At 35.1% G+C, this 144179-nt stretch overlaps 4 protein-coding genes and 2 long non-coding RNA genes across 11 annotated transcripts; 2 read left to right on the top strand and 4 right to left on the bottom strand.

Annotated features, from left to right (window-relative positions):
* Positions 1-35150: 35150 nt before the first annotated feature.
* LOC147764231 (uncharacterized) lies at positions 35151-39900 on the bottom strand. The gene is made up of 2 exons (XR_015331898.1): positions 39511-39900; positions 35151-35902 (listed from the first exon to the last, which is right to left on the bottom strand). It is a non-coding gene; the product is annotated as an uncharacterized LOC147764231 (long non-coding RNA).
* Positions 39901-50720: 10820 nt separating this feature from the next.
* LOC106167344 (uncharacterized) lies at positions 50721-54166 on the bottom strand. The gene is made up of 3 exons (XR_015332058.1): positions 53975-54166; positions 53635-53722; positions 50721-53322 (listed from the first exon to the last, which is right to left on the bottom strand). It is a non-coding gene; the product is annotated as an uncharacterized LOC106167344 (long non-coding RNA).
* Positions 54167-57458: 3292 nt separating this feature from the next.
* On the bottom strand, positions 57459-90285 carry LOC106167376 (peroxisomal targeting signal 2 receptor). 3 transcript variants are annotated; one of them, XM_087005275.1, is made up of 10 exons: positions 90246-90285; positions 78039-78211; positions 77567-77602; positions 75953-76030; positions 71082-71196; positions 70337-70446; positions 68514-68627; positions 65365-65420; positions 62216-62315; positions 57459-59267 (listed from the first exon to the last, which is right to left on the bottom strand). In XM_087005275.1, exons 1-10 carry the CDS (start codon positions 90268-90270, stop codon positions 59202-59204), a joined length of 873 nt encoding a protein of 290 aa, XP_086861401.1. In that variant the 5' UTR covers positions 90271-90285; the 3' UTR covers positions 57459-59201. The 3 variants fall into 3 exon arrangements, 2 of the variants coding, with proteins under 2 accessions (XP_086861401.1, XP_086861395.1); XM_087005269.1 differs by lacking the exon at positions 90246-90285 and adding an exon at positions 89018-89210 and having other exon boundaries at positions 57460-59267; XR_015332960.1 differs by lacking the exons at positions 65365-65420; positions 90246-90285 and adding an exon at positions 89018-89210.
* LOC147764230 (uncharacterized) lies at positions 78476-79703 on the top strand. The gene has a single exon (XM_087005258.1). It carries the CDS (start codon positions 78602-78604, stop codon positions 79631-79633), a length of 1032 nt encoding a protein of 343 aa, XP_086861384.1. The 5' UTR covers positions 78476-78601; the 3' UTR covers positions 79634-79703.
* On the top strand, positions 89224-104798 carry LOC106167331 (uncharacterized). Of its 2 annotated transcripts, XM_087005223.1 has the most exons (13): positions 89224-89566; positions 92199-92369; positions 93126-93878; positions 94086-94179; positions 94432-94630; positions 95341-95487; positions 96712-96805; positions 97036-97140; positions 97418-97561; positions 98561-99040; positions 99940-101633; positions 102658-102687; positions 103314-104798. In XM_087005223.1, exons 1-13 carry the CDS (start codon positions 89524-89526, stop codon positions 103374-103376), a joined length of 4017 nt encoding a protein of 1338 aa, XP_086861349.1. In that variant the 5' UTR covers positions 89224-89523; the 3' UTR covers positions 103377-104798. The 2 variants fall into 2 exon arrangements, with proteins under 2 accessions (XP_086861349.1, XP_086861359.1); XM_087005233.1 differs by lacking the exon at positions 92199-92369.
* A 3328-nt stretch (positions 104799-108126) lies between these two features.
* LOC106167320 (solute carrier family 67 member A2) lies at positions 108127-128612 on the bottom strand. 3 transcript variants are annotated; one of them, XM_013546062.2, is made up of 6 exons: positions 127675-128612; positions 127300-127387; positions 115565-115608; positions 113187-113316; positions 111246-111455; positions 108127-109662 (listed from the first exon to the last, which is right to left on the bottom strand). In XM_013546062.2, the coding sequence occupies exons 1-6, from the start codon at positions 127825-127827 to the stop codon at positions 108899-108901; spliced, it is 1389 nt and encodes a 462-aa protein (XP_013401516.2). In that variant the 5' UTR covers positions 127828-128612; the 3' UTR covers positions 108127-108898. The 3 variants fall into 3 exon arrangements, with proteins under 3 accessions (XP_013401516.2, XP_013401517.2, XP_086861368.1); XM_013546063.2 differs by lacking the exons at positions 127300-127387; positions 127675-128612 and adding an exon at positions 121136-121385; XM_087005242.1 differs by lacking the exons at positions 127300-127387; positions 127675-128612 and adding an exon at positions 118932-119178.
* Between the last annotated feature and the right edge of the window lie 15567 nt (positions 128613-144179).

Raw genomic sequence — 144179 nt, 5'->3', positions numbered from 1 at the left:
GTTAATAATTTTGTCAAATCTTGTCTTATATTTCTAAAATTTGTACAAATGATGCTTACCAACAATAAAAATCTGTGATAAGCAGATCAGTTGTCTGTATTGAATGAAAAAGGTTTTTTTAGGACAATATATTTGCGAAAAACAAAAATTACATTGAAAAGACTGGGAATTCGCAGGACTTGAAATATTTAAACGGTAATAATTTTGTCAAATCTAGTCCAATTTTTATGAAATTTGTACAAATGATGCTTAACAACAATAAAAATCAATGATAAGCTGATCAGTTGTCTGTGTCTAATGAAAAGCGTTTTTTGGGACAACATATTTGGGAAAACTGAAAATTACATTGAAAAGACTGGGAATTTGCATGACTTGAAATAGTTAAATGTTAATAATTTTGTCTAATCTAGTCCAATATTTCTGAAATTTGTACAAATGATGCTTAACAACAATAAAAATCTGTGATAAGCTGATCAGTTGTCTGTGTCTAATGAAAAGTGTTTTTTGGGACAACATAGTTGGGAAAACTGAAAATTACATTGAAAAGCCTGGCATATCCCAGGCCTTAAAATAGTTAAACATTAATAATTTTGTCAAATCTTGTCCTATATTTCTGAAATTTGTACAAATGATGCTTAATAACAATAGAAATCTGTGATAAGCTTATCAGTTATCTGAGTCTTTTTTTTTTTTTAGGTGTGAAATGTATAGGAAATTGATTATCAGAAGAGTGAGAATTAACCAAAACATATATTTCAATATTGCAATGTATTATTTACTCTGAAAGTAAACAGCAAATGTGATGATTTGAGGTTGTTTGTGTAAGAGGTTGCAAATTACCTATAACTGTCATCTGGAAAACAACATATACCCATACAAGAGTTCTCCTTACTACCTCTACAAGATGCAGATTACTCCTTTCTGGAAGGGGTTGTTGTTATCACAATACTCAACAAGTAAATCTTGCCAAATATCATGTATTGTACACATGGAGAAGACACAGTGCTGCTCTTGGTGGTATCTTTCACTGCCTGCTTTTTCAGCTTTTTCATGGTGAGGGTACTCTGAAACAAGAACAATATAACTGAAAAGACTGAAAATTACATTTGAAAAGAATGACAAATTTGGTGACTTAATTAAAATAGTTAAACGTTAATAATTTTGTCAAATCTAGTCCAATATTTATGAAATTTGTACAAATGATGCTTAACAACAATAAAAATCTGTGATAAGCTGATCAGTTGTCTGTATTGAATGAAAAGTGTTTTTTAGGACAATATATTTGCGAAAACTAAAAATTACATTGAAAAGACTGGGAATTCGCAGGACTTGATTAGTTAAACGGTAATAATTTTGTCAAATCTAGTCCAATATTTATGAAATTTGTACAAATGATGCTTAACAACAATAAAAATCTGTGATAAGCTGAGCAGTTGTCTGTGTCTAATGAAAAGTGTTTTTTGGGACAACATATTTGGGAAAACTGAAAATTACATTGAAAAGACAGGGAATTTGCAGGCCTTAAAATAGTAAAACGTTAATAATTTTGTCTAATCTAGTCCAATATTTCTGAAATTTGTACAAATGATGCTTAACAACAATAAAAATCTGTGATAAGCTGATCAGTTGTCTGTTTTTAATGAAAAGTGTTTTTTGGGACAACATAGTTGGGAAAACTGAAAATTACATTGAAAAGCCTGGCATATCCCAGGCCTTAAAATAGTTAAACGTTAATAATTTTATCAAATCTTGTCCAATATTTCTGAAATTTGTACAAATGATGCTTAATAACAATAGAAATCTGTGATAAGCTTATCAGTTATCTGAGTCTTTTTTTTAGGTGTCAAATGTATAGGAAATTGATTATCAGAAGAGTGAGAATTAAACAAAACAAATATTTCAATATTGCAATGTATTATTTACTCTGAAAGTAAACAGCAAATGTGATGATTTGAGGTTGTTTGTGTAAGAGGTTGCAAATTACCTATAACTGTCATCTGGAAAACAATATATACCCATACAAGAGTTCTCCTTACTACCTCTGCAAGATGCAGATTACTCCTTTCTGGAAGGGGTTGTTGTTATCACAATACTCAACAAGTAAATCTTGCCAAATATCATGTATTGTACACATGGAGAAGACACAGTGCTGCTCTTGGTGGTATCTTTCACTGCCTGCTTTTTCAGCTTTTTCATGGTGAGGGTACTCTGAAAGAAGAACAATATAACGGAAAAGACTGAAAATTACATTTGAAAAGACTGGCCAATCCCAGGCCTTAAAATAGTTAAACGGTAATAATTATGTCAAATCTAGTCCAATATTTATGAAATTTGTACAAATGATGCTTAACAACAATAAAAATCTGTGATAAGCTGATCAGTTGTCTGTGTCTAATGAAAAGTGTTTTTTGGGACAACATATTTGGGAAAACTGAAAATTACATTGAAAACACTATGAATTTGCAGGACTTGAAATAGTTAAACATTAATAATTTTGTCTAATCTGGTCCAATATTTCTGAAATTTGTACAAATGATGTTTAACAACAATAAAAATCTGTGATAAGCTGATCAGTTGTCTGTGTCTAATGAAAAGTGTTTTTTGGGACAACATAGTTGGGAAAACTGAAAATTACATTGAAAAGCCTGGCATATCCCAGGCCTTAAAATAGTTAAACGTTAATAATTTTGTCAAATCTTGTCCTATATTTCTGAAATTTGAACAAATGATGCTTAATAACAATAGAAATCTGTGATAAGCTTATCAGTTATCTGAGTCTTTTTTAGGTGTGAAATGTATAGGAAATTGATTATCAGAAGAGTGAGAATTAACCAAAACATATATTTCAATATTGCAATGTATTATTTACTCTGAAAGTAAACAGCAAATGTGATGATTTGAGGTTGTTTGCATAAGAGGTTGCAAATTACCTATAACTGTCATCTGGAAAACAACATATACCCATACAAGAGTTCTCCTTACTACCTCTACAAGATGCAGATTACTCCTTTCTGGAAGGGGTTGTTGTTATCACAATACTCAACAAGTAAATCTTGCCAAATATCATGTATTGTACACATGGAGAAGACACAGTGCTGCTCTTGGTGGTATCTTTCACTGCCTGCTTTTTCAGCTTTTTCATGGTGAGGGTACTCTGAAACAAGAACAATATAACTGAAAAGACTGAAAATTACATTTGAAAAGAATGACAAATTTGGTGACTTAATTAAAATAGTTAAACGTTAATAATTTTGTCAAATCTAGTCCAATATTTATGAAATTTGTACAAATGATGCTTATCAACAATAAAAATCTGTGATAAGCTGATCAGTTGTCTGTATTGAATGAAAAGTGTTTTTTAGGACAATATATTTGCGAAAACTAAAAATTACATTGAAAAGACTGGGAATTCGCAGGACTTGATTAGTTAAACGGTAATAATTTTGTCAAATCTAGTCCAATATTTATGAAATTTGTACAAATGATGCTTAACAACAATAAAAATCTGTGATAAGCTGAGCAGTTGTCTGTGTCTAATGAAAAGTGTTTTTTGGGACAACATATTTGGGAAAACTGAAAATTACATTGAAAACACTATGAATTTGCAGGACTTGAAATAGTTAAACATTAATAATTTTGTCTAATCTGGTCCAATATTTCTGAAATTTGTACAAATGATGTTTAACAACAATAAAAATCTGTGATAAGCTGATCAGTTGTCTGTGTCTAATGAAAAGTGTTTTTTGGGACAACATAGTTGGGAAAACTGAAAATTACATTGAAAAGCCTGGCATATCCCAGGCCTTAAAATAGTTAAACGTTAATAATTTTGTCAAATCTTGTCCTATATTTCTGAAATTTGAACAAATGATGCTTAATAACAATAGAAATCTGTGATAAGCTTATCAGTTATCTGAGTCTTTTTTTAGGTGTGAAATGTATAGGAAATTGATTATCAGAAGAGTGAGAATTAACCAAAACATATATTTCAATATTGCAATGTATTATTTACTCTGAAAGTAAACAGCAAATGTGATGATTTGAGGTTGTTTGCATAAGAGGTTGCAAATTACCTATAACTGTCATCTGGAAAACAACATATACCCATACAAGAGTTCTCCTTACTACCTCTACAAGATGCAGATTACTCCTTTCTGGAAGGGGTTGTTGTTATCACAATACTCAACAAGTAAATCTTGCCAAATATCATGTATTGTACACATGGAGAAGACACAGTGCTGCTCTTGGTGGTATCTTTCACTGCCTGCTTTTTCAGCTTTTTCATGGTGAGGGTACTCTGAAACAAGAACAATATAACTGAAAAGACTGAAAATTACATTTGAAAAGAATGACAAATTTGGTGACTTAATTAAAATAGTTAAACGTTAATAATTTTGTCAAATCTAGTCCAATATTTATGAAATTTGTACAAATGATGCTTAACAACAATAAAAATCTGTGATAAGCTGATCAGTTGTCTGTATTGAATGAAAAGTGTTTTTTAGGACAATATATTTGCGAAAACTAAAAATTACATTGAAAAGACTGGGAATTCGCAGGACTTGATTAGTTAAACGGTAATAATTTTGTCAAATCTAGTCCAATATTTATGAAATTTGTACAAATGATGCTTAACAACAATAAAAATCTGTGATAAGCTGAGCATATGTCTGTGTCTAATGAAAAGTGTTTTTTGGGACAACATATTTGGGAAAACTGAAAATTACATTGAAAAGACAGGGAATTTGCAGGACTTGAAATAGTTAAACATTAATAATTTTGTCTAATCTAGTCCAATATTTCTGAAATTTGTACAAATGATGCTTAACAACAATAAAAATCTGTGATAAGCTGATCAGTTGTCTGTTTTTAATGAAAAGTGTTTTTTGGGACAACATAGTTGGGAAAACTGAAAATTACATTGAAAAGCCTGGCATATCCCAGGCCTTAAAATAGTTAAACGTTAATAATTTTATCAAATCTTGTCCAATATTTCTGAAATTTGTACAAATGATGCTTAATAACAATAGAAATCTGTGATAAGCTTATCAGTTATCTGAGTCTTTTTTTTAGGTGTCAAATGTATAGGAAATTGATTATCAGAAGAGTGAGAATTAAACAAAACAAATATTTCAATATTGCAATGTATTATTTACTCTTAAAGTAAACAGCAAATGTGATGATTTGAGGTTGTTTGTGTAAGAGGTTGCAAATTACCTATAACTGTCATCTGGAAAACAATATATACCCATACAAGAGTTCTCCTTACTACCTCTGCAAGATGCAGATTACTCCTTTCTGGAAGGGGTTGTTGTTATCACAATACTCAACAAGGCCCTAAATCTTGCCAAATATCATGTATTGTACACATGGCGAAGACACAGTGCTGCTCTTGGTGGTATCTTTCACTGCCTGCTTTTTCAGCTTTTTCATGGTGAGGGTACTCTGAAACAAGAACAATATAACTGAAAAGACTGAAAATTACATTTGAAAAGACTGGCCAATCCCAGGCCTTAAAATAGTTAAACGGTAATAATTATGTCAAATCTAGTCCAATATTTATGAAATTTGTACAAATGATGCTTAACAACAATAAAAATCTGTGATAAGCTGATCAGTTGTCTGTGTCTAATGAAAAGTGTTTTTTGGGACAACATATTTGGGAAAACTGAAAATTACATTGAAAACACTATGAATTTGCAGGACTTGAAATAGTTAAACATTAATAATTTTGTCTAATCTGGTCCAATATTTCTGAAATTTGTACAAATGATGTTTAACAACAATAAAAATCTGTGATAAGCTGATCAGTTGTCTGTGTCTAATGAAAAGTGTTTTTTGGGACAACATAGTTGGGAAAACTGAAAATTACATTGAAAAGCCTGGCATATCCCAGGCCTTAAAATAGTTAAACGTTAATAATTTTGTCAAATCTTGTCCTATATTTCTGAAATTTGAACAAATGATGCTTAATAACAATAGAAATCTGTGATAAGCTTATCAGTTATCTGAGTCTTTTTTTAGGTGTGAAATGTATAGGAAATTGATTATCAGAAGAGTGAGAATTAACCAAAACATATATTTCAATATTGCAATGTATTATTTACTCTGAAAGTAAACAGCAAATGTGATGATTTGAGGTTGTTTGCATAAGAGGTTGCAAATTACCTATAACTGTCATCTGGAAAACAACATATACCCATACAAGAGTTCTCCTTACTACCTCTACAAGATGCAGATTACTCCTTTCTGGAAGGGGTTGTTGTTATCACAATACTCAACAAGTAAATCTTGTCAAATATCATGTATTGTACACATGGAGAAGACACAGTGCTGCTCTTGGTGGTATCTTTCACTGCCTGCTTTTTCAGCTTTTTCATGGTGAGGGTACTCTGAAACAAGAACAATATAACTGAAAAGACTGAAAATTACATTTGAAAAGAATGACAAATTTGGTGACTTAATTAAAATAGTTAAACGTTAATAATTTTGTCAAATCTAGTCCAATATTTATGAAATTTGTACAAATGATGCTTAACAACAATAAAAATCTGTGATAAGCTGATCAGTTGTCTGTATTGAATGAAAAGTGTTTTTTAGGACAATATATTTGCGAAAACTAAAAATTACATTGAAAAGACTGGGAATTCGCAGGACTTGATTAGTTAAACGGTAATAATTTTGTCAAATCTAGTCCAATATTTATGAAATTTGTACAAATGATGCTTAACAACAATAAAAATCTGTGATAAGCTGAGCATATGTCTGTGTCTAATGAAAAGTGTTTTTTGGGACAACATATTTGGGAAAACTGAAAATTACATTGAAAAGACAGGGAATTTGCAGGACTTGAAATAGTTAAACATTAATAATTTTGTCTAATCTAGTCCAATATTTCTGAAATTTGTACAAATGATGCTTAACAACAATAAAAATCTGTGATCAGCTGATCAGTTGTCTGTTTTTAATGAAAAGTGTTTTTTGGGACAACATATTTGGGAAAACTGAAAATTACATTGAAAAGCCTGGCATATCCCAGGCCTTAAAATAGTTAAACGTAAATAATTTTGTCAAATCTTATCCTATATTTCTGAAATTTGTACAAATGATGCTTAATAACAATAGAAATCTGTGATAAGCTTATCAGTTATCTGAGTCTTTTTTTTAGGTGTCAAATGTATAGGAAATTGATTATCAGAAGAGTGAGAATTAAACAAAACAAATATTTCAATATTGCAATGTATTATTTACTCTGAAAGTAAACAGCAAATGTGATGATTTGAGGTTGTTTGTGTAAGAGGTTGCAAATTACCTATAAATGTCATCTGGAAAACAATATATACCCATACAAGAGTTCTCCTTACTACCTCTGCAAGATGCAGATTACTCCTTTCTGGAAGGGGTTGTTGTTATCACAATACTCAACAAGTAAATCTTGCCAAATATCATGTATTGTACACATGGAGAAGACACAGTGCTGCTCTTGGTGGTATCTTTCACTGCCTGCTTTTTCAGCTTTTTCATGGTGAGGGTACTCTGAAAGAAGAACAATATAACGGAAAAGACTGAAAATTACATTTGAAAAGACTGGCCAATCCCAGGCCTTAAAATAGTTAAACGTTAATAATTTTATCAAATCTTGTCCAATGTTTCTGAAATTTGTACAAATGATGCTTAACAACAATAAAAATCTGTGATCAGCTGATCAGTTGTCTGTTTTTAATGAAAAGTGTTTTTTGGGACAACATATTTGGGAAAACTGAAAATTACATTGAAAACACTATGAATTTGCAGGACTTGAAATAGTTAAACATTAATAATTTTGTCTAATCTGGTCCAATATTTCTGAAATTTGTACAAATGATGTTTAACAACAATAAAAATCTGTGATAAGCTGATCAGTTGTCTGTGTCTAATGAAAAGTGTTTTTTGGGACAACATAGTTGGGAAAACTGAAAATTACATTGAAAAGCCTGGCATATCCCAGGCCTTAAAATAGTTAAACGTTAATAATTTTGTCAAATCTTGTCCTATATTTCTGAAATTTGAACAAATGATGCTTAATAACAATAGAAATCTGTGATAAGCTGATCAGTTATCTGAGTCTTTTTTTAGGTGTGAAATGTATAGGAAATTGATCATCAGAAGAGTGAGAATTAACCAAAACAAATATTTCAATATTGCAATGTATTATTTACTCTGAATGTAAACAGCAAATGTGATGATTTGAGGTTGTTTGTGTAAGAGGTTGCAAATTACCTATAACTGTCATCTGGAAAACAATATATACCCATACAAGAGTTCTCCTTACTACCTCTGCAAGATGCAGATTACTCCTTTCTGGAAGGGGTTGTTGTTATCACAATACTCAACAAGGCCCTAAATCTTGCCAAATATCATGTATTGTACACATGGAGAAGACACAGTGCTGCTCTTGGTGGTATCTTTCACTGCCTGCTTTTACAGCTTTTTCATGGTGAGGGTACTCTGAAAGAAGAACAATATAACTTAAAGGACTGAAAATTACATTTGAAAAGAATGACAAATTCGGTGATTTAATTAAAATATTTAAACGTTAATAATTTTGTCTAGTCTGGTCCAACATTTCTGAAATTTGTACAAATGATGCTTAACTACAACAAAAATCTGTGATAAGCTGATCAGTTGTCTGTGTGTAATGAAAAGTGTTTTTTTGGACAACCTATTTGGGAAAACTGAAAATTACTTTGAAAAGACTGGCAAATCCCAGGCCTTAAAATAGTAAAACGTTAATAATTTTGTCAAATCTTGTCCTATATTTCTGAAATTTGTACAAATGATGCTTAACAACAATAGAAATCTGTGATAAGCTGATCAGTTGTCTGTTTTGAATGAAAAGTGTTTTTTAGGACAATATATTTGCGAAAACCAAAAATTACATTGAAAAGACTGGGAATTCGCAGGACTTGAAATAGTTAAACGTTAATAATTTTGTCAAATCTAGTCCAATATTTATGAAATTTGTACAAATAATGCTTAACAACAATAAAAATCTGTGATAAGCTGATCAGTTGTCTGTGTTTAATGAAAAGTGTTTTTTGGGACAACATATTTGGGAAAACTGAAAATTACATTGAAAAGACTGGAAAATCCCAGGCCTTAAAATAGTTAAACGTTAATAATTTTGTCAAATTTTGTCCTATATTTCTGAAATTTGTACAAATGATGCTTAACAACAACAAAAATCAGAGATAAGCTGATCAGTTGTCTGTATTGAATAAAAAGTGTTTTTTAGGACAATATATTTGCAAAAACCAAAAATTACATTGAAAAGACTGGGAATTCGCAGGACTTGAAATAGTTAAACGTTAATAATTTTGTCAAATATTGTCCAATATTTCTGAAATTTGTACAAATGATGCTTAACAACAACAAAAATCTGAGATAAGCTGATCAATTGACTGTGTCTAATGAAAAGTGTTTTTTGGGAAAACATATTTGGGAGAACTGAAAATTACGCTGAAAAGACTGGGATATTTTATGACTTATAATAGTTAAACGTTAATATTTTTGTCAAATCTAGTCCAATATTTATGAAATTTGTACAAATGATGCTTAACAACAATACAAATCTGTGATAAGCTGATCAGTTATCTGAGTCTTTTTTTTTTAAGTGTCACGTGTATGGGAAATTGATCATCAGAAGAGTGAGAATTAACCAAAACAAATATTTCAATATTGCAATGTATTATTTACTCTGAATGTAAACAGCAAATGTGATGATTTGAGGTTGTTTGTATAAGAGGTTGCAAATTACCTATAACTGTCATCTGGAAAACAATATATACCCATACAAGAGTTCTCCTTACTACCTCTGCAAGATGCAGATTACTCCTTTCTGGAAGGGGTTGTTGTTATCACAATACTCAACAAGGCCCTAAATCTTGCCAAATATCATGTATTGTACACATGGAGAAGACACAGTGCTGCTCTTGGTGGTATCTTTCACTGCCTGCTTTTACAGCTTTTTCATGGTGAGGGTACTCTGAAAGAAGAACAATATAACTGAAAGGACTGAAAATTACATTTGAAAAGAATGACAAATTCGGTGATTTAATTAAAATATTTAAACGTTAATAATTTTGTCTAGTCTGGTCCAACATTTCTGAAATTTGTACAAATGATGCTTAACTACAACAAAAATCTGTGATAAGCTGATCAGTTGTCTGTGTGTAATGAAAAGTGTTTTTTTGGACAACCTATTTGGGAAAACTGAAAATTACATTGAAAAGACTGGCAAATCCCAGGCCTTAAAATAGTAAAACGTTAATAATTTTGTCAAATTTTGTCCTATATTTCTGAAATTTGTACAAATGATGCTTAACAACAATAGAAATCTGTGATAAGCTGATCAGTTGTCTGTTTTGAATGAAAAGTGTTTTTTAGGCCAATATATTTGCGAAAACCAAAAATTACATTGAAAAGACTGGGAATTCGCAGGACTTGAAATAGTTAAACGTTAATAATTTTGTCAAATCTAGTCCAATATTTATGAAATTTGTACAAATAATGCTTAACAACAATAAAAATCTGTGATAAGCTGATCAGTTGTCTGTGTTTAATGAAAAGTGTTTTTTGGGACAACATATTTGGGAAAACTGAAAATTACATTGAAAAGACTGGAAAATCCCAGGCCTTAAAATAGTTAAACGTTAATAATTTTGTCAAATTTTGTCCTATATTTCTGAAATTTGTACAAATGATGCTTAACAACAACAAAAATCAGAGATAAGCTGATCAGTTGTCTGTATTGAATAAAAAGTGTTTTTTAGGACAATATATTTGCAAAAACCAAAAATCACATTGAAAAGACTGGGAATTCGTAGGACTTGAAATAGTTAAACGTTAATAATTTTGTCAAATCTTGTCCTATATTTCTAAAATTTGTACAAATGATGCTTACCAACAATAAAAATCTGTGATAAGCAGATCAGTTGTCTGTATTGAATGAAAAAGGTTTTTTTAGGACAATATATTTGCGAAAAACAAAAATTACATTGAAAAGACTGGGAATTCGCAGGACTTGAAATATTTAAACGGTAATAATTTTGTCAAATCTAGTCCAATTTTTATGAAATTTGTACAAATGATGCTTAACAACAATAAAAATCAATGATAAGCTGATCAGTTGTCTGTGTCTAATGAAAAGTGTTTTTGGGACAACATATTTGGGAAAACTGAAAATTACATTGAAAAGACTGGGAATTTGCATGACTTGAAATAGTTAAATGTTAATAATTTTGTCTAATCTAGTCCAATATTTCTGAAATTTGTACAAATGATGCTTAACAACAATAAAAATCTGTGATAAGCTGATCAGTTGTCTGTTTTTAATGAAAAGTGTTTTTTAGGACAATATATTTGCGAAAACCAAAAAAATTACATTGAAAAGCCTGGCATATCCCAGGTCTTAAAATAGTTAAACGTTAATTATTTTGTCAAATCTTGTCCTATATTTCTGAAATTTGTTCAAATGATGCTTAACAACAATAAAAATCTGTGATAAGCTGATCAGTTGTCTGTGTCTAATGAAAAGTGTTTTTTGGGACAACATAGTTGGGAAAACTGAAAATTACATTGAAAAGCCTGGCATATCCCAGGCCTTAAAATAGTTAAACGTTAATAATTTTATCAAATCTTGTCCAATATTTCTGAAATTTGTACAAATGATGCTTAATAACAATAGAAATCTGTGATAAGCTTATCAGTTATCTGAGTCTTTTTTTAGGTGTCAAATGTATAGGAAATTGATTATCAGAAGAGTGAGAATTAAACAAAACAAATATTTCAATATTGCAATGTATTATTTACTCTGAAAGTAAACAGCAAATGTGATGATTTGAGGTTGTTTGTGTAAGAGGTTGCAAATTACCTATAAATGTCATCTGGAAAACAATATATACCCATACAAGAGTTCTCCTTACTACCTCTGCAAGATGCAGATTACTCCTTTCTGGAAGGGGTTGTTGTTATCACAATACTCAACAAGTAAATCTTGCCAAATATCATGTATTGTACACATGGAGAAGACACAGTGCTGCTCTTGGTGGTATCTTTCACTGCCTGCTTTTTCAGCTTTTTCATGGTGAGGGTACTCTGAAAGAAGAACAATATAACGGAAAAGACTGAAAATTACATTTGAAAAGACTGGCCAATCCCAGGCCTTAAAATAGTTAAACGTTAATAATTTTATCAAATCTTGTCCAATGTTTCTGAAATTTGTACAAATGATGCTTAACAACAATAAAAATCTGTGATCAGCTGATCAGTTGTCTGTTTTTAATGAAAAGTGTTTTTTGGGACAACATATTTGGGAAAACTGAAAATTACATTGAAAAGCCTGGCATATCCCAGGCCTTAAAATAGCTAAACGTAAATAATTTTGTCAAATCTTGTCCTATATTTCTGAAATTTGTACAAATGATGCTTAATAACAATAGAAATCTGTGATAAGCTTATCAGTTATCTGAGTCCTTTTTTAGGTGTCAAATGTATAGGAAATTGATTATCAGAAGAGTGAGAATTAAACAAAACAAATATTTCAATATTGCAATGTATTATTTACTCTTAAAGTAAACAGCAAATGTGATGATTTGAGGTTGTTTGTGTAAGAGGTTGCAAATTACCTATAACTGTCATCTGGAAAACAATATATACCCATACAAGAGTTCTCCTTACTACCTCTGCAAGATGCAGATTACTCCTTTCTGGAAGGGGTTGTTGTTATCACAATACTCAACAAGGCCCTAAATCTTGCCAAATATCATGTATTGTACACATGGAGAAGACACAGTGCTGCTCTTGGTGGTATCTTTCACTGCCTGCTTTTTCAGCTTTTTCATGGTGAGGGTACTCTGAAACAAGAACAATATAACTGAAAAGACTGAAAATTACATTTGAAAAGACTGGCCAATCCCAGGCCTTAAAATAGTTAAACGGTAATAATTATGTCAAATCTAGTCCAATATTTATGAAATTTGTACAAATGATGCTTAACAACAATAAAAATCTGTGATAAGCTGATCAGTTGTCTGTGTCTAATGAAAAGTGTTTTTTGGACAACATATTTGGGAAAACTGAAAATTACATTGAAAACACTATGAATTTGCAGGACTTGAAATAGTTAAACATTAATAATTTTGTCTAATCTGGTCCAATATTTCTGAAATTTGTACAAATGATGTTTAACAACAATAAAAATCTGTGATAAGCTGATCAGTTGTCTGTGTCTAATGAAAAGTGTTTTTTGGGACAACATAGTTGGGAAAACTGAAAATTACATTGAAAAGCCTGGCATATCCCAGGCCTTAAAATAGTTAAACGTTAATAATTTTGTCAAATCTTGTCCTATATTTCTGAAATTTGAACAAATGATGCTTAATAACAATAGAAATCTGTGATAAGCTTATCAGTTATCTGAGTCTTTTTTTAGGTGTGAAATGTATAGGAAATTGATCATCAGAAGAGTGAGAATTAACCAAAACAAATATTTCAATATTGCAATGTATTATTTACTCTGAATGTAAACAGCAAATGTGATGATTTGAGGTTGTTTGTGTAAGAGGTTGCAAATTACCTATAACTGTCATCTGGAAAACAATATATACCCATACAAGAGTTCTCCTTACTACCTCCGCAAGATGCAGATTACTCCTTTCTGGAAGGGGTTGTTGTTATCACAATACTCAACAAGGCCCTAAATCTTGCCAAATATCATGTATTGTACACATGGAGAAGACACAGTGCTGCTCTTGGTGGTATCTTTCACTGCCTGCTTTTACAGATTTTTCATGGTGAGGGTACTCTGAAAGAAGAACAATATAACTTAAAGGACTGAAAATTACATTTGAAAAGAATGACAAAATTCGGTGATTTAATTAAAATATTTAAACGTTAATAATTTTGTCTAGTCTGGTCCAACATTTCTGAAATTTGTACAAATGATGCTTAACTACAACAAAAATCTGTGATAAGCTGATCAGTTGTCTGTGTGTAATGAAAAGTGTTTTTTTGGACAACCTATTTGGGAAAACTGAAAATTACATTGAAAAGACTGGCAAATCCCAGGCCTTAAAATAGTAAAACGTTAATAATTTTGTCAAATCTTGTCCTATATTTCTGAAATTTGTACAAATGATGCTTAACAACAATAGAAATCTGTGATAAGCTGATCAGTTGTCTGTTTTGAATGAAAAGTCTTTTTTAGGACAATATATTTGCGAAAACCAAAAATTACATTGAAAAGACTGGGAATTCGCAGGACTTGAAATAGTTAAACGTTAATAATTTTGTCAAATCTAGTCTAATATTTATGAAATTTGTACAAATAATGCTTAACAACAATAAAAATCTGTGATAAGCTGATCAGTTGTCTGTGTTTAATGAAAAGTGTTTTTTGGGACAACATATTTGGGAAAACTGAAAATTACATTGAAAAGACTGGAAAATCCCAGGCCTTAAAATAGTTAAACGTTAATAATTTTGTCAAATTTTGTCCTATATTTCTGAAATTTGTACAAATGATGCTTAACAACAACAAAAATCAGAGATAAGCTGATCAGTTGTCTGTATTGAATAAAAAGTGTTTTTTAGGACAATATATTTGCAAAAAACCAAAAATTACATTGAAAAGACTGGGAATTCGCAGGACTTGAAATAGTTAAACGTTAATAATTTTGTCAAATATTGTCCATTATTTCTGAAATTTGTACAAATGATGCTTAACAACAAAAAAAATCTGAGATAAGCTGATCAATTGACTGTGTCTAATGAAAAGTGTTTTTTGGAACAATATATTTGGGAGAATTGAAAATTACGCTGAAAAGACTGGGATATTTTATGACTTATAATAGTTAAACATTAATATTTTTGTCAAATCTAGTCCAATATTCATGAAATTTGTACAAATGATGCTTAACAACAGTAAAAATCTGTGATAAGCTGATCAGTTGTCTGTGTCTAATGAAAAGTGTTTTTTGGGACAACATAGTTGGGAAAACTGAAAATTACATTGAAAAGCCTGGCATATCCCAGGCCTTAAAATAGTTAAACGTTAATAATTTTATCAAATCTTGTCCTATATTTCTGAAATTTGAACAAATGATGCTTAATAACAATAGAAATCTGTGATAAGCTTATCAGTTATCTGAGTCTTTTTTTAGGTGTGAAATGTATAGGAAATTGATCATCAGAAGAGTGAGAATTAACCAAAACAAATATTTCAATATTGCAATGTATTATTTACTCTGAATGTAAACAGCAAATGTGATGATTTGAGGTTGTTTGTGTAAGAGGTTGCAAATTACCTATAACTGTCATCTGGAAAACAATATATACCCATACAAGAGTTCTCCTTACTACCTCTGCAAGATGCAGATTACTCCTTTCTGGAAGGGGTTGTTGTTATCACAATACTCAACAAGGCCCTAAATCTTGCCAAATATCATGTATTGTACACATGGAGAAGACACAGTGCTGCTCTTGGTGGTATCTTTCACTGCCTGCTTTTTCAGCTTTTTCATGGTGAGGGTACTCTGAAAGAAGAACAATATAACTTAAAGGACTGAAAATTACATTTGAAAAGAATGACAAATTCGGTGATTTAATTAAAATAGTTAAACGTTAATAATTTTGTCTAGTCTGGTCCAACATTTCTGAAATTTGTACAAATGATGCTTAACTACAACAAAAATCTGTGATAAGCTGATCAGTTGTCTGTGTGTAATGAAAAGTGTTTTTTTGGACAACCTATTTGGGAAAACTGAAAATTACATTGAAAAGACTGGCAAATCCCATTTCTTAAAATAGTAAAACTTTAATAATTTTGTCAAATTTTGTCCTATATTTCTGAAATTTGTACAAATGATGCTTAACAACAATAGAAATCTGTGATAAGCTGATCAGTTGTATGTATTGAATGAAAAGTGTTTTTTAGGACAATATATTTGCGAAAACCAAAAATTACATTGAAAAGACTGGGAATTCGCAGGACTTGAAATAGTTAAACGTTAATAATTTTGTCAAATATTGTCCAATATTTTTGAAATTTGTACAAATGATGCTTAACAACAACAAAAATCTGAGATAAGCTGATCAATTGACTGTGTCTAATGAAAAGTGTTTTTTGGGACAACATAGTTGGGAAAACTGAAAATTACATTGAAAAGCCTGGCATATCCCAGGCCTTAAAATAGTTAAACGTTAATAATTTTATCAAATCTTGTCCTATATTTCTGAAATTTGAACAAATGATGCTTAATAACAATAGAAATCTGTGATAAGCTTATCAGTTATCTGAGTCTTTTTTTAGGTGTGAAATGTATAGGAAATTGATCATCAGAAGAGTGAGAATTAACCAAAACAAATATTTCAATATTGCAATGTATTATTTACTCTGAATGTAAACAGCAAATGTGATGATTTGAGGTTGTTTGTGTAAGAGGTTGCAAATTACCTATAACTGTCATCTGGAAAACAATATATACCCATACAAGAGTTCTCCTTACTACCTCTGCAAGATGCAGATTACTCCTTTCTGGAAGGGGTTGTTGTTATCACAATACTCAACAAGGCCCTAAATCTTGCCAAATATCATGTATTGTACACATGGAGAAGACACAGTGCTGCTCTTGGTGGTATCTTTCACTGCCTGCTTTTTCAGCTTTTTCATGGTGAGGGTACTCTGAAAGAAGAACAATATAACTTAAAGGACTGAAAATTACATTTGAAAAGAATGACAAATTCGGTGATTTAATTAAAATAGTTAAACGTTAATAATTTTGTCTAGTCTGGTCCAACATTTCTGAAATTTGTACAAATGATGCTTAACTACAACAAAAATCTGTGATAAGCTGATCAGTTGTCTGTGTGTAATGAAAAGTGTTTTTTTGGACAACCTATTTGGGAAAACTGAAAATTACATTGAAAAGACTGGCAAATCCCATTTCTTAAAATAGTAAAACTTTAATAATTTTGTCAAATTTTGTCCTATATTTCTGAAATTTGTACAAATGATGCTTAACAACAATAGAAATCTGTGATAAGCTGATCAGTTGTATGTATTGAATGAAAAGTGTTTTTTAGGACAATATATTTGCGAAAACCAAAAATTACATTGAAAAGACTGGGAATTCGCAGGACTTGAAATAGTTAAACGTTAATAATTTTGTCAAATATTGTCCAATATTTTTGAAATTTGTACAAATGATGCTTAACAACAACAAAAATCTGAGATAAGCTGATCAATTGACTGTGTCTAATGAAAAGTGTTTTTTGGGAAAACATATTTGGGAGAACTGAAAATTACGCTGAAAAGACTGGGATATTTTATGACTTATAATAGTTAAACGTTAATATTTTTGTCAAATCTAGTCCAATATTTATGAAATTTGTACAAATGATGCTTAACAACAATACAAATCTGTGATAAGCTGATCAGTTATCTGAGTCTTTTTTTTTTAAGTGTCACGTGTATGGGAAATTGATCATCAGAAGAGTGAGAATTAACCAAAACAAATATTTCAATATTGCAATGTATTATTTACTCTGAATGTAAACAGCAAATGTGATGATTTGAGGTTGTTTGTATAAGAGGTTGCAAATTACCTATAACTGTCACCTGGAAAACAATATATACCCATACAAGAGTTCTCCTTACTACCTCTGCAAGATGCAGATTACTCCTTTCTGGAAGGGGTTGTTGTTATCACAATACTCAACAAGGCCCTAAATCTTGCCAAATATCATGTATTGTACACATGGAGAAGACACAGTGCTGCTCTTGGTGGTATCTTTCACTGCCTGCTTTTTCAGCTTTTTCATGGTGAGGGTACTCTAAAACAAGAACAATATAACTGAAAGGACTGAAAATTACATTTGAAAAGAATGACAAATTCAGTGACTTAATTAAAATAGTTAAACGTTAATTTTGTCAAATCTTGTCCAACATTTCTGAAATTTGTACAAATAATGCTTAACAACAACAAAAATCTGAGATAAGCTGATCAGTTGACTGAGTCTAATAAAAAGCGTTTTTTGGAACAATATATATGGGAGAACTGAAAATTACACTGAAAAGACTGGCAAATGCCAGGCCTTCAAATAGTTAAACGTTAATAATTTTGTCAAATCTTGTCCAATATTTCTGAAATATGTACAAATGATGCTTAACAACAAGAAAAATCTGAGATAAGCTGATCAGTTGACTGTGTCTAATGAAAAGTGTTTTTTTGGACAACATATTTGGGAAAACTGAAAATTACATTGAAAAGACTGGCAAAACCCAGACCTTAAAATAGTTAAACGTTAATAATTTTGTCAAATCTGGTTGAATATTTCTGAAATTTGTACAAATGATGCTTAACAACAATAGAAATCTGTGATAAGCTGATCAGTTATCTGAGTCTTTTCTTTTAAGTGTCAGGTGTATGGGAAATTGATTATCAGAAGAGTGAGAATTAACCAAAACAAATATTTCAATATTGCGATGTATTATTTACTCTGAAAGTAAACAGCAAATGTGATGATTTGAGGTTGTTTGTGTAAGAGGTTGCAAATTACCTATAACTGTCATCTGGAAAACAATATATACCCATACAAGAGTTCTCCTTACTACCTCTGCAAGATGCAGATTACTCCTTTGTGGAAGGGGTTGTTGTTATCACAATACTCAACAAGGCCCTAAATCTTGCCAAATATCAAGTATTGTACACATGGAGAAGACACAGTGCTGCTCTTGGTGGTATCTTTCACTGCCTGCTTTTTCAGCTTTTTCATGGTGAGGGTACTCTGAAACAAGAACAATATAACTAAAAAGACTGAAAATTACATTTGAAAAGAATGACAAATTCAGTGACTTAATTAAAATAGTTAAACGTTAATAATTTTGTCAAATCTTGTCCAACATTTCTGAAATTTGTACAAATAATGCTTAACAACAACAAAAATCTGAGATAAGCTGATCAGTTGACTGTGTCTAATAAAAAGTGTTTTTTGGAACAATATATATGGGAGAACTGAAAATTACACTGAAAAGACTGGCAAATCCCAGGACTTAAAATAGTTAAACATTAATAATTTTGTCAAATCTTGTCCAATATTTCTGAAATTTGTACAAATAATGCTTAACAACAACAAAAATCTGAGATAAGCTGATCAGTTGTCTGTATGGAATGAAAAGTGGTTTTTAGGACAATATATTTGCGAAAACCAAAAATCACATTGAAAAGACTGGGAATTCGTAGGACTTGAAATAGTTAAACGTTAATAATTTTGTCAAATCTTGTCCTATATTTCTAAAATTTGTACAAATGATGCTTAACAACAATAAAAATCTGTGATAAGCTGATCAGTTGTCTGTGTCTAATGAAAAGTGTTTTTTGGGACAACATAGTTGGGAGAACTGAAAATTACATTGAAAAGCCTGGCATATCCCAGGCCTTAAAATAGTTAAACGTTAATAATTTTGTCAAATCTTGTCCTATATTTCTGAAATTTGTACAAATGATGCTTAATAACAATAGAAATCTGTGATAAGCTTATCAGTTATCTGAGTCTTTTTTTTAGGTGTGAAATGTATAGGAAATTGATTATCAGAAGAGAGAAAATTGACCAAAACATATATTTCAATATTGCAATGTATTATTTACTCTGAAAGTAAACAGCAAATGTGATGATTTGAGGTTGTTTGCGTAAGAGGTTGCAAATTACCTATAACTGTCATCTGGAAAACAATATATACCCATACAAGAGTTCTCCTTACTACCTCTACAAGATGCAGATTACTCCTTTCTGGAAGGGGTTGTTGTTATCACAATACTCAACAAGTAAATCTTGCCAAATATCATGTATTGTACACATGGAGAAGACACAGTGCTGCTCTTGGTGGTATCTTTCACTGCCTGCTTTTTCAGCTTTTTCATGGTGAGGGTACTCTGAAACAAGAACAATATAACTGAAAAGACTGAAAATTACATTTGAAAAGAATGACAAATTTGGTGACTTAATTAAAATAGTTAAACGTTAATAATTTTGTCAAATCTAGTCCAATATTTATGAAATTTGTACAAATGATGCTTAACAACAATAAAAATCTGTGATAAGCTGATCAGTTGTCTGTATTGAATGAAAAGTGTTTTTTAGGACAATTTATTTGCGAAAACTAAAAATTATATTGAAAAGACTGGGAATTCGCAGGACTTGATTAGTTAAACAGTAATAATTTTGTCAAATCTAGTCCAATATTTATGAAATTTGTACAAATGATGCTTAACAACAATAAAAATCTGTGATAAGCTGAGCAGTTGTCTGTGTCTAATGAAAAGTGTTTTTTGGGACAACATATTTGGGAAAACTGAAAATTATATTGAAAAGACTGGGAATTTGCAGGACTTGAAATAGTTAAACGTTAATAATTTTGTCAAATCTGGTCCAATATTTCTGAAATTTGTACAAATGATGCTTAACAACAATAAAAATCTGTGATAAGCTGATCAGTTGTCTGTGTCTAATGAAAAGTGTTTTTTGGAAAACATATTTGGGAAAACTGAAAATTATATTGAAAAGACTGGCAAAACCCAGACCTTAAAATAGTTAAACATTAATAATTTTGTCAAATCTTGTGGAATATTTCTGAAATTTGTACAAATGATGCTTAACAATAATAAAAATCTGTGATAAGCTGATCAGTTATCTGGGTCTTTTTTTTTAAGTGTCAAGTGTATGGGAAATTGATCATCAGAAGAGTGAGAATTAACCAAAACAATGATGTGAATTTTTCTTCAGTCAACAGCTAATATTGAGATAGGTTTTACCTCCAATATTTCGATGTCTATCAGGACATTTTCTTCAGGGAATGAGGCTATCCTCATATTATACATGTATATATAAATAGGCTATCAATATTAGCTGTTGACTGAAGAAAAATTCACATCATTCTTATAACTTAACACAGCTGATGAAATTCTTCTCTGTCCGAGCTTTTGTCTTGTGAAACTTCTTCAAGTGCCAAAACAAGAATAAACAAGCAAACGACTGGGATGCGTGACGTATGATGCATGTAAAAGGGACGCGAAGTTAGAAGTGGGTAATAACGGTTGACGTCTTGAAGATTACGTAGGCCTAATAATAAAACAAGAATAATATTCGTTGAGATATTCATTGTCTCTATAAAGTCCTTTTTTAAAGTGTCTGATATTTTTATGAGCTTCTCGACAATCCGTCTTTGTCTTGTGTCGCGTATGTGTCCTTTTAAAATGGTGACTATTTGTACTGTGGTGGTTCTTGAATCGGCTACGTACCTATACTCCCCCGCACCGATACTCCCCCACTTCTTTACATTCCCGCACCGATACTCCCTCGCACCGATACTCCCCCGCTTCTTTACATCCCCGCACCGATACTCCCCCGCACTGATACTCCCGCGTACCGATACTCCGCAAAAACATTACTGTACTCCCCCAAGGCATAGATTCCCTTGGCTTTGTAAACCCCATTCGTAATTTACAACACTTTCTGTAATGCTTTTTTTTTCAAGATGCACCACCCTCTTGGGACCCAGAATTGACTAATTTTATTCGAAATATATTGGGAAAAATAAAGAACGTTACACGAAGTCAATCTCAGACTTGGTGTGCAGCTTGACAGTACGTAGGTCTACAGCTCTTCCTTGTGATTTTTGAGAAATGTTTTTGCAAAATTAATTTCGTTCTCTTACTGTACTCAGTAGTTACTGTATATATATTGTACGGCCTTTTATTTATTTATTTATTAATTTTTTATTTACTTAAGGCAAAGTTAGTTTTAATCTAAGATAATAAGCTATGTCTTTTTTTTCAGGCAACGATGAATTCGTAAAATTATTAATTAAGTAATAAAAAAGAAGTGCTAAAGCGCTTCGAATTCTGCCTTTTTCCTCCAACCTTCTCTTTAAGCTTCTTTCCCTTGTCTTTTGAATCTGAATTAGATTAGAATCTGAATTGAGCAAAATTCAAAAATTTTGAAAATTGTTGCACAACAAAATTGTCGAGACACGAGCATGCGTCGTGAGCACGCCTTTTATACTCGCAGTCCCGTCGTGTTTTCGATTTTGTTCGTTATAGATGTGAGGGCGTGCGCCGTACTCAACACGCAAAGGGCTCTTTCTCCTTCATTTCTTGCGGCGTGCATCTTGGACCAGGCAAGTCTCACTTGCAAACCAATCGCAAACTCCTTAGAAAGGGAGCAAATTACGCTTGCGGCCTCGCTGTTCGCAGATTATTCGTAGAATCTATTGGAAATGTTCAATATCCTCCGTACGTGCTTACATACATGCGAACTCGAAATTTCGCATAAAGGACTTGCGTGGTACATGAGATTCTCCGCAAAATTTGGACTTAAACGGGTCGTAGATTTTGATCCACTTACCTAGACTGACCCTAACCTGTATAATTAAATGGAGGGTTGACTCTGTTACTCGATCCTCAGTTTCGGCAAAATTGCATAGGGGGAGTAATGATGCGGGGGAGTATCGGTGCGGGGGAGTAACGGTGCGGGGAAACAACAACGCCGGGGAGTATCGGTGCGGGGGAGTAACGGTGCGCGTATAACGGCAATTTTACAGGGGGTTTATCGATGCGGGGATCTATCGGTGTGGGGTCGTATCGATGTGCATAATGCAAAAATTTACTAAGGGGGAGTATCGGTGCGGGGGAGTATCGGTGCGGGGGAGTATCGGCATGACCCCCTTGAATCGAGCTTTAAGCCCGTAAGACATTTTTCTGTCGTTTTCATTTTTAATTGCTATTATTTCTATTACTGTGCATAGCTATCAATTATCTGCGTTTTAAGCTTGTAATTTTTATTACAGATACAAGCAAGGCAAGCAAGAAGTCTCTGGCAGTGAATTGTAAACTGCTGCTGCTGCCACGCCGACATAAAATAGATATTGTAAACATACCAAGTATATCGGCACATGAATCAATAAGACTGTCTGACATCAAACAACTTTCATGGAAAATAAACTGAAATTAAATCCGGAGATTATTTTATACATTATCATTTCGAATGTACATTAAATCTCGGCACGTACGTCTTCATCACCATCATACGCAGTCCGAAGCGTGAAGTTCAAACAGTGCATATCAAACCTGTAAAGAGGATTCCTTACGTAGGAAACATTGCCCTGTAGAGAACGGGTTTAATTAAGGCATTCTTGTTAGCGTTATTATCACTAATTTAGAGAATCGTAAACAAGTCTGGATGACTCTACCTATTACAAAGCAACTGTTACCTAAAAAAAAACTTTTTAGAAGTAATACAAGAAAAATTATTGAAAAGAACAAAGACAGAATAATTTTAAATTAAAAATGGAATCTGAACGTTAAATACAGCTTCAAGCAAATGGAATTGAATATAGAATAAAGCCCTACACACCCACGACTTACGTGTTAGGCTACAATTAATTTTAAAAATAATGTCGGTAACTTGTCAATGTATGGCAGGACTACGTGAAAACGACATAATCCTCCCCTACACCTACACTAAACACACACACGTGCGCGCGGTCGTGCTCACACACACACACACACACACACACACACACACACCATGGGCGTAACTAGGCATACGCACGGATGCACTGTGCGTACAATTTTTTGGCCAACCATGATGTTATTTTATATAAATTTAGTGTATTTTTCACGGAATATAAAAGAAAATCCTCTGCTTATTAAAGTCACCTGTATGTACAAATCCTCTGTATCAACTGTATAGGCACAATTGTTCTGACCCCCCCCCCCTCCCTCCCGTCTTGCAAACTGAGGTAAACAATGCCTGTAACCTTAACAAGTCCTATCTTAATCGTCCGTCTAACTGAAACTTCCTTTACCTCTTAATTGGAGGGTTCAGTGGCCCTCAACTCTTCTGTACCCTCTTTCTTGAGAATATCTGGCGATATTTATCTCAGGTAAAAATCTGCCTAGTGTTATTTTCAATGAGCAGCTCCCGCAACCCTGGGGGCACTAGATAAAATCTGGACACCAGGTTTAAGAAGGAGCTAGCGAAACAAATGAAGAATTTTTCCTGCAAAGCTTCAAAGAATTTTGACACGGACTTGACCCAGCTTACCCCTCCAAACTAACAAGGTGACATGGGCAATTTTTACAAACAAATAATTAAACTTAGATGTATCAGAGCTCTGTCGTGTCGTACAATTGGTTGTTTTTGGGAGCCATGCATCCACATGTAAGGTGAATGAAACCGTATGTTAGTTCAACCAGGGAATTATATCGGATATATCGAATTATATCGGATATAATTCCCTGGTTCAACTCAGAGGTGGATCCAGGATTATTCGAAGGGGGTTCCACATATGCGAAGCTAGCCTCCTTTTAAATAAATATACCGTTCTGGGTAATAAGAATATTGAAACTTTTTTAATTGCGAGAATATTTCTGACTAAATGATGGTTTTTTTTATTAATGGAAATTAAGCTGCGATGTGTGGTACATACTAGTATGCTGTAATTACGCTGTCTCTCATCTCTTGCGTTAGTCTACATTTTGCTGGGAATTTTTAAAATCTGTGCGTACAATTTTTAAAGGTCTGGTTACGCCCCTGCACACACAGGCGCAAAGGGGGGGGGGGGGCGATAGAGAGCCAAATCCAATGATTGAATTGTGCATCGCTTCACTGTTTGTCCTAGCTAAATCACCATAAAAGAAACGAACCAGATTAAAATTATAATTAAGTGCGGAACGTGCAGATCAGCAAAATTCCTCTTCCCCGTTGCCAACGCTCTCAATTCAGGTCTATCTTTTAAAATAAAATGTTTTATTGTATAAAATATAACATGTATAAAACCATTGACCTCGGTCGAATAATCTAGCTGTTTGTAATATTGTGCATGAACCCAAAATATATGCTATAGACGTAGCATATACAAACAGAAAAACCATATCTTCATGAACATTAAAGGGATATAACTCTTCGTTTTGGCCAAAAAATGAATTTTCCTGGAGTAAACAACAATTTTCCCATTCTTACCAATGGTTAATGAATCCATTTTTACATTCAAAGTAAGTCCCTGAATTTTTTCTAAAATGTCTGTTTTTTGTTAAAATCTCTTAAGAGATTATAACAGAGTATAGCCATCAATGGAGGTCACGTGGTCTGAAGACAAGCTCAGATATCAGAATAATAGCTATAACTGCCGTTTTTGTCATACAACAGAATATATTATATTTCTATGAGTTATTCACAATGTTTTTATTGTGAAATATAGACCTCATACGAAGAGTTATTATCCCTTTAACAGTCACATTAGAATTTTTCTACCCCCCCCCCACCAATACGCCCCCTTTCTACTGATACCATACAATCTCAGCGTGTGTAGGAGTGTGAAAGCTATGTGAAAGTAGGTCAAAAGTTCACGAATAGGATATGCCATGTAAGGATTCATAGGGGAGATAGGTGATCTTCTTTTGCGTTTTTTTTCTGCCAATTTTGAGAAATATCAGTATCTTTTATTGCACTTAGTCAATATAAATTCAAAAAAGTCAATTTTCTTTCCTTTATCACGTAATTCGTCAGATGTAATAAAAAACAACATTTCCCTAGAAAACCTTTACCCCCTCTTGTGAGTGCGATGTGTCCACTGCAGAGCATCAGCGTCTTCTGCAACGCTGGATGCTTCGCGCTTCCCAGGAGCTGAACAGTTAACGCGGTCTGAAAAATTTTAAGGAGAGTCAGATGAAATAGAGAGGGACCGTGGCATCTATAAAGTTCTACATGGAGAAGCTGGAGATGTGGGCTAGTTTTAATCTGTTCCTTAAAAGTTTGCAATATATTCTGACTTTCCATGTCAGTAACCCCATGCAACTAAAATATTTTGCTTGTATCTTCATACATCTCCCACCTCTGTCTCCCCCCTAAAACAGTACAAACTAAAAAATTAATAATCCTATGGCCATTTTATATAGGCAATTGACCTACTTTTATAACCGTGCTGCTATCGTCGAGTTTTATGGCTGTGGAGTGACAACGTGATACACGTCTGTGATATATAAGTTATTTCTAATTACATACCTTACAACAGTGCGTGTGGATCAAAAGTGTCTCGATTTGTGAGCAAAACGGAACATGACGTTTTGAAAATAATGAAAAAAATTGCAGACAAGCCAGAATCAGAAAAAAATAATTTTTTCTCTTATATGCAAATTAAGCCCCCCCCCCCCCCCCCCCTTCAGTAATATATGACTGGAGATTTATAATGCTGATGATCTTCATGATCTTAATGGTGATTCAAAAATATTATCAAAGTTTTTGGTTATCACCTGGTGTGAAAGAAATTTTCTGCACTAACACAATCATTCCACGAGTGAGGAATAGATAGTAATTTAAAACGCGTTTCAGAGATGCACTGCAAACGACGCGACTTTTGGGTGAAAACCGCACGCCTACGATATTAGGTTATAATTATGATATATGGGAAAAAATGCGTGTCAGACTCTAAGGTTTCCATTTATATTTTGCCTGCATTTCTATTTATATGTGTACGACAAGGGTGAATTTTATTGGGATATTTTCTCTCTTTCTCCCTCTCTTTTTTAAGCGAAAATTAGGCATAGGCCTAACAGTCAAAATATTCAGAAGTAAAAAGATCTTCTTGGTCACTACAATTCCTCGTCATGGTAGTTCTCGGGCAAATTTATAAGACAACTTGTAATTGTATAAATTGATAATCATCCGATTACGCGCTCCTTAATAATGTTCGTGACACACAAGTACATGTATATTACGCTCAAACTTAAAATCGCCTTCACTTGTGTCAAAATTACAATTAAATTTTTTGGATTGTGTCAAAATGTGTTTTTTTAGTCTTCTCTTAGTCCTACTGTTTAAGTGCGGAAAATAATCTTGTTTGTTGTAAATAAACTAAAGTTTGATATAGCAGCAAGTCAAGTTGGAAGCATTTGTTCAGGCCTATTCTGCTTATTTCGGGAAGGGAAAATCAATATCTGTCATCATCGCATTTACTGAAAATAAAACTCAAAGGTATCTATCCCCTTCCCTACACCACGTTTAACATAAAAATAATTGCACATTTCCTTAGATAGACTTTAACTCCATTCTGTGAATGTAATGTGCCGATTCTCTAAAGCCCCCTTTACACTGGACGGCGTCCTTTCTGCGTCCCGCAGTGCGGCCCCGTTTAAGAGTAAAAAATACTTAACGTGCTGACAACTGGCCGTTTATGCAAGAATGATAAGTTACAAAATATCTCTAAACCGAAATCATAACGCTGGAGATACTCATACTATACGCATCTGCTTTCTCTAAACTACGTTGTTTGCATCACAGGCAGATAATAATAAAAGGTAGACATTAAGACATTTAACGTGTACGTAGATAATGTGTTTGCCGACAATCTCCAACCAGGAGTGTAGCTTGGATTTATTTTCAACATAACTAAAGAAACTGCTTGCTAGTATAGAAAAGAAGACCGAGACTTTTTAAGTTAAACACGGGCACCCAAAACTGTAAAGAATATCTGTTTATTGCACGTCTATATACTTTATTTACTCATTAATACTTTATTTACTCATGTATTTCTGAATTTAAAGTAAAACAAGAAAAGTTGAAAAAAAAGGAGTAGAAGTTTGAATTTTTCTACAAACATCGAAAAAAGTACCCAATGCCCCTCAAAAGTCAGAATTGTATAAGGCTTTCACTTTAAGATAATGATTTCCTGTTTATATTTGAATTTGAATAAGCTTTAATTATTTTCGTGTAAAGGTCTCTTTTGGAAGAACGGGAGGAAAAGCCTTCAAATTGTCTTATTTGACGTTAAAGTTTCAGATCGATAGCTGAAATGTGAATAAACGTTATTTAAGTCTAATTTAAGTCTAAGTCACCGCTGTCATCATATCCACTTTGAAAATTTCCCTCTCATGTGGGAAGTGGGTGTGACGCTTATTTCTTTTTATAGCCAAAATCGAATTCTCCAAGTGAAGCGACCCATCGCGACATATTTAACCTCGGCCTCGGGCTGATCACTAGGCGTGTCGAATTCCACGAGAATTTCAGGGGAGAGGTTCTTGGTGAACGTGTACGCCTCTAACTCAACCAACTCCACACAGTCTCACCACAGCGGTGTGCGAACCCATGTCACACTAATAACTAAGGGAAATATTGTAATTTAAAATTTGGGAGAACTAAATTATATAAAACATATTTTTGGAAACAAGCAAACAAGTAAAAAAAAATTAATAAACAAAAATATAACTAAATAAACATATAAATGATTCATGTAAATGTGTAAATAAAAAAGAGCGAAAGAAAGATACGAAAAGAAAAAATGAATAATAATAATATATTTATTTCTAGTCTAAAATCCATAAAATGTTCAATAGACTGTACAACATAAAATACAAAGAAGTTTATAGATAAAAATAGTTAAGATATATATTATATAAATCAGAACTAGACTAAATTGTAATAAACAGTAATAAAAGTAAAAAATCCAAGGTTTCTTTAATGTAAAATTTAAAATTCATAAAATAATTATTATAAACAGAATGCTACTAAAATATGATGAACACATTAAGTCTTTACATTCTCATATATTGTATACTTTTAATTATTACCTAGCTGACGCCGGAATAGTTCTTTTACCTCCTCTCGCCTATATTTTAATTTACTTATTTAAATAATCCTGGGGACAGTCCGTTCTCTACGGCGTATTCATTGTTCGACAGCTATACTTGATCACCAGTATGATGATTGATGTTTGTTTATATAGCTACCAATCAAGCCATCCACTTTTAATAGCTTTGATTTGCACCTCTATATAAAGAAATTGTAGGAGCCGTCCGCACTGGGCAGATTCTCCCGAAACTGGAATTTTTAAAGCAAGGTTTATACAAAGGAAAGAAAAGCAGGAAAAGCAAGAAAATCTCACAGTATTATGTCCTCTCCTTGAGGGAACAAAAGAAAAATATATGTAATTTATACATAGGCCAGTATATACCAAAAATAGAAAAGAACGAAAACAGTCACAACTGTAATAGCCAACCAAATAGATGAATAAAGGAACATAGAAATATAGCGAAAGAATTATTTACGCACCAAAAATGCATGAATAAAAAAATAAAAAATAAACAAGGCAGCAAAGCTGTCAAATGTACAGACAAAATACAGAAAAAAAGATGCAAAATAGGTCATTTTGTCAATTTTGATGCAATAATATATGCTTATAATAGCACAGTCAGTCAACACTGATTTTTAATCATGCACAACAGGTAACATGGTCAATAACAGGAGCAGTTCCAGTGATATTTTCTGACAGTATTCCAAAGTATCTTTGTTGATCCATCCTCCATTTTGATGGTCTTCCAACAGAAACCCGTTAATATAAACGTTAAAATCTGACTGTCTTCCAGGAGACCCAGAAAATGGTCTCAATCCACCCCTTCAATAGGATTACGGTTTCAGGACCATGAGAGTTAAAATTCACATGATGAAAGTCCCAATATATGAACAAGGCAGCAAAGCTGTCAAATGTACAGACAAAAAACAGGAAATAACTATGCACAAAATAGGCTACTGTCAATTTTGATGCAAAAGTACATTATGTTAAACTGCAAATTCAACATCAAATTTTAATTATGCTCAACAAGTAATACCAATTAAGTAAAATGTGTAACAAGCTTAAGGCTTCAGGCCCATGGGAGTTCAAGTTCACACTTTGAAAATGTATAACTTTCAGAAAAAAAGCCAATTAGACTGCTTTTCCAACTCAGACTGAATTTTAGTCCTGTATTCCTTTTTTGAAAGTTTGGCAATGATAAGTAACATGGTTTTCCCATAATGGTCATCATGGCAGCAGCACCCAAAATTGTGTTTTCTTCTATTCTGATGCAATATTACATAATGGTTAACAGCATAATGACCGTCAATTTTTAATAATAAAATATATGTATCATGGATTTTCAGAAAATGTGAGTAGCATGGGTCTTCAAGCCCGTGGAACTTCAAAGTCACACCTTGAAAATGCCAATATGTGAAAAATTAAAGTTTCAAAAAAAAAAAAAAAAAATGTTTAACTGGCAGTAAGAATTACTAAACAGACTGCATTGCCTACTGAAGCTGTATTTTAGTCCCATGTTTCTTTCCTGTAAGTTTGAGAACAATAAGTGACATGGTTTTTCTTAAATTGTCATCATGGGAGCAGTGCCCAAAATAGTTTTTTTTTCAAATTTTAATGCAATATTACATAATGTTTAACAGCATAATGACCATCAATTTTTTAATAATAAAATATTAGTATTATGGATATTCAGAAATTGTGACTAGCAAAGGTCTTCAGGCCCATAGAACTTCAAAGTCACAACTTAAAAATGCCAAAATGTAAACAAGGCAGCACTGTTCTGAATTTTTTTTTTTCATTTTTAACAATTTTTAACATTAAACAAGATAAACAGTTTACTGCCATTTTCAAATGATCAACTAAGAAAATTGATGAGATGGGAAAAATATCAATAGAGCAGTGTTAAATGTCCAATTTCTTCCATTCTGAGATTCTGAACATAGTGAATGATTGAATCTGACAAACTACAATGATATGAGTTTATTTCCATTTTTGAAACTTTATTACACAATACACGTTAACAAGATTACCATCATTTTTACATATTCAACTAATAATGTTGTAAAGATGCAGGAAATGTCAACCAAACACTTTTGCGTATCTTATTAATTAAATAATGAGACTGTTAACATGCCTAAGAATTGAATCTGAGAAAATGTGAAACAAGACAGCACTGTTCTGACATGGTATGGGTTTATTTCCATTTTTAACACTTTTTTTAACATAAAACAAAATAAACAGTTTACTGCAATTTTTATATGATCAACTAAGAAAATTGATGAGATGGGAAAAATATCAATAGAATAGTGTTAAATGTCCAATTTCCTCCATTCTGAGATTCTGAACATAGTGAATGATTGAATCTGACAAACTGCAATGATATGAGTTTATTTCCATTTTTGACACTTTATTACACAATACACGATAACAAGTTTAGCATCTTTTTTACAAAATCAACTAACAATGTTGTAAAGATGCAGGAAATGTCAAACAAACACTTTTACATATCTTATTAGTTCAATAATGAGACTGTTAACATGCCTAAGAGTTGAATCTGAGGAAATGTGAAAAAACAGCATAACTTCTAAAATAATGCCCCGATTTTGCTGATTTTCGAAGTCAACCTGCGTTTTAGTAAGATTGACCACTCCTGTAAGTTTCGTGACAACAGGCTTAACGGTTTTCCTTAAAATGTGTTTACAGGGTTGCATATATGCTGAAAAGTGAAAAAACAGCATAACTTCTACAATAATGGCCCGATCATGCTGATTTTCGAACTTGATCTGTGTTTTATGAATATTCATCAGCTCTGTAAATATAAAGCCAAAAAGTAAAACTGTCCTCCACTTATCGTGTTTGCAAGGAAAGTGCACGGCGACGGCATCGGCATCGGCACTGGCACCGGCATCGGCATCGGCGACGGTGACGACAGACGCAGGTGATGGCAATATGTACAGACACATCTGTGTCTGTACATAAAAATGATGACAGTGCATAAAATAATATTACAGCGTGTTTAAAGACATAAATACCAATACAACTGCTTATGTGGAAATACTGAAAATGTGCAGAGCCTCAGGTGGATGGGAGTTAAAAATCACATCTTAAAAATGCCAGTGTTGGAGAAAAAATTAAAAAAAAAAAAACAAAAATATAATTCCAATGAAGCTGCTATTCACTGTTTCCTTATTATGGACACTATGTTATCTAGCAGAGAGCTTAACCTTTGGGAGTTTACAGGGAAATAGCAACAAGTGTGCTTTATGAAATTTCATTTAATGGCCGCTTAATTAGGCAAATGATTTTATAGCAATGAAATTAGCCTAGTGAATACCCAAGGGGATAAGTCACACCTTAAGAAAAGCAGAAAACAATAATGCACAAAATAAAACAGGAGACTGCCAATTCTGATGCAATAATACATTATGTTTACTGCACAGTCAATATCAAATTTTAATTTTGCACAACAGGTAACACTGATGAAAGTAAAAGCATAAGGCTCCAGGCCCATCAGAGTTCAAGTTTACAATTAGAAAGTGCCAGAATGAGAAAAATGAAAATTTCACAAAAAATTTATAAATTTAATAAAAATGATAATCCAATAGAGCTGGTTCTCTAATATGAGCTGTATGTCAATCCTAAGAATCATTCTTGTAAGAATAGTTAAAAAATAGAAAGTAACACTTTACTTTCCATAATATTAATGGTGGAAGAGCACAAAGTAGGTTTTTTGTCAATTTTGATGCAACATTACATTATGATTAACTAATTAAATACCACCAATTTTAAAATATCTACTATTAAAAACATGGACATTAAGAAAATTTGATTACCACTGGGCTTCATGCCCAAGGGAGCTCTAAGTCCCTCACTGAAAATTGCAACATGTGAAAGATAAAAATTTTCACAAAAAACCTGTATTACTTCCAAACAATTAACTAATAAGACAATTTTTCCTGTAAGTGTGAGAAGAGCAAGTGACATGGTTTTCCTTTCACCGCCACTACAGAGGCAGTGCCCAGAATAGGGTTTTGTTCAATTTTGATGCAATATAACACAATGCTTAACAGCATAATAACCATAAATTTTTTAATAATGAAATAAATGTATCATGGATATTCAGAAAATGTGACTAGCCCATAGAGTTCAGAGTCATACTTTGAAAATCCCAAAATGTAAACAAGAGAAAACTGTATAGAAAGAGTTTATTTCCATTTTCACCTTTTTTACATAAAGCAAAATAATCAATTTACTGTCATTTTTATATGATCAATCAAAAAATATGTTGTCAAAGCAAAAATATCAATAGAACAATTATAAATGAAATTCTGAACATAGTGAATGGATGAATCTGACAAACTGTAAAGAGATGTTTTTTTCCATTTTTGACACATTACACAATACACAATATCAGGTTAACCATCATTTTTATGTACAGACATCGCCGTGCACTTTTACCGATAACACGATAAGTGGAAAACTGTTTTTTCTTTTGGCTTGTTATATAATCAACTAACAATGTTGTTAAGATGCAGAAAATGTCAAAAGAACAACTTAACATATCTAATTATTTCAAAAATGAGACTGTTAGCATGCCTGAGAATTAAATTTGAGGAAAAAAACACTTATATACAAAAAAAAAGGCATAACTTCACCAAACCTTTACTGATCAAGCTTATTTTCAAAACTTAATCTGTATTTCAGTAACACTGATCACTACTGTGAATTTCAAGACAATTGGCCAATCGATTTTCCTTAAAATGTGTTATAGGTGTTGCATATATGCTGAAAAAAGTGAAAAAACAGCAAAACTTTTATAAAAATGCTCTGATCATGCCAATTTTCAAACTTGACTTGCGTATTATAGATAGTCATCAGTTCTGTAAGTTTCAAGCCAAAAAGTAAAGCGGTTTTTCACTTATCGTGTTATCAGGGTTGCATACATGCTGAAAAAAGTGAAAAAAAAACAGCTGACTTCCATGAAAATGTTCCTATCATGCTGATTTTCAAACTTGACCTGTGTATTATGAATATTTATCAGTTCTGTAAGTTTCAAGCCAAAAGAAAAAATTATTTTCCACTTAACGTGTTATCGGAAAAAGTGCACAGGGACGGTGACGACAGACGCAGGTGATGGCTATATGTACAGACACATGGTAAAATGGTTTTTCAAATATTGTGTTATCGGTGTTGCATAAATGCTGAAAAAAGTGAAAAAACTGCATAACTTCAATATAAATGGCCCGATCATGCTGATTTTCGAACTTGACCTGCGTATTATGAATATTCATCAGTTCTGTAAGTTTCAAGCCAAAAGAAAAAATGATTTTCCACTTAACGTGTTATCGGTAAAAGTGCACAGGGACGGTGACGACAGACGCAGGTGATGGCTATATGTACAGACACATCTGTGTCTGTACATAACAAATAAAAACCGTGAGGCTTTTTCTTTGCTATTCTCAAACTAACTGGAGTAATTCATATTACAACAAATACAGTCCATGTTTGAACTGCAGCTCTATTAGGTCTATTTTTCCTTAAATTACCCCGCTTTTTCACTTTCTGTTATACATTATAATGTAAGACTTGTTAACCCAATAAATGGAAAACCCCGAATCACTTACAGAATCACTTTTAAGCATAAGTGACTTATCATACTGAACTTTACAGAATCACTTTTTATCATGAGTATTAGAATACAACCCAAGGGCAAATGTCAGCTTTATCTGACCATTTTGGCAAAGGATAGCCCATGTTCTTTCCTTCAAATGGGATGTGTCGTCTCTCCTGACGCACTGCGTCCCGTTGATTTTGAAGCTACAGCTTGCTCGAGTCTGTCTTAACTCCTTCTTGCAAAAATAATTTGTAATCGGATATTCATGCATATTCTGGTGTTAAAGAGTCTAGATATATGATTTGAGCCGCTACGAGAGAAAATAATAAAGCTTGATAAAAGTATTGATCAAATAGGCCCATGATCATTAATATAAAGTGTGTTATTATAAATAGGTAAAAATTTACAAATCATCAACGTCTCGACGTGAATTCCCAGACAATAAAATGTATCGCCTGCTGGGACCTAAGTACGGTTACCACTGTTACATGGTACTCTTTTTTCATATAAATGAAATTCATGGAATTTGGACACTTTTGAAATAAGTGCATTCAGTACCAAAAGTTTTGAATTTTAAATTTTTTTATTATGACACTCTGGAGAAATTTTAAGAAAAATTTTCATATCAACGCCCTCTATGATTTATCGCTGCCTACACTAGCACAATATAATGAAATTAATGGGCACCGTCACAATCATGCTGAGACAGACTCTGAGGTCAAATACTATAGCATTAAAACTTGTAACTCGACTATCTCGATTCTCCCGGACCATTACCGGTACATACCAGTCAACATTGACAATTGCCAGAAAGGAGGATTTCCGTGCACGCCCTACGTCTCCTACCCTGACAGACACACACACACAAAATAAAAAAAAAACTGTTTTTTATTCTTTGGAAAGTAACGCCTTGGTTAGAAATGTGTTGTTAGCAGTTTGCTATAATAAAATACTTTGATGTGCAAAATGATATAGAAAAAAAAATTATAAAATTCCATTTCAAGTCATTCAATGTTTTAAGAATTTCATCGGCTTTTTTACAGCTTGGGTCATACTAACAGCCTGTTTTAATCAATAATTAAAACAAGTCAATTTTTGCTCTAAAAAAACAATGGCAAATTCCGTGACATAAGTAGTTAAATGTAATAATTTTGACAAATCTTGTCCAATGTTTCTGAAATCTATACAAAAGATGCTTAACAACAATAAAAATCTGTAATAAGCTGATCAGCCATCTATGTCTTTTTTTTAAGTGTCAAGTTTATTGGAAATTTATAATCAGAAGAGTGAGAATTCACCAAAACAAATATTTCAATATTGCAATATATTGTTTTGTCATGAAGAAAACAGAAAATGTGATGATTTGAGTTTATTTGTGTAGAAGGTTGCCAATTACCTATAACTGTCATCTGGAAAACAATATATACCCATACAAGACTTCTCCTTACTATCAATGCCAGATGCAGATTACTCCTTGCAATGGGTTTCTGGAATGGGTTGCTGTTAGCACAATATTTGACAATGTCCTAAATCTTGCCACATATCATGTATTGTACACATGGATAGGACATATTGCTGCTCTTGGTGCTGTCTTTCACAACCTGCTTTTTCATGGTAAAGGTACTCTGGAAAAAGAACAATATAACTGAAAAAACTGAAAATTACATTGAAAAGACTGGCAAATCCCATGACTTAAAATAGTTAAACGTTAATAATTTTATCAAATCTTGTCCAATATTAATGAAATTTTTGCAAATGATGCTTAACAACAATAAAAATCTGTGTTCAGCTGATCAGTTGTCTGAGTCTAATGAAAAGCATTTTCTTTGGATGATGTATTTGAGAAAACTGATAATTACTCTGAAAACACTGGCAAATTCCATGACTTAGACTGGGTTCCCATACTTAGATTGATCCATCTGGATTGACCTAACTCCCTGGGGGTTCACGCTAAATTGCTATCAGCTAGCTCAAGAGGCTTTTGTAACATATGTCAAGTTTAATAAAGTTTCCAACATCTTGCATGAGATGGCTTGTCTTTTGTTTAAAGACATTACATGGTGTCAGAGTCCAGGAACCCAAACCAGGAATGGCAGCCAACTTTGTGTTTGAGAAACCAAAGCTAGACTGGGTCGCTGGCGATGTATATCAAGAATTTCAACGATTTAAACAACATGTTGAGTTTATGTGTCAGGAACCGCTCACCGGTAAGTATCATAATATGTACCTTGATCTAAGACAACCTCTGCACATGCCATACAAACAAACCGGCAGCTTGGCCAATTAACTTGGTCACTTAACTTGTCCATTATGCTGTAAACAATGCAAAGACACCATAAAGAATGGGCCCAGCCAGGGCGTAATAAACATGGGGTCTGGGCTTTTTATGCATGGGACTAGATTTGATCCAGGCCTTTGACATATATATATATATATATATATATACAGCCTATGCCAGTAATAATTATTGCCTTCTATACTACAACTACTCTTAATACTACCGGTACATCATGTAGTCCTACTACTATAGTCCGGTGGCTTAAGGAAAAAATCGTGACACGGCGGATAAAAGCACCAAATTTTGCATGTGGGTACCTTTTGACATTCTAAATCAAATTAGAGCCGTAGCCCACGGAAAAAATTTACCGTTTGGTCAAAAAATCCAAAATGGCCGCCAATTTATTGAAATCTTTAGAATTATGTACATACCTATGTTGATTTTTATCAAATAAATTATTTTCTCAGAGTTTTCCACACCCTTATTACCCATTATATTCATATATGTCAGATAGCAAACAAGTTCCCTTGGACTTTTTGAAAAAATCCAAGATGGCTGTCATTTGCCATAGAAACAGCCATAGGAATACTAGTGCACAACTATTACCAGCTAGAACGATACGTTGTCCACTATTAAATTAAGTCTGTTTCTCAGATCTTTGTTACCCACATAATATGTTTGTGGTGAGTAACTACGAAATGTTCTTGGGCATTTTGGAAAATCCAAGATGGCTGCCATGTGCCACAGGAATTCTAGTATACGGGGGATTCAACTAATGGCAACTGGAAAGATTAGTTTTTCACTATCAAATTAAGCTGGTTTCTGAGTGTTTTCCACATCCTTTCTACCCAAACAATATGTATGTGGTGAGTAACTAACAGTATTCTTGGGCATTTTGAGAAAATCCAAGATGGCCGTCATATGTAATAGGAATACTTCTAGTATTACAAAGGGTTGGAACTAATACCAACTAATTCACTATCAAATTCAGTTTATTTTTTTAGTGTTTTACACATTATTATTACACTGTGATACATATCTAGCAGGTAATAAATGTGCATATTTGATCATTTTGAGAAAACCCAAGATGGCCGTCACTGGCCATAGGAATACTACTGGAATTACAACTGCACATCCATGGCTTTTCATCTACTACCAGGGTGAATTTGAGTTTGCTTATCAAGTTTTGCCCATCCTTATTAGTCCTATGATATATATCTGGTGGGTAAAAAGTGTGCATCCTTGGATATTCTGAGAAAAAGATACCTACAATTTAACATAGGAATACTAATGGGTGGGTTTCAATTGCTGCTAGAGAGGCATATGCATGGTTCATTATACAATTACATTTCCATGAGTTTGTTTTAAAAATAATTCATGATTTTCATTCCATTTATTATTACCCCTATGATGTATACCTGGTCTGTAGTATGGCATGTGTGTATCTTTGGGTATTCTGAAAAAATGCAAGATGTCTGCCTTTTGTCATTAGAATATTCGAACACATAATCAAATAATGCTAGAGATACACTGAGTACGATTTAAATGTAGTTAACGTTGGGTCTTTTTTAAATGTTTTTCATATCCTATTTATCCTTATGAAAGACTCTGTGTGTTTTGAAAGTGTATGTATCCTTGAGTATTATTCGGAGAAAACCCAAGATAGCTGCCAGTTGTCATAGGAATATAGGTGTCAATTAATAGAACAGTTCAGACATTGATTCCAACCTGAAATAAAGCCGTTTGATGTTTAAACATGTTGACATCCTTATTAACCTTACTCTTTATAAATCTGGTGTGTAGCAAGTGTGCATCTTGCGTATTTGAGAAAATTCAAGATTGCTGCAATTCACAATAGGAATAGTACAGTCAACTACTGCCAGAGAGACATTGGGTTCAATATAAAATGAATTTTGTTTCTCGGTATTTCCCACATTCCTTTTGGACTTTTAGATATCTGTCTGGTGGGCAACAAGTGTATACCCTTAAGTATTTTGAAAAAATATCATGATTACCCTCATTTGCCTTAGAAGTGCCTATTAAATCTAATGCACCAGTTTTCCTATGGGGAAAAGAAGGCCATCTTGGATTTCCCCAAAATGATAAAATATGGACATTAATTACCTAGCAGATATGTATCATGGGATAATAATACTAAAAAAAAACAGAATAACAACTGAACTCAGCTTCATTTTATTTGTAAGCCTATCTCTAGCAGGCATTAACTGAACCCCACCTTCTATGGCTAATGGCAGCCATTTTGTTTTGTTTTGTTTTCAAAAAGGATACACGTAACATTCTCATCACATATGTATTATGTAAATTAAAAAGATGTGGAAAATACTCAGAAACAAACCTAATTTATCAATTAATATTATATTTCCATGGCAGAAGAAGCCCTATGTGTATACTACTGTAGTATTCCTTTGATATGGGGGCCATCATGGATTTTTCTCGAATTGCCTGTGAATAAAGGTTAGTTACTCACCACAAATATATTATTTGTGTAATAAGAAACAAAACTAATTAGATAGTGGGCAATGCATCTTCCTAGTTGGCATTAGTTAGTTGAAAACCCTTGTACATGTTCTAGTATTCCTATGTCATATGGCGGCCATCTTGGATTTTTCAATAAGTCCAAGGACACTAGTTTGTTATCTGACACATATGCATAATATGGGTAATAAGGATGTGGAAAACATTGAGAAAATACTTAATTTGATAAAAATCAACATAGATATGTATATATTTCTACAAAATTTCACAAATTGGCGGCCATTTTGGATTTTTTGGCCAAACGGTTAATTTTTTCCGTGGGCTACGGCTCTAATTTGATTTAGTATGTCAAAAGGTACCCACATGCAAAATTTGGTGCTTTTATCCGCTGTGTCACGATTTGGCCATTTTTTTGCCCTAAGCAACCGGACTACTACATGTACTGCTTCTACTACTTACACCACTCCAGAGGTATGCTGAGGTTAGTTTCCAGAAATATCTTAGTCTCGATGTGCTGTCGGGGACAACCTGAGAATAATGTTCCCCGTGAGTTAGGTCGACTGTTGTAACGAACTGATATATTTGTACATAAATGCCTCCCTTCCTCTCCCCTACATCCATCCCTATTATTTTTCTCCTCCTCCCGCTCCACTACATTCTCCGTCAGACATTCTTACATAAAAATGTACATACATGCTCTCTGCAGTACATCACAAGTAGGAGGCGCCACCCCCTCCATCCCTATTATTTTTCTCCTCCTCCCGCTCCACTACATTCTCCGTCAGACATTCTTACATAAAAATGTACATACATGCTCTCTGCAGTACATCACAAGTAGGAGGCGCCACCCCCTCCTCTCTCATTCTCACGTCCAATAAAGCTGTTGTTTTAGCTTAACATGAATTTAAGTACGGTTGATATCTGTGGTGCCCGTCACAATCATGGTTGAGACAGGATCAAAATCAACACACCGCAGCCTACGGCATGTAGCCTAACCCTTATTAAAACAGATTGTTCATTTAAAATGTTTCACAGTGGATAAGCTGAAAGATTGAGAAGTTAAAAACACGGGCGAAAGAGAAGGGACAGAGGAATTTTAAATACAGGTTTAGCTGAGAAATTAATGCAATCGAAAAAAATAATAAATAATAATTGCGTAATAACCAGGAACATCTTGACGGACGATTAAATTACACACAAATATCTTAGAACTGATGTTGGAGGTCGATATTGGGGGCGGGGGGGGGGGGGTATTAGCATTTTTCATTATTGTAAGAAACAAGGAGCAGATATTTATTTATTAATTAGGGAGAGAGAGAGATTGCTGAATCATGTGAGTGTGAGCCTCAATAGTGTTGTTGAAAGCACAAATACTCTCTGCCAGGGCCACAGAGATATTCTTCACTAGATATTCGCAGATATTTCTGGCTTATTCTGTATCATTTTCTGTGTTGTCCAGCGAGAAACTTTGCAAAACAAAAATAACTAGAAAAGCACTCAGAGAGCGCAGACTTCCGCCAAGACAGCAAAGTCTGCATCCAATGCCGTTTCACCCCTAAATTTTCGATATTTTTGATTATTGATTGATTATTGATCCGGATCACCACCAAAAACTAATCATCTGTTCCTTGGCCCACTTCTGACAGTTCCTGAAAATTTCATCAAAATCGGTCAATAACTTTTTGAGTTATGTTAATGACAGACAGACAGACAAATAGACAGACAAACATGAAAACATAACCTCCTAGGCGAAGGTAATAAAAACGCCACCCGTCACCCAGCCGACCCTGGTGGAGAGTAGAAAGACTGCCTATTAGTCATATTGGCTGACCTCCTCAACTAAGCCATCACCTCCGGGTCCGTGGTAGAGCAGCATATTTTTTATGGTATGATCTATGGTGTATTCACTGTGGGCAGGGGAGATTAATAGATTTTTTAAATTTTTGTTATCTTGATATGATTTTGCTGTGATTTTTAAAAGCAGTATCTGATATGTGAAATGGCAGATTACGAAGGTTGTGTACTGAGATGGCAGGTAACGGTTGTCGTTTGGATCTGCATGGATTGAGGTGAAATTAGGCGACAGTTTATGCAAGCTTGGCGAGGGTTAATTACTGTAAATCTGACATTAAACTGCAACGTATTTTCTTACCTGCTTGCAGACTTCTGTAGTGTATAGTGATGTACGATGAAAATTATATAAAATGAGTATCATACAGGGGCGGATCCAAGATTATTTGAAAGGGGGGGGGGGGGGGGGGGTCCGCGGATGCGAAGCCGACCTCCACCCCGCCACCCCCACCCCGGTTGGCATTTTTTTACCGGTTTGGTATTTTAGAGAGCAAACGGTGCAGTTTGGTGCAGTTTAGTACTATAAATCAGCTAGTCAAAAATTTATTTCCAAAAGAAGAAAATATAATATAATATAATAATAAATATAATGACTAATATTATTAGTGTGATTTTTTTTCAGAAACCGAAGGGAGGGTCAGGACCCCCCGACCCAGGGGCGGATCCAGGAGTATTTGAAGGGTGGGACCCCCCCTCCAACACACACACTTGGCGTGGGGTTCGGGGCCCGATGAAGGGCCACGAAAAATGTCGGTAGGCCTATTTTAGAAGGCAAACGGTGCCATTTGGTAGGCCTACGGTTTAGAACGATGATTCAGCTAGTCGAAATTCTAATTTCAAGAGGGGACCAGAAATCGAAGGAGAGGGGAGGGGGTCAGGACCAAATTAAGTATTAAATAATATGCATACTTACATACCTAGAAACATAGATGAACATTTTGAAATACGCCAAGTAAATAACGTTGCACCTCGTTAAATGTTTGATGCATTTTGACTCCATATGCTTCGAATTTTCAATAGATTTTAGATACCAGTTCATTTTACCAAACTGTTAAGTTTTATGAGTATAAGATCAGAGCAGACGGATAAAAACTCCATGAACTTAAACCACAAACTATCATTTATGATACAATTACAAATCACTTTTAATACGTAAATTCTTTTCGTTCGCCCGATATGTATTTGTCTGTACGTGAGCAAATTCGGTTCCAGAGACACTCACTCGTTTGATATTAGGCCGGGGTTTTCCGTTTTGTTGACCGAGTTGTGCCCATGGTTGGACCTAGAGATACTTCAGGAATATTGGGAGGGCTTTTTGTAAGTGATTCTATTTCTTCCTTATAGAAGTTATTTTGCATATCTTTAATTGATCTTGCTTTATTCTAAAAATATGTTTGCAAGAATTACGCAACAAAATTTGGTTTTCTTTTATGTTGAAAAAAATCTTATATTGGCACACATTTATTTAGCGAAGCAGTTCCTATCCAAATGGTGAAGTATATTGCCACGTGCGTCTGTTTGGCAATTGGGCACTTACATCAACTAAAACTAGCTCATTTTTATATCAAAACCAACAACGTGTTGGTCATTCTGCACGGGATCCCTAAACTGGTAAGATTTTAATTTTGTTGATAAAAGTCCGGCGAATTAATCATCTTTGAGTTTGTTTTTAAAGCGATTGATAATAAACGTTTTGAACATGCCTAACATTTTATTTTTTAAACGGAATATTCTGTTTCTTTATTCAATTTTTAAACTAATGTTTTCTTTCTTACAGTGTGATCTGGGGTCCGTCCATCCTCTGATTGCGGCTGGGGAGAGCATCCATGGGGCCCAGTTAATGAACTTTACCGCCTACAAGAACATGACCCCAGAGGTATTTAGGGGTTGCCCCGCCTCGCGGAAAGCAGATTACTATGCTTTTGGTGTCATGCTATTTGAATTGATGGAGGGAAGGTAAGATAGACAAAGTGTACAGTTATGGCATAATGACTAAATTTAGGTCAACAGTTTTCATAGAAAATATAAGGCCAAAAATGATATCCCATCTTTCAGTAGTTCAAGTAATTTGATGGGGAAATCAAGATATAGGAATAGATTTAAAATATTTCCTCTGGGACTAAATTCACGCAAAATTAAAGAGGCCCATCGAATTTTACAAATATAAGAATAGTATGAAGTGATCGAGAGCAGTTTGTGATCATTTTTTTCGAATTACTTTAGACACCCACTTTGGATTGAGGTGCCTTCTAGAGCAGAAGCCAGAAGAAAAATCCTCCAAGGCACCATCATTTACACAGACACGGAGTTTGCCTACAGGGATCTGATTGACAGATTAGTCTGGTAGGGGACACATTATGAGATGTAACTGTTTGTACATTTAATTATTTTCAATGAAATCTCCAGGATAGCTCTAACCTATTGTAGCATAGTTTTGTTTAATGCATTTTTTTTGATGAATTGCTTTTTTCTTCGTAAAACTCTTCGGTGGTCAGTTGCATTAACCCCCAACGTGGCTCACATTGAACTGTCTATTCAGATTGAATGAACTATTTTCATCTATTTCATTTCAGCAACGTGGACCAAAGAATTAGCAGCATGACTGGCCTTCTAAGTCATTGTTACAAATATCCTCGATACTTTTCTTCCTGCAATATTGGTTGGTGTGAAAGCTCCTAACAATATTATTTAACTTATTTTGCTATACACTGTATCATGAAATTTTATTTAAAATTATTTAGTTATTTTGTATCATATTAATCTTTTATTAACTACTACATTTATTCATTTGATTATTCATCGACTATAATTTTACTTTCGTTTATTTGAATTTAGTTGGCTCTCTGACTACTACGTGAATGAGTTTCTAACTCATATGGTCGCCTCCCCAATTTTAGGGTGTATTCCCAGAGATTTAGATCGATCCAGAGATTAAAATTTAGATCGACCTAACTCCCTGGGGGTTCACGCTAAATTGCAGTCAGCCGAGCGTGCACCATAGTTAATAACCCCCTTACAGCTTTCAGTAGGCGGGACAGACGCTTAAGCCGGCTAAGCTGACAGTAATCAAGTGAGACTCCCCACAGGGATAGATCGATCTAAAATCTATGGAAATGGGGTCTTACATATCGCTCAGGTAAAAAGAAAGAAAGAAAAATTCCTGATTTTACTACCGTCTCTTTGTTCAATTCATATATTAATCAAAACAACCAAAAGTCAGCAACTCTGTTTGTAAAAGTTGGTAAAAGCTTAGATCTATGTTTTTTGCAAACATTCACCAAGACTGGCGATACTGAGACTTGTCTTACTGACTAAACATCTTCACCATTTCGTCATGGCAGGAAGTGTTGGAGGAAGAACAGCTGGAGATGGGTCTTCTGACTGCAAACAGCAACGTCAGCAATATTGTTGACAATGGTTAGGAGATCGACTGTAAACTACAAGCTGCTTCAATACTTCCCTCAAGTTTCATGTTTTAATTTGAAGAAGCTGACTCTTTGAAACAAACTGTTTACTCTACTACAAATTTATTCGGACGTATGTCTTTACTCCGAACCACGTGTGGATTTCGTTTAATGAAATGTCTGTCGCGCCCACCGAATTAGCTAGGGTAAAGATAATTACCCCCTAACAGCTTTACTAGGTGTAACAGACGTTTAAGCCGGCTAGTTGATAGCAATATAGTGAGACTCCTCAGGGAGATAGATCGATCCAAATATCTGTGGAAATGGTCCCTATGCAGTGACACGGTGAATCTACTGCAGATCTATTTATATTAAAAATTATGATCTTTCGGTTGATCCTTGGGGCTCTTGCTTTTCAATTAGCATATACTTTTCCTCTGTAAAAATTACTGATAACAAACTAAACTCAGAATTGATTGTCGACTTTTAAGACAAAGTATCGTTCTCCTTGGAAACTAATAATGCTCCCATGGCCAATGAAACTATGGGCTCATTCCCATTGTAAATATCGGTCTACGTATATCGATCCAAATATCTTTGAATGCCATTAATTTACTAGACTATGGAATTATAGATTAACTTACATGAACAGATTAACACGCCTGCTCCTGGGGTTGGAAAGAATATAGAAGATTGGTGATTATACGAGTACGTTGGAACAAAAGGAAGCGTGTAGACTGATATTTTCAATTTCGTCTGCACTGTACTTACAACAGATTGCTGCAGTTGTCAGCGCTAAATATGAGGGCTGATTGTGGAATAATATGAGGGCTGACTGTGGCATAAGCTTCTTTCACTGACCTTGGTCCGAACTGAACACTTCTCACCAAAACACGTACGGGTAATTTACAGTATGTTATAGCCCACCCAAGTCTCGATTAAATAAGTTTTTTGCTATTACAACGCATCCCCATTTCGGGAAGGTAATTTGGTTATTCTGAAATTATAACAGCTGCGCACTCAGGCAAATTGCACGCAGCCTGCCGTTTCAAGCAGCCGCATTTTCTTTCAAGGCACCCACGTTTTGGCAAACAAATGCAAAGACATTTTTTTACTTTTAGAGTCTTCCGTGAATTACGAATGATTTGACAAAATATTAACGCGTGTCCTTACATGATTCCGATACGTCCAAACGTATTGATGGCTGTGAAGGCAAAGGGAATATGATTGTCAACAATATAATAGTTTTCACCTAAAAAATCACTTCAATGACTGTTTTATCACTATTGGAGTGAAGTAATGCCTTTATTTATCCAGGGGTGGATCCAGGATTAATTGAAGGGGGAGGGGGGGGGGGTCCGCGGATGCGAAGCCGATCCTCCCTATATACTTATTTCTTATCTATTACGTGGATCCGATGCTGCACTAATGACTTATAATTGTATAGTTTATTTCTTTACATCGGCGTTATACAAAGAGGCCGCCACATTACTCGTGAATTATTGCAGCTCAACACGTTACATCATAAGACCTCATTAAATATCTTTTTGATCATTATGGCGGACACTACATATTCCTTCCACTTTTTCCAGAAATAAAACTTTTTTTTTCATTTCTCATGTTGGAGACCTTCACCCTTATAATATTTACAATATTTACACAGAATTAAAACTATACATAATTACACGTTTTAAGTGTAGGCCCGGGTGAAAACCAGAGATAAAACCCCTTTGAGTATAATTTTCTTTTAAAATATAGAGAAAATAGCTCTGGAAACCGGGCAGTTGAGCGTCTTATGACAAAGTCTTTTCACATCGAAATAACAATATTTTTCAGTCTTTCAAATAGATTCATCGGCGAATGACAGGGCCAAATTTCACTTCCATCGGAAAACGGCAGGGCGAAATTGCACATCCTCTTTTCGTCGGCGGGGTCCACCATTCTCAGCTGTAGTGTTGCCTGAATTGCTTTCAAGGACGCAGGTCGAAATGCTGAAACCCTAGCTACGGACACAGGGCAGGCGAGAGAGCGTCGTCACAATCCGGCGGGTGATCCAGTCGATAGTGATCACTCAATCCCGTAGAGCTAACCAGGCTCTCAGTGAGCAAATGACGGTCTGATCCCGGTCTCACTGCCATGGATTATCGGAACTTTGACCGTTTTCACCGGCCTTGCCTGTTCGCCACCGTGTCGGAACCGCATCAACATCGTCTGGCTAGGTGAGGACTGTGGTGCCCATACCACTCAGTGAACCCGTTAACACTGAGCCGACTAGACGTTACCACAGTATCCTGTTCATCCAGGATTCGAGACACAGTGGGCCTTCAGTCCTCACCCACAGCACTATGGATCGTTTTAGTGTACCCTTAGAGCCTTGCGACTCCACGGCCGCCTGCTACAGACAGCCTTGGGGAGCCTATTCCCCTCGCCATCTTTGGATCTAAATAAACAACAAGCAGTCCTGATCACGTCTCCAAACCTACAGATCCTTCATTCACACTAAACCAAGAGCAAGATACCATTTAAAATAAATAATAAAACATGTGGTCTCACTTGCATTTATCCATAAACTAACCGAACAGCTCTAATATCCCTAGGAACTTAACCAGACCTTTCACTCTGGAAGATGATCCCTTCTACTCAGAGTTGGTTAACCTTAAAAAAAAAAAAAATAAAATAAAATACTGGGTCTCCAACCTCACATCGAGGTAAACTGATCTTTTTCCAATCACCACGCCATATGAATGTATTTCCTCTATTAGCCGTCAAGGCCTTTGATCAACCGTCAATTAGTCGCATAATTAAAAAGTCCTAAGTACGTGTTTGTCTGTGTATTTACCAAATACAATACAAGGTGATTACCATCAAATCGCATGCGCGACGCTTCATTGCACGTACACTGTACTTCTGAAATAAACACTAGATAAACACAAGATAAGTATTTCACATTAGAGAAATTGAAAAAAAAATCTGACTTGCCAAATGTAGGCCTTTTAAATGTTTCGAGCCCCCATCGATTGTTTTTTTCCCTCAATAATCGATCATAGCTGAACAGTGGCTGATCGTGAACAGCATTCATAGTATGTAGATAACCTGTAGCTTTTATGTTAATCTCTTAGCTGTCTACTTCTTTGTTTTAACATATCCTCCATCGCATGATGTAAATCATGGAACATTTGCTTACAACAGCGAACGCGCTCACGCACGCACACACGCATGCATTCATGAGAGAATATGAAGATATACATTGTATGAGAGAATTGCAATCATCAAATTTAGTTTTATTGTGCAATTAAAATATTAAATCATTGTCATCCGCTGTACGTCCCATGTCCCTAAAATTGTAAATCTAAAACCAGCTGCCGTGTTTCCGATTGCAGTATTTTTGTATTTTCCTCCAGATGTCGCTATCGTACGGTCTAGTTGGTCAAACATAACAAAAACTGCTCAGATATAAAATCAGCGGCCCATATTGCATTATATCAAGATAGCCAGTGACCTACATAATGTCGTTTTAGTTTGGGGTGGATTAGGATCTAAGGTTAATTTTTCTGGCAAATTTTGAAATATACTGAACACAAATTCGTCCTATGTATTTCTGATGTTATATATTACAAATGAAGTTTTATTTGTTAAATATTTGTGAGAACTGAATATATAGAAAAGGCGGTCACTTCGCCCTGCCACCTCCCCCTACCATGAATGTAATGGGATGGACAACCTGGAAGGAGACGTCACTGCCTCAGTGCTGAGTGATCAGGAAGTGGATCGAGGGCGGCCCCGACATTAAGTATGCGAATATCGTAATTTCAGCCAAATCAATGTAACATTTTAAGAAATGGATGTTGGGTTTTTGGCTGTAAGTTAATTGTGATTTATTTTTGAAAAGTATATTGACGCCTGTTTGCTTCAGAGTGGTTTTGATCATTTCCCAACATTTTCCCCACGTACCATTTATTTCTTCCTTCACTTCATCTCATCACGTCTCATAAAACAAAGGAAGATGCAGTGGCACTTCATGTTCAGTATTTTTAACTTCATCGGTAGAAATAGTAGTGACAGTCGAAGTTTACCGTGAGAAATGGCCAAGGAGGGGAAAATGCTATGAAATGTCTTGTGAGAGTCTAGCTATTGACATGTTGATATTCAATGAGCAGTTGGTAGTGGAATTAAAGAATATGATATAGGTAAAGCAACAAACGTCCATTTCCGAAGTAGAGAACATAATTAAATTATTAAGTATAGTGATGTATTTCCATTTTGAATAGTGGCAAGATTTCATAAATCAAGATTTAATATTCCATTTCATATAAATACGTGAGTTAAATTTGTTGCATTGATTATAAGATGATCCCTTCAAGACATAGGGGGCGAGCTGATAGAAATGCTGTTTGTAACGGATTTGAAAAGGCTAGGTCTTGAGGTGTCTCTTGCGTGTTTTATATCATATAATATCCCATTTGAGGTCTTTTACGAATTTCAAATGTGATCATATACCAGAATGCATGGTCATTAGTAACAAAACTATTTGCTTTACTAACGTATTTCGATAATTCGCCCCTGTGCATTAAAATATGTTCTATACTATCGTAGTTTCATGTTCGTCGACGTGACATTTGTGTAGTATTGGCTGTATTCTTCAGCAAGACAGCAAGTGGCGACTTTCTAGTTTAGATTGTAAATTAAGTGCGCAAAAAATACTAATTTTATGTCGATTTGCAGCCAAATATTTTTCTGTGATATTCATCAATTTCACCTAAATCCCAGAAGGACACATTATTAAAAACGTTGATAAGTTGTACAAGACCGGTGTTGAATTCTTAATTTCTGTTTTTACCGGCGTGACTATATTCTTCAGTCTCATTCTTCAAATGGACTGAAATCTAGATTGTAACGACTGACGCTAATAGTGTGTCTCTCTTTTAATGTTCAGATGAGAAAAAGGCATCTCGTCTCTTGAAAGTTGAATGTTTTGCTGTCTTGTTGAGTAAGAGATATAATTTTACGAACCAAGTTCGATTATTTTGTTTTACTAGTGAAGTATGTAGAATTTACAAATTTCAATTTCCATTTGCAAAAATTCCCTTCTTGAAAAGCTGATTTGATACATGTAAATACCATTCATAGGATGGAAAAAAACTTCTTTCTTGTTTTAGTATTTATCTCTGAAATGGATGTAAGAAATGTGAGAAATATCGAGATCTCTCCCTTGGATTTTAATCCAGATTTCATAAGTGAACATGTAGTTTGTTTTCTATATAGTTTTTGCAAGTGATTTTTTTTTCAAATTCATGTTCCCTTTATAATCTATTGTTAACTATTCTTCCATTTTGTCAATAGCTGGATAAACGCTGTATATATTTTTACGTAGGACGTACGACTCTTTTTTTTTTTACCAAACATAATGAAAGTGTGCTCATTTTTTTCTTAACGATACGTGTCCGATTAAAAAAACGTTCAATTTTAAACAGAGCATTTTATATAAATCTCACAATTTTTTTCTTATATAGAGAAAAACAATGGCGGATCCAGGATATTTAAATGGGGTCATATGTTGACCTTTGGGGCGAGATGGAGCATTTTGATGACTTGATAATGTGAGTCCAGAATGGGTCTCTCTCTCCTCGGGGAGGGCGGAGACTAGATCCACCATTGTTTTTTATTAAACAAGTTGAAATATTTTGTTTGTGTCATTAAGATCAAACAGAAGACCATTAGTGTGGTAGATAGTTTATTTGTCAAGTCGAATAGATAAAAATGTAATATTTGTTACACCTTTAAGTGAGTTTAAATGCAGACATCAATAATATTCTTTCAGATGCTTAGTAATAAAAAAACTTAAGACAATGATGTTTTACCTATTATATGTTTTATATATAATAGAATACATAATAGCTATTTGTTTTGCTCTTTTAAGATTACAATAAAAAATTATTGAATATACAAATTGTCTTAGTGTTTTTAGGTCCTACTGACGGCTACATGGCTCAGTGGTAGCCTGGGGTTGGGGTTCGATTCCTGGCTCGGGCACTTTGGAATTACAAAGGGGTGCTTTTAAAATTTTCCTTTGGTTACTATAAGAAGAAAGTCTACACAGGGAGGGTGGGTGGGAACACTTAGAGGAATAGGTAACACGCTTGGCTCGGAAACAGAAGGTCGCCAGTTCGATTCCTGGCTCTCCTAGGTCCCAGCAAATTACCTTTTGCAAAAATAATTCCAAATAAACAATTCAAACTGCTACAAGAGGATCATGCGTATAACAAAAAGTAAGTTGAGACAGTTGCTCAATAGATAAGGCGACAGGCTAAGACAGAGGAGGTCGACTGACCAAGTTGATAACCAAAGGCTCGAGACGAGCAAAAGGAAATAAGGGAATAATCGAGTGGCATTTTGTACATTTTGAAACTACATGTATTACAATTTAAATAAGTACGTTTATTATAACAAATACAAGCATATGCACCATACAGATGTATGCAAAACCCGAACATTACGTGTACGTTTTGGCTCTACATAAAAAGCAATTTTCAAAACGCTCTCGCATTTCGAGATGTCAATCAAGCTTAAATACAACTATCCATGACTAGATGCGTCGGAGGTAGTATGCATTTTGAAAATTTTCGCTCAAGATCATTCATTTTGGTTTTAAAAGATATGTTCAAGAACACTGCACACGACAATTCTAACCAGAACATAAAATTCTCAGGTTTTTGCCCAGAGTTTGAAAAGAAAGTTGAGGATTTGTCGTGATATATTTTACAACTAGCGTTCAAAGTTAAAATTGGTGTATTTGTCCTGTGACTGATCCAAAATTTCACCGGCGGACATTTTTTATCTAAATTCAAGGGTAGTAACAGTAACGAAAATTTAAAATGCATATGATCTCATGTAAGCGTTCCCCCCGCACGCGGGCACGCAGTTAAGACAGCACAACTTACTCTATGTCGCCATGCTGATGATCGCATACAACACCGAAAAGCAGTCAAACATTATTCAATTCTGTAAATTTAATTAGTGCTTTTGTCATAGATAAATGAAGATGTGCCTCGCATTTTGTGTCATTTTTTTCTCTTTAATTCTTAAAGAGGGATTTTGGTGGCACAATTTGAGTGAACACTTAAATTTACGCGTCGTGCAAATCAAGAACAGCATGAAGACATGGTTAGTTAACCTCCTTATCCAGTCATAGTCATTTTTAAGAACAATATGTAAAGAAAATTGGCTATGCAAAAACCAATTTACTTAAAATAACTATAAGCACATTTACTAAGAAAATGCTAATAAACTCAACGGTCTCCGGTGTTTAGTGATAAAGAAACACTCAGCAAAAATAACCCAACATCACGTGCAAGACTGGCATCTAATCTTCCATTTTCTTCACAACCACCCATTGATACCGACCGAAAAATAGAATTAAGAAAATACCAAGTACAAGATCTACATTAAAATTACACCAACCTGCAAAATTTTGGTAAAACCTTTTGTCTTACCAATCAAAGTTTTGATTTTTCGTTTTTGATTACACAAGCAAATCACTACAAAACAAAAAGTAGCTTTAGTCAGTAAATTAACTAACCAAATAAAAGAACTACTATAGTGTACCACATATAATAATAGATATTTATGTTAATTTTCCAAAAAAAATCCTTTTCGTGTTATTTCAATACAGAAATAATTCCGTATTTTTGAGAAATATTTACGATCTACAAAGGTTCATCCCCCCCCCCCAAAAAAAAAAAAAAAAAAAAAAATGCAGAGCCTTGCGACATCCTGTTATCAATACGAATTCGATAAGAATTTTTCAAAATTTTAAGTTGTACAAGAATGTGATAAATGTCAATCCTGCATATACATTTTACTTAACAAAAGATGCCAAAAGGAAAACATTTTTACATTTCATTTAATTCTTTGTGAACATTAAACATTCCCGCCTTGTTGTACTGGAAGAAGGTCAATTTTCCTTCTGTGATAGCAAAAACATTAATTTCGAAATAACTTCCCCCAAACGCTGGTTTGATTATCTGAAAACACAAACAGTTCTACCTCCTCCCAGCAATAAAACTGTGAATGGGACACTGATCAGAGAGACTACATCAAAACTCATTCTCAGCTGTGTCATAACAGCATATTCACAATTTAAGAAAAAATCCGTTTCAGTACGTGTGGACATTTCTGCAATAACTTGAGCACATTTTACAATTTCATACTGCCGATAATTCTTAAGCGTCATAATTTGGATTACAGCGTTTACAGTTTATTGTAAATATGCATCTCGTTCATTTCTTTTAGTGTACCCAGAATTCCTGTATGCACATTATGTAACGGAGTCGCGACATCTATTCCTTTTCAAAAGTTAATTTCATTAAAATTATTTTTTATTTTCAATGTGATATGAATAAACATACATGTTCAAGTGCACAACAAAGTGTCTTATTACAAATTTGCCCACACATATTTTACAAACAGAAAACCGGTCATACCAACACAGTGTTCTACCTGGACATCACTTAGTGATAATTCTACAATATTTTTATCATTTTTCATTTTTATGCATCACTTAGGCAAGAAAATGATTTCAGCGACGTTATTTCTGTTTGAAGAGCATCCCAAAAGTGTCGTTTCAGGTTAGAGAACTGGTGGTTATAAACAAAAAATATAAACAAATTACAATAAAAAACACTGGGTGTGAATAGAGAGCTGTGCTGTAACTTATTTACGTATCTCAAGTAATAAACCAGTGACGTGAAGGGTTGACGCTTGGATTTAGTACATTTTTATCAGAAGTTTCATAACTAAAACACTCGTTACACGCTGCACTTCATTTGATACACATTTGATATTACAACCCAAAGCAAACCTTACATTTCAAACTAAATCAAATGTCAACCCTGAATATTAGCTATAAAACAAACTTCGACAAGCGAGACAATCTGACATGGGTGCGGGCGCTGTCGAACACGAAGTTGATATCTTTGCTGGGGGTGAATCCAATCTCATAAACGGTAGTTAAGAGTCACTGGAATTAAATGAAAATGAGATTAAATTAAACAAATTTCACATTCACGAGACAGTATCTAAGTGTTCGATAAAGAAGAAAACCATTGCAACAATCCATTTCGGAAATCATGACTATGGGTAAAAATCAAGTTATATGAATAAATATATTAAACCAACACGTTCTACACAACCACGAACTTAATTTACAGTGATATTATTACCATTTTAGTTTACTCTAAAAAACAGGAGACACTTGATTCTTTGAAAAACATATTGTTATCGCAAGGAATCAAAGGGCACCCAATAAAGAGATAAGTATACAGTCACCTGCCTTGTCGTCTTGCTTTGTTTGAGATGGAATATCATGCTTGTGGACAACTGGAATAGTCTCCTTGCTTCTTTATTGGCAAATGAGTTCCCTTTAGAAAATAATAACAGACAATAAGCAATTTTACTTCAATCTCATTTAGGACTTCTAGGAGAAAGTGGCGTGCACGTCATTTACATGTATCTGTATCTGTCCATATACGTCTAAAGAGACCAATACTGGTATGAAATAGACGGGATGTCTCCATGGTTAATACGACTTCAATGGAAAACGTACCGTTTTGGGAAAATGTCATCCACACAAAATCAGAAGTGTAATTTTATATTATCTCTACGGTACTTACAACAGATTACTGCAGTTTCAGAGTCAGAAATTCGGCCTACATGTGGAACTTGTAACAGTGAGGCTTCTTTCTTTTCCGACTGACCTAGGTCCTATCTGAATACCTCTCAGCAAAGTGCTCACCTGGTTTACCTAATAATATACTGTTGACCACCCTCCGTATAGAGGCCTCGATTTAGGGCTTGGTCTTTGTTATGTAACAGGGCACAATTATCGATTCCTATCCCGGGAAGGCAATTCGGGTTTGCTAAATTCATAATGGCAAAACAAAATCACGTCGTTTTAACAGCCATCAAACAATATATCAAATGACCAGTGTTAGCAGTCAGATTTCGCTGTTTGAATGAATAAACCCAACAAAAATCAATCGACTGTGTTAGAGAAGACAGGATGAGACTTTTATCCAATCTAAAAAGTTACATTTTGCTGCGAATCCCTAGCCCAGCTCTTAATTGCAAATGAATATCAATGAAATCAAAAGATGTCTGAGTCTTAAAAAGCGAAGAAGTCTGTCGCTATTTTTATGAGAGTATTTAAAATAGACATATATGTATGTGATCCGATTAGTCGGAATCTGTTTCGCTTATCCACTATAATGTTCGTAGGCCCCTATTCGTAGTTAATGTGTGATCCGTTGAAAACGCTTTCCAGTTTTCTAATACAAGAGAGCAAGCTTATCCAGGGCCGTAGCCTCCGGGGGGGCAGGGGGGGGGGGGGGGCAGCTGCCCCCCCTGGAAATAGGGGTGCAAAAGAAATAATAATAATCGCAAAGGTAAAAAAAATAATTGCAAAGTTGGTATCAATTCTGTGAGAAAAGGCACTCATGGCCACTAGACAATCATTCAACAATCTGTTTACAAAGGTGTACTGTTTTTAGCCAACTCAGTTTATGCCAAAAAGCTCACCCTCCCTGAGGGAGCTATCCCCCAGGCCAATTGGCGTGTTGTGTTGAAAAAATGACTGTACTTATGGCAAAATGAACCCACAATTTCTGACTTCTGATTGACCAATAAATAACAGTTAAAATGCACCAGAATGTAGTATTATACATACAGTTTTTAAAAATTTTCCACACCGTGCGAGGGGGACACCCCTTCCCAAACCCTCCCCCTCGGGGGCATCGCCCCCTCGTGTCCGCTTACTGCCCCCTCTGCCATTTTGCTCAGGCTACGGCCCTGTTATCCCTCTGCAGTTTATATTATTGCGTCTGTCCTTTATATGAGGTGCATTATAGATTTACGTCCAACGGAGAGGACAATGTCTAGAATAAATTGAAAAAGATGCTATAGGGCGTTTGGATAATTGACGTAGACTGAAGCATTTGTGTAAAGTTTCATTTTGATAATATAATAATGGCTTCATTATACATGAATACGGGGTATTTGTGACACAAAATAAAACATTTGGGGGAAAAAGACGAAAATTGAACTGAAATTGTTTCTTTCACTCAGCCAACAGTTGTTGTACCTGTTGGCTGAGTGAAATAAAAAACAGACAGCATCCGCAGTGTTGGGCTTGACATGCTCTACAAAATGCCAAAAAAAAAAAAAAAAAAAAAAAAAAAAAAAAAAAAAGAGGTCTCTAGCATTTACGGTTCCTGAATATACCAAAGAGGAGACCATTGCGGTAATCTTATCTTGATTCCTATTTGCCTTGAACCATATCAACTCAGTCTTACTATCGTTTAAAGCCAACATGTTAACTTTCATCCATTCTCGAATCTCTTCAAGACAAGTCTCGATAGAAGTTATTGTTGCAGACTGGCTGTTCTCGCATGTAATATAGACTTTGTTTGTTATCTGCAAAAATGACAGTGTTCAGACCATGTTTTAGTATAATATCTTCTACAGGTAACATGTATAATGCGAATATGATCAGACCTAACACAGCCCCTTGTGGAACACCATATTTCAAGTTAACCGGCTGAGATAAAACTGGCTCTATTGAAGCCCTTTGTGTTCCGTTTTTCAGGTCTGGTATTCCAACTAAGTGCAAGTCCATTCACTCCAAAGCAATGGGGCAACCTGTGAAGAAGAATATCATGATCTATAGTGTCAAAAGCTGCTGAAAGGTCTCAGTACTGTGGCCTTCTCTATAGGCAGACTGATATTTCCCAAAGAGTTTATTTTCAGCCAGCTAACTGCTTAGTTGCGAACATGCCATTTTTTCAAGAAACTTGCCTAAAAAGGGTAGATTTGACATTGGTCTATAGTTTTCAGGACATTTTTACACAGACCTTGCTTTTTCAGTAATGGTCTAACAATTTCAGTTTTGCAGTTTGATGGAAAAATGCCTGTTGAGAAAGACGGATTTAGTAATCTCAAAAGAACTGGAGATAATACACTAATACACTCTTTCACTATATATGGCATGGGATCCAGAGCACAAAACTTGGAATTCATAGCCTTTCTCATTGAGGTAATGTCCTTCTCTGAGACCGGTAGAAAATCTGTTGAATGTCAAATAAAGTTTTTGGCTAACAAAGTATCATAATGAGCATAAATATAAAAGGCGATATGCTTTTAATAAGACTAAATATGCAACTTTAGTGTATTCACTAGTCCTGTTGTGCTCTTGTGACAGGATAAACGTTCAAAGAAGCTCTTGATAAAGTATACCTGGCGACTTCTGGTCGTTTTTCTATTTTTCCTCTGGCTACTCGACTACTAGCCAATAATCGCCAGCACAGCGGCAGTATAGTTGTGGGTCGCCTACCATAGAATGCCTGATCCAATCCATCCAATCCAGAGCACCAGAAATAGAACAAGCAAGCTCGTTTAAGACTGAGGGACATGAATGAACTAGAAGAGATGCAAATTTGTTTTTTTTCCACATCATCTACACATACCACTAAAATGTGAAATTTTTATTTCTTGGGTAAATGAAATACGAGATTTCCAATGATATTGTTAAGGAAATGGTGGAAAACACACCAGCTCTGCAGGGGCCTAGCAATTTCATGGATAAAATCTTTTTAAAAAAATCTATTGAGAGCTGTAGAAGTTGACTATCACTAGTAACCTTTCCTAAATGCATTATACAGGGTCAGAGAATGAGGACCAACTATGTTGACTGATTTATAACGACTTTAAATTCTACACATTTTGTAGATGATAATAATTGTTGCATTTTTGTCGTTTTTATTCTTCAATAACTACAAAAAAGTGCTAACCAGAGATGCTTGAGGAAGTCCTAACACACCAGAAAGTGAAAAAATAAGTCTGAAGAAAAAAAAACAAATAGCGTTGCAAATGCCAAACTTTCTGGTCTTCTGTTAATTTTTTGCGATCTGTTTCGCTTTCACTTCCCATGTATACAGCTCACACTCCATAAGAATACTGAAAGGCATCTTTTGCTTGTGACTGCATCATACAGATGTCTGCATATCACGTGACACCACATAAGCTCCACCCATCCCACAGCAACTAAGGCGGAGTCAACAGTATTTATTGTAAAAAGCAATGGAAAATATCAATGCCAAAATCTTGTATTTTCGCAGGGGATTTTGTTTTTAATCAGCGAAATTGTAACTACAATATTGAACAATTATGTATATATTTATATAGATATATTTTACTTTTGATGATAATAAAATCTTACAGCATCCTGAACCAATATATATCCATCGCCGTTTACTCTCCTCTTTGATCTTCTATCTGCGTTGTCCCTGGAGCTTCAGCCACAGTGACTCTTTGTTTTCTTTTCATGCAGAGTGTAACTGAAGAGCCCAACAATTTGTTGGCTATAGTCCAGATTTGTTTCAACTTTTATGTAATACCAGACTTATGTTGATCAAAACAGAATTTCAATACATTGAATATTCAGTATCTATCTATCTATCTATATGCATATGTCTGCAAGTAAACACATAAAAAGAATGTGAAAAGTCTGACAGTAAGATTTTTTTTCTGACATAGTACATGTACTACAATCATGGGAGGCCCATTCCCAATGAAACTATGGTTTTACCGGGTATGTTCACTGTACTATACATGTACATCGGTCCAAATCCACAGGGAATCTCGTGTATTGTGCTCTCACTGTATTGGGGTTAAATTATTGCATATCGGGTAGTGGTGTGGTCAATCTCTTGAGGGGTGTCGGCTGGACATCATTGGTCAGCATCCCCCATGTACAAGTAACAGGGATAAGTGGCCTGATTGATATGGTGAGGGATGTAAGATGGATCTTATTGGCCACTTCTTGTAGAATTGACATTTGTTTGACTAGTACCGTAAATGTTCTTAAATTTAGTACCGAAACATTCTATTGTGATATTGTATTGTACTTATGCTTTAGTACCAAAATGTTCTTTTAATTGCTTTATCTTTATTACCATTTTTAGCCTTAAGTTTTACATAGTATTCTAAATATTGTCACAACTGCATTACCTTAATTGGTCTTTAGTTCTGGATGAATTGTGTTATTGCCTTTGTAATTGATTTTTTTATCTTATTAAAGTTTAACACTACTACATCTCAACAAGATGTGTTGTTTTGTATTGGTATGTTGTCAGAACTCCTTGCAACACACTCATATGATCTCCAGCTTTTCTGTATTCTACTCAACACCAGAGGTGTGTTAACACGTTAATCTGATTGCAAGTCCCCGAGGAGTTTTATCTTTCTAAGTAGAACAATAGTTTCATTGGGAATGGGCACACAGTACCCAGTATATTAAAGACTCTTAGGTCATGCAGTTACCCACACATACAGTTTATGCAGTCACATTATTAAATCTAATTAAATGTCACTTAACAACCTCCACATTCCTTCTGAGGAAGTACTTAGTTCAGCTGGCTTCATAAGCACAAATCAAGGCAATGAAATTCAGAATTTGATCATACTTCTACTACTAGGAAATTAGCCATAACTAGATACAAATACACGTAGTTGAGGGTTCCTGCCAACGTTATATAAATTATAAAAGATTATTAAAATGCAGCATAAAGATGATTCAATATCAATTTCCAACTGCCATGTTTAGAATGTGATAATGCACGAGTGACTAGATTGTCCTTTGTTGCATGTTCATGTCCACTTACAATTAAATACTTTTTGGTCTTGAGGAAAGTTTCAAGATACTGGTAGGAGGGGTAAGTGGCTTTTTGAGTCTTTGAGCAATGCAGCTTAAATGTAGTTTGGTAAGCTTTTAAGTGAGTCAGCTAAAATGATATTTTCACTTCAGATTTTTTGTGAAAGGCCCCTTGCCCTCATTCTGATCTGCTTCTATTTGCTCCCTAGTGATGCTGGGGAATACACTCTCACATGCTCGTCCCATGAACAATCTGCAAGCTAAATAAAAAAATCTCATAAACAAATAAACAACATCATCTATCAAAAGCTACTAGTATATTACATGTAGCACAACAAAAATTAATTTTTACTATCTTTCACCAAATGCCGAGTATAAGATCAGAGTATGTACTACACATATTCAACTACCTTTGAAGATTTCACACATAAGAAGGGACAAGTTAATCTGCATTCAGAACAGCGGACTTACTAGTCCAAGGGTCAAATATGGCTGACCCACAGGGAATCTATTCAGTGTTTATTAGTGGATTAGACGGCAAGCTTTTTAGTCGGTCGCCATATTTGTTCTGTGGACTAGTTAGTCCCCTGTTCTGAATGTAGCCTAAGAGATTGGCAGATCTAATATGGCCCCCCAACATTAAAGCGGAGACTTTAATCTGTTTAATGGCAAGGAGGTGGGGAGATCATCAGCGGATTAGTTGGCTCTTTTATGTCGGGTCGGCCATATTTAGTATGCAGATCAGTAAGTCCACGGATCATCTGTCCTGCATGCACTGTAAATGTTGAGATGCATATCCCTATCTGTGTTATGTAGTATGTATTAGAAGCTACAAAGATTAAGTCAAGCATGGACTCGGACCCACACAGGCCCCTAGCCAGGGTGAGTTCTGGGGGTTCAGACAGAACTGCCCTTTTGGTTTGGAAGACTGCTCTATATCTAAATTTCATCTTGGATTTATGCCATTGCTCAAGTTGGGTCAGCTTACTTGGAGGGTTTTCGTTGTTCTACTTAAAAGCTAACTGAGGAATTCTGCAAGTAAAAATAAATGCTTAGTGAGTAACAATGACTAAGAGAATCTCTGGAGCCGATTCCAAGCAGTGTGAATGGAAGAACTATGAATGGTAATTGCACACAGACCCTACCTGGTTTTGTGCTTGTAACTAGAGGATCAGAGAGGCGATAGCTCCTCTGGGTATTGTTCTACCAGCTGAAGTTAGCACATTTGTGAGGACAAAAAAAAAAAAAAAAAGAAAAAAAAAAAGAGGGAAACCACCTCCAATATTGTGCTTGACAATGCAGTAAACAAGAGTTCTCAATTTTTGTTGAAAAATATACAATTTATAACAAAATCATGGGGAAAAATATAAGGTCATATCCAAATTTGAGAAGTGCGGGTCATGGCATAAAGTAGGCTAAAAGTCCATTTCAAGGTCACAGTATGATTGCCAGTGTTTGACTTTTTGTTCAAGTTCATTGGTAAATATGTGTGAATCTCTGTCAGTTTTGGAGATATATAAGGGACGGAAAAGTTATATAAAGTTCACTTCATGGTGAAAAGTAGGTCAAAGGTCAATTTCAAGGTCACAGTAAGATTGCCAGTATAAGACTTCCTATTCAAGTTCAATAGCAACTATAGGTGTATCACTGCTAATTTTGGAGTTATTGTACATTTTATTTTCACCACTGAATATTGTGACACTGTACTCTTTGGTAAAGGGTAACTTGTAAACTGTATTGAAAACAAACACCATCCCCAGTGTTGTGCTTGCCAGGCTCTGTAAACTGCAAAAAACAAGAGGTCTCTAGCATTTACGGTTGCAGAATTAGAGATTTTCCAGTTTTGGCATCTAATGGCTGCTTCTCCCGTGAAAATGCAGTGATATACCCCAAACTCACGAGGTTGAAAGATGACCCTAAGTGTAACACCTTTCCATAATATTATGGGTTAGGTCAGTGTAGTTACTGAAAATCTGCACAAATAAAATTTTTTTGCTAAAAATTCCCATTTTTACGAAAATTTTGGCCTGTTTGCCCATAAATTAAAGAGCAGAAGTCAAACCAGAGGGTATATTTGAAATCTCGGTCAGCTATGTATAGAATTTTTCCCATAATTCCTTTGATTTGGGAGATATTTAGCATTTTCAAATTAAAATTTTGCAAATTTTGGACAAGGGTACATTGCAACAAGCGCCAAACCTAGACTTATGCACTGACAAAGCCCAAAAAATTTATGTGGAATGAGTTGAGATAATATGTGACCTAAATCCAAGAAATGGATACGTCGGATGAGATGGGTCTGGACTAAAACCACATGTACTGCCAACGCCTACTCTGGTGGTACAATAACTACTCTCAAGCAGTGAAACTGAGAAAGCAAAATGTGATGGTGTTTTTTTTTTTTTTTTTTTTTGGGGGGGGGGGGGAATTGCCAAGTATACACATACTGTACTGACTACTCTATTATATACCAGAAGAAATTGCAATATTCTTGTTAGATGACAGTGAAACTTTGTGTGCATAGACACAAGATGGACAAACATGTAGGCAGGAAACAGCCCAAAATAATATTGTAAATCACTGGTAAAATTTAATTCTAGCCCTTATTTTGGAAACATTTCATTGTTAAAGGTGCTGGCCTGTAGTCATAATGCTACAGTTGAATTACAATGCGACATCGATCAAAACAATTGGACTCTTGAATGGAAGTTTTTTTTTGTAAATATTGAGCTTTAAAAATGTGTTCTTTTCTCATATAAGGTCTGGAAGTAAAAGAGCTATGTTGTCACATGGTTGGGTGACGGGGTCGATGTCATCTCACAGGGGAGGGAGCTGGCATGTAAAGCCATCAAACTGACCCATCATAATATCTACGTGTAAGATGAGTTTCTAACCTCCCAATAACAGCCTATACCCATTTACCTTTCTTACCTGAGGTATAAACCCTTGCCAAGCCATGTGAAGCCATTTTATGTACAGACACATTGTCTTCAAACAGGTCAAGTTCGAAAATGAGCCTGACCGAATTCATCTTTTAAAGTTATGCTGTTTTTTTTTCCTTTTGTGAAATGTACATCTTTCAAACTGTGGCATTTGTGGCATTTTTAGTTACATATGTATTGTATTGCATTATTAGCATCTGTGTCTGTACATAATAAAAAAAAACAGCACACATATTCAGTTTGAGGATAGGAAAACATTACAGTACCTGTCCCTGAATATGTAAGTTGAAGTCCAAACCACATACAAACTCTGTACACTGAGATATAACCTGTATGGCCTCATGTGGTGCACTGATGTCCCAGATTCTGAAAAATTAATTCAAATGTTTATTAATGAACTTATGTTCTAAACCACGGGATGGGTAAACAAGGCAGCAAAACTGTCAAATGTACAGACAAAAAAAAAAAAAAAAAAAAAAAAAAAAAAAAAAAAAAAAATGCAGAAAACAGGTCATTTTGTCAATTTTGATGCAATAATAATTAATACTTATAACAGTACAGCTTCAGGACCATAAGAGTTCAAATTCACATTATAATGAAAATCCCAATATTTGAAAAATGATGACAGTGCACAAAATAATACTACAAAATGCTTAGACATAAACACCAATACTACTGCTTTTGTGAAATACAGAAAATATGCAGAGCTTCAGGCGGATGGGAGTTAACATGCCAGTGTTTAAAAAAAAAAAAAAAAAAAAGAAAAAGAAAACATACCAAAAAATATTCTAATAAAGCTGCTATTCAATCTTTTAATTTAGCTGTATTAACATGATATGAATGACCCCATTGAGTTTGAGGATAATTAGGCACTGTTATTTATCAACAGAATTAATGTTGGCATGTCACACATTAATTTTTTTTCTTGTTCATTTATTTGCAATATTAAACAACATATAACTGCATAATTATCACTGATTCTTAATTATGTGACACTGTTAATTTAGACTTTTACAAACTGTATCTGGCAGACAGCTAAACCTATGGGAGTTTACAGGAAAATTTCAACACGTGTTTTATGTAATCTCATTAATGGCCACTTGGAAATTAATTGGGCAAGTGACTTCATAGCCCTGAACTTAGCTAGTGATTTCCCAAGGGACAATTACTAAAACAAAGTCATCAATTTACTGTCATTTTTATATGATCAACTAAAAAAAAGGTTGAGAGGTTGAGATAGAAAAAATATCAAAAGAACAGTTTTAAATGTCCAATTTGATCCATTCTGAGATTCTGAACATAGTGAATGATTGAATCTGACAAACTGCAATGATATGAATTAATTTCCATTCTTGACCATCATTTTTATATAATCAACTAACAATATTGTTAAGGTGCAGAAAATATCAAAAATTTTTTTACGTATCGAATTAGTTCAATAAGGAGACTGTTAACAGGCTTAAAGGGATAATAACTCTTCGTATGAGGTCTATATTTCACAATAAAAACATTGTGAATAACTCATAGAAATATTACATATTCTGTTTTACGACAAAAAAAAAGGAGTTGTAGCTATTATTCTGATATCTGAGCTTGTCTTCAGACCACCTGACCTCCATTGATGGCTAAACTCTGTAATATTCTCTTAAGAGATTTTAACAAAAAACCAAAGTTTTTAGAAAAAAACCAGGGACTAACTTTGAATGTAGAAATGGATTCATTAACCATTGGTAAGTATGGGAAAATTGTTGTTTCCTCCAGGAAAATTCATTTTTTGGCCAAAACAAAGAGTTATTATCCCTTTAAGAATCAAATATGAGAAAAAAACTACTTATATACAAAAAAGGCATAACTTCATCAAAACTAAACCAATCAAGCTGACTTTCAAACTCAACTTCTATTTTAGTAAGATTGATCATTCCTGTGAAATTCAAAACAATAGGCCTATCAGTTTTCCTTGAAATGTGTTACCAGTATTGCATATATGCTGAAAAAAACCCCCAAAAAACAGCATAACTTTCAAAAATGATCATGCTGATTTTCGAACTTGACCTTCATTTTTTGAATATTCTTCAGTTCTGTAGGTTTTAAGCCAAAAGGTAAACAGTTTTCCACTTAGTGTGTTATCAGTGAAAGTGCACGGCGACGACAGCGACAGCAATGACAGACGCAGGTGACAGCTATATGTACTGACACATCAGTGTCTGTACATAAAAAATTACATTCATATATCTATCATGTTCTCATTAATCTATATCAGCAGGTGCATATACACTAGTACACACACAAAAACATGTGCACATACACTTTATTTTAATAAATGCACTATACCCAAAAACAAAATATTTGATGAATACAGTCCAACTTTTAAAATGAGAAAATATGTTTATGTGATTTTCAGTATTTACAGTGATAAATTTCTCTGGTGAAAGAGAAAATAACTTCTAATTAATCATTTGTTCCAGGGGTCTTGTTCAAATTGCAGCTAAAAGATATGGAGCTTTATGGTCAAAACTGAATACACCTTTCTTTCCCTATATGCTGGAACATATAACGGTATATGTGCAGGGATTATTTATAATTGATTAAGTAGGCTGGAGAAGACTGACAGAAGCATTAAAGGATGGAATTTGCACTTTAGGGCTACATAATGTCACACACTTTCCCCTAGAAATTTCCTTCTTCTCATATCCATATCATCCTACAAAAAATGTGTTATCCCTACTGCATTTGTATGTATAGTATGACAGTCTACATTGCTACAAGGGTACCAATAGATTAAATTTTACTATTATGTGACGACTAGGCAACCTTCACTAGTAGTACTGTAACAGTGACTTTTCTAACACAATTATTGAAATACATGTATTCTGATGTGACAGATAGCTCACCTGGAAAAAATTCCTTAGAAGATGACTAGTAAAGCAATATTTAATAGATGCCACAGGTAAGATACTAGAAAAACATCTGGTAACAAGATATAATGAAGTTATTATTAAACTTTAGTATAACTGCACCCCTAGAGAGAAGTTAAGTTTTTGCCTTCTGTTTTTATTTAATTGAGACATGAAAGTTTATGTGTGGAAAAGAAACAAGTGTAGGCCTATTGTTAAGGGGCTGGACAGGGGGTCACCTGTGGAAATTCACAGAGTAATTTGTTAACTTGCGAGCATGCGTGAGAACACACCAAAATTCAAACAGTCATGCTAGAATATGAAAACCTTGAGCTGCTCTGAGAAAACCTCAGAAAAAAAACTATCAGTACTCAATATTGTTGACAGGTAGACTCAATATTTGGATAATTTCAGACCACATTACAAAATCTTGAATTTGTTACCTAGTGAGTGGCCACAGAAAAATATGTCACATGTACTAGCAGTACCTCCGTATATGTATCAGAAAGAAATGATATTACCTAACTGTGAAATCATATGATGCAGAAGCAATGATGTTTCCTTGAAAAGGTGAACACTGAAACAAAAACAAAAAAGGTTTGTAACATGTTAATTGATTTAATTCTAAACATACAGTGGGAGCAACATCTAACCCCCCCCCCTCTGCCCTGATGCTGTAACTGTCCTTGTTTGTTGAGGCCAGGTGATATTGGAATGCTCAGGAGGTTTTGTGGTAAAGGGTAAGTCAAGAGCAAATGAGTAGGTTCCTTTGGACAATGACGGGTACTATTTGAACTCAGGGAATTGTGTAATGGCAGAAAACCATCTTCATCCATTTTACCCCCCCCCCCCCCAAAGTATCCATAAAGTCCTTTTTCCATTTAATTAATGAGTGGGAACAAAATTCTGCTTGTAGCCAAGGTGGCCATACTTTGGATACACGAGTCAATTTCAAAAGAAACCTTGTTTTGTCAATAGGAAACTATCATAACAAAATTCATGAAAGCAATCCAAGCTTAGCCAATTTTCATAAAATGAGAGGAAACGGAAATGAAGATGGTGGTCATGGTGACCATAAAGGGATACCTGTTGAAAAACATCATGCAATCTTCTTTTCTTGATGACTATTAAATATATGAACATCACAAAAAGTACTACTCAATAGTGGCTCAACATCCACATTCATTTCTAAGAAACTGGTATAGGACCTTACTTTGAGAAGCACGGGACAAGTGCAATGTCAATAAAGCACTATTGACGACGTGAAGGGATCCACTCATCCCTAGTTTCTTTCGATATGTTGCCTCATGATGACAATTCTGTTGCATATCTGATTTCCAATGCAATAGTTGTGCCTAACATAAGTGTCCGAGCAAACAGATTCCTTGAGATAGCACATTACCTTCATCTGGCTGGTCTTTTAGCAATTATTCATGCAAAACGCAGATTTGGTCATAGGCATGGATAATGCTCACCTGATAATGGAGGTGCAGCATGAAGAAACTGGCAAATCAAACATATGCGCGGCGTGCTGTGTTTTGGAGTGGAGTCTTAATGGTCCCTATTACCTTGTGTCAGATACCGCTGACGTTTTAGCAAATTTTGCGTTTATTGAAGAAAAGGTTAAAAATCTATTTTTCATTCTCACAGGATGACCGTAAGGTTCTCTCATTGTGGAAAACAAAGTTTCTAAAGAAAACGAACATTACGTCCTCCCTAATATCTGTGTCATTCAGCAGGTAACATAACGCAGAAGTAACAATACTAACAATGGAAAACGGCATCTCTCTGTCTCAATTGATGGAAATTCCAACAAAAAATCTTTTTAAAGTTGACATTAAAGATGAGCAGCTGGAGAGTTTCGTAAAGCTGTTGGCTAGTTCTGAATTGTCTCAGAATTTGGCAGTCAGAATACCAAACAAAATGCAAGCAATTACTAATTGGGCCGTAAATCTGTTTAGTGAACGGCAGTCCCCCATGAAACATCCCCACTGGCCCATCCCATGTTTAAAGGATCAGCCGCTCGAAGCTGGGTATCATTCTGATGAAGAATCTGAAAGTTGCGCGACCATGGAGGAGAAGACCCAACACCTGATTCCTTCAGAAATTGTTAAAGTTGTTTTGGTCAAAAATTCAAAGAAAATCACTCTATGGGTGAAGGAAATGTAAACTATGAAAGCTTACTTATGTTGCAGTTACCAATTAATTATTATTTCTGCAAGTAAGAAATGAAACTTGAAATTTTCATTTCTACTAATTTCTTTTCATCTTCTTTTCTGCGTGATTACTGAAGAAAGTATGCTATGAAACTTGAAAAGGTTTAATTCTACTGATATGTGTCCATCTTTTCCCTGCATAATTACTGAAACTTGTAAGTTGTTTAGTGCCAAAAGTCCAGCGACCATCCTATTACCTCGTTAGTTCTGTGCACTGGTGCACGGAACGCATTTGTGGATGATGTGACTTTACACGACCACAACGCAGCCTATTGCCTTTAGACAGGAGAGTGCTTTAAAATAAGGTAATGGCCCAGAAACCCAATAAAGCTGGTGATAGGACTAAGTCTAGGTCCTCACCACCAGCACAAAACCAAACAATTCACATACAACAGCTTCAGCCTCTTAAAGACCACATTCAGAAGTGACAAATTCCAGTGCAGAATAACTACAATTAATTACTGATGCACGAGCTGTCGGAACTAAAAAATGAAATAAAAGAAACTATCAAAAAAGAAGATTTGGAAGTAACTGTAACAAGGGTGGTTGAGAGACGTCTTAATAACATGGCATCTGAAATAGATGAAAAATTCCAACAAAAATTGGATTCCTTAAAGATAGAATCAGAGACCCGCACTGCAAAATTGCAATATCAGGTGAACAGCCTCGAGATGGAAATGAACAGCTCAAAGAAGTCATGAGAAAAAAAGACCAAGAAATTAAAAAATTGAATGAAACGTTAAAACAAAATGTAAAGAAACCATGCACACTAGCAACCATAATGAGCAGTATTCAAGGAAAATGAATATAAGCGTGTTAAACATGGCAGAAAAAGAGGGGGAAAATCTGAGAGAGATTTTCAATGACATTTCAAAAAAAGGAGGCAAAATGAATATTGAGCCTAATGACATCCAGGAAATACACCACATTCTTGGTAAACAAGGATCAATAAGACCAATGATCATTAAACTTAAAAATACAAAAGTCAAGAGAGCAATCATGAGGAAAAAGAAGGAACTAAAAAATTTAACTTTCCTGAACAAATTAAAACAACATAAACATGTCGAAAGTGCATGGTTCTTTCACTGCAATGTATATTTTCTGTTAAAAATTGGATACAGACACAGAATAAATAAAGTAGATATAGGTGATAACGTGGATGAGAAATTAATTAAAAACAAAAGAAAAAGTCCAATTAAGTGGGGAAAAAAGGAACACTTTTCTATATTTAAATTTGTCAATGAGTCCTGTTGCTGAAAATAAAAAATATTTTCAACAATCTGTGACAAGGGTTTTTTTAAAACAAAAATTATTTTCTTTAAATGGCATATGTACTAACAGATATTTTTATAATTTTGGCAACAATACCTGCTGTATGCTATTAGGACAGTGTGAAACACAATATCATGTAATGGCGCTGATAATATTTTATTGGGATGTGATTCTGATCTCACCTTGAGTCTTCTAATGGCATAGTTGTGCCCCCTGAGATCAAATACTGGTGATCTAGGCTTTCTGAGATCCCAGCCTCGTATACCACAGTCTACAGAACCAGTGATAAGGAGGTACTAAAAGAATAAAGTCAGACTTTTTATAAAGGAGCCTGATATCACTACCATATATATATATATATATATATATATATATATATATATATATATATATATATATATATATATATATATATACTGGTACATGTTAATGAAAGTGGTCTGCTAAGAAAAATCAATTTGTTGATAAGTTATTATTAATAAGCAGAAGAAATAAAACACAACAAGGCCGCAAAGTTGCCAAATGGCCAGAAATATAAATGACAAAATTGATAAAAGCAATGTTTCAACAAGGCAGCAAATGTACAGACGAAAAGCAGAAAATAAAGATGCAGAATATAGGTCACTGTCAATTTTGATGCAATAATGAATAATTCTTATAACAGCACAGTCAATTAACACTAAATTTTAATCGTGCGCAACAGGTAAAATGGTCAATAAGATTACAGTTTCAGGACCATGAAAGTTCAAATTCACATAATGAAAATCCCAATATGTGAAAAATTATGACAGTGCACAAATAACGTTACATAATGGAAATACAGGAAATGTACAGAGCTTTAGGTGGATGGGAGTTAAGTCACAGTTGAAAATGCCAGTGTTTGAAAAATAAAAAAAGTTAAAAAGAAAAAAAAATATTCCAATAAAGTTGCTATAATTCAAGCTTTTAATCCAGGTTTATTAACATGATATGAATAACCCCACTGAGTTTGAGGATAATAAAGCACTGTTATTCATCTATAGCATTAATGTTGGCATTACACAAAATAGTTTTTTCTTCTGTAAACTTATTTGCAATATTAAACAACTTTACCTGCATAATTTTCACTGATTCCTTAATTTAGACTTTCACAAACTGTATCTGGCAGAGAACTAAACTAATGGAAGTTTATAGGGAAATCTCAACATGTGTGTATTTTGTAATCTCATTTAATGGCCACATGAAACTTAAATAGGCAAATGACTTAATAGCTCTGAACTTAGCTAATGATTACCTAAGGGACAATTACAGACTGACCACCCGCTGTTGCCCATGGCATATACTACTGAGTAGACTTATTCACTGCTTAGCTGATGTAAGACTTATGACCTGTTACCTAACACATAATCCACTTCTAACTCTAACTTTGCTCCACCCACTAATGGCAACGACCCTTACCAACAGAGGCATGGCTTAGTTGGCATCCTGACTGGCATGCATGCCGGTTGAAAAAACTTATCAAAATACATTTTTCCATGCAAACTCGAAAAATGTTATTACATCTAATTTTGATACCTGTTTGATAAATATAAACTCACTAAAAACTCAAAAACATGATTTTAAGGCCACTTTACCCCATTACATCTGTGAAATATATAGAGAAAATGTTGATTAAAAAATTCAGTAGGAACAGCAAAAGTTTGGTAGGACCAGTAGGTTTTTTGTCCAGTTTAGCCCCAGAGTTTTTGCCATGTCTGACTGAACCAATTGTTATCTTGCACCTTGGGGCACACACATAGTAATCAGGCAAAGGTATGCCGACTGTTAGATTATTATGAGCCCAAAAATACCCTGATGGCCAACTTTTAAGCTGTATGAAATTCACGAAAATCAAGATCATGCAAAGTTGATTACTGGTAGAAATTCAAGGTCCATACAAACTCCAGACAGCCTATTTTAAGTTCGAAATTAAGGAGTTGTTCAAAATTCATGGTACATTACCACAGCCGTAATCCAATACACTCACCTGATCATACTTGCACCAGTCGCATGATAAAACCTCTGATTTAAGTGCAGGTATCACAAGTTGTGCCATGTACGACTTCCGTGTGTCCCATACACGTATTGTGCAGTCCCCTAGATAAACAATTATTGAAGTAATGTTTAAATTATGTTTCACAACTGAAAAGCAAACTTAAGGCTTGTACATAATAGCAAAGTCTATTTGTCAGTTTCAAGCCTGAAAAACAATATGGGTGCAGCTAATACACAAGTGTGCAATATTTATTAATAGAGTACATCTAAACATATAATCTTTTACCTATGCTGCATGTTACCTCAGACATGCTGAAAACTTTTCAGAATGGCCGGACATTTGGACCGGCAATAATGAAAAATTTGCCGAACCAAATGGGTTTTCGTCGGACCTAAAATCACCCTATTTGTTTGAGACAGATACTACCGGTACGATTAGGGTAGCTTCCTTTGTTTGTAAATGTGATAGATTTGCAATGAAAGAGAAAAAACGCTTTGGGTTTTATATAATTTTATTAGTGAAGTATGTCGAATGATGACTGTAAATTCAAAATTGCTGCTCTTAAAACTCTTGTCTGTCCTTTGGACCAACCAAGTCCAATTTTTTACCAGTCCAGACAAATTTTCCCGGTCATGACGGATCGGACCAACAGTTTCAGCATGTCTGTTACCTTCCTTATGATTATGCAAGACCATTACAGATTTATAGGTTAATGGTTCTAAAAATCAAGAAATACCTGACACAGATGCAAAACAACCTGGAATATGTGGTGACCAAATTGCACTGTACACCCGCTGTTCATGACCACAAAATGTGGCAAGAGAGTATCTTTGACCTTGGAAGATGTCCCACTGGCAATTAAAAATAAAATATTACGAGGCGTTGTAAATGTTTCTTTTTCTTTTTAAATTTATTTTGATTATTTTTGTTTATTTTTTGCTAATTTACCATTATTATTATGTTGTCATCAATTATTGTCACAGAAAGTGATGCCACAGATGTTACAAAGAGACTAAAAATGTGGCAAAATAATGAGATAAAGTAAGTGACACTTTCTTAAATGTATTTCAAGATGACCACAACAGCAAATGAAAATTTCACCAAAAAATGCAAAAAAAGAATCCGGTGTGAATCTAAAGGAAAAATAGGTGTAATGGTTTTCCACTTGAGGTTTTATCTGAATTGTATATGGTGCTATAAATGCTGAAAAAAAAAAAGCAGTACAACTTCAAGATAAAGCAGCAAAGCTGTCAAATGTACAGATGAAAAGCAGAAAACAATGATGCACAAAATAGGTTAATATGTACATTTATTTATTTCCAATTTTAACACTTTTATTACACAATAACAAAGTAATATAATTGTTAAGATGTGGAGAACACTTTTAAATATGGAATTAGTTCAGTACTGAGCCTGTTAACATGCCTAAGAATTGAATGTGAGGAAAACCTGCTATATTCGAAAAAAGCACACCTCCAACAGAAATAAACAAAGGCAATTTTTGAAATTGATCTGTATATTATACCTCAGTCAGTCGTCTAAGTTTCAAAGCAAAATATGACATGGTTTCAATTTTTTTGTATAATGGTGGATGGAGTATGCTGAAGAAAGAGTAAAAGTACTAAAGGTGTTACCAAAAAGAAACTGATTTCCTAACACTGGACAGATGCATGTGCATTTCCACAGCACAGGTGTTGAGTAAGCTTGACGAAGAAGCACAATTTGAAGCACTGCACATACAAAAACCAGGAGGGCACTACAGTTCATACTGAGCCAATTTATGAATAATTAGAGTAGTCAACCTATCTATTTCTCTCTATAGTTACAGATACATGTAATTGCATTTCAATAAGGACTGCTTTCCCATAACCCAGTTGAACTTACCTTATCAACTTCAAATTGCCGTAACGAACATCTCCATTTTGATGTTCAAAAGCACCATTACAAATAGAGACTTCTTCAATCTTTCAGAAAAAGAAATCAATATAGTTGGTTTTTGAACTAAACCTGTATTCTAAGTCCTCTCTTTTTTTTCTGTAAGTCTGAAATTAATTAGTGACATGCTTTTCCTTAAATGGTCAATATGGTGGCAGCACCCAAAAAAAGTTTTCATCAAATTTGACGCATTATTACATAAAACAGCATAACACCTCCAATTTTTAAAAAGATGAAAGTATCATGGATATTCAGAAAATTTGACTAACAAAAGTATTCAAGCCCATGAAAGCTCAAAGACATATCTTGAAAATGGCATAACATTTCACCAAAAACTGCATAACTTCTAGAAAAGGACACCAATTCATGCTGGTTTTCAAACTCAGCCCATATTTCAGCCCTATGTTACTTTGTTAAAAATATATAGAGGACACGGGGTTCTTTAAATGGTCAATATGTTGACAGTGCCCAAAATAGGTTTTTCTTCAATTTTCATGCAATATTACATATTGCTTAACAACACAATCACTACCAATCTCTAATTATGTACTGCAGGTAACATACATATTTAAAAATGTGACTAACAAAGGTCTTCAGACCTATGGAAGTTTAAAGTCACACCTTCAAAATGCTTAAATGTGAAAAATGAACTTCTGAAAAAAAACTTTTACGAAATATGGCCCGATCAGGCTGCTTTTCAGACTTGACCTGTATCTTAGTAATATTGGTAACTCTTATAAACTTGAAGAAAAAGGACAACCGGTTTTCCACTCAGTGTTATCTGTATTGTATATACACTGAAAAAAAAGCAGAACTTTTGAAAAATGGTCTGATCAAGCACATTTTTGAACTAAACCTATATTTTAGAAAGAACAATCACCCCTGTGAGTTTCAATACAATAAGCCTATTGTTTTTTTTTTTAACTAAAATGCGTTATCAGTATTGCATAATGTTGGGATTGTTATAACAATGTGTTAGGTATGTTATCATATTGATTTTAGATTGATATGTCCCAGCATGCCTTGTTCTTCTGGTTTCTGAAATAAATGGCATTCTAGTTAATTTGTTGGTCTGCTATTTCATCTTCTTGATTCCTTGAGTTCGTCATCCTCAACAGGTTATGGGTTATTTTGTCAATTTTCATGCAATACTACATAATACTTTACATAAAAATCTACACCAAATTCAAATTATGCACAAGTGGTAACACAGATATTAAGAGTATGTAACTAGCATAGACTTCGGGCTTTGAAAATGCCAGAATGAAAAATGAAAATTTCACAAAAAATTGCAAATTCAAGAAAAAAAAATCCAGTAAAACTGGTTTTCTGATTTGAGCTGTATGTCAATGCTAAGAAATATACTTTTTATTTTCAGAATAATAAGTAACACAATTTTCCTTTCATAGCAATTGTGGTGGTATTGCACAAAGTAGAGTTTTTGTCAATTTTGATGCAATATTTCATAATGATTAACAGCATTATCATAGCCATTTTTTATCATTTACTATACTTAACATGGACATTCAAAAAATGAAACTTAAATTCCACTTCATGTCTGTGGGAGCTCTTAGTTCCACATTGAAAATGCCAATATCTGAAAAATAAAAAATTCACAAGGAACTGCATAACTTCCAGAAAAAGAAAGCAGACTGGTTTTCCAACTCAAGCTACATTTATGTCCTATAAAGCTTTTCAGTAAGTTTGGGAATCATAAGTAACATTAGATTGTTTTCCTTTTATGCTCAATATGGCAAAAGAACCAAAATAGGGTTTTCTACACTTTTAATGCAATATTACATAATGCTTAACAGCATAATCACCACCAATCTTTATTTATGCACGGCAGGTAATGTAGGTATTTGGAAAATGTGACTTAAAAGGCATTTAGGCCCATAGAAATCACAGCTTGAAAATGCCAAAATGTGAAAAATGAACGTTTGAAAAAACTGCATAATTTCACAAAAAATAGCCCAATCAGGCTGGTTTTCAAACTTAAACTGTATTTTAGTAATACTGATCACTCCTGTAACTTTGAAGATAAAATGTCAACCCATTTTCCACTTTATGTGTTTTCAGTAATGCACATAAGCTGAAAAAAGCAAAAAAACCAGCATAACGTTTAGGCCTGATCAAGCTGTATCTTATGGATATTCATCAGTTCCTTAAAAGTTTACAGACAAAAGGTAAAACAGTTTTGCACTTTGCACTGTGATATTACTGAAAGTGCATGGTGTGTCCTCTGTGCCTGTACATAAAAAAAAGTCCAATCAACCTGATTTTTGAAGTCAACCTGTATGTTAGTAATATTGATGACACCTGTAAGTTTTAAGTCAATAAGCCTCTTGGTTTTCCTTGAAATGTGTTTTCTGTATTGCATATGGTATAATATATGTACCCTCACAAGGGCTGTAGTTATAATTGTGGACATTTTTGCTGAGGCGTAGTATAGAGATTAGCCATCTATTTAACAAGAGACTTATCTCTTTTAAGATATCTAGTGAAATATTAAAATATCTAGTGAAAAATCAATCTGTGGCCCTGGTAGAGGGTATAATATATGTTGGAAAAAACAAAAACATAATACATTGAAAAGAATCATCTGTAAACATCGGCTAACAAAAACTGAAATTCATAAAGTCACACGGATTGTTTGTATTAAATGAGGATATCATGACCATGTGTGCCCTATGCACGAATGTAAGCTATTTTTTCTTTTTATCATATGACCTATGTTTATTCTGATTTGACCTATGTACTTTTGGCCAATGAGCACATGGCTACCTGTGTTTGCTTCCATTCCTATGCATGTGCAGATTCTAGGATTACCTTTTTCTGACCAAGGAAACTGTTATATGTTGCCTGCTGTTCTGACCCCATGGTTGGCTCAATTAAAAACTTATTAACTATAGAGAGCTTTGAGAAAGTTGAGAAGTACATGGAAGGCAATTAATTTTTAAATCTATAGCTTGGTATTAGGTAGGGCCAACTTCATATTGAATATTGATTCCTAATTCCTATTCAAGTTCAATAGTAACTATAGGTGTATCTCAGAATTAGTGAGAGTTTTTACTCTTACGACTTGTTGCTGCTTCTCTCGTGAAAGTCCACTGATTGACCCCAAACTCCTGAAGATGAAAGAAGTCCCTTATTGTAATTCCTTAGTAAAATACAAAAGCTTAGGTCTGTGTACTTTCTGAAATCCAGCACAAATAATTTATTTTTTGCAAAAAATTCAGATTTTTAGAAAATTTGGCATGTTTAACCTTGAAATGAAGGTCAGAGGTCAAATCCAAGGGCATATTTGAAATCTCCACATATTACTTTCGATCAGCCACCAATGAAAATTTTCTCATAGTTCCTTCTGTTTGGGAGATATTTAACATTTAACTTTGCAACTATTGGCCAAGGGTGAATTGCTATAATGGCCACACCTAGACCCGAGCATCGACAAAGCCCACATTTCCCATGGATCAAGTTGAGATTATTTGTGACCTACATACAAGAGATGGATACATGGGCTGTTGTAGTCTTGAAGGAGAAGCGGTAACAGTGACGTGGCAGCAGAGCCGGCAGACAATACCGGTCGGGACTAAAACCATGTGCTCTGCCAGCACCAGACTAGTGATACAATAATCAGTTTTCAACATGTACATAGACCAAGGTTCTCACCAGTTTGATTGTTTTGTCCCAGGATGCACTCAGCACCAGGTGCTCTGATCTAGTCTGGCTCCAGTCAACACTGTGAACCTAGAAAAAAAAAGTACAATACATGTACACCCTGACTTAGGGTGGTGAGAGGCTTAACATATACACTGTACATGCAAGTAAAAGGTTTGCATGGGTGACAGTTCTAAAAACTCATGGGAAAATGATAATCCTGAAAAGCTATGTGACGGCAGTGGGAAGGGAGGGGGGCTTTGGAGTAAAATACATTCTTATAACAATATTGAAACAAACAATATCAACTTGTTAAATAAAAGAAAAACTTATTACTAAAAGACTTCTACATGTTTGTGTCATGTAAAATTTTCATGTAGCATTTCAAACACTTAATAACCCTCATGTGATCTTGAAAGTTGATAATTAAAATACTTATAATCTGATCCTACCTTATGCACTGATGACAGACATGATAAGATTATACTAATAAGCTAGTTCTGATCTGACTTTGTATTTTGAAAGGTATGGCATTTTACTTCCATTAAAAAGAATAAAGGATCAGTTTGTCAAAAGTCACCATAATAGGCATGTTTCAACTAATACCTTTTGCCATATATTTGTATTATAGTTTAAGCCCACCCCCTCCTCCCAAAAATGTAAAAGTATACTAGTATAACTGCATGTACTGGCAAAATAATTGACCCCCTGAAAAAATATCAAAATCAGTAACTGTGCTGACATATTGCATTCTTTTTTTTTCAATTAAACTGTACACATATTATGGTAATGGGCCATGAATTAATTAAAATAAGGAAAAGATTGTTTTGGCCGAAAATTCATGAAATAAGAGGTATTCAGAAATTCCATATGTTCAAATTTATTAAATTCTATCATTTTTGACAAGGAATTGTCTGTTTGTCGCTAAGCCCTATGTTATCTTTTCTTGACGATCTCTGTGTCAGTTACCATATTGTATAAAAAGTGAGTGTCGGTAATCGCGACCCAAGGGACACACATACTTTCACCTCATCACCATGTGTATGGCTCAAGGTGCTTGATAACAATCAGTACTGTAGGCTAAGGATGCAAAACAGCACCATAATCAGCAGTGTCATTCTTCAGAAGCCATTCTGGCAGCCAGAAACTAGTGTCGTTTCTCAAAAAGGATCCTGGCATTCAGAAAGGGAATGAAGGGAGAGACAGCCGGCCATTAGCATCTACCTCGACCAGATTATCTTCACCTAGAAGGCAATTTACATATTTGTTCAAGGCACCTTGTTAGCGGAAGATCATCAGTGGGAGATCAAGAGCGATCCCAGTGAGATCATCAAGGTGAGATCATAAAGCCATTCGAGCAAGATGAGAAAGCAGTTTTTCATATTTGTTCAAGGGACTTCATTCATGGAGGATAGTCTGGCAATCAAAAAAGTGAACCAAGAAAGCAATAATGGCAATCTTTACTGCAGCTCTTTGCTTCTCTTGTTCTGTTATTGAAATCCCTATTGAGGGAGCTATTGTGCACCTCAGTAACACTACCGATCGCTATCTCACACCGGTTCTCTGCTGAAAACGATAGCATGACAGTGCAGCTCTTCACTGATATTGTTTGAACTATGTTATTACCTCTTGGGTGTGTTCTTTGTAATCCATAATTGGACCCTGTAATGGAAATTAAAAACAGTTTTAAAACTTGTAAAGAAACTAAACAGAAAAAAAAATGAAATGGAACAGAAAATTTGTTGTGTGTATCCCCTCTCCTATACTGTTTAACAAAACTGGCAGAAATGCTTGTATTGACCAGGGCTTGACATAAAACTTTTTGAGGCACTTGCCTGGAAGGCAAATAGGTCTGAAAAGCTTTTCAATCAAATCACTCAGAGGACTGCACTTCCCATAAATGTCTACACACACACACAACCACTAAGTAAAATTTAAAACTTTTAATTGTCCTCAGATAATTTTAACAAGAAGCAATCCATGTACTTAACTACACTGTTCACGCATTCATATTTTAATGTTTGGTATTTACTTACGTTTCTGTGTAACAGACTTTAAATTGTTTGCTGTGAGCAATTTTTAAAATTATTTAACTCACTCTTTGCTGTGCAACATCCCAGATTTGTATTCCACCATCTCCTGAAGCTGTTACAGCAATGTTTTCATTATTCTCTGCCCATGTCACGTCAAAGAGTCCATCATTCCAGTCATAGGTTCTCAGAAGCTGTGGACCACTGGGAAGAAAATCAACCAGGAACAAAGTACCACAACCTGAAGAAGTAATCAACACTGCATTTGATTCAACTTATTATAAAAGACCCTTTATCCTTCATGAAATAAAAATAATAATAAGCAGAAAAACAAGGCAGTAAAGCTGTCAAATGTACGGACAACAAGAAAGAAAAATAATCCAGTCAAGCTGGTTCACCAAATTGTGCCCGGGGGGAGGAAGTAACAGTTGCAACACAAGGCCAGTGATTAGGGGCAATTGACCTGGATTTTCATTCCAGGTGAAATGACCCTAGAATTAAAGTTCCGGTTCCGGTCGTGGGAGAGGCTCATGAACGAGGTCCTCTACATTTTCTTCTTTATTGAAAGGACTCTACCTTGACAGCTTAGTAGCATGAGGTATGATGAAAATTATAGTTACGCCCGCATACCATGGTAAAGAAAAACAACAAAAGGAAAAACAAAGAAAAGAATATCAGTGGAGAAAGCGTCAACAAGATACAGGTGACAACGAATCACTCGACGCCAATACCACGTGTGAGCTCAACAATGAGCCAAGCACCGCAGCCACAAGGGTTTTTGCAGTTTTCTCCCCAGGGACAATTCCCGGGATATATTTCACCAGTGCCCCAACCAGGAGACTTGTATGGATTGATTGGAAATCTTACTAGAAAGGTTGACGAGGTAAACGCACGACTGGAAAAGCTAGACGTAATAGACCGCCGGCTGATTTACATGGAGAATGCGATGGAGACCATGAAAAACGAGATGAAAGGTATGAAAGATAAGGTCGGGGAAATTGAAGATGGACTCAGTGCTTTGAACATAATATCAGAAACCAACCGAATTGAACTGAAAGAGATGCAGAAAAATATGAAAATGCTTGAAAGGGACGAGGCAAAAACTACGAAAGTTATCGACGCAGTACAAGATAACCTTACACACTTGAAAAACGAAATTGTAACCCTGAAGGAAAAACAAGTAGACCTACAGGCCCGAAGCATGCGCGATAACCTTATTTTCACGGGGATTGAGGAAACAGACGAGGAAGACACAGAAACCATACTGGTCGATTTTCTGGAAAATAAAATGAAGGTGGAACACATGCCAGCTTTCCATAGAGTACACAGAATGGGGAAAAAGACACCAGGTAAACCACGACCAATTATAGCTAAATTTGCCAACTCTAAAGTAAGAGACAACATTAAGAGAAGAGCGGTGTCACTCAAAGGTATAGAAAACAATAAATATGGGATAAATGAACAATACCCCCATGAAATTAACGAGAAAAGAAAGATGCTCTATCCCTTTTATAAGTCAGCAAAGAGACAACAAAAGAAAGCGGTAATGGTTTATGATAAACTGTATATCAACAACGTGCTATTTGTGCCCGACTCTGAACAACCGGCGAAACGAACCCAGGAAACCCCACGCTCCACACCGGGATCGGTACATGGAACATAGGACAACCATGAAGGCACCAATATCCAATATGAACTTGATAATCTGAGAATAAATATGTTATATCCTAATGACCCCCAAAGAGAAGGTAACAGCACTAGTAACAGCACAAATCTAGACTATGACATAACAGAGGATCTTAAACTTTTTTATTTAAATGTATGTGGGCTAAGCAGGAGATTGCAATACCCAGACTTTAGAGAACTAATTGAAAAATATGACATAGTATGTTTTACAGAATCAAAAATTGATGAACAAGACAATATTGATTTGCCAAACTTTACATTCTTTGCTAAACATAGAAAAGCATTTTCAAATTATCGTTCAGGTGGAATAGTTCTTGGGTGTAAAAATCAATTAGCTAGTTTTATAGAACCACTTGAAACTGACTCAGAATACATTCAATGGTTCAAAATTGATGGATCATGTTTAGACTTTAATGATGACTGTATTCTAGGTGTTGCTTATATACCCCCTGAGAAGTCTAATTACAGCTCACCAGATGCATTTAATGAAATTGAAAGAGAATATCTTGTCATAAGCTCTACATACGATAAAATTTGTTTAATAGGAGATTTTAATGCTCGAATAGGAACAAATGATGATTTCTGGGCCACAGATGAAGTAACTAGTCATGAACTTAATACAGGTGACCCAGACATTGACAGATTAAATGATATTGCTAAACTTGATGAACTGAACATTCCTAGAAAAAGGCAGTCAAATGATGCCAAGAAAAATAATTACGGATATCACTTACTAAATCTATGTAAATCAAATAATCTTTTTGTGCTAAATGGTAGACTAGAGAAAGGCAAGTTTACTACAATTAGGTCAAGTGTTGTAGATTATTGCATAGGAACACCAGAATTTATAAGGGGTGTAGTTGACTTTGAAATATTAGATTTTTCTAAACTTTTCTCTGATATACATTTACCATTGTCTTGTTCACTCAAAAGCGGTCAGCACAAACAACAAACAGATAAAGTTAAGAAAACAACAGACCTTTTTATTGAAAAAATCAAAGCATGGGACAACACCAGATCAACCCTATTTTGTGATAATATTGATAAACAAGAAAGTGACAAAATTTTGCAATACATTGGTAATCTTAACATAAATGATGTCTGTAAGGAGAAAATAGACTTTATCACAGAAAAAATTGCTGAAATTTTGCTTAACTCAGCTAAATTAGCGCTAGGGACATACAAGTATAGAATTAGTAACAAAAATGAAATTCAAATATTTTCAAAAGTGAACTTAGAAAAGCAGAAAAGTGCTACAAGACCACACTAGATAATAGAATTAAAAAGCATAGAATAACTATTATGAACAAAATAAGGAAACTCAGGTATGCAAGTCCAAAGGAATATTGGAAAATATTAAACAAAAAATCTGAACAAAGACTGGAAATAAAAAACATAGACGAGTTTTACAATTATTTCAAGGAAGTAAACAGTAGTGTAGATGGAAATAACCCACCGAATTATAACCATAACCAGATAAATAATGAAATGCTTAATGAACCAATTACTGAAACTGAAATCCAAAACACAATAAAAAAATTAAAGAAAAATAAAAGTGCTGGTGCTGACAAGATATTGAATGAGTATATTATCTCTTCTGCCAGCACTATGATGCCAATCTATAAAAAATTATTTAATTTGGTATTAGATACTGGTATTTTACCAGAAGCATGGTTAATAGGCACTATAATCCCAATCTATAAGCAAAAGGGAAACATAAATGACCCAAAGAACTATAGGCCAATTACTTTACTCAGTTGTCTGGGTAAAGTATTCACTTCTATATTATGTAAAAGACTAACTGATTACTCTGACAACGTTATGCTGTTACAGGAAAACCAAGCTGGCTTCCGAGCCAACTATTCTACCATTGATCACATATTTACATTAAATACACTTATAGACCTTTCAGTTGCATCAAAAAAGAAATTATATTGTGCTTTCATAGATCTAAAAGCAGCTTTTGATAAAATATGGAGGGCAGGGTTATGGGGGAAGCTAATGAACCACAATGTAAATGGAAAATGTCTGAACGTTATTGTAAACATGTATAATGGCTGTAAATCTAGAATATCTTTAAATGGTATATTATCGGAATATTTCCCATGCAAAACAGGAGTACGACAGGGCGAAAACCTATCACCCTTCTTATTCTCAGTATTTCTAAATGATCTTGAAGAATTTCTAATCCAAAAAGATGTCACAGGCTTAACACATGTAACAGATGAACTAGAACATGAACTACACATATTAATGCAAATAATGATCATATTATATGCAGATGATACGGTTCTCCTAGCAGATTCAAAAGAAAACCTACAATATCAACTTAATTGCTACTCCACCTACTGTCAAATATGGAAGTTAGAAGTAAATGTAGAAAAGACAAAAATCATGATAGTTTCTAAGGGCCGCACCCAAAAGAATATAAAATTTACTTTTAATAACCAAAATGTAGAAATAGTTAATTGTTTCAAGTACTTAGGAGTTTATTTCTCTAAAACGGGATCATTTTCAGAAACAAAAAGGTATTCAGCAAAGAAAGCAACTAAAGCTATGTATGGGATATTAAAGAAAGCAAGGCATCTAAATCTAAGCATTGTTGATCAGCTATATCTCTTTGATAAGATTATTGTTCCGATTTTATTATATGGGTGTGAAGTATGGGGATTTGGTAATTTAGAAATCATAGAACAGGTGCACTTGAAATTTTGTAGATATCTATTAAATCTAAAAACCAGCACTCCCAAGATAATGATATATGGGGAATTAGGTAGAATGCCATTAAGTATTATTATAAAAGGAAGAATTGTATCATTCTGGATAAACTTGCTCACAGGTAAACAAAGTAAATTTTCATATATATTGTATAAACTCGTTTATAATAAATTTATGCAGGGATGTGAATGTAAGTGGATGGGAAATCTGAAATCCATTCTGGATAACTGTGGTTTAAGTAATATATTTAGCACACAGGATGTCTGTAACAAGGAATGGCTTATAAATTGTGTTAAACAGAAATTGCAGGATCAGTATATACAAGAATGGAATTCAGATTGTAACAACTCTAGTAAAGGGTTAAGCTATAGTATTTTTACAAACTCAGAGTTTAAATGCAGGAATTATATACTTTCTACTTTATGTACACACAAAATAATTACAATAGCTAGATTCAGAACAACAAATCATAGATTACCAATTGAAACGGGCAGATGGAAAAAAATACCTAGAAATTTGAGATTATGCAACTTGTGTAAAAATGAAATAGGGGATGAATTTCATTATGTCTGTAGATGTACCTTTTTTGCAGAAAGTCGAAACTTATATATTCCAAAAAAAGCATGTATTAGACCGAATGTAATTAAAATGTATGAAATATTTTCAACGAAAAATAAGAAAAAACTGAATAATTTGTACAAATTCATTAGTATTGTGAATAAGGGGGTCAAGCCTTCAGGTTGATGTATATATATATATGCTCTCTAAACTGTAAATGTACAGTAAATGAGAATAAACTATTTCATTTCATTTCATTTCATTTACTCCCTGATGATAGTGACTGACAGTCACAGAAATATTGGAGGTAATACCCACATATTTTACAAGCTCTTGATAAAAAGAAAAACAATAATTTGAATTTAACAAAGTTTTCCTTAAAGAGCATTTCACAGTACACAGATTTTTTTTTCAATTTTGATGCAATGTTACACAATGCTTAACAGCTTATAATCACCATCAATGTAAAATTCAGCACTGCAGTAATACAGACATCTAGAAAATGTGACTAGTAAAGGTCTTCAGTCCCAAGGAAATTCAAATTCAAATCTTGAAAATGCCAATATGTACACAAGTACTGAAATGTACTATTTTCATTTTCAGCACTTATTACATAAAACACAATAACCAACTTAATTTTATTTCTAAAAATGTTCAGACATTCAGATGCAGAAAAGAGTGCACCAAATAATGTTTTGGCCAATTTTGATGCACTATTACATAATGCTTTACAACAGCATTATAACTCTTACCCTCTTACATTATGTACTACAAGTAACATGGAGATTAAAGGGATAACAACTGTCTATTTTGGCCAAAAATGAATTTTCCTGAGGTAAACAGCAATTTTCCCATACTTAACAATGGTTAATGAATCCATTTCTACATACAAAGTTAGTCCCTGTTTTTTTTCTAAAAAGTTTTTTTGTAATTATCTCTTAAGAGATTATTACAGAGTATAGCCATCTATGGAGGTCATGTGGTCAGACGGCAAGCACATATTTCAGATTTATTGCTATTACTATCGTTTTTGTGGTAAAATAGAATATATTATATTTCTATGAGTTGTTTACAATGTATTTGTTGTGAAATATAGATCTCATACGAAGAGTTATCACTTTAAAAAAGTAAGTCAGTTTCATGGGCTATAAAAGCCACTGAAAATGTTAATGTGTGAAAAATAAAATATTGAAAAAAACAAAAACAAAAAAAAAAACAGAATAATTACTGTAAATGTAAGCCAATCATGCCGATTTTTGAAACCAACCTGCCTCTTTACCAAACAAAGCCAAAAATTTGGAAGTTAATGGACAAACATCTCCAAAATTTTGCAAATAACCAGATTAATTCCCGTAAATGTGAATGGATCATGCCCATTTTTGAAAGCAACCTGCTCAATTCAGTAAATTTAAAGTAAAACAAAAAACAGTTTGGCAGTTATGGGGCGTACATCATGTGTTGGTCAGCGACAGCAAATGTGATGACACAGACAGACAGACAGACAGACAGACTGTACATAAAACAATAATCGTCAACAGCTCTGACACTTGATAAAAAAGACTGCCATTCAGACGGAATGATTAGTCTCAATCTGATTACTTAAAATTTTTTATCTTACACATGTCAAGTTTGCACTCACTTGATTAGACTACATGTCAGGTGAACAGTAACATAAGATATTTTTGGATGACTTAATCAAACTAGAGGATCAGAGAGGCGATACCGCCTCCGAATATTGTACCACCAGCTGGAGCAAGCACATTCGTATAGACCCCCACATACACAAAAAAAGGAAGACAGCCACTAGTCTTGTGCTTGACAAGCTGTAAAAATGCAATCGAAGAGAATTTTCAAAATATGCAAAAAATATATATATAACTAAAAAAATGGTACAATCAAAGTTAAGTTCATCATAAGGTAGGTCAAAGGTCAATTCCAAGGTCACAGTAAATTGCCAGACTTCCTATTCAACTTCAATAGTAACTATGGGCCTATCTCTGCCAGGTTTGGAGTTAAAAGAGAAAGAAATTAGCAGAGTTCAGTTCATGATAATAAGTAGGTCAAAGGTCAATTTCAAGGTCACACTTAGATTGCCAGTATATAACTTCCTATTCAAGTTCAATAGTAACTATGAACCTATCTCTGTCAGTTTTGGAGATAAAGGGGAAGCAAAATATGCAAAGTTCAGTTCATGGTGAAAAGTAGATCAAAGGTCAATTTTAAGGTCACATGTAGATTGCCAGTATATGACTTCCTATTCAACTTCAATAGAGACTATGGACCTATCTCTGCCAGTTTTGGAGATAAAAGGGAAGCAAAATTTGCAAAGTTCAGTTCATGGTGAAAAGTAGGTCAAAGGTCAATTTCAAGGTCACACTTAGATTGCCAGTATATAACTTCCTATTCAAGTTCAATAGTAACTATGAACCTATCTCTGTCAGTTTTGGAGATAAAGGGGAAGCAAAATATGCAAAGTTCAGTTCATGGTGAAAAGTAGGTCAAAGGTCAATTTTAAGGTCACATGTAGATTGCCAGTATATGACTTCCTATTCAACTTCAATAGTAACTATGGACCTATCTCTGCCAGTTTTGGAGATAAAAGGGAAGCAAAATTTGCAAAGTTCAGTTCATGGTGAAAAGTAGGTCAAAGGTCAATTTTAAGGTCACGTTTAGATTGCCAGTATATGACTTCCTATTCAAGTTCAATAGAAACTATGGACCTATCTCTGCCAGTTTTGGAGATATAAGGGACTAAATGGTATAATATTGGAGTTACCATAGTGTGCCATAAATTTCCTACAGAAAAAAATTAATTAAAATAAAGAAAAGGTCATTTTGGTCAAAATTATTGAAATGGGAGGTGCTCTGAAGTTCCAGATGTTCAAATTTGATGAAATAATGTCATTTTTGACCACAAGTTGTCTGCTTTGCCAAGCCTGCACATTTTGCTTTCACCACCAATATGTACTTTTTGATAAAGCGTAACTCGAAAACCGTATGGAATACAAAAAAATGGAGACCACCTCCAGTGTTGGGCTTTACATGCTCTACATAATGCAAAAAAGAATGGGTGTCTAGCATTAACGGTTCCCGAATTAGAGACAGTTTTCAGTTTTGATATCTTATGGCCGCTACTCCCGTGAAAATGCACCGATTGACCCTAAATTCACGGAGATGAAAGATGACCCGAAGGGTAACACTTTCCATTAATATTATTAGTTAAGTCTGTGTGGTGTCTGAATAAGAGCGCAAAAAATTTTTTTTTTCGGCAAAAATTTTGTTTTTTTGAAAATTTTGGCCCGTTTGACCTTGAAATAAAGGTCAAAGGTCAAATCCAAGGGCATATTTGAAATCTACACATATGACTTTTGGAAAGCTGTCTGTAGAAAATTTTCCCATAATTCCTTCCGTAGGGGAGATAATTAGCATTTAATTTTGCCATTTTTGGACAAGGGTGCATTGCAATGAGCGCCACACCTAGACCCCAATACCGACAAAGCCCAAATTTTACGTGGAACGAGTTGAGATTATAGGTGACCTAAATCCAAGAGATGGGTATGGAGACCCTTACCGTCTAGGAGGAGAAGCGGTAACGGTGACTTGGCGGCGGAGCCGCAGGAGCCGCAGGAGCCGGCGGAGCCGCAGGAGCCGGCGGAACATACGGGTCGGGACTAAAACCATGTGTACCGCCAGCGCCTACGCTGGTGGTACAATTAATTGCAACTAGTGTAGCATGACTAGAGCCAAAAGTTAACCACAAAAATTGGGTAATTAAGAGTTGCCATGTTCATGCTTCATTAACTATGCCGCCTGTGTGAATCCAAGTTCAAATAATATTAACAATCACTTCAGCCAGGTAGCACAAGTTGTGTCGATGAAGTCCAATGACTCTGCATGCCCATGTTCTAAGTTAAAATCAATCCTTTGAAATGACAGTTGTTGTTGTTGCAATTGGACATTTGTTTTCTTCTAAAATAAAATATTCACATTGAAATCAAAGAAAAATGTAAAACATACAAAATTTTTTCCTTAAAAAATTAAGTATTTCAAGCAAATCCAACAAGTCAGAATTGCTTGACAGAGACCATGACATCCACAAGAAATCTGTTAATCACACAGAAAAATTGACACGCTACTCATGAACAATGAGGACAAGAAATGCTAAGATTATCAAGACAGCTTACACAGAACAACAGAAGAATGTTTTGCCATTCGCAGTCAAAAGGGAGAATGCCACTTTCCTGTCTTAGAATATTGCTAATAACTATGGCTCACACATTTTAGCTGCATTTATGCAAGTATCATGCACGATCTCTGGGAGTTAACCAAGAAAGATGTTCCTTGGCAATGGTCACCAAGACATCAATTAGCATTTGATGCACTGAAAGGTGTACTCACCCAAGCAAAAGTACTACATTACTTCAACCCATCATATCCAGCTGAGCTACTGGTACATGTGAACGCCAGCCCTGTGGGTCTCTGCACTATATACTTATGCAGGTAGAAGAGGATGGCACACTTCATACCATGTAATATGCCAGTAGAGCATTAAAACTTGTTTAGCAAAGGTATAGCCAAACAGGTAGTGAGCTATCATCCACGTTTTTTGCAGTTTGGCAAACTGAAAGTGCCACGACAATGCCCAGATGTAGATCATCCATCATTTGATCAGATAAGCATTGTACAAAAGGAACTCTGTGTGATTGAATCTGGAGACCTAATCCTGAGAGACACAGTCATGTATCCTTATACCCCAGGAACTACAGCAATAAGCTCTTTAACTTGCACACTTTGTCACCAAAGCATGGTGAAGACAAAAGTATTCATACTAGAAAAGATATGGTTTCATAGAATTGACAACTTAATCAAACTAATGCATCCATTAATCACTGCTTATGTGTAAAAGTATGTATTTGTTTTGTTCTTCTATTGTAATGAAGGAATGGTTTTATGCACAAATACTACTATCCTACCAGAATACTTGAATGAAGTAGAGTTAAAATTATTTAAATCCTATAAAGTAAATGTTTTAAAATTCTACATCCATGCAGGTTTTATTTTTCATATCTCAAACTTCAGGATTTTATTATTATCATTAATATTTTATTTATTTTTACTCGTGTATCACTTTTAAGAGCTCTGTCAGTATTCACATTTCCGAGATATATTTTGTACATATAGACTGAATAAATTATAATTATTATTGATGTTCAGCACCTTTTGTGCATATACTTCTTCACTGACAAATATGAACAACAATGATATGAACAGTAGTAGTATGTGTTGAAATTATCCTGAAAAAAAGACTTTGAAGATAAAGAAATTTAAAACCAGATTTCACAAAATTGCTACATGCTGCCACAATCTATGTTTATCATTTTATTTTTTATATTTTATAATATTTAAAACAATGCATGCCAAAATTACCATGAAGGAAAAAAATTTAAAGGTTACGAAATTGAAGACCAAAATATTCACAAAACTTCTACATGCCCATGGCAATACCATAATCTATGCTTACAATTTTTTTTTTGTTTTATAAACAGTAAGTGTTAAAATTATTGTGAAAGAAAAAAATTATTAAGGTTAAAAAAATTTAAATCAGAATTGACAGAGCTGTGGTACTGCCACAATATGTTTATGGGATGTTGCATGGTGCTGGTAGGTTCATACAATTTATGTTTTCAGTAATGTTAAACCGACCGGATGGCCTTGTGGTTAGAATGTCCGCCTCCGGAGCGGGAGGACGGGGGTTCAAAACCCGTCCGGGGACATACCAGTCCTTTATAAACGGTACCTGCTGTCTCCCCGCTTGGCACTCAGCACTTTGGGGTTGAAGCAGGGTCCTGGTCAGGCAGAGAACGATATGGTAAGTTTGATAGCACTCAGCGCCTCACACGGCAGCGGGGCTGTATCCTCCCCAGGGAGGCGAGATTATGTACACAGCGTGTTTTGACCAGTTGTATATTTGTTATGTGTATGTACATATTTGTAAAGTCTAACGAACATATTCATATGGAGTTTAGACTTAAAATAAATGTATTATTATTATTATTATTATTTTAGCTTACGTGGGTGGACCTACCAGCTATGCCAAAATGTTGAGACGTAGAAATAGCCAGTCTATGCGGAAAGTAGGGAGAAAATTTCACACCATAACCATGCCTAGCAGTGGTTCTGAATTCCATCAGATATCATCGAAGAGCAAAGATACTGATAGACTGCTACATAATCCATTCGTTGGGTCTAACGGATGCCAGGCAGTGCCGTTTTTAAGTTGACCTATTTGCGGATTTGCGACATAACCCGCGCTTTCCACTGATGATATATTAAAACCGAAATTTTAAGTATTTAGGACCAAGTATCGAAATATATCATATTTCAACGAAGAAAGTAAATGTATGCATATTTATATGAATATATATCCATATCAAAAATGGATAAATATAAATGTTAAATATGTCGCAATATTACCGGGAACTACAAGTATCGGACAGTGAAAATCGGACTACTTTCCGGTGTGATGGTAGTTTTGAAGTGCACCGAATGTCTCTTGCTTAAACGATAAGAATTAAGCATAAGAAAAATGCAATGGAAGGCTATTTGCCCTCAGAAAAAGCTCGTTTAGTATTAGGTAGGTACATTTTATAATTGTAATAATAACGCCTGTTTATAAGACATCAAAATACGATCAAAATATCTTGTTCACAGTTATAAAATGGTTTGAAGATAATTTAATGAGTACATGTTTCAGCTCGTAGCCAGCAATTTCAGAGGTGGGGGGGGGGGGTATGAAAAAGTGGACCTTTTTACCATATAACCTTTGTGTACATAGATAAAATTTTATTCAGAGGAGACCTTTTCCTGGCAAAAAGGGGGGTTCTATGGAACCTCCTGAACCCACCTGACTATGGGCCTGTATTTTACATAAGATACTTCATGTTGGAAAAATGGAGAAATAAAGAGTCCTTTAGGCTTATAAATCGGTAACCTGCTTAACTGCATTGCCATTGATGTGAATGGGCTCTTTTACATTTCCTTTCTTTTTGAAGTCAATCACCATTTTCATTCACCATTTTGTTATCTTTATATCATTGTACAACTGAGTTGACATGATTTCTCCTATACTGGGTCTTGTCATTATCGCTAATTAAACCAATTAAAGTGGTGTAATTAGCAAACTTCACAATGCAATTTCTTTCATGGGATGAAACACAATCAAACATGAACAAGCTGTAGAAACATGGTGATAGTACACGACCCTGAGGCGCACCTGTATTTAAAACCACAGTATCAGAAATACCCATACCCACCTTCACAGCCTGACTTCTGTCTCATACCCACCTTCACAGCCTGACTTCTGTCTCATACCCACCTTCACAGCCTGACTTCTGTCTCATACCCACCTTCACGGCCTGACTTCTGTCTCATACCCACCTTCACAGCCTGACTTCTGTCTCATACCCACCTTCACAGCCTGACTTCTGTCTCATACCCACCTTCACAGCCTGACTTCTGTCTCATACCCACCTTCACAGCCTGACTTCTGTCTAATAAAAAATCTAAGGTCCAATTGAATAAAAATATAGGAAATTTCAGGTCATTTAAAAGTTTAAAATAAATTTTTTGTGGAATAATAGTGTTAAAAGCCAAGCTGTAGTCTATAAATAAGATCCTATGTGTACTAGTACTTTTCTTGTCCACATGTTCAAAAATGCTGTGTATGCAAATACCAAGGGCACTGTCACTGTTTCTAAACCCTGAGTGTCAGAGAAACGTAAAAGCTAGCTTGCTAAATATACCTCGTGGTGGAGTCGCTTTTACGGTATTGTTGATATGGGTTATATATGAAATCAAGATCGAGCTGACAATACCGGAATCTAGAACCTAGGGTATGTTTCTATTGTGTCTATATGCAAATTGAAAAGGATCAAGCATCTCTGGTACGATGGTTTTAATATATGATAAAACCAGATTTTTCCAAAATTTTCATCGGGACTAGAGTCAACGCGACTGGCCAGAGATAGTTCAAATACGAAATTGGTTTGGACTTCGGCAGAACTCCCTGAGAGCGTAACAATAGGTTGTAGATATCTGTGAATACATGCACCAGTTGTGCTGCATGTGTCTTCAGAAGCCATGGTGAGCTACTGCTGGTCCAGATGCGTTGTGTGTGATAAAGCCTTGAAAAAGACAATGGACTTGCCATTTCTGAACGGAAAAGGGTGGCAGGTCGTCTGCATGAGTATCAAGTGGAAACGACTTTATGTCAGTGTTGTTGCTACTGCCAAATCTTGCATAAAATTGGTTCAGTTATTCGGGAAGTGTTTTGTCATCATTGTTCAGTATGTGTTTTGGACCCTTGTCCTGAGTGAGAAGTGCCATATTTGACCACAGCTGTTTTGTGTTATTGGTCTTGAACTTTTCCTCGATTTTATTTTTGGAGTCTCTCTTGGTGTTCTTGATTGCCCATCGCAGAACTGCTTTTGTCTTCTGCTAGTGTTCAGGGTATTTTTCTTTGTTGCGATAGGCTTCATTTTTTTTCTTGACAAGTTTTCAGATATTGTTGCTGCACCAAATCTTATAGTTGGCTATTTGGTTGTAAAGGCTTTTAACTTTTGTCAGGATTATGCTTGGTACTGGTAATTTTTGTCTCTTTCTTCATTGTCTTACTAGCTTTCCCCCTCTTCTGCCCCTTTTACAGCTTCGTGATGTCTACGTGAAGGTAAAATGAATTGGGTAGAGTCCAAATTCTGCATATGTGTCGAGATTAAAAAGTCTGATGCTCCATGTCGTAGTTCTAAAAGCTTCTCCTTTGAGTAGGATAAGATTGTCACTGACAGAACTGCTGTAAACACCAGGTAAAAGATTAAAATAGAGCCCAAGCCAGCGCCATCTTGTTTAGAATTTCGGATGTGCTTACTCCAGCTAGTGGTACAATATTAGGAGGTGGTATCGCTTCTCTGATCCTCTAGTTAAAATTTGGTGTTGATTTTGTGAATTATAATATAATATTGCATCAAAATTGACAAAGAAACCTATTTTGTACATCTTAATTTTCATGCTTTTTCTCTCTACATTAAACAGCTTTGCTGCCTTTTTATATTTTTTGTTTGATAAACAGCTAGAAAAAATGTTTTTACTTTTAGTTAGAAAGTATCATTTTATTTAATTAAAAAATATAATTAAAATCAGGACAAGTTTCCCATCTTAGAGATTTCAGAATAATTGTATAAATATGACTTGCTCTAATGTTATTTTTGAAGGATACCTGAAGGAAGTGGGCAGCCTCAACACCTTTAAGACTTTTCTCTCCGAGTGCCCTTACTTAGCAGAGTATGCCTCATTATACCGTAGGGGTCATGAATACCCTCTCCACATTGGTGGACAAACTCTAAGCCAGATATTGGATGACTATGCAAAGATCAAGTCAAAAGGTAAAGAAGCTAAAGTCAACAGCAAAAAGGCAGTTTGAATCAAAAATATGTGATTTTTAGGTCATGTGGTGTATATGGTAAGTTTATAGTATCAGAATTCAACTTAAGCACCTATACTCTACAGGTAGAAGTCCAGTTTGGACAGGTGAAGTTGTAAGGTGAGCTGTCTAATGGACAGACAGGACAGACAGGGCTTGACATTAGGGTTGAGTATTGCAACCACATTTTCCGCTCAGGCAACCATATCTTGACCAACAGTTGTCCGACAATGCAGCTGATTTTCTGGCAAATGTAAAAAAGATCATTTTGAAGTTATATCCTTTTAATGTAAATGTGATGGACAAAGAAAAATTGTTTGAAAAGCATTTTTTGAATATTTCTTCATTTATTGTAGGTTTTACACTACGTTTCTGTGGCATTGGTGTCTTTTGGTAATTTATATATATGTGTAAAATTTGAGAGCTTTACTAGTAGGTATGATATCATACTTTTTCTACAATGCCCAGTGAAATTTGATAGAGAGCCATTTTCTGTCGATTTTTTAAAGGGTGAGTCTACTATTTGAAACTGTTTGCTGGCATTTGATCAGCTTTTGTGGCAAAAAAAAAAAAAAAAAAAAATTGACTCCATATGTATCTTTAAGTTGTATAAGAAACTAGTTACTAAGTAGAAGTGGTTTATATGTGTTACAAGGAGTCTACCCTCACTTCATTTTGAAATTAAAATGAAGGAATTGTTATTATTTTATTTTTTTAGGTTGCAGAATACCTGAACCAGTTGCAAGTGTTTGGCAGTCATTTGAGGCTATGTGCCATGAACTAAAGATGTGCTATATCCCACAGATGCGCCTCCCTGTAATGGGACAATCGCATAGATCAAGGCGTGGAAGTATGATACAGTCCTTGAAAAACTCCTTTGCACTCAGTGGCAACACCCATGACTCTAAGACTAAGAATAATGATGGTGACTGCAAGAGAAGCATTTCTGATAGTGCAATAAGAAATGACACAAATGAAACAGAGCCAAATGCTAATTTACATGAACAGGATAATCTTTGTGATAGCACCAAAATGGCAGCTTCTCAGGTTTTGGAAGACAAGCAACCAGTGCATATACTTCCAGTTAATTTATCAACCCTGAGAGATGCAGGCATACAAGTGATTACACAAGAAGGCATCAACAAACAGCTGTCAAAGAATGTGAAACAAAGACACCTTGGTGTTCAGTTTTCTTCCAGTTCACCAAACAGTTTGAACCAGAGCTACAGTCAGTTACATGATATGACTGCATCTGATAATTGTTTTGAAACTGAAGAAAAGGCACAATCTGAACATTGCATTAGTTCCACTAAAATAAGAACAAGTGATAGTTGTAGCAATAATGAGACTCTACATGTTAAAACTGAGCCTCAGGCACAAAAGAGAGAAGAGTCGAAATCAGTAAAATCTGTCATAGATTCATCTGATAGCCAGAATCCACTGGTGGGAATTAGAGATAACCAACAATCTGGTTGGTATATTAATCATTCTATTTACCTATCTATCGCATGCACGAACACATTCACGCGCACCTTTTACTGTGCAAAGGTATTGAAAAAATCTGACTGATTATGTTCACAAGGAAGTAGCATGTCATTATGTAATATTTAGGCTACATATGTTATCTCTTTAATTAAATTGATGTTATCAACTTAAAACTTTATATTATTGTTTTCAGCTATAAATGATGATTTTGATGTATTGCAAACACCAAAGAAGTTAGAAATAGCTGTAGAAGAAAAATGTATTGGGAAATCACCAAAAAGGAAATGGTAAGATATAAAGAAATTTGATTATAAGAGACTTTATTTTAAAAAAATACAAATGAAAGTGACCTATTCCTGTTATCCTCAACAAATTATATGTACCAAAACTGTGATAGCTTAGGGAGTAAAATATTTGAAAATACAGTAGCATTATTTTGTTGGAAGTACCAAGATAAGGCACAATGGTTTTGGCCTTTTGGGTGATTTGACCAGTTGACATTTTTAGATTTACAGTGATATATATTTTTTTTCTATCAGTCTTCAGCCTAAAAGGAGAAGTATTCAAGAGGAGTCACCAGCAAAACTGTCATCGTCTTCCACAGCTGATAGGACATTTAATGTACCAGCCACAACCAAGGGTGACCCTCCTAACCTAAAGGAGAAAGAAACCCATGGACAAGTGGCTTCAGACAACAGCTTGGAATTTTGTAATGCAGAGGATGCTCTTGATATTCCAGTATGTTCATGAGTATATAGGTTTAGGTGAACACTGATTTAAGAGGCATATATTAAGCAAGTATTTATGTCAAGTTGTTGCTGCTAAACCAGAACAAATGCCACCATATAGCGTCCAATGGTAAAACTAAGAAACACAACTACATTAAAGAGTTTTGTTACACTATTTCTTGAAAATTGTTTTGACATGTTTCTGTTTACTTTCTGTGCTTCACAGACTTAAAGGGAAATATGTAGGTCAAATTTACAACCAGAAATTTGAAGAAGAGTAGTTTTAAAACCAACATGTTTAGGACTGCTAGTTACTGCTAGGACTTGTGTATTCCCCTTAACTTATATGCTTGTATATTAGAATTGTGAAAATTTACATTTTTATCTTTATGTACAAGGGTTTAGGGTCTGTCAGTGCATTTTCACATGAGTAGCAGTATTAGATGTTGAAATTGAAACTGTTAAAGTGTAAACAATAAGGGATATCTTTCTGCATGATCATTTTCGTCTTCTTAATTATTATCTACCCTTTACCAAGGCCACAGATTGGTTTTTCACTAGATATTTACACCACTGAGGTGATCATTTGTAAATAAAAGTGGATGGAATTAGAGGTGGGACAACTTTGTTGACCAATGGTGCAGAGTAATATTTTGATAACTGTTACCTTATACTTGGACCAAGAGTTCAATAGACCATGGGCATATTTTCTTCTTCTAGCATGTTCTAGAACAACTACTCTCCAATACAGAGATTCACCAAAAGCTGGCAGAAAACATCAACAAAGTGAAGTACAAAGGTCAAGATGCTCCACCAACACCTCAGACCCCAGCACTTGATGTTTTGGATGACTTTTTAATCATGCCAGTAAGTATAGCACTGCTCTTGTCTGGATGGTGTGCTGATGCATTTACCAAAGTATGGGTAATTTTGTACATGATTTAGTACCTCTGATAATGTCTGCCATATATTGGGTGTGACAAAAATTCATTAAAACACAAATTGGCACAAGTGGTTGCAGTCAACTGGCCTTGACGTACTTCCTTTTCAGGCACTTGTCCTTTGGGGCAAATAAACCCGAAAATATAATTTACCCACTCCAAAATCAAACTGAGTATGGGTCTTAGAGTGAAAGGGGGGGGAGGGGGGGTTCATAATGTTCTCAATTTAAGGTATATATTTTAGCATATGTAATACATAAATGTTAGGATATGTTTACGTGATGATGATCAATTCCTAATCGTATATTATTCTCATTTGTCTGTAATTCTACATTTTCTTTTTTGCAAAACCAATATTCTTTTCAATTACATAATTGATTAAATCATCCTTGTCCCTTCATTTTTGCAACATTTATCACCACCTGATGATGTTTGAAAAGACATTTATATTTGTTCTATTATTAGTAAAAAAAAAAAAAGGCATTTTGCAGTGTATATTAAAGTTGAGGATTAAATTATGTAAAGCATCAAATAGATTGTCCCAAATGTGACAAAACTCAGATCCTCAGATAAAACTCAGATACTTTAATATATTAATTTTACTGTCAGGTTACCATCATCTTGACATTAATAACACTGCAAACTATTATATCTGTGTGTTGCATTTTTTGCGTGAATACTGCTGCAGGGAAAGGGCCACAATGTATCTGGGTATTGCTTGAAATAAACAAGCATTTTACACACAGTCTTCCTCAGTTAACAGCAAATCCCCACCCCCCACATGGGCCTGGCGTGACAAATGACAAGGGTCTTTGATCAAAATTTGACTTAGAGCATATCTTTTCAAGACAAAAGGGGCGCTTTGTTAGAACTCTCAAAAGATAAAAAACAAGTCATATCTTTACAGTAAGGGTAGATTTAGCTCCTAAATTACCAACTTATCAATTTTGTCTTGCCTTTTCATGATTAAGTAACAGTCACAGATCTAGAGTGTTAAATTAATTCTAATGGGAAAATTCAGTGTAGTACTGTGTTTGTTATGTCATTGAAAGTGATTCAGCTATGCTGATTATTGCTTGAGAACTTATTTGACTGTAAGTCATATCAAACTACAATGATGTCAACTGAACCCCAGTACTTGCCATTACAGGAAGCAGATTTGCCTAGTGAAGCCATAACAGATGTTATTGAGATGACCAAACATGATCCTGTTTTTGATTCCCTCTTCAAGCTCTTTAGCATTGGTGAGTTATGTTAAAGCAAATGTGACATGGTAAATAAACCAGTATTATTCATGATGATGCCAAAGGGAGTCACATTTGGTCTGCCTCTGTTAGCCTTTTCCCCAGGTGGTGTCTATAATATGAATTTGGAGACTGGCTGGTCTTAGCTGCAGGTGCAGTGCCCAGCAAACTGCAGCCTTCTATTCCTGCAGCTGTATATTTGATTATTCAAATGTTGTTTGTACTTTCAGATAAAAATGACTTCTTAGAAAAAGAATATGGACCTAATTTTTCCCATAAGCCAAGAGCCTCTTTTCATGAAAACCAGCAAGGAACTGAAGAGCAATCACAACAGTGTAAGTCACAGTTATTTTTTTGCATAGAAATGATAGGGTTGCCTGCACAATATCCATTTGCTTTTCCTGATCCTCTGATAAGCAAATTTATATGGCACAGATAGCATGTATGCGACAGAAAAAAAAAAACAAAAACAAAACTGGCAAGTATTTCGGCTCTCTACTTTCAATTTTATCGCTTTAGTAGTATGTTATTGCTTTATGTCAGCATTACTTCCAGGATTATCAGCACTTGGTATACGTAGAATTTTTTTTCTGATCTTGTTTTTGTATCTAGCAACAAAGGCCCATGAGACCCTGGCAAGTGGAGAGAAAAGTTCAGAGCAACAGACACAACAACATGTGATTAATACACAACCCACCGAAAAACCCTCAAGTGACTTACCAACAACACCATCCAGAAATGCTAGGAGAGCACAAAGTAATATATTTTTTAAAGGATTCCACTGTAGTGTGACCATTTTAGAATGTGTGCTGCACTGTTTTGTGAAGATTTTGCTTTTTAGTTTACACACACACACACACACACACACAAGATTTGAATTTAAACAAGATTTCATGTTTTATTTTGCATGACTTGTGCTTTAAAGTCTCATTTCATGATGAACCAACATAATTGCTTTATATAGAATTAAAAAATTAAACATAACTTGCCTGTAACTGTAAGTTAAAGTTTGATTGTAATTCTATGAGGCAGTAATAGTCTCTCCCACCCTCCTTAATTACATAACTTATGATAATAGCAATGCAGATTATTATCAAAAAGTGAAGTTTAATAAAAAATATCATCCAAAAATGCTTGAAAACCTGATGTGCACTGTGTATTCTAATTTCATCTCCTCACCTATAATTGTCTCATATACTTACAATCATACTTCAATTTACAAGTAAGTTTCCTTTAATTTTTGAATTAAAACTAACAAAGACTGTGGAGGGCTATTCAAACTAAGATTCAATAACCACAAAATATTTTAAATTAAATAGATATGGTTCAGAAACAACTGAAACTAAGCAGAAAATTATACATGGAAATGTAAAATTATCAATTATGAAATTAGGTATGACATTGTGAAAAAATACATGATGCAAAAGAGAAATCAGTGCCTACGCTGCCTTTGTTTGGAAACAAACAAAGCAGAAAACAAAATTGAATAAAAGAACTGAGCTCACAATGTGCCCTCATAAGATGAGGTAGGTGGCACAAGACGCAATCACTTCAGGTCACCATAATTGGTTGAATATCCATTCAAACAAACATGCCTCCTCAAGATCCTCATATACCCATAGGGTATGTCCTTGAAACTCAGAGTAGGGGTATTTAATGTGCCTTTGTTAGTTTATTATTATTATTAGTGTGTGTGTATGTGTGTGTGTGTGTGTGTGTGTGTGTGTATTTATGGTTAAACATTTTCTACTTTAGGTCTAAATAAAAAGACTGCCAACAAGGGAAGAAGTAAAGGTCGACCTACGAAAAGAGCTGCTTCAAAGTTCCCTGTATTGTTGCCAGCCCCACCTGTCCAGTCCAGGACTTTACCTGACACATCACGTTTTAGAAATATAGCACCGAAATGCACTAGCGAAACGCCTTCTGGCATATTTAAATGTGTTGTGGTCAATGTACCTTCTACAGGCACTTTGACCAAAAGTTTTCCCAGCATTCAGTCTGTAGAGCCTGCAACCAAAGCATCAAGCATGGCAGCAGTAGCATTTTCATCAACTGCCTCGCCTTTGTGTCTAGATAGTAAACAGGTTCCACCAAACACAGCAGCAGTGAGTGTGCCTGGAGCTGACCACTCATCTACAATGGTAAGGTCATCTACAGCTGCAGCAAGTGTACCACCAGCTGGCCATTCTACCCCCAGGAAAGAAGCAGAGAAGCCATCCACAAAATGGTCTCCAGGTACCCAGTTCATACATCAGTCATGATATACAAACACCTACACACAAAGGCATGAACCACATTCTAGGTAGACAGATAATTTTATTGGGAATGAGCCCTTGGGGTGCTTCATAGCTGCAAAGCTTGCCTAGCAGACTATTTTGATCTGTTAAGTCAGAAACATTTCTGAAATCCAGCCATTAAAATTAAATATTGGTATATTGTGTCCCAGTAGTGTCACTGGCCTTGGCCCAGGTGTCAGAAGCTAAGTTAAGATCATTGTGGTGGAAGAACCTTTAATGTTGCCAAATTGGTCTCTCATGTATGTGGGCCCAAATCTCCGAGAGTCATGTAAAAACAAATGTTTCCAACTTTTTGCTTAGGATAAGTGTAAGTGATGGAGGTCTTAAATCATTCTTCACTTATTAAATCTGACTAGAAAAGTACGATTTTGGATAAAATTTTCTCTTAAGAGATTATTTAAAAGAAAAACAAACTTAAAAAACAATCTTCTATTTTAGAATAACAAAACCACTAGATCAACCAAAGGAAAGTATGGGAAAGTTGTTGTAGACCCCAGGAAAACCTTTTTTTTTTTTTTTTTTTTTTTGCACTTAACTCACCAAAAGAGTTTATATCCCTTTAAGAGTTGTGATGGACTTTTTTATTTTGCAAGATTATCGCAGAGGGTGCTTCAGCAAAGGAGGACCATAGGTTGATTAGTTAGAGAAAAATATTGTTTAATCCAGGAAAATTCATTCAGTAGTTTTTCAAAAAAATCTTACACTGTGCATTTCTAATATGCTTAGTATTTTCAATATATTCACCAAATCTTAGATATTCAAAAAAGTGAATATGTTCCCTCAAAAAATATAGAGGTTTTACAATTTAATCTCAATTTTTTGTTTTTCTCTTTTCAGGTTTGAAGGCTCTGATTAATATGGCATCTCCTGAGAAACCTATAATTGAGATATCTGTAGAGAAGAATCAAGGACTGAAACCTTCAACATCCAGATCCAAATCAAGCAAACCATCAGTGCCATTAAATGTTGCTTATGTCCCTGATGGATTATTAAGTACAGAACTGTTGAAAGATAACAACTCTGATAGTTCACCAACAGCAAGTCTGTTACAGTCCAGTGACAAAAGTACAGAACAACAACAAGAAATATCAGGAATTTGCTCAGGTCCGCATACAAACTCAACTTTTCAGACCATTTCTCCCGGTGCTATATTACTTACTCCTAGTTCAGATTCCACTGCACACTCACACTTAGGTTATTTTCACAGTCCATGTCCAGCTGCTCAGGGTGGCATGGTAGAGGGAAACAACATGTCAAAGAAGACAATTACAAAGCATGTTAGAGTGTTGTCCTTTAAGAAGGATTCAAAAGTTTCAAAACCTGTCACTGCTAAATCAAAAGCAGCACTTACTACAGACGAAGGTGTAATATGTGATAAAAAGCAGAGAAGAAGGGCACCAAAAACAGACAGAAATGTGGAGATCAACTTCTCTGTAGGTAAACAGCCCATTGAGACAATCAATGTTTTTCAAGAAAGGAAACTGCCATCTTTGCATCCTAAGAAAAACCTGAATTCTAAAAAAGAAACAGTTAGGGATTTGCTCAGAGCTAAGATGGAAGGTAAAAAAATAGCCCAAGGAAACAATGCCAATGAGGTGGCTATGCCATCTGCAGAAAATGCACAACAGGTAATCCTGAGTGATTTGGTTTGCCCACCTCAGTCAAAGGACTTGCTTACACAAAAGACAAATGGTATTGATTTAACCTTTGTTGAAAAGTCAGATCTGTGTCCTGCGTCTGATGCACTAGCAGCACCAGCTCTGAGGCAACATCCATCAGCACCAGCCTTCAGTAGGCAGACATGGGCAACAGTCTTTGGAGAGAATTCCAATCAGGCTTATCAGCCATATCCTTGCATAGAAAAGGCTAAACCTGACTGTACAGAAAGGAGAAGACAAAACAAACATATTCACAAGCATAAGCATAAAAACATAAATCACAAAAGAAGTTGTTCCAAATATAGCACTAAAAAGTATGAAAGTGGTCAATTGCCTGTTTCTAGTTTCTCTGCTCCATCTGTCTTGGAGAAAGTGGAATCAAACCCACCAACCCAAGGGGACATGTGTACAGTCATCTCTCCTCAGCCAATGCTACAGACGGAATTGACTTCACCTGCCGTGATATTACCAACTGTGACTAGTTCTCAAACAGCACCACACATTATTAATGATGATGCAGCTGGGAACAATCAGTTATTACCATGCTCTGACAGTAGTGCCACTACAAAATTTGTGTCACAAGAGCTCCACAAATCAGAGATGACAGCAGCAATGTTCACATCAGTTAAAGATAATATAGAGCACAGTACTGTGGAGCCTACCAGTAAACTGACACCAGTCCCTTCAAAAACAATTCAAGATAGTAATGAAAGTGAAGTGGCAGAAACATTGGTCTGTCTTGCAACTAGGTTACCAGACCTAATGGATCCAGACCTTGAAAACTCCACTGCCTCCCTGCAGATGGCAGCAGGTGGCAGGAAGGTTGATTCTAGTCAGGAGATGAAACCCAGGGGCCGGAAAAGGAGAGAGAGGGTGAGCCATTCATTTTTTAGCAGGTTAATCATATTAAAAACTGCTAAATAAATTTTTCATTTCAACAATTCCTTATTGTACAGGGTGACCCAAAAAAAAAAACAGAACCCATAATTTTTTTTTAAATTTTACAAAGATCTATCAAATTTCAAGTAATTTGCTGGACCTAAATATGTGCATGATCATTCCCTGAAGTTTCAGTTTTCTTGGTCGCTTTGCATAAAAATTATATTCATTTTAAAAATATGCTCCAAATGGCTTCAAAGGCATTGGATGCATACTTGCATACGTTGGGAAAAAATTATCAATTTCTCAAGCACATTCCTCTTTCGGGATTTCCTGAATTTTTGCTGTGAACGCTCCCCACAGTTCACCAATCATTTGAGGGTTGTTCTGGTTCACTTCAGCTTTGAGATACTCCCACAGAAAAAAATCTGGTACCCCCACAGAAAAAAATCTGGGGGTGGGGTTCAAGTCGGTGAATACAGTGCCTACTCGACATCACACTTCCTGCTGATCAGTCTCTCCTAAAATTGCTATGTGGCAGTTAATACTCAGATCATCTATTCTGAAAGCGACCAAGATAACTGAAACTTTGGGGAATGAGCATACTCATATTGAAGTTTTAAGTCCAGCAGATTTCTTGAAATTAGATGGACCTTTGTAAGATTTAATAATTTTTTTTTTTTTTGGGGGGGGGGGGGGGTCATCCAGCATATACATCTATACAATTATATGATCAGCCCTGTATACTATAATTTGATGAAATACATTTTTTGTTTCACGTTTTTAGGATGTGTGTGAAAAGCATTCTTAGAATATATATTTTACACTGGGCATCGTTTTTATGCTTTTTCTGCAAAAATGACCCAAAACATGAAAGGATCTGTAGTTGATAAAAATGAATCATGGTTGTGCAATAAGTGTCAGACTGTAATCAGAGTCTACATTTACATCATAAAGGAGGCATCAGCTTTTTTAACATCTTCATCAACTGATGTAAGTGTGGTATATATCTTTTCAGGGAAAATGTGATGAGCCCAGAGCAAAAAAGGTAACAATCCCTTAAGTTAGGAAAAGAAAATCTGATAAATAGTTTAAAGCAATTTACTGCCATGATGTCATTAAATTGTATCTGAACATAAAAGCATTTAATTCGTCTTATGTCAGAAGTAGAAAATGTTCATTGTTAAGGGTATGTATAAATAACATCAGCTGCTGCAGATATTTTACCCTAAAAAGATTTTTCTATCAGATTGTTCATGGTTCCACTATAAGATTTCCTATTTTAATACTTAAAAGTAAAAGTAACATTGATTTTAGTGATAATTATCACTTACTTCGGAACAGAATATTTATGAAATAGCTACAGATCACTTAGTGTTGCATGGCTGATGACCTATTAGCAATTCTCACTCTGGTTGATAAATTGGGGGAATAACCAGGTTATAAATAGGGGCAGCTAGAATCCCAGCGTGGGTCTCTTGAATTGACAGATGTATATATGGATTCCTTGCTATTTCCCCTGGTCCAACCTTTTTAAATGTACAAGCTACACCCCCGCTGATGATGCTATTGTGACAAGAGCAAGATGTAGTTGTCTCATAATTTTTTATTCCAAAGTGATTATTATCAGTAAAACATTACTATATTAATAAATATTGTATTGTTTGGTTTCAGAGCAAGTTGAAAAAGCTTTCCAAGATGGATGTTGACAAGTTTCTTTCCAAGCTTCATGGGTAGAACTTAAATGAAAAATCATGTGAAATTGAGCAAAATCTAGAAAAACAACAAATGCAAGTAAACATAGAAAAAGTGACCCAGTTTTGCGATGTTAACAGTGACTGACATCATGAGCAGTTTATATCAGCCTTACAAAACTTGACTGTTCTGGGTTTTTTTTGCACCGAGCTTGTTATTCCACCCAAATTCTCAATCTAAAACATGTGTACAGCATATATTACGTATACTGTCTATGTATAATACAGATAAGTTCACATTTTAAGGTAAATCGTTTTACTTATTAGCTTCAAATTTACAGGTCTCTTGGAAGTGACTTAAATACAGGTTGGGTTTGAAAACAAGTCTGATTGGATTTATTAAATTTTTAAAATTATTTTTGTAAGTTATGCATTTTTGAGAAATGTTCATTTTTCACATCTCCATTCACATCAACCTTCATTTTCAAGGTAGACTTTGAACTTCCATCATCCTGGAAGCCTTTGTTAGTCACATTATTTGAATATCCATGATACTTTTATTATTTAAAAAGATGGTGATTATGCTATTAAGTGTTAAGTAATATTGCATCAAAGTTGAAGGAAGCCCTATTTTGGGCAATGATGCCATAATGACCATAAAAGGATAACCATCTTACTTATGATTCTCAAACTTACAGCTTGATTGATTTTTTGAAATTATTTACCGCAAATTATACCAACTGCAGATAACACATACAGTGGAAAGCCTGTTGACTTAGTGTCTTTATATTTAATTAGTGTCTTTATATTAATTACTAACAGTAGTTAGTATCTACTAACAGTTTGGCATGTTTAAAAATCAGATTTTGTTTTTTTGTTTTTAAAGCATATGTATTATACTATATATGTATTGCAGGTAGCACATTAGGCAGAGAAAGATAAACCTTTTGTCTTCAAATATACAGGAGGGATTAAAATTATTTAATAACAGTTGAGCGTTAAATAAACAGCCCATTTGGAATATTTTTCTCAAAGTTTTGCTGTTTTTTTGTGGAATCCTCCTGACACATTTAGTTTGTGATATGTGGACACATGGGCTGATCAGTACATTTATTGTCCCCTGGGTAATTACAGAGCTATTCAATCACTGGACATATTATTTAGCAAGTATGCATTAAGTGAGATAACATAAAAAACACACATTGCGAGTGACTTTGAACTCCCATACATTTAGCACTGTGCCAGATACATTTTCTGAAAGTCTACATTAGCAGTGTTACATAATTGAAAATTGATGATAATTATGAATGTAAGTGTTTCATAGTATTGCATATATAAATTGACAAAAAAGTATTTTGTGTACTGTCAACATCAACGCTATATATGAATAATAGTGCACTTTATTATCCTCAAACTCTGTGATTCATTTTATGTTTATACAGCTAAATAAAATGTTTGAATAGCGGCTTGGTGAAAATATCTTTTATGTATATAGCCATTGCCTTTGTTGTTGCTGTTGTCATTTTCAACGCGCACTTACACAGATAAGACAATAAGTGGAAAATTGTTTCACTGTCTTCAAACTTTCAGAACTGATGAATATTCATAAAATGTAGGTCAAGTTCAAAAATCAGCTTCATCGGACCATTTTTCAAAAAGTTGTGCTTTTTTTTCCTTGAAGACCTTTGCTAGTAACATATTCTGAATATGGGGGTGATTATGCTGTAAACCATTATGTAATGTTGCAATAAAACGTAAGGAAGCCCTAATTTCAGCAATGCTGTTATAATGACTATATATTAAAGAAAAAGCATGTTACTTATGATTCTCAAACTTACTGAAAAGATTTGCTGATTAATCGATTGATGTTTTTTCCAAAAATTAAAGTTTTTTTTTTTTTATTTTTGCTAAATATCTTATAAACAAAAGAAATTATGAGAAAAGGTACTAATCAGAGAAATCTGACCAAAAGTTATATGGATTGTGGAGATTTTGAATATGACATTCGATTTGACCTTTGACCTATATTTCAAAACTAAAAACAACCTTGTTGGGGGTAATAAAACAATATCAGGGTATTTTCTTATCATGATAGCTTAAGTCATTGTTAGACTGTTTAGTATATTTTTTTGTATATTTATGCACTATGAAACTGAAAGAGCAGTCATTATGGTGAAACAATCATGCGTTTTGGAAAAGTAATTGTTTTAAAATTGATATAAATTATAAGCACAGAATTCAACACACTTGTAAAAGAGATGGGATAATAGGGCCATAATATGAGACATAAAAGCTGTCGTTCTTACTAGTATACCAAAGGATGCAGAAAGCAAGTTGATCCAGAGATGATAATAAAAAGGATTTTGCCCCTGTACGAGTGATCAAGAGAGTTCTACCACAAAACCATGGCCATTAAACCTGTTCTTAGTTTCAAACATCCACACAAAATGAAAGGAGGGGTTATATCATATTTGGGGAAAAGGCAGTGCGTAGGACATATTGTCCAATCATAGAATAGATTGATCTCATCTGCATATATGTACGTATGGTTCTATGATGTGACCTTTAATTTTTCATCAAAAATTGGAGGCAGTTAACAGATATGTCAATGGAAACCTGAACCACATGAAATACAGGAATATTCTGGCAATTGCCTGCCTCCCATTTACTAGAGGGCACTTGGGAACAAAATGATTTTGCAATATGACAGTGCTCCACACAGAGTACAAACAATAACGGATTGTTTAATGATGTAGCACAAATCAGAGCCAGCTGTAAGTGCAAAAGTTACCAAATACAGGAACATTTGGAGTGACTTTGCAACAAATGAGAACATACAGATATAAGCCCACCTTTCGTTGAAGTAAGAAACTGATTTCAGGCTTTAAAAATGGAAGGAGCAGATCGATGTGCATACATCAAACTATGAAGATTTTGTTCCGTCGACTGCCAAAGCTGCAGAGCAGTGCCTAGCTAAGGTACCTACAGTACAGATAGAGAAAGGTGAAATTTTTTGGCTCAAGAATGGAAGCAGTGGGCAGAAGTGGAAGTGGATGTCTGGCCATTGCTTTGACCTGAGATATCGATGTCACTGATCAGTTTCCAAGTCACACTATGCTGTGAATTGTTGTTAGTATTCTGCACCCTCCCTCCCACACAAAAAAACACACACACACACACACACACACACTTTCTAGTTACATGTAGCTCTTCTAGGTCTATTATAGTGTAGATGTCATACAAAAACTGAACACTGAATGCTACAAAGTAGAAATAGAAAGTTTTCATTGGTGATAGATCTAGATATTTGTTTTACCTGTTGCCTGTTTCGTCTGTTCACTCTTACTGACTTGGTCACAAATGAATTACCTGTTCAGGTGAAGGTGAACAGGTAATAACCTCAGTCTTGATGATGACTTGTAAGTCTCTCGCCCTTCCCCACATGAGAATGTCGTCACACATGGGACAGCTTGTGTGCTCCATCTCTGTTCATGGCGTGTTAATTTTTTTCTTCTTATCCAGATGGATTCCAAAACTTTGCACTTACTGTAATCATTTTCACTGATTAGCACTTTTACACTGTCCCATTTGGCACATGGTTGTTATCTGACATATGATCTTTGATGGCAGATTTGTGTAAAACTCCTGTTTTTGGATCTGGTGTTGACTCCCTTGCTTAGATTTTACTTTACATATTTCTTGTGTTCTTCTTTCTAGTTTTCTTCCTGTATCTCCAACATATACTCTGTCACAGCTCCCACACCGGATTTCATATACTATTCCACACTTCTTGTTGTCTTCTATTTTATCTTTTAGGCGTATAAGAAAGTTTCTGAGTTTTGCATGTGGTTTGAATGACACTCTGATGTCTTCTTTCCTCGCTGCGTTCATGATTTTTTCTGAAATTCCTTTCACATATGGGATTGTAACTTGTCCTTTGGATTTTTCCACTTTTTGGTCTTTCTTATTTTTGGATAATATTATCTTTCTTCCTGATCTTTTTCATTTCCATTTGATATTTCACCTTATTTATTGTCCATTTTGGGTAATTGCATTGTTGCAGTGCCTCTTTTGTTTTCCTTTTCCATTCTGTGCTCTCTCAGCCACTAATTCATAACAGCGATCTAACAATTCCCTTACCACTGCCAATTTGTGTACTACTGGATGGTGGGATGTGAAATCCAAATATTGGTTGGTGTGAGTTGGTTTTCTGTACACTTTGGTTTTTATGGACCCGTCTGCTTTGACTATAATGTCTGTATCCAAGAATGCTATGTGGTTGTCCCTCATTTCTTCATTGGTGAGTTTTATGCTGTTGTAGGGGCCAGTGCCATTCATGTGTTGGTTCACTGCTGCTATAGTACCCTTCGGTATTATTGCCAGGATGTCATCCACATATCTGAGCCATAGGCGTGACTTTCACCAAGGGGGAGGGGGGGGGGGGGGGACTGTGTCTGCTAACATGTGTTGCACTTTCTCATTGTACTCTTTCACGTCCATTATTATCGTTTTCCATCCTTTGTCCACTAGTAGTTGTGACCAAGTTTGTCAGAGTGAACTGACGAAACAGTCAACAGGTAAATCAAATATCTGGATCCATCATAAATGAAAACTTTCTGACTATCAAAACTGAGATCCAACTATTTTCACATTACAAAGTAGAAATTCAGAAGAAAAGTTCCTGTACAGATATGTAATACATAATGATTAGAAATGTTGTTAAATACCTATATTTTCTGGAATGTAACAGTTTATTGTAATGGTGGAATCCTAAACAAACAAATATAAACGAATTGTATTAAAATCAATTTGAACAATTTTCTTTAATTTCACATCTTATAAAGGTGCATCACTTACATCAACTTCAGATCACAGTAAAAATTCTTTGAAAAAAATGTGTTTAAATACAAAAATATAATAATATTATTCATTATAATTATTCATCGTGGATCTTAAAGGGGGCTCAATATGTCATCAAGCCCTACATTTCACAAAATAGCTTTTGTATTACTTGTGCAAACAAAATAAAAATAAAAAAAATTTAAGCAAAAACTCCCTTTTATAATCTATGTCTCTCATATTGGAAAATTGTTACTTTTTTGAATCTCCATGTTATGTGTACTAAGGTACTGTTGTCATCAGTTTCCAAAAATTCCTCATTGCCGTGATTAAATAGGTGGTGTTGGTAGCTGATCAAGTGAGGTAGATCTGTTTTAAATCAACATTTAAGATATCGACCCATGAACACAACTGCATGCAACATCATCAACTTTGAAAATTCACCTCCGATGTATTTTTGATGTGACAGCATTGTCTCATAATACATCAATGTTTATTACTGTATTTTCTAAACCAATAAAGAAATAAATCCTAATTTGTCAAAGTCCCTTAAAACTTGCATGTCTTTTAAATCATAAATGTATTTGAGGTAGATTTCTTTTCATTGTTTCAAACACGTACATGTATTCCCCCCATGCATAAACAGCAATGACAGTTCAATACGTTAGGGTAACCATATACCGTGTTGTTCAAAGTATCTTTAAAATCATGAAATATTATGACATTTTACTTGATTTTTTCAATTACTTCTACTTGCTTTTTCCTTGACAAAATAACCATAAGTATAAAAACTATAAAACTGCATGCTGCTGATATAACATTTGGTGCTACAACTGAGATTTCAGAGGAGAGGCTGGCTAAAGTGGGAGATATTATTCTTCCCATGGCTGTAAAACTCTGCCCTAAACCAAGCAGTACCCCAGAATCATGCTGATGACCTTTCTGTATGGTGAGACTTGTTACACAAATTCTTGAAATGGCTGTGCTGAATGCCAATGGAGTTACAATGATCAGCAGCCAAAATAAATCTGGGACAAAAACAGTACTGCTAAATGATATAAACATCATGAAAGTTGAGTGAAGTAACAATTTTCTGTCATCTTTATACCAATCTGCTATGTTTCCTATCACAAAACCAGTACAAGCGCTTGCTATTGCACTGTAGGACATCATATATCCAACAGTGCTTGGGGAAGCACTAAACCTGGCTTTCAAGAAGAGAGCATAGTGGTTTTTGTAAAGCAACGTCCCAATACCTAATGTCAATCTTATCAAGAAAATGTCCCATAGATTCCTCCAGTCAATATATTTAAATGAATATAGAAGCTTAGATGGACTGAAGGCTACCCTTCTTACTTTAGGTTGCAATTTAAGTGATTTTGTGGTCTCTTCGTTATTATTATCCAGTTTACTTTGTGTTGCTGTGACCTCTAGACTTGCCACTGACTTGAGCTTTGAGTTGACTTCAGGAACACAAAACCATAGCATTCCTATAACAAATCAAAATCTAAATTCAGATCATACTCTGACATCATCATACTAAACAAGACAAAATTGATAAGTTGGTTAAAGGAGCACAACTAACTGACCCTATTTATTATAAAAAATGCATTGGGCATTGGTTTCACATTGAAGAGAAATGTACAACTGATCCGAGATAAAACCTTATTCTCTAAAACCACCCACAGTGCAGACAGTCCCCCCTGTATACTAATTAATTAATAGCAGCTGCCCATTAACCAACTTAAACATTTTACCTGGCCTAAAACAGAAAAAAAAGTAAATGTGAATGCAAATGTAAACCTCATATATGACACTAAATTTCTAAAACACTAAAGAAAATGAAAAATTTCACATTTAGCCAACTCTTTACTGTTATGAAAAATGGACATTCGTTAAAAGAAATTGAACGTATACACTGTACATGAACATTGTGTCTAATGCACAAGAAGTCAGAATTCTAACCCTGCAATGTTCTTTCCTAGAAACTTTAAGAGAAATGCATCCGTCATACTGGTAGCTAGAGGGGTAAATCTAGTTTGGTTGTTACTTTTAGCACACTGAGCATTTTTCAAAATGGCTGCCAATTGCGAGGAAAAATAGAAAAGCAAAGTCAATTGATAAACTTTTTTTTAGCTCTAGTTCATGTAAATGCTAAACCTAACAGAAGAGCAAAGTAGGATTAGTAAATACATGCTGTAAGAGAATTTATTACTGTAGTTGAGAGAGTAGAGGAGTTCAAACTCCAAGGAATCCATATGCATGAACATTAACTTATTACATTGTACTTAATGACAACATCTAGAAGAACACAAGGAAAGCAAGCCAAATACTATACATTTTAAGGTCACTTAGAACTTAAACAGACAATTAGACCATTTTTATAAACTTTTTATTCTATGTAACATATTGATGGCCATTCTAGCTTTTTAAAAGTTCCCAATATCCCAAAAGTAGCAACTGCCAAGAAAATTCCAGCTTATTTGATTTTTCTAGCTCAAATATATGCAATTCCTTTTTTGAGTGTATAGGAAATGACAGATCAAAGTTTGACCATGTGGTCCACAAGAGTAGCAATTTTACTACTGAGGTTAAATAATGTCAAAAAGTCTATTCTAATACATGTACATCATGATCATAGCTAATAAAATATCACAATGAACAGAAATATTCAAGGTGGAGGTTAGACTTATTATATCAGATATGGTCTGATCTTTTTCAGTTCTTGTTGTATGTTTTGGTGGCCATTTTGACTTTTTCATAAAAGTACATGCTCAGATGCAATAACTAATCCTACCATGCATGTTCTTCTAACGAGATTAATGTTCTGCAAAACATCAAATAAAAGTATGTACATCTGTCGACATATATGGCTGTTTTTCTGTTTTTCCTCATCAATAGGCATGCAGCCACATATGGAAAAATGCTCAATGTCTTGGAAGAAGCAACCAAGCCAACAGATAAAAGTTTAAAGGAAATAACATTGCAGAGTTCAGCTGCTAAGCCTATGGGAGTAGCAACTCAACATGTACTTGTGTGCACGCATGAAAGATTATTTGACACATTCTTTTACCTGCATTTAAAAGAAAGATCCCTCCAGCTAGCATAGCTGCTAACTGAAACCCACCAGGAAGTTCTGCTATGTGACCTCCTACAGGGGGACCCAGAATAAAACCAATAGAGCACACTGCATTAAATCTGCCAAATGCTGCTGACTGGTGATCTTTAGGGACAATGTCAGTTATGTAGGCTTTGGTAATGGTACGACTGTGCTTGAAGATACCTGGATAAAAATCAGCATGTACCTGTAAGAATTCCTCTAATTTTTTTCACAAAATTGAAAGGCACTGTAATGGTAGCCTTGAGGTCAGCTAAGCAATGACATTCCCAACAAAAATTCTTGCTGGACCCCAATATCTTTTGGTCAGACAGTAGCAATTATTTTGCTTGGGTGCAAATACTTTTGTCTTTGTGCAGCTGGCTACTCCACATAGTGCCTAGGTGCTAAATGCTCATTACATAATTGTTCTTCACTTATCTATAAGGCAAACAAGCTGCATGGTTAGGAGTAAGCACAGCTGTAAATTTGACCAGTTCATCAACCTAATGAATCTGAGCAACATACAATGTATTTTTCATATGAAAGCACATGTTTTTTCTTTTGTCAGATGCATATTGGAGTCATCGGTAGTAATCTGCCATTTTGTTCCTCAAAATGCTTGAATGAACTTTGAGCAGGTGTAATCATTTCCATGCTGCTGTTAGACTTAACTGTTGGAAAAATAATCATGCACAAGCTTGTAGTTGGTTACGTTCTTATAGTGCACTATGTGACATGGGGGACCCATCTGTAAAAGAGCGACTTGTGATATACTTGTGTAACCAGTGATGAATTTTCATCCATGTGCACTATAAGACTGGGTACCATCTGGATTGACCTATTTCCCTGGGGGTTCACGCTAAATTGTTGTCAGCTCAAGAGGCTTAGATGTCTGTCACGCCTACCGAATCAGCTAGGGGTAAAGATAATTACCCCCTCACAGTTTTACTAGGCGTGACATACGTTTAAGCCGGTTAGTTTGATAGCAATTTAGTGAGACTCCCCAGGGAGATAGATCGAGCTAAATATCTGTGGGAAAGGTCCCTAAAGCTAGGTTGTCATTGAAGGATGGTAACCATATCAAGTTCAAGTGGTTATTCTACCAAATCTTAATACTGACAATAACATGTGTTATATAAGGGAAAAGCATTGGTCTGAAAACCTGAAGTATAGATACTAACTTGACATAAGCAGTTTTCAAATAATATACTAATTGAAAAACCTAACAAACCCAGCTGTTGTTGACCTTTAAGCAAAATGGACCAGGTGCAATATTTTTGGCACCACCCTGTAGACCTTCAAGCAAAATGGTGCAATCCCTTAGCAAAATTTTAAGCTTTCCGCACACTGTTTCTGCGGATGCGCAGCAGATTCACAGTAAGGGTCTCTGCGGATGCGCAGCACGCCTCATTTGCATGGTAAAATACGCACCTCATGCACACTCCTTGCACATCTCCTGCACACTCTCTGCACACCCCCTACACCACAACCAGCACACTTCTTGCATACCTTCTGCGTACTTCTTGCATACCTTCTGCATACGTCTTGCATACCTTCTGCATACTTTTTGCACACATCCTGCACACAATCTGCGCACATCTTGCACACCTCCTGCGTACGTCTTGCACACCTCCTGCATATTTTTTGCACACCTCTTGTGCACTTCTTGCACACCTCCTGCGCACTTTTTGCATACTTTCTTGCACACTAATTTAAATATTTTATAACACAATTTAAATTTTATTCACTCGTTTTTCAATCAGTTGATATTAATTCTACAAAGACAGGTTCTGAGTTAAATATTTAAAGACATGCCAACAGAAATATTGTTAAATCTGTTTATCAACAACAAACAAGAAATTACAGTCATACTCTTGAAAGTTTGTCACCCTGGTGCAGTACAGATGTACCTACCTATTGGAATTCTCGCCAGAAATACAAATACCAGAGAGTAAGAAAATCCTAATAAGAAGTATCCAAAAGCTGAGAGAATAAGACACAGAATCAGTGCATGTCTGTGACCTGAAACATCACTCCACTTGCCCTGAAAAGGACAAAAATTAAAAGGTAAACAGCATGCACATTAAAAGGTTACACAGAGAAATCAATATTGAAGTTAATTCAAATTACGAAAGACAGGGAATGGTGAAAAATTTTTTAAATGCTGATTTTTTAGAAAATATCATGCCAAAACTGGTATTTTCTAAAACTTGGGAGCAAATGTGCAGATTAAATCTAAAAGAGATGTGCTAGTAAAGATTGACTGATGCTTTTAAGGAAAAATATATGACATTTTCTGCAAATTTTAATAATTATCACTCACAATTAGCCAATTAAGATGTGTACAAAACTTTATCTCATTATTAGGACAAGCTTTGAACCCAGGTCATTAATATGCCCTAAAACTATTATCTATATGACCATATGTTTCCTTACGTGTAATCTTCACTGAATCTGTGTTTTTATGTGCAGACATAGATATCCTCAGATTCAATTCACTGTCGCTGCAGCTGTGAACTTTCAGTGATAACATGATAAGTGGAAAAATGTTTTACCTTTTGTCTTCAAACTTACAGAACTGATGAATATTCACAAAATACAGGTCAAGTACAAAAATCAGCATGAGCAGGCCATTTTTTTCAGAAGTTTTTTTTTCTTTGCTTGTTTTAATATATATATATATATATGATATACTGAAAACACATTTTAGGGAAAATCTATAGGCCCATTGTCAGGAAACTCACAGGAGTGATCAATCTTACTGAAATACAGGTGAACTACAAAAATCAGCTTGATCAGACTATTTCTCCAAAAGTAATGCTGTTTTTTCACTTTCTTTCAGCATATTTTATCCAACGTTATACAGATAACATGAAAACCATGTCACATTTTGCTTTAAAACTTGCAGGATTGATTCATAGGACTAATATACAGATCAGGTTCGAAATTCTTTGAATATAAATGTTTTCTCTTCAGATTCAATTCTTAGGCATGTTAACACCCTCATTATTGAACTAATTAGATATGTGAAAGTGTTATTTTGACATTTTCTGAATCTTAACAAAATTGTTAGTTGATAACATAAAAATGATGGTAAATCTGTTGTTGTGTATCATGTAATAAACTGTCAAAATGGAAATGAACTCATACCAGTCACAATGTTAAGAATCTCAGAATGGAGCAAACTGGACATTTAAAACTTTTCAATTGATATTTTTTCCATCTTAACAGTTTTGTTAATCGATCATATAAAATGAAAGTAAATGGGGTATTTTGTATTATGTAAGAAAGTGTTGAAAATGGTAATATACTCATTTCAGTAGTTATCTCTTCTTTACATTTTGCCATTTTTAAGGTGTGTTTGTTCCATGAGCCTGAAAATCTTTGCTAGTCACATTTTCTAAATGTCCATGTTACCTGCAGTACATATAATTAAAGATTGGTGGTGATTATATGCTGTTCAATATTATGTAATATTCCATCAAAATTGACAAAAACCTAGCTACTTTGTGTACTGCCACCACAAATATGTTACTTATAATTTTGTTTCTTAGGATTGACACACAGCTCAAATTGGAAAATAAGCTTGATTGGATTGCCATATTTTCTTGAATTTATCCGATTTTTTTTTTTTTTTTTGTGAAATTTTCATTTTTCTCATTCTGACATTTCCAAAGTGTGAACTTGAACTCAATGATATTAGTTTCAATATCAAAGTTATACAATATAGTACTCATTTTACATCTTTTATTATTGAAGATTCAAAAATAACTTTAAATTATTTTGATCTTTATCACACTATAAGCTTTCTTTTTAAAAGGTCAGTTTTTTCAGGGCATTACAAATGGTCTGGTTTCATATGAAACTGTCGGTAAAAATGCAGAAATATAAGTTTATATTACATCTGCCAATTTTGCCAAACAAAATCATTTTCTCATATGCATTGCATAATTGCCCTTTTAATACATATAATGAGCAAACTTATCTTCCAATATTTTTCACGAGACACCATAAAGCGACTTAATGACAACAATTAGCTGACAGTATTTACTAGCAGGCTTTGTCAATTTTGCCATTTTATTCATTTGAAAAAACATGTTCTTGCATATAAAGCTACATTTGATTTCTGTGCTTTATCTTTGATATCTGTTCATATATTGATATCTTGCTCTCTTTTTGTAAGGTGTAAATGTTATCATAAAACCAGCCCATGCAGTTCAATGTATTGAAACAGAACCATGATATTTATTATATTGTAGAACTTTGATCAATTTTAATATTTATATACTTACTAAGACAGGGCCAGAGATAAACTGCAGTGAACCATATAAGGAGCCTGTAAATAATAAGTATGATGTACTTTGGGCAGAACATTTTTCAAAGTTCTCACTAACTACGTGTACTGTACATGTAATACTTGTTCTACACATGAATTGTAGTTTTAACTTGAATCCACAGCTAGTACACACACACACACACACACAGACACACACTCACACTCACACACACTTTCTTAATGTGCTACAGATATATCCATTTTGTCAATATATGTGATCTTGCATGGTGCATGAAATATTTACATTATTTATAAGATCTCATTTATACATTCACTATGGATTTGCAAAATAATAAATACAGTTACTACATAGTACATTTATCACATGCATTATTATATGCTTTGCAATGAACATATGGTATAAATTATCGGGTTTGAACAGAGGGTTCAAAGGTCCAGAGACTCATTGAAACAAATGTTTATTTTGTCCATGACCCAGGGAATAGAAGTCCTTGAGGCTGTCACTGTTCTTAGTAGACTTGGGAATGTGTTCTATTTGTTTATTAGGGTATTTTATTTCTTAAAAAGGATGTTTGCATAAAGCCATATCATCTGCATCTGTGGGCTTTCAGAGATAACATGCTAAATGGTGATCTATTTGACATATTAATTGTCTTCAAATTTGCAGAACTGATCCATTCGAAAATCAGCTTGATCTGACAATTTTTATGTACAGACACAGATGTGTCTGTACATATAGCCATCATCTGCGTCTGTCATTGCCGTCGTGGTCGTCGCCATCATCGCCGTGCACTTTCACCACCAATAACACGATAAGTGGAAAACCATTTTACCCTTTGGATTGAAACTTACAGAACTGACGAATATTCATAATACGCAGGTCAATACGAAAATCAGCATGATCAGGCCATTTTTATGGAATTTATGCTGTTTTTTCACTTTTTTCAGATTATATGCAACACCGATAACACAATAAGTGAAAAACTGTTTTACTTTTTTGGCTTGAAACTTACAGAACCGATGAATATTCGTAATGCGCAGGTCAAGTTTGAAAATCAGCATGATCAGGCCATTTTTATGGAATTTATGCTGTTTTTTCACTTTTTTTCAGCATATATGCAACACCGATAACACGATAAGTGAAAACCATTTTACCTTTTGGCTTTATTACAGGACTGATGAATATTTATAATACGCAGGTCAAGTTCGAAAAATCAGCATGATCAGGGCATTTTTATAAAAAATTATGGTTTTTTCACTTTTTTCAACATATATGCAACACCGATAACACATTTCAAGGAAAATCAATTGATCAATTGTCTTGAAATTCACAGGAATGATCAGTCTTACTGAAATGCAAATTAAGTTCGAAAATAAGCTTGATCGGTTAAGTTTTGGTGAAGTTATGCCTTTTTTACATATATAAGTGTTTTTTCCTCAGATTTAATTCTTAGGCATGTGTCATTTTTGAACTAATTAGATATGTAAAGGTGTTCTTTTGACATTTTCTGCATCTTAACAATATTGTTAGTTGATTATATAAAAATGATGGTAAACCTGTTATTGTGTATTGGGTAATAAAGTGGCAAAAATGGAAATAAACTCAGATTCAGTTTGTCAGATTCAATCATTCCCTTTGTTCAGAATCTTAGAATGGAGCAAATTGGACAATTAAAATTGTTCTAATGATATTTTTCCCATGTCAACAACTTTCTTAGTTGATCATTAGAAAATGACAGTAAATTAATTATTTTATGTAAAAAAAAAAAAAAAAAAAAAAAAAGATGGTGAAAATGGAAAGAAATCATTTCAGTACAATCATCTCTTGTTTACATTTTGGCATATTGAAGATGTGACTCTGAACTTCCATGACCTTGAAGACCTTTCCATGTCACATTTTCTGAATTTCCATGATACTTTTATTTTATTATTAAAAGTTGATTGTCATTATGCTGTTAAGCATTATGTAATATTGCATCAAAATTGAAGACAACCCTATTTTGAGCACTGCCTCCATAGTGACCATTAAAGGAAAACCATGTCACTTGCTCTTCTCAAACTTACAGAAAAGTAGCATAGGACTAAAATATAGCTTATTGTTTATCTTTTCTGGAAATTATATAGTTTTTTTGTTAGACATTTTCAAGGTGTGACTTTGAACTTCCATTGGCTTGAAGGCCTTTGTTAGTCACATTTTCTGAATATCCATGATACTTTTACTTTATTATTAAAAATTGATGGTCATTATGCTGTTAAGCATTATGTTATATGCATAAAAGTTGAAGAAACCCCTATTTTGGACACTGCTGCCAGGATTGGGATTTTCAATATGTGAATTTGAACTCTCACGGTTCTGAAACTGAAATGTTATTGCAAGGGCAGATTGAGACTGTCTTCTGGGTCTTCTGGAAGATGGTCAGATTTGAAAGTTTACATTGACGGGTATCTAATTTTTTCTCTGGGAAGACCATCAAAAATGGAGGATGGATCAACAAATATAACTTGGAAATACTGTCAGAAAATATCTCTGGATTCGCTCCTGTTATTGACCATGTTAGCTGCTTTGCATGATTAATATTCATTGTTGATTGACTATGCTATTATAAGTATTATTTATTATTGCATCAAAATTGACAAAATGACCTATTTTCTGCATCCTTAGTTTCTGTTTTTTTTTTTTTTTTTTTTGTCTGAACATTTGACAGCTTTGCTGCCTTGTTTTCAAAAGTTTTACTACTTAAAATCAGTATATAACCAAAACAGATAACATATAAAGTGGATAACTGGTTGAACCAGTGGTGGATTTAGAGGAGGGGTCATGGGGGTCTTGACCCTCACCCCCCCCCCCCTTTGATTTCTGGTCCCCTCTTGAAATTAGAATTTTGACTAGCTGAATCATAGTTCTAAACCGTACCAAATGGCACCATTCACCCTCTTAAATACCAAATGGCATCGTTCACCCTCTTATAGTTGCTTACAGGGTAAACAACACAAAATAATTCCTTACTGGGCTTGGCTATCAGTGAGTGCAATGGTGATCTCAGCTTATTAGCCCGGAAAATAAACACTTTCTTACAATCTGTCACAAATGACTTTGTGCCACTTGAACCGAAACATGTGGAAGCAGCAGACCATGTACCAGCCACATATATCATCACAAAACAATACCCTCTACCAGGGTGAGTGATAGATTTTTTACAGATATTCACAGATATGTCTCTAGCTAGATAGATTGTCATTTTGAACAAATTGAGTTCATATCTAGAAACATATCTGTGAATATCTGTAAAAAATCTATCACTCAGCCTGGTAGAGGGTAACAAAACAAGATGTCGAAAAAGCCTTGCTCCAAGTAAACGTACACAAGTCTACAGGTCCCGATGAAGTTCCCAACTGGATCCTACATGACCTAGCAGGGTACCTAGCCACTCCAGTATGTGCTATATTCAACTCATCAGTTCGCGAAGGATATGTCCCACCACTCTGGAAACATGCATATGTGTCACCACTACCTAAGTGCATTCCTCCAAAGACCATAGAGACAGACATTAGACCCATATCTCTAACTCCGGTGCTCTCTAAGTTATTGGAGGGTTTTATTGTTAAATGGATTTGGGACATTGTGACCGATAAGTTTGACCTTAGGAAGGTCAGCAGCATGAAAGGGAGTTGTACGACATACGCACTGATCGAAGCCAGAGACCTTATTGCAAGGCAGACTGACACTCTTGGATTGCCAGAATGTTTTTGGTCGATTATACCAAAGCATTCAATAGAATAGACCACACCCTGCTCAATCAAAAACTGTCTAATTAAGTATCCCAGGAATTATTTCAAACTGGATTTACAGCTTCCCAGCTGAGAGGAAACAGAGTGTCAAGATAGGTAGTGTGAAATCAGACAGGCAATGCATTAACACAGGTGTACCACAAGGCACAAAACTTGCTCCAGTTTTATTTGTCATTATGATTAACGACCTGAGCACCAAATGTGACACATTCAAATACGTGGATGACACCACAATTCTAAGCTACGGGAATACCGAACTGCAGGACAATCTCCCTGATGCAACAACAGAACTCACTCTCTGGTCCCATGCTAATAAACTAACAATAAATACTACCAAGACCAAAGAGATCATATTTGATTTCTTCAAAAAAGGACACAAACTACACCCTTACTAGTAGATAAGGGATTGAGAGAGTGGGGTCTGCTGTCTTCTTAGGGGTTAAGATTAGTAGTGATATGAGCTGGGAAGGCTACACAATCTTAAGCTTTTGAAAAGAGCGGGTATTCCAACCAATGAACTTGTAAGCTTTTACACATCAGTAATCAGACCTACAGTACATTAGAATATGCATGTCAGGTGTGGCACCCAGGTCTCACACAACAACAAGTTGATAAAATTGAATCCATCCAGATGAGAGCATGTAAGATTATATTCCCAGAGCTGCCATGTGATGGGGCACTTGAAATGTGTTAACTTATCACTCTTGCTTGAAAAAGAGATGAACTATCTAAAAGATAATTGCATAACATGTACTCCTAAGGACACAAAATCCATCATATGCTACCAGAGATAAATGAAAGTTCCTATACTTTGCGCCGGGTTTATAAGTACACTGAGCCAAAACTGAGGACTGTCCGATTGTCAAAAACTTTTATCCCATGGGCTTTATCAAATTTTAAGAACTGAGGTATTATGAACTTTTAATGTTTATCAAATCATTTTAACAATTACAAGTTTATTTAAAGACTGTGCATCTCACCACTATTTGTTTTTATTGTAAAATCCAACTTTTTAAGTTGCAGATTAATACATATTATCATTATAAAATACCCAAAAAATTTTACCAAAAATTGAACGACAAATGAAGCTTCAAACAAATGTGAATGAATATAAAAAAATAAACACACATAATTTTGAAGCCAATCCGACTAAAAACCCATTACAATTATATATTTTTTAAATGATATCAATCACTTATTAAGACATAACAGGCCTAAGTGAAAACGAAATACCCCCCCCCCCCTCACAACACACACACACACACACACACACACACACACACACAGAGAAGCAAATGTTAGGGGGGGAGCCAATAATGTACGTCGGGTCACTGGGTCTCAACCAAATCATCATAAAAGAAATATATTTACAGTTGTAAATTATGATGAAGTAGGCAATGTGCAGACCATAACCAGCCTTATCATCAGCTGTGGGCTTGGAGATATAGTGACCTTCACCGTCATCAGCTCTCTGAGTTCAGAACTATTATTTGCCATTAAAATGTTTATAGCAGAAAACTATAGACTTCTGTCGAATGATCTGTGAGTAATCGTCCAACTGTCCATGAATTCAAAAATGTGCATAAGTACGAACAAAGTTGAAGTACCAAGACCTGCTAAACAATTTGTAGTAGCCCTTGCAAGCTATTGGAAAGTAGCTCAAGGGTTCACGAATAGGATATGCCGTTCTTAGGGGAGATAGGTTATGGCCTTTAGCATTTGCTCATTCTGCCAGTTCCGAGAAGAAATATCAGTATCTAATCTTTCATGTGCTTACTTAAAATAAATTCGAAGAAGTGCATTCTCTTTCCTGTATCGCGCGTTTCATCAGATGTAAGTAAATACAACATTTCCCTGAAAAATCTTTACCCCCTCTTGTGAACGCAATGTGTCTGCCACCACGCTGGATGCTCCGCACTTCCCGGGACCTGAACAGGTAACGAGGTCCGCAAAATTTTGGGGAGTGTCAGATGAAATAGACAGGGGCAGTGACATCTGTAAAGTTCTACATGGTGAAGCTCGTGATGTGGGCTAATTGTACTTCTCCCTTCAAAAGTTTGCAATATACTCTGCCTCTTAGTAACCTCCATGCATCCAAAATATTTTGCTGGCATCTTGATACCCCTCCCACTTCTGTCTCCCCATAAAACGATCCACACTAAAAAAAATCAATAATCGTATGGCAATTTTATACAGGCAATTGACTTAATTCTATACCCATGCAGCTATCATTCGAGTTTTATGGCCGTGGAGTGAAAAAGTGATACGCGTCTGTGATATAAAACTTATTTTAAATTACATAATCTACAAACATGTAGATCAAAAGTGTCCCAATTTGTGAGCAAAAGGGGACACTACTTTTTTAAGTATGAAATAATTGGAGACAAGCCTAAATCAGAAAAAAATGCATTTTGTCTTTTATATGCAAATTAAGTCCCCTTTAGTAATATAAGTCTGGGTCGGAAGTGATGCTCACATCAGAGATTTGTAATGCTGATTATTTTGACGGCCTTGATGATTTTTGTGATGATTAAAAAAATCTTATCAAAGTTTTCAGTTGTCTTCTGGCGAGAAAGAAATTTTCTGCACTAACACAATCATTCCACGAGTGAAGAACATATAGTGACTCAGAGTTGCGCTGCAGACGACATGGCTTTTGGTGAAAATCGCACGCCTAAGATAAGGTTTCACTTATGATAAATAAGTAAAAAAGTGCGTGTCTAAGGTTTTCAAGTGAGTGAAAATTGATATCGGCAAACAGTTAAAATTTTTAACTGAGTTTCTGTTTATTTGCGTTCGACAGGGTTGAATTTTATTGGGATATTTTCTCTCTTTTTTTCTTTGAAGCGAAAATTAAGGCGAAAACAGAGAGAAAAAATAACAATAACAGTCAAAATATTAGAAGCAAAAAGATTTTGGAGCTAAAAATCTTGTTGGCCACTATAGTTGTTGGCTCACAGGAAAATTTTAAAGACAACTTGTAATTGTATAAACTGATAATCATCCTATTACCTGCTTCTTAATAACGTTCGTGATACACAAGTAAATTAATCTGTGTCAAAATTACATTTTTCATTAAACAATTACATATTTTGATGTCAAAATGCGTTTTTTAATTAGTCTTTTCTCATGACTGTACATGTTTAAGTTCGGAATGGGCATGTTTTTAGGTTGTAAATAGACTCAAGTTTGCTTGTAAACACCAACAAGTGAAGTTGGAGGCATTTCTTTATTCTACTGATTTAGAGAAGATGATATCAGAATCATTCTTGGCATTTACTGGAAATAAAACTCATGAGCAAAGATCTTTGTTCTTTTCCCTACACCACACTTCACATATAAATAACTGCACGTTTCCTTAGATAGTCTTCACCTCCATTCTGTGAATGTAATGTGCCGTACGCAGCGCATCGCTCTCTGGCGCTCTTCTGACGGACTGCGTTGTTTGGTGGTTGCCACCAGCTACAGTGTGCTGTAGGAATACAGTGGCGGATTTTGGTGGGGTGAGGGTGTGGGGTCAGGGGGGTACTGACACCCCACCTCCCTTCGATTTCTGATAAAAATCACAACAATGGTCCCCTCTCGAAATTAGAATTTTGACATTTCACAAAAAATGCATAAATTCAAGAAATATAATCTGATCAGACTGATTTTTGAACTCAGTCTGCATTTGAATAATATCTTGTAAGTTTAAAAATCCAGGATTATTTGAAGGAGGGGTCCGCGGAAACGAAGCCGCCCGCTCCCCCCACCCCCCTTGGTATTTTAGATGGCGAATGGTGACATTTGGTACGGTTTAGAACTATGAGTCTGCTAGACAAAATTCTAATTTCAAAGAGGGGACCATTGGTGCGATGTTTTCAGAAATCAAAAGGGGGGGGGGGGGGGGGGGGGGCAGAGGTCACGTCCCCCCTGACAACCCCCCCAAATCTACAACTGCTAAAATTTATCTGTAAACTTGGAAAAAAGGGGCTGAGAAATGTTGCAGACAAGAGCGTATATGTGTATATAAGCTTGGACATAATAACTTAATTTTCCCCATGATATAAACAACCGTGTAAAAGCATTGTGTACCCTTAGGCTGACTAAATTTGTTGACCCCACCTTCACTAAGTTTTGCACTAAGTATTCGGACGCCTGGACACTACAAGTACTGCAAGGCATAATTTTGAAAAAATCATTGCTGGTCATATCAGTAACAGCTAGCTAATAAGCCCAGTCACCCTGATCTTAGTGGCATAGCATTACTGCACGTGCCACCATGTTATTTATTAAAGGGATAATACAGGGTTACCACTTAATATGGAATATTTTTATCATTGTTATTTTTGAGTGCTGATTAATTTTTTTTGGCTTGAGTCATTAAAAAAGTATGTCACTGAGTGAAAATAACATCCAGTCTTCTGTTGTGAGATATTTCGGTCAATAATATTAAATCTGACATAAGATGCCATTCAAAAGAAAGGAACACCCCCAGAAAACCATATCAACAGTTTGATGTCAGTATAAACTTTAAGATAAAATATTAAAGAAAATGATAGCCTCCGGACAGTGATATGTTACACAGTCAAAGAACTCACTACAGTAAATCATGAAAAGTCAGTAATTGCGGGTATGACCTCCAGCAGCCGCTTGCAGCGCCCTCATCCTACATGGCATATCCTGTGACACGTTTGTTTTGGGTTGGGATATCATTCCACGCAGTGATATTTGCCTGTCGCAGTTCATCACTATTTACCGGCCAGGACCATAGCTATTAATTCTGTGAGTTACTTCCGCCCACAGATTTTCAATTGGGTTCATATCTGGAGAGTTTGCAGTCCAGGGCAGTTGCTGAACCCATGGGTTTTGAAGAAAAACGGTGATTCTGTGGCCTCGATGTGGGGTTGCGCAGTCGTCTTGGTACACAAAGTTGTTCCTGAAGATGAATCTTACCAATCGAAGCATTGTTTGCTGTAGAATGTCTCTGTAGGAATCCTGGATGAGGTTGCCTCCTAGAAAAACCAACTGGTTCTGGGCACCGACATGAAATGCTCCCCAAACAGAGACGTTACCATCCCCTCCTTTCACCCTAGGCAGTACATAATCATTGTTTTATGCCCCTCGTACACGTCGGAGGACACGGATTCGACGGTCAACCCTAAAAAATCCATATCTGGCCTTATCACTGAAAACAACGTGATTCCAGTGTTTTGGCTGCAAACGCACGTGGTCCCCAACCCTTTGCAGACGTCGCTGTATATGACCTGTTGTTAACAGTGGTTTCCCTACTGGCCTTCGTGCAAAATAACCGGTTTGCAGAAATATCTTGTTCACGTGGAACGTTTGGATGACATTCTGCCTCTCTTTTCTGAGGACACTGGTTGTCTTTGTACGACCAGCACGGCGTCCACTAAGGAGAAGGCGATCCTGTCTTCTTGGTGTGATACGCGGACACCCTGGTCGAGGTATTGGAGTAGGTGCCCCTGTAGCAGCATTTCTTTGGAGGACTTCACAAACGGTTCCTGATAAATGTTGAATTACCTGGCAATGGCTGTCCGTTTCTGGCCATTTTCTCTGAGAGCAAGAATCCCATAGTACGCTGCGTTGCTTTGCTGTCGTACCATATCTTCACTAAGGTACCTGTCAAGTTTCAGAGCGATCCCTTTGTTGCTTCTCTAAACACGCTCCAAAGATTGACCAAACCCATGCGTTTTTATACAAGGGCAGAAATTGCCGAAAAGACCACCCCTCACATTTCTGACCACAGAACATGCAACTGCATGCATCAATTGTTTCGAGAGTTGTGTGGTAATTAGGTAACACATCTGGCTACACATGGAGTGACACCTCAGCTTTGGATTTAATGTACTTTGAGAGAAATTAAATATTATGTAGAAAATTTATTCGCCAAAAAATAATATTCCATATTAAGTGGTAACCCTGTAACTCTTCGTTTCGGCCAAAAAATGAATTTTCCTGGAGTAAACAACAATTTTTCCATACTTACCAATAGTTAATGGATCCATTTTTACATTCAAAGTTAGTCCCTGGTTTTTTTCTAAATAGTTTGGTTTTTTGTTAAAATCTCTTATAGCCATCAATGGAGGTCACGTGGTCTAAAGACAAGCTCAGATATCAGAATGATAGTTATAACTACCGTTTTTGTGGTAAAACAGAATATATTATATTTCTACGAGTTATTCACAATGTTTTTATTGTGAAATATAGATCTCATATGAAGAGTTATTATCCCTTTAAGCAATGTTGAAAATTGCAGCACTGCCTGAATACCTGGTTACTCAGGGTGACAATGGCGGACTCCAGCTAACCATGGTGTCAGGAGAGCGCGAGTGAGTAAGTGAAAGGGGGACTCCACCCCCCATCCCCATGGTACCAGTGGGGAAGGAATTGATAGCTTTTCGTCATCATATTTCATTTCTTTCTCAGCCAAACATCCCCTAAACAAAAAGAAATCAAAGCTAGGCTCGAAGGCAGAGGAAGGACTGTTTAGAAAATGCCCATGAAAGGCATAGAAAATGTAAAATAAATATAAATACATTTTCATATTTTACTTAAAATACTGACATCTTGGCTGCCTTTCTCTCCGGGACTAATTTAAAATAGCGTACACAAGTAAGAGCATCTTGGCGTCAACCGGTAGAAATACGAATTACCTGTTGCGTTTTTTTTTCAGTATTCTTTCACCTAATGAGGCGATAGTGGGTGCTCGGGCGGAGGGGGTGGGGGGGGGGGGGTAGGGGGGGTGAACAATCTAAAATAGTTCTGATAAAAAAGTTCTGACCACAAATCGATCTTCACACATAGATTTTGAGCCTTTCTTAGTGATCACAAGACATCATCGTGTAAGGTTAATTTTTATACAATTTAACTTCCTTACAATGACCAAAAATCTTACCTAGACCCTGTCAAACAAAAGTACCAATTTAATTCTTCTCACAGATCTTTGCCCATTCTATTTTTGGTATTTAGAGGGCGAACGGTGCCATTTGGTACGGCTTAGAACAATGAATCAGCTAGCTCATTTGACATTTTGAGGGTGTGACTTTGTGATACAGCTTAAATTGGACAAACAGCCCAACTGATTAGATTTTTTCCTAAAGTAATGAAGTTTTTGTGTGTGTGAAGTGTTCATTTTTTAAATATTGGCATTTTCGTTGTAGAGCTCCCACGAGCCGTATGGTATTTACATGATCTGAAGGTCCATGTTACCTTTAGTAGAACGAGAACGCTGGCGGTACTGATGGTTTCACTTGAAAGCCGACCCGTCTCGTACCGCTCTGACGGTACCGTGTCATAGCTACGGGACTGGATCTGCCTGCACTACCTGGCAGTATGAAGACGGGCGTTGTCCTGCTGAAGCAGGTGCAGCGTTGGGTGCTGTTGCGTGAAGGGCACCACAGCTGTCCACTGGACTTCATCTCTGTACCACTGGCCAGCCAGATCTCCACCAATAACTGCAATCACCATGAGTTCTGTCTGGAAACTGCCACTTATGCCTGCCCAAACCATAATACTGAGTCAATGGCAATGGGCTATGACACGACCCCTGTCCAGACCCGACAGCCGTGGCATGATGTCAACATGGAATTCACTCTCCTTAACTTGGATTTCTGATTCTAGTGTCCACGAGCACTGATTGTAGACAACTGATATCTTTAAGACATTTATCCCCATAAGTGTTCAGATGAGATTTCTGAAAATCTGAAGCTTAGCAATTGTCTGGAATCACTCAAACGTATCAGTACTTTGTTGCAGGACTGAGATGGTGCACCGTCACCGATTTCAGTGACCAGACTAAAATGTGCTTTTCTGGGCATGTTGACGCACTGTGGTCAAAACAAAATCTTGCGTTTCTTTTTGGGCAGTACATATATATTCTATAGGAAATCAGACACAATTTTAAATCTTGAGACATTCATTTTGAACTTTATCACCTACCTAGCATTCCAATTAGAGTGGCAGACGCCCCAAGATCTTTTGCATAACTGGTAAGCCACGGAAGAATTAAGCTAACTCCGAACAGGTCCTGTGGTACGTAAAAAGCATGAAATATGTGACTTTCGGTAAAATGCTATCTTGCTACAGTCGTGCGAGGCTATAGTTATTGTTTTAGCGTTTGTACAGTCTACGTTCAAAGAAACATGGTATAAATTGACAATATTATAGAATTGATACATGAGAATCCAGTGCCATAGGCTGAGAATATTGAGCGATCAATTACAGGGTAGAAGACATGGAACAGAGGTTAAGATCATGTGCACATTCTTTTATGGTCTAAATAACTCAAAAAGCTAAATTTTGCCTCATACGTACTAAAAAACCGGATAAATATATCACATTCAGCAACGTCCCTGGGATACTCCTCTTCGACAGGGGTGCAGATCGACCTCTCATTTCCATCATTAGTCCAGTCCAGGCAGCGGTCATGATACATTCATCTTTTGTGTACTCGTTGCTAATGGGCATCACTTGCAGAGCCCAAACGTAGCTTAAAGACTCCAAGCTGTTCCTGGACTCTGAGCTTAAATATACACACTATTTACACTATCATACCGATAGTGACAGCGGCATGACTACTAATGGAATGTGACCTTCATAAATTGAATGCGTGAAGTCACTACATAGGCCTTTTGGGTCACAGCTGACACCTCCATATACGTTCGTGCAATTCATAGAAAACCACAAATATGAAAAAACTGCACTATATAAAAGAGGAATACCGCAGGTATGCCTGGTGGCAGTTGCCTCCTCCATTTGTTACACTAGACGCAAATCCTCAACTCAACGCTGCTGGGCGACGTCCCCTTTTCGGCTGTATTTGAAACTTATTTGATTAAAGCCATCATTGAGATCCAAGTGACCGCAAACAGATTAGCTTACTTCATTCAGATCAAGATGTGATAACCTGGCCCAGGTGTGGGCCGGTGTGACTTGACAGAGAGTGCTCTATGATAGAGAGTCCGGTACCCATTAATTTGCACAGGTACATGTAAGCCTCGCCCTAGATTTTGACCCACTTAAGTTGGGCTAAGTAAATGGAGGGCGGACTCTCTGTAAGACGGACCCCCAGTTTCGTCACACAGGAACGTGAAAGGAACGGATGTCCGTCGACTGATTGAGGGGAATTATTGTTCTATAGACACTACTGCACATGTAAACCCCCATTTACACTGGACGGCGTCCTGTCTGCATCCCTTATACGATCAAGAATGTGCTCAGGACTTCTAATAGCTATTAAATCGTACCTCAGTGCAAATGCTTCTGCGTCCCTTGCGCGTCCTTTGAACGACCGAATCTAGATTTTACCTGTAAAACTGCGGGCGATTTGTGCGTCCACTGAGCGACCTGCCTTTGCGTCCCCTGTGCAACCTAATATTTCCATTGAAATATTTAGAGCGACCATTGAGCATCCTCGTTGCGTTCTCTGTACGTTCATCGGCGATAAGTGGCGACCATTCTACTATCTTTTTGGCTCATGCAAGACCGATGAGCGTCTTTTGGGCGTTAGTCTGACTCTTATCTATTTCGTTCATCAGTTCTAACCCGGTCTCCCAAATAGAACATTTCCAGGAAAATAAAACAAATAATTAGGAATATTTTTTTATTCAGAATACACTTAATTAAAATGCAAGGTCTGCATGGAGTGATGATCACTGATAGGATGGACAGGCGCCGAAGACGACTGACAACAACATATAATTAATGTTTGAATCCGTATAAAAGACGCATTTTGCAAAATCTGCAACAAGAACTGTATCTTGAAAAAAAAAATTATTCGTTTCATAATTACCTCCAAATATGGATCAGTTTGAGAATTTTTAGAAAAACAAATGGAGGCCGATTTGAGACCGCTAGTAGCTGTTACCCTCAGATATGCTGCCTCTGGAGAAAATTATCCCAGTACAGCCCAGTTTGAGAGTAAAAGAAAAATTATGTGCATTCATTCTGCAACCAAAGCTGGCCAGCTTTTGTGTCCTTTCTACGACCACAGTGATGCTTGTGCGTCCTCTCCCTCCACCAACTTCCACCGCATTTTTTGTGCGATTTTTTTTAACATTCAAGCTACTGTAGCAGGTAGTCATATTGGATTTCTAAATGAAGTAAATTGGTGTAAAATTAAAGTTTTTATTTATAAAATAGATATTCTTAATGGTCATACAAGAAACCTGCTTCCATGAATAAATAGGCAGCTGCAAGTATGTGCATGACATATTTGCAAAAGTAGCTAAAATGAGTTTTTCATATTTTTCAACTTCCAAAAATAAATATTCTGTGGAATGTACATATCGGAAACATGTACCTTATACTGCAAACATAGTATATTATCTTCTATAAACATTTTGACATACTATTATGATTATACATTATTATGTAAATGAGGTGAGCGTTTTGGTAAGAGGTGCTCAGATAGGACCAAGGTCAGTAGAAGATGCAGAAGAAGCATGTCTCATGCCATATTACTGCTACTGCAACATGTTGGCCGAAAAGATGACTCTAAAACCGGCAGCAGTAACTCGTAGGCTCCGTAGTGATGATAGAAAATGCATTGTAACATTTCCTAGTTTTGCATTGACTATATTTTCCCGAAATGGTGCACTGTAGGCATCATGACCATGGGGACATCTAACTAACGTGAAGGATATTTTCTCTAGCTTTCCCACGGTGCTTTTTCGGCACCTTTTTGTTTCTGATAACATAAGCTTTCCATGAGGGTTAAATATGAACATATATATTTGTATAATTTTAAAGCTTAATTATTTATTATAACGAAAAGGATACTGACACGAATTGCAGTAATAAACATGTTCTGTTTTATCAAATCTTTAGATATAGTTTCATGAATGTGAATTTATTTCTTATATTCCAGTGCCGTTCACGAAGATACCAGAAGCGGCCTACTCAGACACACGTTTCGTGATCGGCACATACATGTACAGTCCCACACCCATGCCAAGATTGTCTCCTATGTGGTCGTTTGTGTGGACGTTTATTGCGGAATGTTATGTTTGTTTTTGGTTATAACATTATGCTTCAAAACATATATCAAATTAAAAGTCGAATGAAATTAGCCTTTTATTTATGATACTTCTCATGGAAATTAAATCCGTACTAAGCGTCCGCCCTCCATGATGCTGGTTTGCTTCTTCCGGTAATTGTGTGTTACTTTGTCGTACATGTAGTACAGTGCTCTGTCTGATAATAGTGTTATGAAGGTATACTTCGGGTCGGGGTTGTAATGTCTATATAGAAATGATAAAGTGGTTGTTTCAAAATTATCATATATTAATTTCCAAGAAGAGACATGATTTCTATTTTTCACTGAAAATATGTGTGGGCAAATCTGCAATTTGACAATTTGGCAATAAATTGTGAAATTAAAGATGTACTCTTATTCATTTTAAAAAATGATGACCATAATGATGACATTGAAGCCGCATTACGTAAAATTCATATAGGAAAAAATCGAAAAAGAGGAAGAGATTTAATTGTACAAAAGACTGTTAATAAAACGTATAGCGCCTTAGAAATTCCAACATTCCAACATTATGTAACGGGCAAAATGTGCCCACGTTACCGTAGAATTGTCCACATGTACTACAATGTATAACGATCTTTTAACAATTATAAATATGGTACTGTGGCTGTAAATAAACACCACAAGGGGCTGTGAATTTTTTCAGGAAGTAATTGCTTGGAAGGAAAAAACTTTTCTACTATTTTTGCAAAAAATTGTCACAAGCCGTTTGTGAAATACATTTCAACATTTAACAGCAACTGATACGTTCAAATACACTACAAGAGATACACTTCAATGGGGAATGTGAAAAAAAAATCCCCTAGAGACACTGATCATTAAAAAAAGCTTTTTAGCAATTGCAATATGTGTAATTATCAAACCCAGGCAAAATGCAGGGGAAAATCATAGTGTTACTACCACCTTCCATTTATATTCTGAAGTCTAAAAATTTGTAATAAATGGTTTGTAACTTTCTAAGCATAAATCATATTCTCATACGAGAACATAAACAACATTACTGCAACTGTTGCTCGATAAACTGAAGATGCTGCTGAGGTAAAATTGTTAAAAAGCAGCAGTTTTGAAAATGGGAAACTTTGACTGTTCCCTTCATCTTATGCAAAAGTGAGATTGTTCATTAAATTAATGCCACAAATGCAAGTCATAATTAACAAATAATTACAAAAAATACTGCACTGTATTTTTGCAAATTGAGTCTTAAATGTGTGAACCTCATACTCAAACAAAATGATCGATTGTGGCACGTTAAAATGGTACTTTCACTCAACAAGACAGTAAGTTATCAAGCTTCAAAAGAATATACAGAAACTTGGAAATAATAAGAGATGTTTTCAGTAACTAGAATTTGAGCCACCCTCGCTATAGAGATAAAGATTTGCGAATTTCACGTATGGCCAAAGAATCATAGAAATTTGTTACCCCAAACGGGGTTTTCAGATCGTAGTTTTCGAAACGTTTTTTTTTTTTTTGGATAAAGTTAATCTAAAGGGAAATTGCTGAAATTTCCAGATTTTTTTCTTTATTAAAGATCTAAGCCGCATTACATGCCTTCAAAATTAAGAATTTAATTCCAGAAGAATTTAATTCCAAAGCGAGTGAAAATATCGTAAATGCTAAGTTCCAAGTGAAGATTGAAATGCTCGATATTTAGAAAAAAAAAATGAAAATATTTAGTCTTTTGATAACATTTTGTTAACTAAGCATTACACAGTATTTACAAGGCAGCAAAGCTGTCAAATGTACAGACAAAAACAGAAAATAAAGATGCAAAAAAAGGTCATTTTGTGAGTTGTGATGCAATAATAAATAATGCTTATAATAGCACAGTCAGTCAACACTGAATTTTCATCATGCACAACAGGTCACATGGTCAATAGCAGGAGCGGATCCAAAGATATTTTCTGACAGTATTCCAAAGTATCTTTGATCCATCCTTCATTTTTGATGGTCTTCCAAGAGAAAAAAATAGATACCCGTCAATGTAAACCCAGAAGATGGTCTCAATCTACCCCTTCAATAAGATTACAGTTTCAGGACCATGAGAGTTCAAATTTACATAATAAAAGTCCCAATATTATTTTTTTTGAAAACATATTTGCAATATTAAACAACATTTACCTGCAAAATCATCACTGCTTCCTTATTATGGACACTGTAATCAAGCAGAGAACTTAACCTTTGGGAGTTTACAGGGAAATAATAATAATAATAATAATATTTATTTCTTAAAACCGCACTACACTACCGTCTCAGTGCTGTTTACAGGTAAAATTATCAGGATTACAACTAATTATATAGATAATAAAAGCTAAGGTAAAAAACAATTAAAATAATTAAAGCTGGTTAAAATAGTAATGGTCTGAACAATTAAACGTTTTTCTGATAAAATGAGAAAATATTAATTAAAATACTGTGCAAATAAGAATGTATTTAATTATTTTTTAAAAACCTCAACACTATCAAAAGTCCGAATGTGTGAGGGTACATGATTCCATAAAATGGGTGCTGAAATTGAAAATGCCCTGTGGCCGTAGGTTTTGGTTGTTTTTTTATTATCATTTCTGATAAAACAAAGAGTGGAGGTGGATCTGGTAGACCTGGTGAGACTGGGTGTACTTGGATGTAGCATCGAGTTAAAATATGAGGGGCATTCACCTCTGGTGAATTTAAAAACAAACAACAGTAATTTAAAAACAATTCTCAGTCGTACAGGAAGCCAATGTAGTTCGAATAAAATGGGTGAAATGTTTGATCTGAGAGGGGTTTTGGTCAGTAGTCGTGCTGCAGCATTTTGGACAGATTGCAATTTTTCAATTTGGTAGGTAAGAAGACCATACAGTAGACTGTTTCCGTAGTCAAGATGTGAAATATCAACAAGTGTGTTTTATGTTATCTTATTTAATGGCCACTTAATTAGGCAAGCGACTTAACAGCTCTGAAATTAGCCTAGTGATTACCCAAGGGGAATTTACAGACTGACCACACAAATGTGTCTAGCAAAGGTCTTCAGGCCCATAAGTCACACCCTAAGAAAAGCAGAAAATAATAATGCACAAAATAGGAGACTGCCAATTCTGATGCAATAATACATTATGCTTAACTGCACAGTCAACATCAAATTTTAATTATGCACAACAGGTAACACCGATGAAAGTAAAAGCATAAGGCTTCAGGCCCATGAGAGTTCAAGTTCACACTTAGAAAGTGCCAGAATGAAAAAAATGAAAATTTCACACACACACACACACACACACACACACACACACACACAAAAAAAAAGCATAAATTCAATAAAAATGATAATCCAATAGAGCTGGTTTTCTAATTGAGCTGTACGTCAATCATTCTTGAATCATTCTTGAAAATTAAAAAATTAGTAAGTAACACAGTTTTCTTTCCATAACGTTAATGGTGGCAGTGCACAAAGTAGGTTTTTTGTCAATTTCGATGCAACATTACATAATGATTAACTGTATAAATATCACCAATTTTTAATTAACTACTATTAAAAACATGGAAATTAAGAAAATTTGATTATCACTGGGCTTCATGCCAAAGGGAGCTCTTAGTCCCACATTGAAAATACCAATATGTGAAAGATAAAAATTTTCACAAAAAACTGTATAACGTCCAGAAAATTATCTAATGAGACAGATTACACAATGCTTAACAGCATAATAACCATAATTTTTTTAGCAAGAAAATAAAAGTATCATGGATATTCAGAAAATGAGACTAGCTCATAGAGTTCAGAGTCACACCTTGAAAATCCCAAAATGTAAACAAGAGATAACTGTATTGAAAAGAGTTTATTTCCATTTTCAACACCTTTTTTTTACAAAAACAAAATAATCAATTTACTGTCATTTTTATATGATCAATTAAAAAATGTTGTTAAAGGAAAAATATCAATAGAACAATTTTAAATGTCCAACTTTCTCCATTCTGAGATACTTAACTTAGTGAATGATTGAATCTGACAAACTGCAATGATTTGAGTTCAATTCCATTTTTGATACTTTATAACACAATACACGATGACAGGTTCACCGTCATTTTTATATATTCAACTAACAATATTGTTAAGAAGCAGAAAATGTCAAAACAACATTTTTACACATCTAATTAGTTCTATAATGAGACTGTTAACATGCCTAAGAATTAAATCTGAAGAAAAAACACTTATAATACTAAAAAAGTCATAACTTCATCAAAACGTAACTGATCAAGTTTATTTTCTAACTTGATCTGTATATACTAGTCAGACTGATCACTCCTGTGAGTTGCAAGACAAAAGAGTTTTCCTTAAAATGCGTTATCAGTGTTGCATATATGCAGAAAAAAGCAAAAAAAAAAGTATAACTTTTGTGAAAATGGCCCGGTCAAGCTGAATTTCGAACTTGACCTGCGTAATATGAATATTCGTCAGTTCTGTAAGTTTTAAGCCAAAAGGTAAAACGGGTTTTCATTTATCGTGGTATCGGTCTTGCATAAATGCTGAAGAAAGTGAAAAAACAGCATAACTTCCATAAAAATTGGCCGATCATGCTGATTTTCGAAATAGACCTGCATATTATGAATATTCATCAGCTCTGTAAGTTTCAAGCCAAAAGAAAAGATGGTTTTCCACTTATCGTGTTATCGGTAAAAGTGCACTTTTCAAATCGTTATTTCATAACATAATAGTTGCTATGCCCTTATGCTCCCCCTCCCACCCTGCACTCTTGTAATAAATATTCATTTTCTTTTCATATGAAAGATGAGAGCGTAAATTAACTTATCCCAACCGCTAACGTTTTGCATAACGTTTTCAGGGGCGGATTTAGGGCGTCTTCTGGGTCTTCCGGAAGACGGTCAGATTTTCAAGTTTACATTGACGGGTATCTAATTTTTTCTGTTGGAAGACGGTCAAAAATGGAGGATGGATCAACAAAGATAATTCGGAAGACTGTCAGAAAATAACTCTGGATCCGTCCCTGGTTTTTATCAATGTTTCATATTACTTTTAATAACTGCTGACTGCTTTCCCTGTTAGAGGGTACAATGACATAAACCAGTGAAAGTGATGGAACGTGTCATATATTTATTCCGATATTAATCTAAATATATGTGGCTCACCAAATCACTTTTTGTTGAAAGTTTTCTCACATCGAACTTTATTAATTGGGTTGCAGTGTCTACATCTGTAGCGGTGTTTTAAAGGGTCATAAAGTGACCAATTTTTGAGATAGCGTTATGCGGGACTTAGGTAACTTTTATATAAACGGAAAATAATATACTGTAGATTGATTCACAACTCTGCCTCCGGTCGAATGCGAGCCCGTAAGGACCAATCAAAATTAAATGCCCGTGTCTGGTGCGGGTGCTCTGTTTTCGTGGTTCTCTTACATAATTGCGCGGTGCTTCGTTAATCTGGCAAATAAAACGGTATAATGATCGACGCGAAAATGCCTTTAGTCTGTTTTGTACCATGGCCCATAGGAGCCTACGCGTGCGTCTTTTAGACGCCCCTTTACATGCGAAAACGACAAGGCCTATGCCGAGTTCGTCTTTTACTACAGAGCTTTGAGAGCCGAAAATGGCATGGCTGTGTCTCTTTCGCCACTTACTGAACTCCAGAGATGCAAGATTAACACGACCCATGTCGCGTTTGTCTCTCAAAAGACACTGTTATAAAACATGAAAAAGGCATTACGTGTGATTTTCGCAGCTGAATAAGTAGACCCTTATAAACGAAGTTGACGTGACCTTAGAGTCATGTTGCTTTCAACTTTTACAAACCTCTTACAAAATCTATCTCCACACAGACGCGCGCGACATGTACTATTGGACATGGGTCAGTTGAAAGCGACATTAACCTAAATGGCTCATGTTACTTTCAGCCAATTAATTTGAAACAGAAGGACTGTCTTTAAACCCTTTATATTTGAATCCTTGAAAATAAAAATATGAAGCCATATAATTATTACAAGCAATTAGCCACACTGTTATCTAGATAGCACTAAATTATGATGGGATTCAAATGAAAAAAATGTTTTGGGACAGCACAACACTGTTTCAAATTAATTGGATTTGACATATAAGAGTTGGCTGAAAGTAACATGAGCCCTTTAGGTTAATAGGGTTTCAACTGACCCATGTCCAATAGTACATGTCGCGCGCGTCCGTGTGGAGATAGATTTTGTTGGAGGTTTGTAAGAGTTGAAAGCGACATGACTCTCAAGTTACGTCAACTTCGTTTATAAGGGTCTACTTATTCAGCTGCGAAAATCACACGTTATGCCTATTTCATGTTTTATAACAGTGTCATTTGAGAGACGAACGCGACATGGGTCGTGTCAATCTCGTATCTGTGGAGTTCAGTAACAGTAAGTGGCGAAAGAGACACAGCCATGTCATTTTCGACTCTCAAAGCTCTGTAGTAAAAGACGAACTCGGCATAGGCCTTGTCGTTTTCGCATGTAAAGGGGCGTCTAAAAGACGCACGCGTAGGCTCCTATGGGCTTTCCATGTACGCACATCTACTATAATGTATAGGATTCGAAATTATCAACATCGGATTACTTAAAATAACCATCCAAAGATCATGTACATTACGGCGCGTACACACAATTCGTTTGATTTGTGGGTTTTAATGAACTTAAATATAGATGCTGCGATAAAGACCATTCAACTGAATAAGATATATATATATATAGGGCGAAAAAGAAATTGAGACGTCCCTGGAGTCGAGACAAATCTATGTTAAAGAATCCCGATTCTGTAATAACAGCTAGGTTTGTCTCTTTTAAATTAATTTGAATTGTGCTCTATAACAAGAGGGTCGGTGGCACTTTTAATGGGGAGACCGAGTATTTAAATTTACAGATTTCGGGCATGAAAGAAAATGTTGTGGTTTCCAGGGGTCAGTTTGTTAGGTCAAAATTCAGGCCAGGGCGCTGTTCTGAATCTTTCCCTTTAAGTGGTAAATTGAAACGGGGATGTTAGCCTTAAATTTTACCCAAGGGAGTACGGCGTTGTATAACAGTAAATTGCATTGGTATGCATACTTATACTACGTAGTTATACTGGATTTGTCCTCTACCATTAGTCGATCAAATCGCCACAATGTCTTTGGTCAGATCACTGGGTTTTCATGATATTCCCTGTACGCTCCTAAAGCAATACAATTGGGATGCCAAGTTGTCATCCCGTAGCAAAACATCACTTGAATATTATCCGAATGATATGGGATATATAGCTTGTGAAGGCCTAGGTATAAATACCAACAAGGTATGCAGCACATCTCTAAACCAGCCCCGTCAATCAAACACACATTATGGTCAGTTGCGTCTTAGTTTAAATGCAGTCAAACAGGCAAATAGGCTTTAATTACGAATATATTTACGAATAAACTTTGTTTATTTTAGATCCGCTGATTTGAAAATAATATAATCCATTTCTACTACTTACACAAAACGCCTACATTTTGGCAGTTTTATAATGACCATACCTAAACCCTAAATCCTGAAAATTGAAAAAAAAAAAAAAAAAATCTGAAAACAAAACGCGTAAAAGAATAAAGTAGCTAGACTATCCTTCATAGGGAGCTCTTTACATAAATTAAAGTATTAATAGATTTATAAAACGTATGCAGTAAAATCCATTATACTGTGCCTATATCAGGGACTAAGTTCTGATTTAAGCTCTGAATCACTTTAGTTCTTGACAGTCCAGTGGACATTTAGGAAATTCACGGGAATAAACGCGTCCATATGAAAATAAGAGCTTATACTAACTTGAAACGGAATAAAGAACGCACGATCATGACAGTGAGTACCCCCCCCCCACATGCACACTACACCCACGAATGTAACTGTCTTGAAAACAAGAAGCAGAGAACGCCATAAATATTGTAGTAGTATTAAGCATCCTAAAGGTAGTCATGCAGCAAAACTTTTGTGTTCTTTAAAAAATATGAGAATATATTATAGAAAATATAATACAATTTTAAATAATTGAAATACATTTCTTTCTAACATTCATTCTACGTACGTTTTTTGGTAGCCTCTCAAAGTTTTAAACCTCAAATATTGGAGACCATAATAGAGTCAGCCAAGGACACGTTTGGGGAACACGTTTGAACTCGTCATGATGGACATTTACAGGTGTAGGACCAGTACAGAGCTTCTTTTAACAGTTTAGAACCAAGGGACCGAACTTGATTTGAGGACCAGAAGAAAGGCTTAACAGACGACGACGGCGACGACGACAGACACAGGTGTCTGTACATAAAAATGGATTAAATTGATTATGTATTATTTGTAAGATCAATAACTTGAGACTGCTTCAGCATGCTTTATTTCTCTTTAAAGCATTTTAAAGGACGCGTATAAATAACATAAGTCACCAAATGTGCAAAATTTACGTGAACAGAGCTTTCGAGGTGCCTTTTTGTCTTTTGATGAAAAGGCCAAACTGAGCTTCATTTGTGAGTGGTCCTTGAGTACAAAAACAAGTTTCCCGCATGAAATATACGTAAAGTCACACCTTGCTGCCTTGCTGAAGAATATCGCAAATAGTTTTTACAGACGTCACGGAGGCAAGCTCAGACTTATAATTATAGTAAAACATGTTTAAAGGCATAAGGGACGGTTTCATTCTTTGGTGAAATAAAACAAGTTTTGTTACTTATGCCTTCACAGTGTAAAATAAGCTGCGTTTTGATTTCTTTTTTACAAAAGGCTTTAAAATTTGGAGGTAAAAAAAAATTATGGTAAATTGCTTTGGAAAGAGCATTTTGATTAGACCAAATGATATAGACATTAACCATAAATGAGAAATATCAAAATTACGTCCAAGCATTACTTGCAAACTGGTGATAGCAATTCGCCCCCTATGCCTTGAAAACGGTAGCTTTCGTAATCAGTCACGCAGAAAGCAGTGTAACTATTAACTATGTAACACACTTCAATGGATCGAAATATTACATTTTACGGTTTTATTTGAAAGATCATGCCAAAATTAGAAAGGGAAGTATATCCTTAAACCTTTATCCTGTTCTTTAATTTTCAATTGTGACTAATTTGCTGTACTAAAATTATGACACACAGTTTTATTAACACCGCTTACTAAATTTCAACAACCACATTAATTTTAAGAGCCATTCCACAAAATTTTCCCCATCTTGACATTAATGTCACAACTAATTCTACCGATGTAGTTTAAATTCTGTGTAGTTAACATGAGGCACAACTGCAATTTCCACTGTCATTAGGTACGTGATGAAAAATAAAGAAGGCATGTGGAGGACACAAAATATCACGTGGGGAAAATATTGGTGGATGGCAAATCCCAGTTTTGAACATGCAAGCGTCAAACCCATTTTCTTAAATGCATCAAAGATTAGGCTTCGTTCACATGAAAAATCTATTTTCTAAAAATCTATTTTCTATTCGCTTATTATATTGTGATCACGGTGTGTGCCCTAGATACCCCGCGGCGTAATTACTGGCAGCGCGAGCCAGTTGCTTCCAAAGCTGTAATTAAGGCTTCGTTCACATGCAATGTCTATTTTCTAAATTCTATTTTCTATTTGCGGTATGTCTTATGATCACGGTCTGTGGCCTGAATATCCCGCGGCGTAATTACTGGCAGCGCGAGCCAGTTACTATAAGTTACTATAAGTAACTGGCTCGCGCTGCCAGTAATTACGCGGCGGGATATTCAGGGCACAGACCGTGATCATAAGATAGCGCAAATAGAAAATAGAAATTAGAAAATAGACATTGCATGTGAACGAAGCCTAATTCTCGGCTGCACTCGGAGTGATCACAAGATACCCGAATAGAAAATAGATTTTTAGAAAATAGATTTTTCATGTGAACGGGGTCTTAGTTTTCGACAAATACCTAAAACCATTGTTTTAGAACGTTGAATCGGTTAAAACTGAAATCCATATACTTAATATCCTGACCACCTCGCATCCATACCCTGGTCACTCAGAAGTGAAGAAGAAGAAGTGACATCTCTTCCAATCTTCCAAAGGTTCAAGTTTCAAATGATCCATCGGGGTAGGAGGCAGGAAAAGAGCTAGGTTACCGCCCTTTCTATTTATCAATTACCATAAGTTAACAGACAAAATTTGATTAACAATGACTAAAATAGTAATGTACAGGAAGAGTTTTTTCCGTCTATTTCAAAATACACCAGATTAAGTTAAAGTAAAATGACATTATGTAGGTCACTGGCTATCCTTACATGGTCTACGTGTACTGCATCCTGCAATGTGAGCAGTTTTTGTCAGGTTTGACAAACCAAACCGTTCTATAGCGCCCTCTGGAGGGGAACAGAAATGGTCTTCTCTGCTGCAACCGGTAGCAGGTTGTTTTAGTGTGCGATTGTGCGTGTGTTCGTGCGCTTGTGTGTGCTAAATCTTCAGCACCACAGAAATGGCAATAATAATGCAATTCGAAATGGCATACATAAAACTAAAGTAATATTCATTTATGAGAATAACACCAATGATACATTTTATGTACAAATTGTACGGGCATGATCTCTGCTCACGGTCAGCTGTCATTTTTGATCTGTTAATTAAATGAATCCATAAACCATGTAAAACGATCTTAAAATACTACACCTGTCTACCATAGTGTAAAAATGCAATGATAAAATAAATAAACCATTATTAGGATAGAATTGAAAAATAAAAAGTGAATAGGTAAACCATCAAAATCGGCCAAGTGCTACATGCATGCACCTTACTGATCATCAATTTTTAATAATAAAATAAAAGTATCATGGATATTCAGAAATAAGACTAGCGAAGGTCTTCAAGCCCATGGAAGTTCAATGTCGTATCATGAAAATGCTAATATTTGAAAAATTAAAATTTCACAAAAAATGTATACCTTCCAAAAAAGTAAACCAGTCAGACTGATTTTCCGACTGAAGCTGTATTTTAGGCCAATGTTTCTTTTCTGTAAGTTTGAGAATAGTAAGTGACATGGTTCTCCTAAAATAGTCACTATGGCAGCTATGCCCAAAATGGGGTTTCTTCCATTTTGATGCAATATTACATAGTGCTTTACAGCATAATCACCACCAATCTTAATTATGCACTGCAACTAATATGGATATTTAGAAAATGTGACAAGGAAAGATCTTCAGGTCCATGGAACTTCAAAGTCACACCCTGAAAATGCCAAAATGTAAACAAGAGATAACTACTGAAATGCGTTTATTTCCATTTTCAACACCTTTTTTTTTACACAATACAAAATAACCCATTTACTTTCATTTTCATATGAGAACTAACAAAATTGTTGAGGTGGGAAAATATCAATAGAACAAATTTAAATCTGAGTTTCTGAACAAAGACGCTAATCGCCTCGTCCTCCGTCCAATCTCGTTTCCCACCACAAAAACGATTCTGGTTTCTCAGCGTTAGATTTTTTTGAAGAACGACACTAGTTTCTTGTTGCCGGTGTACCATTAAAATCTGAGTCCCCCAAAAGGTGACTCCCCAGTCAAATTTTCATAATTAAAATGTGACTCCCCCCCCCCATGAAATTATGACTCCTCCACAAAACTTTATAAATCTTATTTTATATGAGTATATGACTTTTATATTGTAGTATGCATAATGGAGGATACATTGGCACTTTTGTTAGTTTGCAAGTACAAATTTTAAAGAGCAAAAAAAAAAAAAAAATTAAAATTAATGTTTATTTTACCACCCAATGACTCCTCCATGAAAAAGCTATTTATTTGATATTTGGTGACCATTTCAACAAATTTCCCTTAAGTATACTTTATAAAGAATATATTGGAAATATTTGAAAGTTTGATGGTAAAATATTGGGTGCAAAAAATGAAAAAAAAAAATCATAAAAAATCTTCATATTCATACCCAAGGGATTTTGACTCCAATGAAGAAAATGCCCTATTTTATATTTAGTCACCATTCTATTGTTTTCCACATGGTTTGCATTGTGATATATATTTTTTTAGTATTTGAAAGTTTGGTGGTGAAAAGTTTGGTGAAACTTGATAATATTTGAAACAAGTATTCATTTTACTACCTGTAGGATTTGGACTCCCATAGCCTTTTCATAGGAGCCATTGGGAGGAAAAATAAACATTTTTAATTTTCTTATTTTCTCATGAAAATTTTCAAAAAGTGCCAATGTATCCTCCATTATGCAAACTACAAGATAAAAGTTATATATTCAAATAAAATAAGATTTATAATGTTTTGTGAGGGGGAGTCAAAATTTCATGGGGGGAGTCAGATTTTCATGTTACACCAGGATTTTTTTTGAAAAAGGACACTGGTTGCCAGAATCGTTTTTATTTTAAACGACGTTTTTTTCCAACACATTTGTTTGGAAAAATTCAATAGAATTAAAATTTATACTCCAAATAACAAAGGGAGACCCCTGGACTCCCCTCCCTCTCCTCCACCTTCCCTATAAAACACACACAGGGTTAGAACTGATGAAAAAATATAAGAGTCAAGCACTTCAACACTCAACGCTCTCGCATGAGGCAGAAAGATCGCAGTACTGCCACCACTCCATTGGTCGCAGATGATGGTACAATCATCGTAATGGCTGCCGTAGGTTGCCCCAGGGATGCACGGGGGTTTGCTCAGTGGACGCACAGGCCGTTTTACAGGTAAAATCCAGGCTTGGTCGTTCAAAGACCGCACGTGTCGCAGAAGCATTTATTTTGACAAGCCCTTTGCATACCCCTCTCCTTTACTTCCTGCACTCCTTTTTACTCAGGTTGATCTAGGTTCTATGCCATGTATGACCAAGATGTTGACTTTTTTTTAGAAAAAGACCTCCCCCCTCCCTGAAATTGCTGTATTACTACAAACCTAAAGTCCATTAGGAGAATAACTCGTTTACTACCACTTCAAAACAAATTTATGGATCATAATTCTCTGAAAGGACCGAGAATTCATCTGCTGCCAATTGAGAGGAAAGTGTTAAAATTCCCAGGAAATATGTTTTTTTCTGTATAAAGGTCTAACCTGTATTGTTTTTTAACATGCAGGAAATAAATGAAAAACAATTTTTTAATATGTGCCTTTCTATGCTTCAGATATCTTGACGTTGAGTTTAAATATTTTGTTTAATTTTGGTTATAAAATACAAGTACATGACAGCTAGTGTACAGGTGAAAATAAGGCCCACTTTAAGTGTGCTTTTATTTGTATTTATTAATTTATTTGCCAATGACAACACTGTTATTTCCAAAAGAATATTTTTAATATCTTTTTTCAATTCTATTTCCACTTAATTGGATACACTGCTATTATTGGGATGCAATTATGTTTTATTACAACAATATCAAAACCATTTATCTAAAACATCTTTCACTTTTAAGCTTTCTGTTAAGAGTAACATTTTATTTCATCTAAAAACTAATGGTAATTACTCAATCTTTTCAATGACAGAAAATTGTGAATTTTACAGATACTGTGTTTTTTAAGTCAGAATTTCTCAAAATTAGAACATTCCTACTAAGTGTTAGCAACAAAACTAAAAAGTGGACTACTCAATTGCTCTTTTTTGTGATTCAAATAAAGCAAGAGTCCAGAAGGCCTTTATTGTGTAATAGAAATCAATAAATTGAAATACTTATCAGCACCAAAGGTAGTTATTAAGTGCTTTTTTATCACCCATTCATTGCATAAAGCAAGTAAATGTGAAGAGTACATAGCAGCAAGCAATAAACAAAAATACCCTCTTCACAGGGTTCATTAATGTAGTTTTTTTTCACTTTTTGT

Source organism: Lingula anatina, chromosome 1 (genome assembly GCF_051362555.1).
Source record: "Lingula anatina isolate TDL-2025a chromosome 1, LinAna3.0, whole genome shotgun sequence".
NCBI lineage: Eukaryota > Metazoa > Brachiopoda > Lingulata > Lingulida > Lingulidae > Lingula > Lingula anatina.
The sequence above is the reverse complement of the archived record's forward strand: the minus strand, read 5'-3'. Positions and strand labels throughout refer to the sequence as shown.

Excerpts from the sequence above, each read along its gene's own strand:
- LOC147764230 (XM_087005258.1), top strand. The coding sequence starts at position 78,602 with ATGGTAAAGAAAAACAACAAAAGGAAAAACAAAGAAAAGAATATCAGT.
- LOC106167376 (XM_087005269.1), bottom strand. The coding sequence starts at position 89,120 with ATGGAATTCAGAACCACTGCTAGGCATGGTTATGGTGTGAAATTTTCT. Across the intron at positions 77,603-78,038 it reads GGGATGTTGCACAGCAAAGA|GGTCCAATTATGGATTACAA; the intron begins GTGAGTTAAATA and ends TTTCCATTACAG. Across the intron at positions 71,197-75,952 it reads GGGACAAAACAATCAAACTG|TGGGACATCTTCCAAGGTCA; the intron begins GTGAGAACCTTG and ends TTTAATTGCCAG.
- LOC106167331 (XM_087005223.1), top strand. The coding sequence starts at position 89,524 with ATGGAAGGCTATTTGCCCTCAGAAAAAGCTCGTTTAGTATTAG. Across the intron at positions 97,562-98,560 it reads AAATGCTAGGAGAGCACAAA|GTCTAAATAAAAAGACTGCC; the intron begins GTAATATATTTT and ends TTTCTACTTTAG. Across the intron at positions 101,634-102,657 it reads GCCGGAAAAGGAGAGAGAGG|GGAAAATGTGATGAGCCCAG; the intron begins GTGAGCCATTCA and ends ATATCTTTTCAG.
- LOC106167320 (XM_013546062.2), bottom strand. The coding sequence starts at position 127,827 with ATGCCCATTAGCAACGAGTACACAAAAGATGAATGTATCATGACCGCT. Across the intron at positions 111,456-113,186 it reads TCTGGCGAGAATTCCAATAG|GTATCTTCAAGCACAGTCGT; the intron begins GTAGGTACATCT and ends ATTTTTATCCAG. Across the intron at positions 109,663-111,245 it reads GATCTTTCTTTTAAATGCAG|GAATGCTATGGTTTTGTGTT; the intron begins GTAAAAGAATGT and ends GATTTGTTATAG.